Below are 139,686 nucleotides of genomic sequence, written 5' to 3'. Positions count from 1 at the left end.
TAATACAGTGTTTCTCAACACTGCTGTAATACATAAATAAATAAAGCTTTCTGCCTGCCTACATCCTCCGTTAGCCATTTTTAATTTTATTTAATTTATTCATGTATTCAATTTATATTTAATAGGGTTTTACGGGAGCACTTGCAACTTGTCCTTAAAATTCCAAATGTGTGCTCCAAAAGATTTTGAGCAACCACCTATGGATGCAGGATAATTGTTCATTGCCCTCCAACAAGCCACAATTCAGAAACCAATAAATCAATGGTAGCACAGGAATTGTGGCTTGCTATCTCAAGGAAAAAAACCCCACAATCTCAGATTGTGACCCAGTGCTAAATTATTCCCAACTGGTTTATTTCTTTTCTTCTGTAAGTATATTTGGCTTAAGAAGCCAAAATTTCTGCCTAAATACAGTGTGTGCATTCAGCCAAACACAAACTCAATAAAAATGGCAAGATCTTTAGGATGGCGTAGGGCTTAATGGCACATAATTGAACCTGTAAAGTACCATATGAAACACTTCAAGCTCAGAAGAACAGTTTTGAATAATCTTGAAAACGAAAGTGCCTCTTTCAAAAGTTTTGAGGGTATAAGAAAACTTGTGTTCTTTCAAGCTGTTCCAAGTTCTCTGACTGAACTGTTGTTAGTTCCTTGCAGTTGAAAAACAAAAATCAAGTCTAGTTGGTTCAGTAGAAGAGAGTTAAAAATATTTCAATGGGGCTGTGTATTCCAAGCTTGAAACGAAATCCATTTGCTACTGTGGCATGCCAGATATGCTTGGGTTCTTGATTGCATCCTTGACGATTAAAATTCCTGCGGAAGTCGATCTCAATCCCATCATAAGGAGAGGGAAATGGCTAACTGTGGTCAGGAGCCGCGACTGACAAATGGCCATTGTAGAGTTTACATGGGTGAAAGAGGCATCCGGTAGTGTAAACAGTGACTGTAAGAGGTATGGAACTGGGCCATATGGTCTTGGTATGCAAAGACCCAGATTCCTTGAGAAGTCTGTAATGCTGGGAAAGGTGGAAGGAAAGAGAAGAGGATAACCAGCAAGGGGGAGGGTCTCAGCTATATTGGCAATGGGGGCACCGTTGGAAGACCTGAAAGATCAGATTAGGAGACAGTTCGTCATGGAGAAAATCTAGCTGTGTGGTCGCTAGGAGTTGACCCCAACTTAATGGCACATAATTTAACCTGTAAAATCCTACTCAGCTGTATGGGGCATGGAGATTCACCCATGAGTTCCAGAGTTGAGTACCAGGTCTAAACAGCACTCTTGGCCTATAAAGGGGTTTTCCTTGCCATTGGAAAGTATCCAATATCAATTGAAATGACTACTTTTCTTTTTAATTGACCTGTGGCTTTAACCTTGGGATTCCCCAACTGGGTGGGAAGCTTCTTTTGCTTTCTAAATTCTCCCTCATCTTTGATGGCTTGCAGCCGACAGCAAGAGAGCTATTTAGGGCACATTCTAGTCAGTTAAAAACCTTTGCCCATCGAGGGCACCGCTGCCTCCTTTCATCTAGGATGGGAAGTGGGTGGAAGAGGCAAAGAAGACTTTCGACGGTTGTTGTTATCGTTATTATAACGGTTGTTAAGCGAATCACCATAGGCATTAAGTGAGCCACATGGTGTTAAGCAAAGCACATACTTCCCCATTGGTTTGGCTTGCTAGAAGCCAGCCACGAAGGTCAAAAATGGTGATCACGTGACCACGTGGCACTGCAACGGTCATAAATGTGAACCTGCTGCCAAGTGCCCAAATTATGATCACATCACCGGGGGGATACTGTGACAGTCGTAAGTGTGAGGACCAATCGCAAGTCGGTTTTTTCAGCACCGTCATAAGTCTGAACTGTTACTAAATAAATGGTTGTTAAGCAAGGACTACTTGTACTTACTATTTTCATACTATGCTGTGTCTCTGAGTATTCTGCTAGCAGCAATATAATGTGAACATTATCCTAACTAGGTTTTCGAGGGCAGCTGAGGGAAAAAATGCTGAAAGAGGAAAAAGCAGGAAGTCCAAAATCAGAAGAGGAAACAGATGGAGGAAAACTCTCCTCTGCAACTCAGCCTTGGTCTGGATCTGAGCAACAGCCAGGGCAGGCAGCCTCCCAGAAGAGCAAAGAGGAATCTTTCTGCGGGGTGGAAGAGGGCTGGGAGGCCGAGTGGCAGCCGTTCCTCCAGACGGTCCCACCCCCTCCCACCAGAGGGAAGAATCCGATGATGTCGGAGGCTTCTCCCTGGGGAAACCCCAAGGCCTTCCTGGTGTCCTTCGAGCAGGTGGCCCAAGCTTGCCGCTGGCCTAGAGAGGAATGGGCCGCCCAACTCTTCCCAGCCTTGAGCGGAGAAGCAGAAGAGGCCGTCCAAAAGCTGGAAATCCAAGAGCAGGAAAACTATGGCAAAGTGAAGGCGGCCATCTTGCGAGGGGAAGCCCTGAGAACGGAGGCGCAGCGGCAGCATTTTCGGCAGTTCTGCTGCCAGGAGGTGGGAGACCCCCGGAGACTTTACGGCCAGCTCCAGCAGCTGTGTCTCCAGTGGCTGAAGCCCGAGAGACACACCAAGGAGCAGATCCTGGAGCTGCTGGTCCTGGAGCAGTTCCTGGCCAGCCTCCCGCCTGACCTCCGGAGCTGGATCCAAGCGGGAAGGCCGGACACGTGTTCCCAGGCGGTGGCTCTGGTGGAGGACTTCTTGTCAAGCCTGCAAGAGGCCAAATCTGGATCCTGTGAGGTATGTTTGGATCCCAGAATTGACAGTACAGAATCTGGATCAGGCTTCTGCAATCACCTGCAGTCATTCGGTTGCAAATGTATTGCATTCATAATGCACAAGTAATAATTGCATTCATAATGCACAAGCCATCTTATTAAGTGAAATGCACAAAAAGTTTTTTTTTTTTTACCAGAGTTGCCTTTTCTTTTTCTTCTTTATTTTGTACACCGCCATGTTGCCTGCAAGAACTGTTTTATGGGGAGGTAAATTCACAGGGCAGCTTTTCCAGCTTTGGGAAGGTCACAATATTATATGGGAACTAGGAGAGGTTTAACATCTTACTTATTGTTATGGAGCCTGACTGATCCTGCCCAGCCCTTTGACGGATGAGGGAGTGGCTGAGATTTCTTTTTATGGCAAAATCCGTCTGAACGGATCTGTTGGTTTCCCTGTTTCAGGGACTGCTGAAGGAAGAGCCTGTGGATTTTGACCCTGCAGAGGAAGACCTCTTGGAAACAATGAAGAGAGAGAGAGTTGAAATGGAGATCAGTACATTGGGTAAGGATTCCCAGGTCAACAGGAAGTGTATGAGTGTGAGAAAAGAAATTGACTATATAATATCTTATCTACAGGATTGGAGCATAGACAGCCAAGACCTCACCAGTCAAGCCAGGAGCATGATAGATAGTTTTCTCATTTCTTTATTGGAACTCACTCTACAAAGACTCATGTTCATCTATTGTAGAGAGCATAGGAAGTGGCCTTGAAGGACAGGAGGAAGAGCTGGTACCAAGGCAATGGTCAGATAAGAGGGGCTTGAGCCCGGGCCAAGGAAGTAACGTGAGAAAACATCTCAGACAAGCCCCTCCCTAGTTCCCACGAACATAAAATGAGGGAGGGAGAAGCACATTCAGACTTGCAAGATTGATGTCCGACCTACGAGGTAGACCAGACTAATAAACCAATGCCATGTAGCTCAGGACTATTTTTATTACAACAGCAATAGTAACAGAACCGTGCAACTCTGTAGTTACCAGCCCCCAACACCAGGAGCATATAACACCAATTTTGCAGAGCCTACACCGGTTAGTCACTGAGTACTTTGGGAAGTTACTGAAAACTGCATTACAGTATTCGTACTATAGAGCATTTTCATAATTTTATTCATTTTATTCATGGCATCGTTTCACAACTGTTCGTTTCCTTCTGTTTGTCATTTCTGCTGGTATTTTACACAGAGGCTTGGTTTGCCATTGTTTTATTTCTTGCAATCTCCGAGAGTCATTGATTACGGCGGGGCATGGTTCCACTTAACAACCAAGTGTTCATCAGAGCAGGATACATTGGAAGAAAAATCCAGTCGAAAGGCAGTTAAAGGCCTTGTGAAAATAAGTAATCAAGTCATGGTTAAAAATTATTTCTCTACCTCTGCAGGTAATAGATGGGAAAGTGAGGTCAAGGTGGAGCATTCCCTGGATGAAGGTGAAGAGCCAGAGGCAACATGCAGGACAGACCCGTTGAGAAGCCATGTGAATCTGCCACTGCAGGCCCAAAGCCTGGAAGAAAAGTGCAAGATAAAAAAACAGCAGCAGCAGAAGACACCCGCGGAGAATGAGAAGGAACGTATTTTGCTTGCAAAAAGTTTTTCTGCTGCTGTTATTGGAAAGGCCACTTTATCCGGCACGGATAAAATGCCCTTGTTCTCCAAGTATGGTAGAAAATATCACTACAGAGTGGAACTTGACATGATAGATTCCACTGATGACTTTGAAGACTGCCCTAGGTCAGAGGAAGATCTCCAGTGTGCTTCCAACTTTGGTGAAAAGGAAGAAAATACTACAACTGAGAAAAAGTGTGAATTTTCTGGGAACGGAATAGGGAATCCTTTGAACAGACATCCATGTAGTCATCTAGAAGAAAAACATGATAACTCTCTTGAGTATGTGAAAACCTTTAGTAACGCAAACTCGCTAAAAATAATTCAGGCCCCTAATGCTGAAAGGAAATTGTATGAATGTTCTCAGTGTGGGAAATGCTTTGGTAAATTTAGCCAATGGAATCAGCATCAGAAAATTCATACTGGAGAAAGACCATACAAATGTTCCCAGTGTGGGAAATGTTTCAATCAGGCAGGAAATCTGAAGACCCACCAAAAAATTCATACTGGGGAGAGACCCTACAAGTGTTCCCAGTGTGGGAAATGTTTCAATCAGGCAGGAAATTTGAAGACTCACCAAAAAATTCATACTGGAGAGAGACCCTACAGATGTTCTCAGTGTGGGAAAAGCTTCACCCGGGGGATACTTTTGAAGATACATCAAAGAATCCATACTGGAGAAACACCATACAGATGTTCTGAATGTGGGAAAGGATTCAATGAGATGCGCAACTTGAAAAGGCATCAGAGAATTCATACTGGAGAGAAACCTCACAAATGTTCCCAGTGTGGGAAATGCTTCACTGAAGCAGATGTTTTGAAGATACATCAAAGAACACACACTGGAGAGCGACCATACAAATGTTTGGAGTGTGGAAAATGCTTCAATAAATCAGGAACCTTGAGGAGACATCAAAGAATTCATACCGGAGAGAGACCCTACAAATGTTCTCAGTGTGGCAAAGGTTTTAATCAAATGGGAACTTTGAAAAAACATCAGAGAATCCATCCTGGAGAGAAACACTACAAATGTTCTCAGATCCATACAGCAATTTATATTGGAGAGAAACCACACGAGTGCTCTGAATGCGGGAAATGCTTCAGACAGGCAGGACTTCTGAAGAGACATCAAAGAATTCATACTGGAGAGAGGCCATACAGATGTTCTCAGTGTGGAAAATGGTTCAATCAGTCAGGAACTTTGAAGAGACATCAGAGAATTCATACCGGGGACAAACCATTCCAGTTTCTTAGTGTTGAAAACGCTTCCGTCAGGGAAGTAACTTGAAGAGCTATCTGGGAATTCATATTTAAGGAAGAAATCACAGATATAACTAAAACCTAGTGGGAAGAATCTCCATGGTTGGGATATAGTAATTGAAAGGTACAATCCATTGAAAAGGAAGAGGGGCAGTAGAACAGGAGGAAGAGTGTTAGTGTATGATACTGTTTTTATCCATTCAATCGTGTCCGATTCTCAGAGACTGCCTGGACAAGCCCCTGCAGGTTTTTTGGCAAGGTTTTCGGAAGTGGTTTGCCATTACCTCCTTCCCAGGGCTGACAGAGAGTGACTGGCCCAAGGTCACCCAGCTGGCTTCGTGCCTTAGGCGGGACTAGAACTCTCGGTCTCCCAGTTTCTAGCCCGCTGCCTTAACCACTAGGCCAAACCGACTCAATGTATGATAGGGATTAATTAAATCAATATAAAGGTTGGTGCCTCCCATCACTCACCCAAGCCATGAGTGATGTGGATTATGCTTTCTGAAAGCAGAGAGGGATCTGGAATAAAACTCGAGTTGTAATCCCGAGTCCAATTTATTGCTTAGGAGCTTTTGAAAAGAAAACGGATTATTGCACGCTTCAAGTCCATTAAGGGATACCATACAGAATAAGGGAACTTGTTCTCTCTCATTCCAGAAGGTAAAACATGAAAGCATGGATTGAATGCTAGGAAAAAAACTTCAAATCGTTCATTAGCAATAAGAATGGTTGAGCAGTTGGACCAACTGCAGTGAGAGGATGGGCTCCCCTTCCCTAGATGTGTCCAAGCATGGGCTGGAAAGGAGCTTGTCATGGATACTTTATTTGGGATCCCTGCATGGATCCAAGTTTGGACTTGATGGTTTTAATGGCTCTTTCCAAGTCCTTGGTCTTCCTGATAAGACCAAGTGGCTGTGGGTTTGGGGCCCTCCTGCATCTAGTGGTTTGCCATCTTTAACTTTGGCTGTCAGACCTGGTGTACAATTTATGGGTCCTTCTGGACTCACAGCTCCTGCTCAAAGAGCAAGCGGCAGGTGGCTAGGAGGCCTTTGCATGAATGCATCTTGTGTGCCAGTTGCGCCCTTTCCTACATTGGGAGGCACTGCTCACAGCCAGTCATGCCTTAGTCACCTCCCGGTTGGACTGCTGCAATGCACTCTATGGGGCTGCCCTTGAAGAGCGTTCAGATGCTACAGCTGGTCCCGACTGCAGCAGCTGGGGCTGTAGTGGGGGCATCACAGTGTGCCCACGTAACACCCTGCTACGTGAATTGCCCTGCCTCCCAGTATCCTTCAAGGGGCTGGTCATCACCTTTAAAGCCCTACATGGCATGGGGCCAGGTTATTTGCAGGACTGCCTATCCCTGGTGGTGTCTGCTCTGATCTGGCAGGGTGGGCACGCTCCGAGTTCCCTTGGTTAAACAGTGCTGCCCAGTGGGGCCTCAGAAGCACGCCCTCTTTGCCATGGCACCTGCCTTATGGAACTGCCTCCCCCCAAGATACGGATGGCCCCGACCCTGTTGACCTACAGGAAAGCAGTGAAGATCTGGCCTTTCCCCCAGGCACTGGGACCAGGAAGTTGATGGTGCTGGCAAGGTGTGGTTGATTGATGGAAGCAAGTTCTATCAAAGCCTCGAAATCGTTTTAAGTGTTTGTTTTGTTTTAATCATATTGTCTTTTTCACTCTTTCATGCCACCCAGAGTCCTTTCTAAATAGACAGGTGGCTATATAAATTTGTTTAATAAATTTTTATTTTTTTAAAAAAATCTCATACTGGAGAGAGAATACATAAATATTAGTGAGGTACAGGTAGTCCTTGCTTAACGCCCATTCGTTTAGTGATGGTTCAGACTTACAACAGTGCTGGAAAAACTGACTTGCGACCAATCCTCGCACTTACAACTGTCACAGCATTCCCCGCAGTCACGTGATCACAATTTGGGCACTTAGCAACTGGTTCGCGTTTATGATTAACGCCCATGTGGTTCGCTCAATGGCCGTGGTGATTCGCTTAACGACCTCTGTAAAAGTAAAATCAGATTGGATTCACTTAACGACCGCTTCACTTAACAACTGAAATTCCGGTCCCAGTTGTGGTCATTAAGCAAAGATTACCCGTAATGACTTCAGTCACTTCTGAAAAGGTGGATTGAACTGTATGGCGGAGTGCTGATAGAAATGCTCAGTAAGTTTGGCGCAGTGGTGTAACTTTCTATCAAGGAATTCATTCTCGTACTCCCCGGCTCTTTGGCAGGTGCTTAAACCAAAAGCAGTTGTTTCCCAAGCCCAATTCTCAATATTCAACTGAGATGAACAGAATGGAGTTACAAGAATTCCAGCCATGTAGCTATTTCTGCTTTACAGTCAACATATCTCCGTAAGGGCAGAGACTTCCTGATTTGAACAGCTTTCCAATGAACTGGCAAGGAGGCAGGTCTCTTCACTGATAATGGGGAAGTTTGCGGCTGGTTATTCACAGAACAGGCTTTCGAATCGCTACTGCCTGGGATCCAGCTGCTCCATGTTCAGTGTGAGGATGGTTTAAGTGAGAAATGATTGAGAATGCGTGTGGGAAGAATACCTAAAATAGTAGAGCGGTGTTTCTCAACCTTGGCAGCTTTAAGATACGTGGACTTCAACTCCCAGAATTCCCCAGCCAGCATGGCTGGCTGGGGAATTCTGGGAGTTGAAGTCCACGTATCTTAAAGCTGCCAAAGTTGTGAGACACTGTCGTAGAGAAGCCAATTTAGAGAAATCCATTCATCCCACATAGAGAAACCAGAGCGGAGAGAGAGAGAATACCCAGAGGCTGGGAAGGTTTTCGTTAAGGAAGATGCAGAGGGCATCTTAATGAAGATCATGTAAGATGGTGTTTCTTAAACTTTTACCTCTCAGGATCCCTTCCCACTTTTAAAAATTACGGAGGACCTCAAAAGAGCTTTTGTTTCTATGGGTTATATTATCAATATTTACCATATTAAAAATTAAAATTGATGCATTCACTGCCACTACCTCTTCTCACAATTGTTTGATGAGGTTTTAATATTGTATTATTTTTCAGCATAGGCTGGCAAATAATTTTGATTTCATGGAACCCTGAGAGGGTCTTGGGGAACCCCTAGAGGTCCTCGGACCACACTTTGAGAAACACTGACATAGGATGTTGGGGGGTAGTTTCTGGTGAAACCCATAATATACAGGGAGTTTAGCAACCAGCAAATTGGCCATTAAATGAAGCAGTTGCTAAGTGAAATTGCAACTGTGCTTATGATCTATCTTCAGTTTTGCTTTGCTTTAGACCTGTGAAGGTTGTAAATACGAGGAGTGGTGGCAAGTTACTTTTTCATCACTGTTGTAACTCTGAATGGTCACTAAACAAAGCAGTCACTAAACAAGGACTACCTATAATGCTGAGGGAAAAAAATCAAAGGGGCTATGCCAGGAGCCAGCAGGTTTTCTATTATTCGGCTCAATAAAATCACATTTTGGCTTTATACTATTGGCATAAAAGGGTAAGGAATTTAAACTCACCAGCAGGTTTTCACTGCAGCCACAATACCTCATTAAAATGTTTAAAATTTTAGAGTGGTGGTGGGGTTGCAGCTAAAACCCTCTGGTGAGTTTGGGGTTTCCTTTCTATCTCATGGCTGATGGGTAAGATGAGGCCACACTGGGGAAGACAGGAAAGAGGAAAGCAAGATGGTGAAGTGGAAAAAGTAGAGATGAATGCTCCTGCACCCGTTGGCAGTGTGTCCCTGAAGGGCGGCGGTGACATTGGATGCTCCCTGGGCCCAAAAGATTGGTTCAAAACGTAAAGGTGCCTTGGAATTTAATTTGGTTCTAATAGCTACCTGGACACAACTATGCAGTGTTCTGTTCTCATAGCCAGAAGATGGATGGATGGATGATTTATTTATTCAATTTATATAGCCACCCATCTCAAACCAGTGATGCTGGGCAGCTAACAATCATAAAAAGTTAAACAGTTAAAACAGTACCCCCCCCCCAAATTAAATACAAACAGCAGCCAAGAGATATTAAAATCCATTGGTGTCAGCACAACCAGGAAACAGGGCCTTTCACGCACTCGAGGGCCCAGGCCCGGGCACAAAGCCAGGTCTTCAAGGCCTTCCAAAGAGCCAAAAGAGTCAGGGCCTTCCTAATCTCAGGAGGGAGGATGTTCCAGAGGGCAGGTGCATCTCCTGGCCCCTGCCTGCTGACATTCCTTGGCAGGACCCTTGGAGCTTGCCCATCCTGCTGGACCGCATTGGACGGATAGAGACAACTGGGAAAGGACGGTCCCTCAGCTAATCCAGTCCCAAGCCCTGGTGGTGTTACGTGTGCCAAGTAGCCAACGCTATTTGCAACCCATGCAGCTGCATCCCTACCAGCTGAAGCTTCCAAATGCTCTTCAGGGGCAGCCCCACATAAAGCACATTTCAGTAGTCCAAGATGCAAGTGACTGGCCATTGGTTGGTTGACTTCCCAGTCTAGCCTGCAGCCCAGGAATTCCTCCAGCTTCCTAGTGCAGAAAAATCGGCTGTTACCTTGTCTTACTTTGGTAAACTCCAGAATGGAAATTGGTGTTTATATGGGCTCTGAATTACCTCTAACTAAACAGAAGGGGTGGGGAGAAGCTGAGAAGTAGGAGAGGGTAAGAGAGAGAATGGCTCATTGTAGGAGTGCAGGAGCGCAACACACAGCATGGCCCAGGGTGCCACAAAGCCAGCTTTCTATTGCCCAACGACCCACGACTCCAGGCTGTCTCTTGCAGCAGAAGGCCACAGCTGGCTGATCGTGGCCGACCTCGGAAAAAGCTAAGCGGGGCGGGCCCGAGTCGGTAGCCGGTTGGGAGGCCACCAGGAAATCCATCCCAGGGCGGCGGGCCGACCCTCCCCACCCATACGCCTCCAGGAAGCCTCTCCGCCGCCCGCCCGGCCGAGACCCCTCCGGGCCCGGGGGAGGCGGCAGAGCCGCGGCCGGGCGGGAGGGGGCGCCCGCGGGCTCCCTTCCGCCGACTCCGCGGCGGAGCGTCCAGCGAAGCGGGCGGGGATTGATGGGCGCAGCTGCGGCCGCCCGTCCCGAGGGCCCGCCCGCGCCCGCACGCCCACCGGACGGCGCCGGGGAGGAGGGGAGCCGCGCGGGCCCCGCCGCTGCCGGTACGGCCGGGGCTGCGTGCGGGGGAGGCGGCGGCGGCGGCGGAGCGGGGCGGCCCCAGCCTCGCAACCCTGCGCGCGGGAGGCGGAGGCTTCCCCGGGGCTGCGGCGGAGCGTTGCACCGGGAGGCCTCCGGCTCTGGCTCCGGCTCCGGCTCCGTCCGGGGAGCCCGCGCGCCTTCCGTGGCCGGGACCGTCCCCGGAGCCGAGGAGGGACCCGGGCGGGTTGCGGTGCGTTGCGTTGCGCTGCGTTGCGTTGCGCTGCGCTGCGCGCCTCGCTCGCCTTCCCAGCGCAGCGGCGCAGGCCGGGCTCCCGGCGGGCCGGGGAAGACGCGGCTCCGGGGCGCAGCGCCGCGCGGCGGAGGAAGGGCGGCCTCCCCGCTGCTCCCTCCGTCCGTCCGTCCCTGCCTGCCGCCGCGGAGCTCCCGCCGGAGGGGAGGCGGCGAGTGGGCCGATCCCCGCCCGGAAGCTGAGCCCTTGGCGCGGCCAAGTCTTCGGGGAGAAGAGAAGGGGCCGGGCTGGCCTCGCCGCTTGCGCTTCCCCTCTGCCCCGCGCGAGGGTTTAGGAAGAGGGAGAAAATTTTTATAATTTTTCTTTGTCTGAATATGATGCACATTGGGAAAGATGTCGGTTTTAATCCCCCAAAGCAGTAAAAAAAAACCTGTTCGTCTTTGAAGTGCCCATCTGTGATATCTGCCTGTGTCTGTCTGTCTGTCTGTGGTAAAGAAGTAGTTTGTCTTTCAGCTAAATGGGAAATGTTTGAAAGAGTCTTCCCCCAAAATTAAGGTTTACTGCGAATTAAGAAAGTGAATTTTGAATTTGAATTTGAATGCCTACTGTCTTTTCAAACTGTTTGTTTGTTCTTCAGCATGTGGGATATTCTTGTACTTTATTATGCTCCAAGTGATTAATTTTGAAAATTAATTTAGCCTAGATTTCAGAGGACAGAAGATAAAGCACCAAAGGGAGAAACAGAAACACTCACCAGTGCCAAATGGTTGTGAACAACAAGCAAGGCCTAATGTAATATTCTAGATTATAATCTTTCATGCTAAAGCCAGCCCCCCCAAAGCCAAACATTATTTACAGGTAGTCCTCACTTAACAACCATTTAGCAACAGTTCGGGCTTATGACGGTGCTGGGAAAAAACCCAATTTATGACCGGTTCTCATGCTTACGACCATCGCAGTGTCCCCACAGTCACGTGATCACGATTTGGGTGCTTGGCAACTGATTTGCATTTACAACTGTCACAGCGTACCACAGTTATGTATTCGCCATTTTCGACCTTCCCAGCCAGCTTCCAGCGAGCAAAAACAATGGGGAACCATGTGATTTGCTTAATGACCATGTGGTTCACTTAACGACCACAGCACAAAAGGTCGTAAAATCCAGTTGGATTCACTTAATGAGCACTTTGCTTAACAACCACAATCCTGGTCCCAATTGTTGTTAAGTGAGGACTACCTGTAGCACCAATATCCATAACTTTGTAAGGATTGTCTAGGACTAACATTACCTTTCAGGTAGGATGAAAAATTGATACAAGAAGATAAAATAGTTCAGGCAGATTGACTTAGAATCACATCAGCTGCATCTCAGAATTACTTTCTGAAAACTACATTAGGCTTCTGCCGTGCTGTATATTCTCCCAATACTCTGCTAAGTGGGCTAATCTGAAAATGCTCTACATTTTATAGAAGGAAGGGTTAAAGGAGAAAGAACTAGCGGCACCAGAACTGGGAGAGGAACCGAAAGGAACGAGGTTGGTGCCGTTGAACCTCCGTCTATATCCAAGACACCAAGGTAAGGGAGCATCACAGAGGATCACCGGAGACTCATTCATTGGGATGGAAGAGCGCTGGGAAACGCAATGGCAGCACTTCCTCCGGACGCTGCAACCCTCCTACTCCAGAGGGGGGAGCCCAGGAAGATTGGTGAATTCTCCCTGGGAAGACCCCAAGGCCTTCCTGGCCTCCTTTGAGCAGGTGGCCACAGCCTGCCGCTGGCCCAGGGGAGAGTGGGCGGCCCGTCTCCTGCCGGCCCTGAGCGGAGAAGCTGAAGCGGCCTTTCGGAGCCTGGACACAATTCATCAAGGGGATTACAAGAACGTGAAGGCCGCCATCTTGAAAGGGGAAGCTGTGAAAATGGAGGCGCAGCGTCAACGTTTCAGGCAGTTCTGCTGCCAGGAGGTGGATGATCCTCGGAAGGTTTACAGGCAAATCCAGGAGCTTTGCCACCAGTGGCTGAAGCCGGAGAGACGCACCAAGGAGCAGATCCTGGAGCTCTTGATCTTAGAGCAGTTCCTGGCCAGCCTGCCTCCAAAGCTTCAGGGCTGGGTTCAACCAAGGAGGCCGGACACGTGTCCCCAGGCGGTGGCCCTGGTGGAGGAGTTCCTGCGGAGCCAGCAAGGGTCCGAATCAGAAGCATGTCAGGTATGGTTTGAGGATATCTATCTCTCTATCTATCTATCTATCTATCTATCTAATCTATCTAATCTATCTATCTATCTATCTGATTTTTATCACCGCCCAATTTCCCCCAAAGGAGGGGCTCTGGGCAGTTTACAGTTAAAAACAAGGTTAAAATTCAAAACAATTATAAATACAAAATACAGTAAGAATAAAAATATGATAAAATCTAGATGGCTAAAAGTTATATATATCGTCTTGAAAGCCATATAAAATAGATTAAGCAAACAAACCATAAACGATTGTTCCCTTATTTCATTTTCAGATGTCTTCCCTAGACAACCCACCACCCATTCCTCTGGTATTTGCTTTCTAGATGGTTGATCATACAGGTTTTCTTCTTTACATCCTGTCTTCTCCTCGTTGTCTTGAATGGTGACAACCTTAAATGTCTGAAGTACTTTGCAAATGGCCAGCAAATTAATCTCCATTCATGGATATTTGTTGCTTATTTGTTTAGTCGCTTCCGACTCTTCATGACTTCATGGACCAGCCCACGCCAGAACTTCCTGTCGGTCGTCAACACCCCCAGCTCCCCCAGGGACGAGTCCGTCACCTCTAGAATATCATCCATCCACCTTGCCCTTGGTCGGCCCCTCTTCCTTTTGCCTTCCACTCTCCCCAGCATCAGCATCTTCTCCAGGCTGTCCTGTCTTCTCATTATGTGGCCAAAGTATTTCAGTTTTGCCTTTAATATCATTCCCTCCAGTGAGCAGTCTGGCTTGATTTCCTGGAGGATGGACTGGTTTGATCTTCTTGCAGTCCAAGGCACTCTCAGAGTTTTCCTCCAACACCACAGTTCAAAAGCATCTACCTTCCTTCCCTCCACCTTCCTTATGGTCCAGCTCTCGCAGCCATATGTTACTACGGGGAACACCATTGCTTTAACTATGCGGGCCTTTGTTGTCAGTGTGATGTCTCTGCTCTTAACTATTTTATCGAGATTTGTCATTGCTCTTCTCCCAAGGATTTCCTGACTGCAGCCAGCATCTGCAGTAATCTTCACACCTAGAAATACAAAGTCTTTCACTGCTTCTACATTTTCTCCCTCTATTTGCCAGTTACCAGTCAAGCTGGGTGCCATAATCTTGGTTTTTTTGAGGTTTAGCTGCAAGCCAGCTTTTGCACTTTCTTCTTTCACCTTCATCATAAGGCTCCTCAGTTCCTCTTCACTTTCAGCCATCAAAGTGGTATCATCTGCATATCTGAGATTGTTAATGTTTCTTCCAGCAATTTTAACCCCAGCCTTGGATTCCTCAAACCCAGCATGTCGCATGATGTGTTCTGTGTACAAGTTGAATAGGTAGGGTGAGAGTATACAGCCCTGCCGTACTCCTTTCCCAATCTTAAACCAGTCCGTTGTTCCGTGGTCTGTTCTTACCGTTGCTACTTGGTCGTTATACAGATTCCTCAGGAGACAGACAAGATGACTTGGTATCCCCACACCGCTAAGAACTTGCCACAATTTGTTATGGTCCACACAGTCAAAGGCTTTAGAATAGTCAATAAAACAGAAATAGATGTTTTTCTGAAACTCCCTGGCTTTTTCCATTATCCATCGGATATTGGCAATTTGGTCCCTAGTTCCTCTGCCTTTTCTAAACCCAGCTTGTACATCTGGCAATTCTCGCTCCATGAATTGCTGAAGTCTACCTTGTAGGATCTTGAGCATTACCTTACTGGCATGTGAAATGAGTACCACTGTTCAATAGTTTGAACATTCTTTCGTGTTTCCCTTTTTTGGTATGGGGATATAAGTTGATTTTTTCCAATCTGATGGCCATTCTTGTGTTTTCCAAATTTGCTGGCATATAGCATGCATTACCTTGACAGCATCATCTTGCAAGATTTTGAACAGTTCAGCTGGGATGCCATCATCTCCTGCTGCCTTGTTATTAGCAATGCTTCTTAAGGCCCATTCAACCTCACTCTTCAGGATGTCTGGCTCTAGCTCACTGACCACACCGTCAAAGCTATCCCCGATATTGTTATCCTTCCTATACAGGTCTTCCGTATATTCTTGCCACCTTTTCTTGATCTCTTCTTCTTCTGTTAGGTCCCTGCCATCTTTGTTTTTGATCATACCCATCTTTGCCTGGAATTTACCTCCGATGTTTCTAATTTTCTGGAAGAGGTCTCTTGTCCTTCCTATTCTATTGTCTTCTTCCACTTCCACGCATTGCTTGTTTAAAGATAATTCCTTATCTCTTCTGGCTAACCTCTGGAATTTTGCATTTAATTGGGCATATCTCCCCCTATCACAGTTGCCTTTTGCTTTCCTTCTTTCTTGGGCTACTTCTAGTGTCTCAGCAGACAGCCATTTTGCCTTCTTGGTTTTCTCCTTCTTTGGGATTTATTTTATCGCCACCTCCTGAACAATGTTGCAAACTTCTGTCCAGAGTTCTTCCGGGACCCTATCTACTAAGTCCAGTCCCTCAAATCTATTCTTCACCTCCACTGCATATTCCTTAGGACTATTAGTGAGCTCATATCTAGCTGATCTGTGGGTCTTCCCTAATCTCTTTAGTCTGATCCTAAATTGTGCAATAAGAAGTTCGTGATCGGAACTACAGTCAGCTCCAGGTCTTGTTTTTACCGACTGTATAGATGTCCGCCACCTTTGGCTGCAAAGGATGTGGTCAATCTGATTTCGGTGTTGTCCATCTGGTGAAGTCCATGTATAAAGCCGTCTCTTAGGTTGTTGGAAGAGAGTGTTTGTTATGCAGAGTGAATTGTCTTGGCAAAATTCTATCAGCCTATGTCCTGCTTCGTTTTGTTCTCCCAGGCCATACTTACCTGTAATTCGAGGTGTCATTTGACTGCCCACCTTAGCATTCCAGTCTCCCGTGATTAAAATAACATCTCTTTTAGGCGTGTTGTCCAGTAGGTGCTGCAGATCCTCATAGAACTGCTCTACTTCAGCTTCTTCAGCATCTGTGGTTGGGGCGTATATTTGGATCACTGTGATGTTAGATGGCTTGCCCTGAATTCGAATTGAGATCATTCTATCGTTTTTTGGATTGTATCCAAGCACTGCTTTAGCCACTTTACTATTAATTATGAAGGCTACTCCATTTCTTCTGTGGTCCTCTTGTCCACAGTAGTAGATCTGGTGGTCATTTGATGTGAAGTGGCCCATTCCAGTCCATTTCAGTTCACTGACGCCCAAAATGTCTATCTTTAATCTTGACATCTCACCAATAACCACATCCAATTTGCCGTGGCTCATAGATCTTACATTCCAGGTTCCAGTGGTGTGTTGATCCTTAGTACATCGGATTCGCCGTTCACCACCAGCACCGTCGGCCGCTAGCCGTCCTTTCGGCTTTGAGCTAGCTGCGTCATCACGTCTGGGGCTAGTTGAACTCATCCTCTGTTCCTCCCCAGTAGCATTTTGACCATCTTCCGACCTGGGGGTCTCATCTTCCGATGGTATACCGACATATCTCTGGTTGTACTGATCCATTTAGTTTTCACGGCAAGAATACTGGGGTGGGTTGCCATGACCTTCCCCAGGGATCGCATTTAGTCTGACCTCTCTGTCATGACCTTCCCGTCTTGGGTGTCCCTTCACGGTTTAGCTCATGGCATCATTGAGGTGCTCAAGCTCCAGCACCACGACAAGGTAATGATCCTTTGCTGAAGATTCATGGATATACATGTCCATAAATCACCTACAAGGGAGATTTGCTCCACCTATTTTATAAAGGATATAAAATATACTGTAAATATACTAATATTTAAATAATATAATATGTAAATAAATAATATGTAAATATATAGGATATACTATAAATCTCAGTGTTTGCATAACTTAGGGTACATCTGGGTATCGCAAACATCTGCAGTTAGTCAGCTGCAACTTGATGAAAACGAATGGCACCTCTGAGTCATTTTCACTTCCTGTTGACTGCAGGACTTTTGAACAATAGGGCAAAAGTTTTTTGGAGCTGTTCTATTTACATCAGAATTTTTCAGGCCCATTATTTTCTTTCCCCGTTTTTATAATTAACATTGTGCAAAGGGATATTTTTTCTCAACTAATTTGGTACAATAAAATTATTTTAATAATACGTGGATTTATCCATGTAATTCTGTCAGCAGCAATACGGAAATGGTTTGCAGTTGTCTTTTTCTTGAATTTCTCTACTTCCTAGTTCAGCCTGCAGGGCTGGGAATTCCCTGGGGGTCTCCCATCCGTTACTAATTAGCCAGTCAGCTCTACCCCATGCAGTGTTTGATTGCATCTCCCATAAAATGCAAAGGCTCTAACCATCTGGGATAGATTAAAAAACCTGCACAGAAGGCTTAAGCCAGTTGTTTTTTTCATTCTGGGGAGAAAATTCAGAATGCACAGATGCAGCTTTTCCTGCTGTACAAACACAATGATACTAAGCATTGTGGAACCTTGAGTGCGTTATAACTTTGCATATCATTCTGTAACTTAATTGCCCTTCAGTAATCATCATAAGCTTCAGCAAAGGATCGTTACCTTGTCGTGGTGCTGGAGCTTGAGCACCTCAATGATGCCATGAGCTAAACCGTGAAGGGCCACCCAAGACGGGAAGGTCATGACAGAGAGGTCAGACCAAATGCGATCCCTGGGGAAGGTAATGGCAACCCACCCCAGTATTCTTGCCGTGAAAACTAAATGGATCAGTACAACCAGAGATATGTCGGTATACCATCGGAAGATGAGACCCCCAGGTCGGAAGATGGTCAAAATGCTACTGGGGAGGAACAGAGGATGAGCTCAACTAGCCCCAGACGTGATGACGCAGCTAGCTCAAAGCCGAAAGGACGGCTAGCGGCCGACGGTGCTGGTGGTGAACGGCGAATCCGATGTTCTAAGGATCAACACACCATTGGAACCTGGAATGTAAGATCTATGAGCCAGGGCAAATTGGATGTGGTTATTGGTGAGATGTCAAGATTAAAGATAGACATCCTGGGTGTCAGTGAACTGAAATGGACTGGAATGGGCCACTTCACATCAAATGACCACCAGATCTACTACTGTGGACAAGAGGATCACAGAAGAAATGGAGTAGCCTTCATAATTAATAGTAAAGTGGCTAAAGCAGTGCTTGGATACAACCCAAAAAACGACAGAATGATCTCAATTCGAATTCAGGGCAAGCCATCTAACATCACAGTGATCCAAATATACGCCCCAACCACAAATGCTGAAGAAGCTGAAGTAGAGCAGTTCTATGAGGATCTGCAGCACCTACTGGACAGCACGCCTAAAAGAGATGTTATTTTCATCACAGGAGACTGGAATGCTAAGGTGGGCAGTCAAATGACACCTCGAATTACAGGTAAGTATGGCCTGGGAGAACAAAATGAAGCAGGACATAGGCTGATAGAATTTTGCCAAGACAACTCACTCTGCATAACAAACACTCTCTTCCAACAACCTAAGAGACGGCTTTATACATGGACTTCACCAGATGGACAACACCGAAATCAGATTGATTACATCCTTTGCAGCCAAAGGTGGCGGACATCTGTACAGTCGGTAAAAACAAGGCCTGGAGCTGACTGTAGTTCAGATCACGAACTTCTTCTTGCACAATTTAGGATCAGACTAAAGAGATTATGGAAGACCCACAGATCAGCTAGATATGAGCTCACTAATATTCCTAACGAATATGCAGTGGAGGTGAGGAATCGATTTAAGGGACTGGACTTAGTAGATAGGGTCCCGGAAGAACTCTGGACAGAAGTTGGCAGCATTGTTCAGGAGGCGGCAACAAAATACATCCCAAAGAAAGAGAAAACCAAGAAGGCAAAATGGCTGTCTGCTGAGACACTAGAAGTAGCCCAAGAAAGAAGGAAAGCAAAAGGCAACAGTGATAGGGGGAGATATGCCCAATTAAATGCAAAATTCCAGAGATTAGCCAGAAGAGATAAGGAATTATTTTTAAACAAGCAATGCGCGGAAGTGGAAGAAGACAATAGAATAGGAAGGACAAGAGACCTCTTCCAGAAAATTAGAAACATTGGAGGTAAATTTCAGGCCAAAATGGGTATGATCAAAAACAAAGATGGCAAGGACCTAACAGAAGAAGAAGAGATCAAGAAAAGGTGGCAAGAATATACAGAAGACCTGTATAGGAAGGATAACAATATCGGGGATAGCTTTGACGGCGTGGTCAGTGAGCTAGAGCCAGACATCCTGAAGAGTGAGGTTGAATGGGCCTTAAGAAGCATTGCTAATAACAAGGCAGCAGGAGACGACGGCATCCCAGCTGAACTGTTCAAAATCTTGCAAGATGATGCTGTCAAGGTAATGCATGCTATATGCCAGCAAATTTGGAAAACACAAGAATGGCCATCAGATTGGAAAAAAGCAATTTATATCCCCATACCAAAAAAGGGAAACACTAAAGAATGTTCAAACTATCGAACAGTGGCACTCATTTCACATGCCAGTAAGGTAATGCTCAAGATCCTGCAAGGTAGACTTCAGCAATTCATGGAGCGAGAATTGCCAGATGTACAATCTGGGTTTAGAAAAGGCAGAGGAACTAGAGACCAAATTGCCAATATCCGCTGGATAATGGAAAAAGCCAGGGAGTTTCAGAAAAACATCTATTTCTGTTTTATTGACTATTCTAAAGCCTTTGACTGTGTGGACCATAACAAATTGTGGCAAGTTCTTAGCGGTATGGGGATACCAAGTCATCTTGTATGCCTCCTGAAGAATCTGTATAACGACCAAGTAGCAACAGTAAGAACAGACCACGGAACAACGGACTGGTTTAAGATTGGGAAAGGAGTACGGCAGGGCTGTATCCTCTCACCCTACCTATTCAACTTGTATGCAGAACACATCATGCGACAAGCTGGCCTTGAGGAATCCAAGGCTGGAGTTAAAATCTCTGGAAGAAACATTAACAATCTCAGATATGCAGATGATACCACTTTGATGGCTGAAAGTGAAGAGGAACTGAGGAGCCTTATGATGAAGGTGAAAGAAGAAAGTGCAAAAGCTGGCTTGCAGCTAAACCTCAAAAAAACCAAGATTATGGCAACCAGCTTGATTGATAACTGGCAAATAGAGGGAGAAAATGTAGAAGCAGTGAAAGACTTTGTATTCCTAGGTGCGAAGATTACTGCAGATGCTGACTGCAGTCAGGAAATCAGAAGACGCTTAATCCTTGGGAGAAGAGCAATGACAAATCTCGATAAAATAGTTAAGAGCAGAGACATCACACTGACAACAAAGGCCCGCATAGTTAAAGCAATGGTGTTCCCTGTAGTAACATATGGCTGTGAAAGCTGGACCATAAGGAAGGCTGAGCGAAGGAAGATAGATGCTTTTGAACTGTGGTGTTGGAGGAAAATTCTGAGAGTGCCTTGGACTGCAAGAAGATCCAACCAGTCCATCCTCCAGGAAATAAAGCCAGACTGCTCACTTGAGGGAATGATATTAAAGGCAAAACTGAAATACTTTGGCCACATAATGAGAAGACAGGACAGCCTGGAGAAGATGCTGATGCTGGGGAGAGTGGAAGGCAAAAGGAAGAGGGGCTGACCAAGGGCAAGATGGATGGATGATATTCTAGAGGTGACGGACTCGTCCCTGGGGGAGCTGGGGGTGTTGACGACCGACAGGAAGCTCTGGCGTGGGCTGGTCCATGAAGTCACGAAGAGTCGGAAGCGACTAAACGAATAAACAACAATCATCATAAGACTGAGCAGCCAGTCCCCAGGATTCCTATTTATGGCAAAATCAATCCCACTGTTCTGAGTAGGGCCCTCTTCCCTGTTTCAGGGGCCACAAAATGAAGAACTCACTGATTTTGCACGGGCAGCGAAGGAGCCCTTAGAGGCTGTGAAGAGAGAAAACGTTGAAGTGGAGATCAAAGTGCCAGGTAAGAATTCCTCTGCAGGAGTGAATGTTCTGCATTTGCATTTTGGAGTTTTTTTAGACTGGGCAGACAAAACCTACATTCAAGGTCCTTGTGCTTGATTCTGTCTTCTGGAAGAGGGAATTTTGAAAAATGCAGTTTGTTCAAGAGAATTGGACTACAAGATATGGCTTAGCCATCCTTTGATTTGGACCCCAAATTACCCAACTGTTGAATTTTCTCTTGACTAGGAGATCCTCACAATTAGCTATTTGATCAGTGCATTGCTCTGTGGACCCCTCAGCTCCTCCATACATATCTCATTTCCATCATGAAAAGGACTCAGAGTTTAACAAGGCCTTGGTAGGAATACCAGTAAAAAAACTGCCATTACTTTCCTGAGTGGGAAGAAGATACAAAGAAAACTAGATTCCAGAGGGTTGTCCGTTTTGGCCAATGGGGATTTTTAGAGAGGCATTTTCCCACTCTTGGATCGCAGGACATATCCTCAGGTCCTGCTAAGTAAATGAGAGGTCCTCTTGATTTTGCCTCCATCTCATCTACCGTCTGCTGCAAGGCTGCCTGAAGTCATCTTTTGTTGTTCTGCTGTTAAAGTGGTGTTTTCCCTCTTCTCCCAACATAAAGCTTGCCATATGAACAATCTATGATGCCTCACTGATGATGCCGGTGAGGATGAAGCCAGGGGCAGAAATGATAAAGGAGTGCCCACTCCTTGTCTGTCAGAAGGCACAGCCCTCTATGGCCATTTTGACCTGGGCTGAAAGAGAGTGCACATCTGGCTTGTGTAGAGGCATCTGCCCATGTGATTCTTAGCTGGTGCTTTGGGAAACACCTCTTATTTATTCCATGCAAAAGGTTCCACCAGCCTTGTGGAAGATCAGTAGACCCGTTTTAAGCTTATGTACAGTGGGGCATGGAATGCAGCTCAGGGAGCATACCTCTAAGCTTTTATCTTGATTGTCAGGTCCTCTTTATTCTAATTATATCTTGATGCTGGAATATTGATCTTCTGGAAGGCCAGCAATTCCCCTGTCAAATAAATGCACAGGCTGACCATTTGGTGGAGCAGAGGAAACACGAAGGATGCAGTGGGAAAGACTTCTATTGACGTGTCTCCAAACTCACTGCCACTCCAGCCTGCATCGTCCTCTGGCACTGACATGCCAGTTAAATTTTTTTTTTCTTTCACATGGGAAACCTGGTCTTCCAGAAGATCGATATTCTTGTATCCCCTGCAGAATTTTGGCTGACAAGTTGGTAAAGCTTTGGAGGAAACCCTGCTGGTATCCTATCAAGTTCTGTCCTATTCCACCCCATATCCTCCTCCACCCTACTAACCTGTCAGCTAAATTTTGATTTTATTGATAGTAGCCTAGTGACTTTTCAGAGAAAGGATAAATCTGTGTTTGCTCATGCAACAGGAAACACGAATTCTTGGTCTCGGGCAAATGCTTAGAACCCCCTGCATTTCTTCCTCCTCAATTTCAAATTGCCTCTGCAAAGATTTCTCCTCAGTCACAACATTAAAAAGGAGAGATCTTTTATGCTGCTCTGCATCAGCCACTTACACAAGAAGGCATGAACAAATTCCCCTTGTAATGTCTGCCTTCCATCCCCTGCAGGCAAGGGAACCAAATCCCCAAATCACACCAGCTCGTTGCTTCCTCTTGAAGGACCTGGAATGGTCCAAACCGGGCTGAAAGAGGTAGGTGCTGCTCTGGTGGGACAGTTTTTGTGCTAGATTTGGAGTATGGTGGTGTTTATTTCTAACTAGAATTCCACCTACTTCGTTGTTAGTTCTATTAGCTGGGAGTTTATTCGCAACTGATCCGTGGAGGCCTGGGGAAATGTCTTCTGTGGCTATAGATCCCAGGGTGATCGACAACTGGCACAGAAGTTCAAGAGCACTTGCTCACAAGAATACCTAGAAACGCAGCCAAAGGTTGTAACTTAATTTTGTGGGAAATAAATTGTGTTGTACCCTGAAATATGGGCAGAATGCTGTTGGGATGGGGGGACCCCCTTTGCCCCTTACAGTAAAGCTTGATGTGCTGTCCTAGTGAGACAGTTTGTTCTCTGCCAGATGGGAATATATAGGTGTTTATTTTTCACTAGAATTCCACCTAGTCAATTGTTACTTAGGTGAGTTAGTTAATTTACAATTAATCCCCGGAAACCAATGCATACCCTCAAATTTGGGGCTGTGAGTGCCACCAAAATAATACAGGTAGTCCTCACCAACTGCAATTAGGACTGGCAACTCCATCGCTAAGCCACACAGTCATTGTGAAATGTCATGTGACCACGCCCGACTTACGACATCCGTTCCTGTGTGGTTGTAAAGCGCGACATCACGGGACCGCGGCTTGTGATTTCGTGCCGGCTTCCCTATTGACTTTGCTTGTCGTAAGCTGGCTGGGAAGGTCACAAATGGCGATCATGTGACCCTGGGGCACTGCAGCCGTCGTAAGCGCATGCCGTTTGCCAAGCACCCAAATCACAATCACATGACCGCAGAGATGCTGTGATGGCCGCAAGTTCGAGGACCGGTCGTAAGTCTCCTTTTCCAGCACTGTTGTAACTTTGAATGGTCGCTGAACAAGCGGACGGTAAGTGAGGGCAACCTGTATTGAGATAGACGTTCTTGTTAGCCCTGTTGCAGGAAACATTGATCAGTGGAGTGAATACAATATTGTAATAGTAATGGTTCTGGTTTTGGCGGTAAGCCTGAAGGTTTACTGGGTTCTTTTGGCAGTCTGATGGGAAGGGGGTGACGTCTTCTCTTTATAGGAACTTACGGACCTCAAAGAAACAGATGTGCATTTGCAGGCAGCCAAGCAGAGACTGACCTACCCAGCCCACCAGAGCATGGCCTTTCAAGTCCTGCAGGAAGAGCATCGAAACATAGGTTGTTTGAATAAGGAGGGTACGTACCTAGTCCAGCAAGGCTGGGAAACCACAGCCCACCCATTCACTCATTTCTGTGTACGTACTGGAGATTAAAAAAATAGATACCTGATTTCTCCTGCAGTGAATTGGGGCGTTCAGTAAGGGATATCTCCTGATCGTTTGGAAGAATAGAAAGGAGTGGCTAAACCTGACCCCTTGCTGCAAATGAAGCAGGATATGCATATTTTTTCATGTGTTCTGAGTTAAACCGCTGAGCTGCTGAGCTTGCCGATCGGAAGGTCGGCGGTTCGAATCCGCATGATGGGATGAGCTCCTGTTGCTAGTCCCAGCTCCTGCCAACCTAGCAGTTCGAAAACATGCAAATGTGAGTCGATTAATAGCTACTGCTTCAGCGGGCAGGTAACGGCATTCTGTTTAGTCATGCCAGCCACATGACCACGGAGGAAGTGTCTTCGGACAAACGCCGGCTCTTCGGCTTTGAAACGGAGATGAGCACCGCCCCCTAGAGTCGGATACGACTGGGCTTAATGTCAAAGGAAACCTTTACCTTACATACATACATACATACCTATTATTAAATAGATTTTTTGCAAAATTAAAAGATAATCAGGAAAAGATATGGAAGAAAAGTAGGGAAGGAAGAAAGGTAAAGAAAAAAGTGTTGAAAACAATAGCGAAGAAAAAGGTGGGAAGATACTTAAAGAAGCGACTTCTGATCTTCTTTACAGCAGTTATAGACATACTTGATCCCATTTCCTCCCTTCAAAATTACATAACATAGTTCCCTTCTTCCCATATACAGCTCTTTTTAATTGGTAAATCCAGAAATCACCTGTTCACTTTTATCCATTCTGCGAACTGTTCTCAAAAAGTGTTTAAAAAACGTTGACCATTCCTGTTAGTAAAAAATATTTCCATTAACAAGCGCATTTATGAAATAGCGGAGAGGATGTTGGTGTTCTTGTCATCAAAAATGGCAAAACCTCTGATAAAGGGAGGCATTTGGTAGCTAGCCCTAAGAGAAAAAGAAGGACATTTCACCCAAATAAATGCATCAGAAGGAAAAGGAGGTAAGTGCACCTGTTGAAATTGGGGATTCCGGACATGGTTAAAGTGTTTTCTCTCGCTCTGCAGGTAACAATAGGGTTAAAGTGGAGAATTTTCAGGGTGGAGGAGAAGATCCAGAGAAGATATGCAGGAGAGACCCCTTGGTAAGCCCTGGTAATCTGCCATTAAAAGTTGAAATTGAGGAAGAAAGCTGTGAATCCAACAAGCAGCAATGGAAGCTGCCACTGGAGAGCGAGGATACATACAACTTGCTTGAAAAGGATCTTACTGACGCTTTTACGGAAAAGACCAACAAGGGTAAAATGTCCATGTTCTCCCAGTACGATAGAAGATACCACTGTCATGTGGAACTGAATGCAATCCCTTCTACAGAGAAATTGGAGCAGTGTCCTCAGAGGTTTGAGGACAGCTACCAGCATACTTCAAACTTGAATCAAGAGGAGAAAAACATAACTGAGAAAAGCTTTGAAATCTCTGAGAATGGAACAGGGAATAACTTGAACCATCTTGGAGAAACACGGAATAGTTCTCCTGAATATGGGAAAACCTTTACTAACACAAACTCACTAAGCAGATTTCCGGTGTGTAATCCTGAAGAGGAATGGTATGAATGTTCTCACTGTGGGAAGGGCTTCAACAAGGCAAAATATTGGAAGCAGCATCAGAAAATTCACACCGGGGAGAAACCGTACAAATGTTCTCAGTGTGGGAAATGCTTCAATCAGTCAGGAAATCTGAAGACTCACCAAAGAATTCACACTGGGGAGAGACCCTACAAATGCTCCCAGTGTGGGAAATGCTTCAGCCACACCAACTGTTTGAAGATGCATCAGAGGATTCATACTGGGGAGACATACAAATGTTCTCAGTGTGGGAAATGCTTCAGAGAGACAGGAATTCTGAAGAGGCATCAAAGAACTCATACCAGAGAGAGGCCATACAAATGTTCCCAGTGTGGAAAATGTTTCAGTCTGTCAGGAATCCTGAAGAGGCATCAAAGAACTCATACTGGAGAGAGGCCCTACAAATGTTCTCAGTGTGGGAAAGGCTTCAATCAGATGGGAACTTTGAAGAAGCACCAGCGCATTCACACGGGAGAGAAGCCTTACAAATGTTCTCACTGTCAGAAATGCTTCAATGAGAGAGGAAATTTGAAGAGACATCAGAGAATCCATGCTAGAGAGAGCCTTAATATCATACAAGAATTCATACTGGAAAGTGACCATATAAATGTTATCAAGGTGGGAAAGACTTCTACAGGGCAAGAAGTCTAAGGACACATCAACAAAATTCAGGCTTGAGGGGCACCTTAAAGACATTCTTACTAAGAAATTTCTAGGAGATGACTTGCAGTACCAGTAAAGATGTCCACTTTCACCTATAGGGAAACTTCCTAGCAGTGGGAATAAATTGTTTAAACGACTGGACCAACTATCCAGAATGGTGGTGGGCTCTTTTTCACTGATGGGTTCCAGCAGCAGCTGGCAGAATATTGGTGATGGATCATTTCAGTTTCGGTTCCTGCACAGAAGTGGGATTGGATTGATGGCTGATTTGGCTGTTTTCAGTGTTTCTGTGATCACATACAGGAGACACATTATATAAATATCCTCAGAGAAATAAAGGTTCAGTCATGCAGCCGTGCTGAAGGGACATCATCCATAGAATCTGTACAGAAAGTGAAGATTCAAATACGTGAAATCAAGTAAATTTGGCAGCATTTCTGTGCCACAAACTACAGAATGTTTCTGTAGGCACCCCTTGTCTGGGTTGGTTCTGTTTCTCCATCTTGCTCAATAAAACCAACCCTTCATTTTATATTATTTGTATAGACATTTATGAGATAGGAAATAAATAAAAACTGTCTGGATTCCCAGCATGGATTTTGTCTTTTTCGCTATAGCTGTAAAAGTGGGTCAAGCTCTCCATCATACTGCCCATCAGGACCTCCCCATTCTTTTATGTTTATATCTGTGTAAGTCAGGCAGAGAAATGGAAGTTGTGGTTCATTTTTCATTTTCTTGCAATGAATCGTTTTTACATTTTTTTTATGCTCATCCGGTGCTGATAATACTGTTCTTGGGGATTTTTGTTTTCCCGGTTTTAATCACCCTCAGTCTGGGCTATAGCAATGCGGGTAACAGTGGGTTTATAATTAACATAATGGAAGACATTAATTAAAAAGGGGGGGAAAAGCAACACTAATTTTTCCAGAAGCAGAAAAGGCCTTTGACTACTTGGCAGTGGCCATTTCTATTTATTTACTAAATTAAATAAATCCAGGAGAAGAGTTTAAAGACTGGGTTGAAAGCATATGTAAAAAGATTTCAAAATAAGTAAAGGTAACATTCTTACTATTTATCATTGCTTTAAAAGTATTGGCAGAAAAGGTTCAAGGTGACGAATATCTGCTCTCCAAATCAGTGGAAAGCAATATAAGCTGAAAGGTTAATTTATTTATTCATTTATTTATTCAAATTTTGCTACCACCCATCTCCCCCAAAAGAGGGACTCTGGGTGGTTTACAATAAAATTAATACTATAATAATAAACGATTAAAGTCCTATAAAAATAAAGCAAATTACAGATACAAAATACAGTATAAATAAATATAAAATCCAAGAGGCTATGAAAATTCTAATCTGGTGGGAGGGGCTCTAAGGCACAAGCCACCCCCACAAATGGCTACCCACCGTCCCCCCCCCAAGCGAGACGGCAGAACCGGGTCTTCAGGGCCTTCCGGAAGGTCAGGAGTGAAGGGGCCTGCCTCACCTCTGGGGGCAAGATGTTCCAGAGGGTGGGGGCCACTGCAGAGAAGGCCCGCTTCCTGGACCCCACCAAAGGAGTTAGTTTATCTAGGCCCAATCAGGGCAATCCCACAGGTGCTTTCTCTGCAGGCTTCCTTAGCAGCTCCTGACATCCCCAAGCCCCATCTGCCCTTCCTTCAGAGCAGGCCCACAACTAGGGGGTCTGTCACCCGGGGCAAACATGGATTCCGCACCCATTTTGGCGCCCCCCCGTGCTCATTTTGGCGCCTCCCCCGCATGGCACCCGGGGCACATGCCCTGCTTGCCCCCCCCCAGTTGCGGCCCTGCTTCAGAGCACCTTTTATGCTTAGCAGGCACAGAGTCTACAGGCACTCACACTCTGCTGCTGTGGCTTACTCACAAGGACAACGGTGTTTTCCCTCCCCCTCAGGCGTTAAATACCTCCTAGAGATTTCTTCCAGATAACGAAACGGCAACCTGCATCAGCATTTAACTCCAGTGTCTGCAGCCTACCATGCAAGGAGGCCAGGCTGGATGGGAGATGGGCCTTTCCTTCCATTGCACAAATACTTTTTCTGTCTCATTATTCAGCTCTACAAGTGACTCATTCCCCAAAGATTCTAGTCATAATGCAGGATCATCAATGGAGTCTGCCTCCAAATGCCTGTAATAGTTGCGTTTTCCAACTCTGATCATCTTCACTGGGCTCCTGCCCTGTTTCTAGCACATCTCCCTTTGGAAAGTCAAAAATATTTTCCCCACAAACTCAGGATAAGGTTTTTCGATTCAAACACATCTCATCCTGGCAGATTCCCCCCTTGAGTCAGTTTCAACACTGCAACTCTGAGTAAGCAGATCAGGACCCTGGTTCCAACCATGATCAAGAGGAACAGGCCAGGATTGTCCTCCTTGGTGCCTCCCAAAAGGAAGTCCACCTTTCTGTATCTCCACCTTATCAAAACATCTGGAGGAGGAAACATCATTTAGAGTGGTGAGGCTGGCTGGGGAATTCTAGGAGTTGAAGTCCACCCATCTGAAAGTGGCTAAGGTTGAGAAAGGCTGATTTAGAGGATGCAAGCCTTAGGTTTCAATATAGTCCCTAAGTGCTGCTTTCAGGGGCATTTCCCCACAGAGATGCTAACTTCTACCCAGGATGCCATTCGGACACAGGCTATCGGGTTATTTAGCCCCTGCAGAAGATCCTCTGCAATCTGAGCATCAGACCTGAAAGTCTCGATCCAGCTTTTCCAAGCCCAGGTCTTTATTGCCCAACGACCCACGACTCCAGGCTGTCTCTTGCAGCAGAAGGCCACAGCTGGCTGATCGTGGCCGACCTCGGAAAAAGCTAAGCGGGGCGGGCCCGAGTCGGTAGCCGGTTGGGAGGCCACCAGGAAATCCATCCCAGGGCGGCGGGCCGACCCCCCCCACCCATACGCCTCCAGGAAGCCTCTCCGCCGCCCGCCCGGCCGAGACCCCTCCGGGCCCGGGGGAGGCGGCAGAGCCGCGGCCGGGCGGGAGGGGGCGCCCGCGGGCTCCCTTCCGCCGACTCCGCGGCGGAGCGTCCAGCGAAGCGGGCGGGGATTGATGGGCGCAGCTGCGGCCGCCCGTCCCGGGGGGCCGCCCGCGCCCGCACGCCCACCGGACGGCGCCGGGGAGGAGGGGAGCCGCGCGGGCCCCGCCGCTGCCGGTACGGGCCGGGGCTGCGTGCGGGGGAGGCGGCGGCGGCGGAGCGGGGCGGCCCCAGCCTCGCAACCCTGCGCGCGGGAGGCGGAGGCTTCCCCGGGGCTGCGGCGGAGCGTTGCACCGGGAGGCCTCCGGCTCTGGCTCCGGCTCCGTCCGGGGAGCCCGCGCGCCCTCCGTGGCCGGGACCGTCCCCGGAGCCGAGGAGGGACCCGGGCGGGTTGCGGTGCGTTGCGTTGCGCTGCGTTGCGTTGCGCTGCGCTGCGCGCCTCGCTCGCCTTCCCAGCGCAGCGGCGCAGGCCGGGCTCCCGGCGGGCCGGGGAAGACGCGGCTCCGGGGCGCAGCGCCGCGCGGCGGAGGAAGGGCGGCCTCCCCGCTGCTCCCTCCGTCCGTCCGTGCCTGCCTGCCGCCGCGGAGCTCCCGCCGGAGGGGAGGCGGCGAGTGGGCCGATCCCCGCCCGGAAGCTGAGCCCTTGGCGCGGCCAAGTCTTCGGGGAGAAGAGAAGGGGCCGGGCTGGCCTCGCCGCTTGCGCTTCCCCTCTGTCCCGCAAGCAAGGTGCAGAGGAAGCGCGAGGGTTTAATCTCCTAATATTATTGCTGTTGTTACCTTCATCAGCGGATCTGCAGTGAATCCGTGTGATTTCACCTGTAAAAGGAAGTCCAGTTTCATTCGCAGAAGCCAGAAGGTAGTGTAGCCTTTAAAGCGCTGAATGTTTTTAAAGGCCCCCTTTGATTATTCCTCTGTATTCATTCCGCAAGTGATACTTTGTGGTCTCACTGGACAGGGTTTGTAAGCCTCTTGGTCAGCCTTTTTTCAGATAGATTGGGGAATGGCTCGAAAAGGACAGAAGACCCCAGTTTAAATTAGACAACAGGGGAAGAAGGATGGACAGCAGAGATCTGCTCTATCTCATTTTTATTAATTTCAAAGTATGATAAGACATGAAAATGCTGCATCTCCTTTCAATATTTTAGTGAGAGTGATCTGATTTGAAAATGCTCTAAACTTTAGATTTACGAAGGTCATCAGCAGAGAAAGTACCCATAGCGAACAAAAAGGCAGTTCCTGAATTAAACGAGAGACGTGGAGGAGTTGAGTTTTGCACCTCAGCATCTTCAGAGCAAGCAGGATGGGGAGCATTTGAGAGGAACAGGAGGGGCCCATTCATTGGAATGGAGGAGCGCTGGGAAACACAGTGGCAGCACTTCCTCCAGACGCTGCAACCCGTCTGCCCAGGAGAGGGAAGGCCCAAGATGGTGGACGCTTCTCCCTGGGAAGACCCCAAGGCCTTCTTGGCCTCCTTTGAGCAGGTGGCCACAGCCTGCCACTGGCCCAGAGAACAGTGGGTGGCCTGTCTTCTGCCGGCCCTGAGCGGAGAAGCGGAGGAGGCCTTTCGAAAGCTGGAAATTGGAGAACGGGATGACTACGGGAAGGTGAAGGCCGCCATCTTGAAAGGGGAAGCTGTGAAAATGGAGGCGCAGCGTCAACGTTTCAGGCAGTTCTGCTGCCAGGAGGTGGATGATCCTTGGAAGGTTTACAGGCAAATCCAGGAGCTTTGCCACCAGTGGCTGAAGCCGGAGAGATGCACCAAGGAGCAGATCCTGGAGGTCTTGATCCTGGAGCAGTTCCTGGCCAGCCTGCCTCCAAAGCTGCAAAGCTGGGTTCAACCAAGGAGGCCGGACACATGTTCCCAGGCAGTGGCCCTGGTGGAAGAGTTCCTGCGGAGCCAGCAAGGGTCCGAATCAGAAGCATGTCAGGTATGGTTTGAGGATATAAATCTCAGCTTTTCATGACGAGGATGGACTTGGGTGCTAGAAACACATACGATACTTAAAGATATTGAAGTAGTTCAGTCTGTTTTGACTTCTGGTGATTACAAGAATTTTAAACACCACTGTCAACATTTCTGAAGTTGTTCTGTTTATGTCATAATTTTCCAAGTCCTTCTTCCTTCCCCCTCATTTGAAGTCAATGGTTCCCCCTTATTTGAAGTCAGTCACTGGTATTATTTCATGTGAAGTTAAGACTCTTATGTATTCATGCTTTCTTTTTCCTGATTAATTAGGCACAATTACATCACTTTTAGTACACATGCAGATATATCCACAAGGTTTTCTTAGCAACTTGATGGAAGTGATCTGCGTGACCTTTTTTCTAGGATTTCCTGGAATCCTGTCCCAAGTACTACCTGGGCTCACCCATGTTTAACTTCAGAGCCTAAACATGGTGACTGGGTGAACACTGATTTCATTCCCATTTAACCACTAATGCTGAAACTATCTTACCCGCACAAAAAGTCTTATGCTAATATTTTTACTTTTTATTTCACGCAGAGCAATATTAATTTGGGGAGCTTAATTCTGGGGAGAAGATTCACTGGTACAGCATTTCCTGCAGGGTGAATCCAGTGACATTAACAATCTGAATAGGAACTGTGAGCAAGTTAGAATTCGGTGTAGTATTATGTAACTTGACTGCATAACCTTCAATAACCTTCATGAGACCCAGGCAACCAGCCCCCAAGATTCCTATTTATGGCAAAATCAATCCCACTGTTCTGAGTAGGGCTGTCTTTCCTGTTTCAGGGGCCACAAAATGAAGAACTCACCAATTTTGAATGTGCAGAGAAGGAGCCCTTAGAGGCTGTGAAGAGAGAAAATGTTGAGGTGGAGATCAGTATGCTGGGTTAGTACTCCTTGGAAGGCCCTTCTGCATTTATGGGATGTTTTAAACTTAAATTTCCTTTCCTTGATCAGTTGCCTGGAAGAGGGAATTTTGATAAATGCAATAGGTTATGTGGATCACCAAACCCGGAGCAGCTGAATTCTGAAGGACTGAATGTCTGCCATAAAAATCTGGCTATAAGGTAATAATAGCTTAGCAGGAGCACGATTTGGATCAGAAGCCCCTCACTTTAAGTATTTTTCTCCCGATTTGATCAGTAGTTTCTGTAAGAACCTTGCAGTAAGCCTTGACCAAGAGCAGAAGTGTCTTCGGACAAACGCCGGCTCTTCGGCTTTGAAACGGAGATGAGCACCGCCCCCTAGAGTCAGACACGGCTGGACTTCATGTCAAGGGAAACCTTAAGAGCAGAATTACTTGATCAAAGCGGACCACTATCAAACCTTTCGGGTCCATCCTATATAGGCAGGATGACCTCCTGCCCACCACGGAAAGGAGTTAGATGGGGATGGAAGAGGAAATGTAAGAAAAGGAAACCAACCAGCAATTTCTAAAGCTGGGACAAAAGTGGGTGGCAAGAGAGGCATTTCCCCACCGTTGTTAAATCTCAGAATTCCGCCTGCAAAGATTCTGCCTTGTTCACAGCCCTAAAAATGAGAGGTGTTGGATGCAGCTATGTGTCAATCACTTAATTGGGAGGGGGTAAGCACATTCTTATTGTAATGTCTCGATTCTCACCTGCAGGACATGCAATCAAATCCTCAAGGCACCCCAGCCCACTACTTCCTTCCGAAAGATTTGGGACGGTCCAAACTGCTCTGAGAGAGGTGCGTGCGTCAACCTTGCGAACCCTGTGCCAGGTTGGGGATATGTAGCATCAGCATAAAGACGTATTCTTGGCTGCCGGTCCGATTACTCCCTTTAGGTTAAACAGTATACAATCTATATTCCTTTTAGCTAAAATTCCAGCCTTTTAATTGTTAGCTTTGTTAGTTGGGAGTTGATTTCCGGTTGATCCCTGGAGACCTACTGAAATCTCTGCTTCAGATACTGAGCCCAGAACAGTAGCGTGCATTTATATGTACCCCTAGCAGAAGAATTCAAACAGCACTCACTGCCAAGAGTACACAGAATGCTACCAAAGTTTGTAACTTCACTTTGCAAGAAGCAGTTTGTGTTTTGACCTAAAATATGGGACACTTCCCCCACCGCGAGAAATATTGTGGATATAGAGCAGTGTTTCTCAACCGTGGCAACTTGAAGATGGGTGGACTTCAACTCCCAGAATTCCCCAGCCAGCAAGCTGGCTGGGGAATTCTGGGAGTTGAAGTCCACCCATCTTCAAGTTGCCACGGTTGAGAAACACTGATATAGAGGATCCGCTCCATGCTTGTTATAATAAACGTTGATCAGTAAAGGAATTATTACACTATTAGTAGTTCTGGATTTTACAGTGAGGGCAAAGGTTTTCTTTACACCTGTTTCTACTGCAGTGGAATCAGAAGGAAAGGGGGTGACTGTCTCTTACTCTTTACAGGAAGTCACAGACTGGAAGGAAAGAGATGTTTGCTTGCCGGCAGTCAAGTGGAAGCTGCTCCAGCCTGTCCCTAAAAGGATGGCGTGGGAAGTTCTCCAGTCGGAGCACAGAAGCATTGACTCTTTAAGTAAGGGGGCCTCTGCCGTTCAGCAAAACTGGCCAGGTTTAGCCTATCCATATCCTTATCTCCATTTACTTAGCTCCAAAGGACAATGAATTGGGGCATTCAGTATGGAACACACACATTTTGGATGAACAGGAAAGAGTAGATAATCAGTGTTCAAATTGTCTATTTACCTAGCTCCAAAGAGGCAAGAGACATATTGTTTTTAGTCATTTTGATTGAAAGATGAAGGAAGTACCAATAGAAGAGAATCTTCTACGCCCTTTCCTGGATCAGGAGGCCCTTCGGACAGTCACTCATGCCCTTGTTATCTCCCATATAGACTACTGCAATGCGCTCTACGTGGGGCTACCCTTGAAGAGTATCCGGAAGCTTCAGCTGGTCCAGAATGCGGCTGCACAGGTTATTTTTGGTGCCCCTAGAAGGGCGCACATAACACCTTTGCTACGCGAGCTGCATTGGATACCAGTCTGCTTCCGGGTCCAATTCAAGGTGTTGGTTATCGCCTTTAAAGCCCTATTTGGCACAGGACTGGGTTACCTGAGGGACCGCCTCTTCCCTGTATCATCAGCTCGTCCCACCCGGTCATGCAGAGAGGGCATGCTACGGACCCCGTCGATAAGAGAATTCCATCTGGCGGGGTCCAGGAGGCGGGCCTTCTCTGCAGTGGCGCCCGCCCTTTGGAACATCCTGCCCCCAGAGGTGAGGTTAGCCCCATCGCTCCTGGCCTTCCGGAGGAAGTTGAAGACCTGGCTCTGCCATCGGGCCTGGGGCAGGGAGGAGAATAGTCATACTTGGGGTTGGCTAGTGCCTTAAAGTGCCCCTCCTACACAATGACTGAATGAGACCACAGCCATCTGGATTTTATTATATTTGGTCATTGAGAAATTGTTTTAGAGGGTATTTTATTGGAATTTTATTATATATTTATTATTTTATATTGTAAACCGCCCAGAGTCTCTCCAGTCGGAGGAGATGGGCGGTGACAAATCTGATAAACAAACAAATAAATCTCTGGAGCTCAGGGTTGAACTGTGGAGTCCTTGGTGCTTTCTGAGCTCGGTGGTTTGCTTGCAACATTTCATTACCCGACTAGGTAACATTGTCAGTGTGAGTGAGTGTGGGGTTTGCTTCCTGTGTATGAAGAAAGTGTTGAGGCACATGGGAATGTAGTAGTATAAAGAGTTCTTGGTAAACAGTAAAAATCTTTTCCATTCTTACTTGAAATTAATATTTGTATTATCAAATTTATTTACAAAGTGGCTCAGAGTATATATAGAGGAGTATGGAGGTAGCCATCACAAAAACATCAACTTAGTTCAGAAACACAGGAAGGGGTGAGGAAGAAACTCAAGATTGCCCTTCTTGATGGTCTTTAGTGTAAGAAGGAAGGAAAGGGAAATGCAGCCAGGCTTTCAAGAGTCTATTATTATAGCCTAGATCAATAAAATGGGGTTCCAGTATTTCTTCTGGTCCCTTCAACTTCAAAGGGCCGACATGTTCTGTAATCTAACAATTGTGCTTCCTGATAAGGAAGGATTTTAATATGATCATTGAGACAAAAAGACCTGTTAGAGACAGCAATGCATTGCAAGGAAAAGCCATTCAAAAAGATACTAGAAACATCTTGGAAGTGAGGAATCTAGCTGTGGTTAACATTTCTTTCCCTTCCTCTGCAGAGAGCAGAATGGAAACTGAGATCAAAGTGGAGAATTCTGAGCGTAGAGGAAGTGAACCAGGGTTAACACACGGGACAGATCTACAGCTTAGCTCTGGGGATCTGCCAGTAAAAGTAGAAATGGAAGAGGAAGGCTGCAGGCCAAGAGAGCAGCTGCAGAAGGCCCCCATGGGGTGTGAGAACCAACATACTTCGCTTCAGCCGGAATTTACTGCTGCTATTACTGAAAAGGCCGCTACGTCCAAGGAGGATAAAATGCCTGTGTTCTCCCAGTATGACGGAAGATACCACTACGGAGTGGAACTGAACGCAGTATCTTCTACTGAGGGATTGGAATGGTGTCCTCAGAGGTCAGACAACAGCTACCAGCAGAGCTCAAACTTGAATCAAGAGGAGAAAAGCATCATAAGTGAGAAAAGCTTTGAAATCTCTGAGAATGGAACAGGGAATAACTTGAACCATCTTGGAGAAACACGGAATAGTTCTCCTGAATATGGGAAAACCTTTACTAACACAAACTCACTAAGCAGATTTCCGGTGTGTAATCCTGAAGAGGAATGGTATGAATGTTCTCACTGTGGGAAGGGCTTCAACAAGGCAAAATATTGGAAGCAGCATCAGAAAATTCACACCGGGGAGAAACCGTACAAATGTTCTCAGTGTGGGAAATGCTTCAATCAGTCAGGAAATCTGAAGACTCACCAAAGAATTCACACCGGGGAGAGACCCTACAAATGCTCCCAGTGTGGGAAATGCTTCAGTCACACCAACTGTTTGAAGATGCATCAGAGGATTCATACTGGGGAGACATACAAATGTTCTCAGTGTGGGAAATGCTTCAGAGAGACAGGAATTCTGAAGAGGCATCTAAGAACTCATACCGGAGAAAGACCATACACATGTTCTCAGTGTGGAAAATGTTTCAGCCTGGCAGGAATCCTGAAGAGGCATCAAAGAACTCATACTGGAGAGAGGCCCTACAAATGTTCTCAGTGTGGGAAAGGCTTCAATCGGTTGGGAACTTTGAAGAAGCACCAGCGAATTCACACGGGAGAGAAGCCTTACAAATGTTCTCACTGTCAGAAATGCTTCAATGAGAGAGGAAATTTGAAGAGACATCAGAGAATCCATGCTAGAGAGAGCCTTAATATCATACAAGAATTCATACTAGAAAGTGACCATATAAATGTTATCAAGGTGGGAAAGACTTCTACAGGGCAAGAAGTCTGAAGAAGCATAAAAAACATACTTGTGGGACGCCTTACAGATGTTCTCAGTGAGCAATGTCTAGGAGATGACTTGAAGTACCACTAAAGATCTCCACTTCCTTAAGGAAGACTTCTTGGCAATACTCCGTGGTGACTTGTTCTGTCCTGAGTACGGATGGTGAGCAGCAGGGGGCCCCTATCCAGGGGGAAAAACGCACGCGCAGTTTAGAGGCTTTGAACTTTCCTTCAAAGAAACTCAGAGCAGACCCGCCTTGAGTTTTGGGTTTATCTGTGTGGCTTTCCCACGGTCTTTCAGTTTGGCAGGTTTGATGTCCTATCTTAAAGTGAAGAACCACGCTGAGATGGTATCTTGGTCTCTACTGTTTATTGAACTACTCTAGTAGACAGAAAATCCTACCAAACTGAAAGACCATGGGAAACCCCCACAGATAAACCCAAAATTCAAGGCAGGTCTGCTCTGAGTTTCTTTGAAGGACAGTTCAAAGCCTCTAAACTGCACGTGCGTTTTTCCCTCTGGATAGGGGCCCCCTCCCACTCACCATCCATCCTCATGACATGTTCCCTTTCTTTCCAGAGTGTAAAACAGGAGAACGAACGTTAAAGGGGATAGATTCTAGTTAAATGCCAGGAAATACTTCAAACCGTTCATCAATAGTAAGAAAGCTTGAGAGGCTGGACCAGTTACACAGACTCCCTTTCACTGAATGGGTTCAAGCAGAGTCCAGAAAGACATTTCTCATGGGTGTTTTGACAGGGATTCCTGCACATAAGTGGGTTTAGATCTGATGGCTTAAAAGGCTGTTCCTGACTCTTTGTTCTGTATGAAAGTTCTCAGTGAGGTAAAGTCTTCAACCAGATAGCAATTCCGAAGAGCCATCGACAATCCATACTTAAGAGCAGTGTTCCTCATCCTTAGCAACTTGAAGATGTGTGGACTTCAACTCCCAGAATTCCCCAGCCAGCATGGCTGGCTGGGGAATTCTGGGAGTCGAAGTCCACACATCTTCAAGTTGCTAAGGATGAGGAACACTGCTTAAGAGAGATGATACAAGTGTTCTCAGCCTGGGGGAACATCCATATGGCACAAGTGCAAGATTTCAGGAAGGGAATCTGTAGTACACCATACGTTAATGAGAAGAGTTTTAAGTGGGGAAGGCTAATTAGAGAATCCCTGCAGGAACAGGGCGTTCCAAGTCCTAGGCCTTGGGAATAATTCCCTTTGGGAGGGAATTTCCAGTGAAAATCGTACTGTAATACTGAAAGAAAAACAATGAAATGTGGCAGCACAGTTGTGATAGAAGCTGTAGAGGAGTCCTCTGTTGCCACCGCTTCTCCAAACGGATAGTAAAACATTCCCCCAGCACTTGCCTCTTTCCCTATAGCCGTAAAACTGGGTCAGACATTTTATCATGCTGTCCGTCAAAACCTCTAGATCCCTCGGTACAGGAGCATATCTGTGAGAAAATGAGTGAGCTTTGCCATCTTGTGCGTCATTTCTCCTGTGTTCACACCGAATCATTTTCATGCTTACTGTCTGGTGAGAAATTCTTGTGACTTCTTGGTATTCCTTACGATTTTCTCACCTGGCTGCTCTTGAAGGCCAAAGGGAATATTAATCTAACAAATAAGTACATAAATAATTCTCATGACAGCATATCAAAGAGCCTTATCAGACATATACAAAGCTTTTGCCTCTCTTGAACCCTGGGTAGGAACTGTCACCTACACAGCCTCTAAATGACATAGAAAAATTACGGCTTTAATGTTTTTCTAGGAATTGTTGAAGTGGAGCACACAGTTCATGGAGAGACGGAGTTGGTTTAATAACTTCATCATGTTGACGGTGAATAGTTCTTTAAAATGGTCCATAAAGCTGCAGCATCCTCCAGCTGGGGACAATGATGCTTCCTTTTTATGTGCTGGTTGGTGAGCGGGCAGGTCAAAAACGGAACCACGTGATGAATTTGATTTCCGTTCTCTGGCTGAAAAAGAATTTAATTTTTCCAAGGTTGCATGGTGTACAAATGAGGCAGGATAGGATATGGGCGCACAAGCATTTCATTTGCCAAAATTTGCGCTCCCATTAGAAGATTTTCTCTTTTACATACCTAATTTAATTATCTGCCTGAAGCTTTTCAGATGAGGCTGAATGCATTCCCTGTACCAGGTGACTTTTTGGTGTCTAGAATTGTTCTCAATTAACGACTGTTGACTGAATCTGCCCTATTGAGGTATCTAATCATTCCTTGCCCTTCCTGTAGAATTTGAATCCACAAATGCCTGCATTCCAAGATAGCTCTTTTATCTCTAATGGAAGTTCTGCCTGGATTATTATAATATTTAAGCCTAATTTGCTGCAGCCTAGGACACCTTGTGCTGGCGTATGAGGCTGCTGTGTAAATGTTATTGTCCGTTTTAGGTGTTTTTGAACTCCTCAAGGTAGTTGCATCTGCTGTCCTCTTGATGAGATGGTTTTGTAAGTGTACGGGGTGGAAGTATTAAATCAAATTAGAGAATTACTATTCAGGTGAACAGATTTATTTACAAGGGAATAAATGAGTTTAACTACACTGAACTAATTCCACTTTTTATTTACCTAACGAAACCTTTAAAGGGGAGTTTCTTCATGGAAAATACAAACATTGCCTTTGTTAAATTAGTTATATTCACTCAATTTTTTTTCTTCAAGCATCAGCTATAATTTTTTTTTTAATGGCTGGGTTCTCAGAACATACTCAGCCGAGTCAGTCAAACACCCAGTGACTACGTTTGGACAGCTGATTACTTTAAATGTTGGTTAGCTTTTTTTATGTAGTCTGATTGTACGGTGAGCAAAGCAAACTGGTTATTTCTACAACCAAATGGAGCATCTGGGGTGAACTAAATTTGGGTTTATTTCTGTCCCTTTTACTGATCCCTCTGTCCATTCCAAGCATGTTCAACACAAGATCTTCTTGGCTAATTAATTGCTTTCTGCCCAAATATTTTCATGTGGGCTCCTCCATCCATCTTGTATCTAACAGACAAGTGCCTCCCTTCCTGGCCAAGTGTGTACTCAGCCCAGTATAACCATTAGAATCTTGATAACAGGGCCAAGCTTCTTTGTCATAAGGTCCTGAAAAGGACCATTTGTGTTCATGCCTTGGGGCATATTTTAATGCGATGTGATACAGCCAGGAGATCACTAGGATTAACTGGCTGCCGTAACTTTGAGGTTTCAGGTGTTTACCTCGAAATGACTGTTCTTTGGCACCACCCAGGAGACATGTGTGACTTAAGGAATGTCACGGACGCAAACAGTCATTGTCCCCCACAATTTGGCTAGAAAATCGCCCTCCACAATGTCAAAGTTCACCTTGCATTTCAGAGAAACCATCTGGATTTGATCAGCCCCGTGCGATATGGACAACATTGAACAGAATCCGCACGGGCCATGGTAGATGTGCTGACACCCTTTATAAGTGGGGCAAAATGACATCACCGAATTGCAACTGTGGGGCTGAAAAACTATCCAACATAGAGTGACAGAGAGTCAAAACAGCCTATAGCAAAGATTTTGCTGACTTCCTGACTCTGACAAATGAAGCAAAAGGTTATATTCGTAATCTAGACATATGTCTATAATTTTATACTCTATATTTTATACCTTGTATTTTATCTCCTGTGTTTTTATTCTATTGAGCTGCAAAGTGAATGTGCCATAACGATAAATAAACTATTAGAAATGGATCCAAGTGAATCTGGAGAAACTTCTGAATTGCCCAGGAGAGGGGCTCCATTTCTAATCATCTTCAGGTCATGGCCCCCCCAGCATCCCTTTGAAGGGGTGTCAGGTTGTGTGTGATAGGCAATTTCACCACTTCCTGAACATTGGTCAGAAAAGGATCCTTGCTCTGAAGGCCTCCCCCACATGGTCACGCAAAAATCGTAACACTCAGCAAAAAGAGGAATCAATACATCGTAGGGCGAGAAGGTTGACTGGGATAGTAAAACCACCAAGGGAGGCAGCTTGAAAGGTGTAAGCAGTTGATAACAGCTGGTCAGTTTTGACACACTGAATTAAACCCAGATTTTGGCAAAATCACTAAACTCACTGTTCAATGAATGTTTTCTTCTGAAGACAACATTTGCAATTCCTGTTGTTCCCAAGTTGCTGCAAAATAAAAATCTGCCACTATTCCAAGGCCTGAAGGGTGTCCTGGTGTTCATTGGTGGCACTGGCTTTAACGCTCTTTCTATTTTGTGTGAAGTTTGTTTATTTATTTATGTGAATTATCTTCTGTTATAAGCACACACAAAAGCATCTTTGGTTCCTCAAAGCCTTTCCTGATCAGTTTCTTCAGGGTAAACATCCCATTTCTAATCCTGGTGCTGAATGAATCCCACAGTCACATGATCGCCATTTGCGCCCTTCATCCCACAGTCACATGATGTCAGGAGTGAGGATGGCGAGCAGGGGGCTCCCATCCAGGCTGTAGAGCGCATGCGTAGCACTGAGGAATTAGGTGGCCATTCAAAGAGACACAGAACAGACCCACCTTGACTTTGGGGGTTTATCTGTCTGGGTTTTTCCCACGCTTCTTCAGTTTGTTAGGATTTCCTGTTATGTACAAGCAATAAAACACTAGAGACCAGTTCCAGCATCGGTTTTCAGTTCTTTTAGAAACTTTTGTTGCAACTGGGAAGGCATTGACAAAGCGTTCGGCTGGGCGGCGTCCGCCGCGGGTGGCTGCTGCGCGCACGTTTGGCTACGCGTCACAGCCTGCATACCCAATTGAGGCGCTGTCCATAGGGTGCTAACCACTTCTGGCGCTGCCCCCGAATCCTGAGGTTGCCTTGACAATGCATCAGCTAGGAAATTCTTTTTCCCCGGGATAAACTTCAAATGAAAATTGAACCGATTAAAAAATTGAGCCCAACGGACTTGTTTCGGGCTCAGTTTTCGAGGGGTGCTGAGAGCCTCCAAATTTTTATGGTCAGTCCATACCTCAAAGGGGTGATTGGCCCCTTCTAACAGATGCCGCCACGCTTCCAACGCGGCTTTTACTGCGAATGCCTCCTTTTCCCATACATGCCACCGTCGCTCAGTCTCGGAGAACTTGCGGGACAAATAGGCACATGGCTTGAGGCATCCTGTCTCGTCTTGTTGCATCAACAATGCCCCAATGGAATAATCGGAGGCATCCACCTGTACCACAAAAGGTTTGGAGGGATCAGGATGTTGCAAAATGGGCTCTTTGATGAAAGCTGCTTTCAGGCGCTCAAACGCCGTTTGACAAGCAGGCGTCCATCGCAGCAGCGCCCCTGGATTCTTTACTCTCCGAGTATCTCCCACACCTTTAGTTCGGAGCAGTTCCGTCAGTGGCAAGGCAATTTCAGCGAACCCCCTTATGAATGATCTGTAGTAGTTGCTGAACCCCAGGAAACTTTGAAGTTGCCTGCGGGTGCGGGGGCTTTCCCAATCCATGATAGCCTGCACCTTGGCAGGGTCCATTTCTATGCCTTTATCTGAGATTCTATACCCCAAATAGTCAATTTGTCTCTGGTGAAAGGCACATTTAGACAGTTTGGCATACAGTTCTGCTGACCTGAGCTTACTCAGCACCTTTTTCACCAGAGACACATGCTCTTCCATGGTTTCAGTATAAATCAATACATCATCCAAATACACCAATACCCCTTTAAACAGATGCTCATGCAGTACTTCATTGATCAGTTGCATAAATACCCCAGGGGCCCCAGCCAAACCAAAAGGTAACACCTTATACTGGAACGCTCCCAACGGGCAGTTGAAAGCAGTTTTCCACTCATCGCCCTCCTTGATTCGTACACGATAGTAGGCTTCTCTTAAATCAAGTTTGGAGAAGATCTTTCCCTTAGCCAGATGTGACAACATGTCCTTGATCAATGGCAAGGGATATTTATTGGAAATTGAGACGGCATTTAATCCGCGGAAATCGGTACAAAGTCTCAATGTCCCATCCTTTTTTGGGCGGAAGAGGACCGGCGCCCCCACTGGTGAGTTCGCTGGCTCGATGAATCCGCGCGCCAAATTTTTGTCCACAAAGTCCCGTAACAGAGTCAGTTCCTTTTGGGTCATGGAATAAATCTTTGGCTTGGGCAATTGGGTGTTAGGCACCAGTTCAATGGCACAGTCCGTCTTTCTATGGGGGGGTAGCTGGTCGGCTTCCTTTTTGCCAAACACATCCGCAAAAGTCCTGTACTCCGTCGGCAAGCCTTCCAGAGGAGGGGCCGGGACATGCGGAGTCGCAGCTGCTGCAATCCCCACCATCTCCTCTGGGGCACCCTTCCCCTCAGTCGCTTGGTAGAACCCATCCCTAAACGTGATAGTCCGGTAAACCCAGTTTATTTGGGGATTTTGCTGAACCAGCCAAGGTACCCCCAACACCACCAAAGGACCCCCTACTGGAGCCACAACAAAAGACAAGCCTTCCTGGTGGCTGCCCAGCTGCAGTGACACCCGCCCTGTGCAATGGGTGACTGGTTTGCCCCCTGCTATGGACCCATCCAGCTGTGTAAAGGCGATGGGGCGTTGTAAAGGGAAAGTGGGTAGCTCTAGAGCCGCTACCACATCAGGGTGCATTAGACACCGGGAACACCCCAAATCAATCATGGCCCATACTTCTACAGTCTTGGACTGGGAGCCCAACTGCAACTTCACCGTGAGAATGCGGTAACTGCCACTCACCGATGGAGGCTCGCGCCCTTCTTCCACCACCTGCCCTGCGGCGCCCTTTAAAGCAGGTGGCTGGCGTTTCCCGCCGGTTGCAGGATTTCGGGCTCACCCTCCTCCTCGTAGAACATCGCATCGTCTCCCACGGTTTCAGCCACCGCAGCTTTTTGCTTCCTCGGCAGGGCAGGGGACTTTGTCGGCGGCTTGCCGGGCCGTTCCTCCCCCTTTGCCTTCGGGCACACCGCCACTCGATGCCCCTCCTTACCACATCTCAGACACAGGCCTTTCGCATACCGCTTCTCTCGCTCCTCATCCCAGGGTCGTTGTCCTGTTCTCCCCCCGGTGCTCGATGGGCGGCTGGGCTTCACCTCCCGCCCCGATTTGGTGGTCTTTCGATGGGCGAAGATCTCATGGGCATGCTCAGCCCTCCCTGCCAGTTGGATCCATTCGTAAAGTGTATATGGGTCGTCCCTCCCCAAGGACCAGCGCAGCACCTCGGTATTCAGGCCATCCTTGAATAGCTCGATGATGGTGGCTTGGGACCAGTCATCCACCTTCCCAGCCAGCGCTTTAAACTCCAGTGCATAATCAGCCACGGATCTTGACCCCTGCTTAAGTTCCTTCAGAGCTCTCTTTGCCCTCTCTTTCGCCAAGGGATCCTCAAAGTGTTGTTTCAATGCCCAGAGGAACTCATCGAATTTCTCTAATTCAGGCGCTTCCGACTGGCACATCTGGACATACCAGTCTGCCGCCCTCCCCTTCAGCTTAGTGGCAATGGTGAGGATTTTTGCCTTTTCCGATTGAAAAAGCGCCCCCCATTCCACCATGTAGGCTTTAGCATTCGTCAGGAAAAATGAGAGTTTGGTTGGATCCCCATCAAACTTTACAGGGAAGTCTCTCATCCCGCCCGCCGCCGGGCTGCGCCCCGCCACCGGGGCTGCGGAGGTTGGCCCCTCCCGGGCTCGCGGCGGCGCGGGGCTCGGGGACGGCCGCGCCGGCGATGCTGCGATTTCCATCGGGACCGACGGGTCCCCCTCGCGTCTCCGCGCTGGCCGCCGTTGCTCCGGAGACCGCCCTTGGGACGAAGGGGTTGAATGCCGCTGGCTCGATCCTTCCCGGTTGTCTCTCCACGAGGTCACATCTAGGCTCAGCTGCTTCAGTATAGTTTCCAACGAGTCTATTTTTGACTCCAGTACCCGGATCCGATCCGGGGTGGGGGAGCCCTCCGTTGGTTGCACCTGCACCACGGTGGGTGATAATGGGTATCTCTGCCTCCAGGATGGGCCCCCTGCCACCGTTACATCCCCCTGGGTCTCATCCCAGGTGACCATCTCGCCCGGAGAATTTACGGTCGTCTCCGGGGCGGTTTTCAGACCCTTGGCTTCACCCTCCGACTCGGAGCTCGCCTCTTCTAGGATGGCTGACAGCTCTCCCCCCTGGGACGGCCGGTCGGGTCGCCTCACGGTCGAGTCCGGCTCTCCTTCTTCCCTCATCACGATGTCTGGTTCGGTCATCGCTGGCACTCTCCCTCACAGGGCGAGACAACTTGTCTTTTCCTGGACAGGGGCTAGCGGAGTTGGGATCTTAGATTCTCAGCTTTATGTAATGATTGCCCTAGCCCAAATACTCAGACTCACAAGAGGCTGCTGTGTAAAATCTGATTTATTAGGGAACTAAAGACAAATACAGAGAAAGCTGAGAATGAGCAAAAGCGCGCCAAATACAAACTTAAAACTCCTCCAGTGCACACGTATCCCGCCCCGTTACATCAGCCCCGCCCGGTCCAGGTGCTAGCCCACGTCAGACGTGCTAGCCTGGGAAAGGAACCTTGAACATAACAGATAATAGAAAAACATTCCAAAGCAAAGCCAAAAGATAAGCAGTACCATCCTCCCATGAGAGATGAAACACGCAACGCATTAATGACATGAGAAACGTTACGATGGCTCAAAGGCATTGAAACGGCAAGCATGACAAGTAGCCCAAGAAAGAAGGAAAGCAAAAGGCAACAGTGATAGGGGGAGATATGCCCAACTAAATGCAAAATTCCAGAGGTTAGCCAGAAGAGATAAGGAATTATTTTTAAACAAGCAATGCGCGGAAGTGGAAGAAGACAATAGAATAGGAAGGACAAGAGACCTCTTCCAGAAAATTAGAAACATCGGAGGTAAATTCCATGCAGAAATGGGTATGATCAAAAACAAAGATGGCAAGGACCTAACAGAAGAAGAAGAGATCAAGAAAAGGTGGCAAGAATATACGGAAGACCTGTATAGGAAGGATAACAATATCGGGGGTAGCTTTGACGGTGTGGTCAGTGAGCTAGAGCCAGACATCCTGAAGAGTGAGGTTGAGTGGGCCTTAAGAAGCATTGCTAATAACAAGGCAGCAGGAGACGACGGCATCCCAGCTGAACTGTTCAAGATCTTGCAAGATGATGCTGTCAAGGTAATGCATGCTATATGCCAGCAAATTTGGAAAACACAAGAATGGCCATCAGATTGGAAAAAATCAACTTATATCCCCATACCAAAAAAGGGAAACACGAAAGAAGGTTCAAACTATTGAACAGTGGCACTCATTTCACATGCCAGTAAGGCAATGCTCAAGATCCTGCAAGGTAGACTTCAGCAATTCATGGAGCGAGAATTGCCAGATGTACAAGCTGGGTTTAGAAAAGGCAGAGGAACTAGGGACCAAATTGCCAATAACTGCTGGATAATGGAAAAAGCCAGGGAGTTTCAGAAAAACATCTATGCAGATGATACCACTTTGATGGCTGAAAGCAAAGAGGAACTGAGGAGCCTTATGATGAAGGTGAAAGAAGAAAGTGCAAAAGCTGGCTTGCAGCTAAACCTCAAAAAAACCAAGATTATGGCAACCAGTTTGATTGATAACTGGCAAATAGAGGGAGAAAATGTAGAAGCAGTGAAAGACTTTGTATTTCTAGGTGTGAAGATTACTGCAGATGCTGACTGCAGTCAGGAAATCAGAAGACGCTTAATCCTTGGGAGAAGAGCAATGACCAATCTCGATAAAATAGTTAAGAGCAGAGACATCGCACTGACAACAAAGGCCCGCATAGTTAAAGCAATGGTGTTCCCCGTAGTAACATATGGCTGCGAGAGCTGGACCATAAGGAAGGTGGAGGGAAGGAAGGTAGATGCTTTGGAACTGTGGTGTTGGAGGAAAATTCTGAGAGTGCCTTGGACTGCAAGAAGATCCAACCAGTCCATCCTCCAGGAAATAAAGCCAGACTGCTCACTTGAGGGAATGATATTAAAGGCAAAACTGAAATACTTTGGCCACATAATGAGAAGACAGGACAGCCTGGAGAAGATGCTGATGCTGGGGAGAGTGGAGGGCAAAAGGAAGAGGGGCCGACCAAGGGCAAGATGGATAGTTGATATTCTAGAAGTGATGGATTCATCCCTGGGGGAGCTGGGGGTGTTGACAACCAACAGGAAGCTCTGGCGTGGGCTGGTCCATGAAGTCACGAAGAGCCGGAAGCGACTAAACGAATGAACAACAACTATTTAGATCTATATAACCCCAAAAAGGGGAACAAATAACAATAACAACAACAACAACAACAATAATAATAATACAAGTTTTGATTACTTCTGAACATTGTATACCTGGCTAACTTTCTCCTCTACTCTCCTTTGACCTTTCAGCTGGTCTTTATTGAGAATTGACCTCTGATGGATTGCTTTGCATCAGTCCTTCCATGCATAAGACAGGTCAGAAAGCCTCACTGTTTATCCCAGTATTTCTCAACCTTGGTGACTTTCTCAACCTTGGTGGCATGTCTGGCTGGGGAATTCTGGGAGTTGAAGTCCACATATCTTAAAGTCTCCAAGGTTGAGAAACACTGATTTATCCTGCCAAAGGAGAGCTGAGCTGAAGTTGTCGTAGTGTCTGTTGCCCTCCAACCCAGGTTTTAAGTATCCCCTAGAGATTTCTCCACTTCAGGATCAGCGGAAAGATCAAGATCTTGACTGCACCTTGACTCTCTTTGATAAAAGGAGGGAAAACGCTGTCCGGCTTTCAAGATTCTGTTGTTGTAGCCTAGTTCAGGGGTCCCCAAATGCTTCAGCTCACCCCTTCATGAAGTTTCAGATGGTTCATCCACCCCCAAGCATTTATTGTATGAAAATAATTTAATGAATACTACTTTAACTAGTATTAGTACGAATCCCTCTTTTGAGGGAGATGGTGCCAGAATTTGATTGATAGAGAGAGTTGTTGTTTATTCGTTTAGTCGCTTCCGGCTCTTCGTGACTTCATGGACCAGCCCACGCCAGAGCTTCCTGTCGGTCGTCAACACCCCCAGCTCCCCCAGGGACGAGTCCGTCACCTCTAGAATATCATCCATCCACCTTGCCCTTGGGTGCCCCTCTTCCTTTTGCCTTCCACTCTCCCTATAGGCATCAGCATCTTCTCCAGGCTGTCCTGTCTTCTCATTATGTGGCCAAAGTATTTCAGTTTGGCCTTTAATATCATTCCCTCAAGTGAGCAGTCTGGCTTGATTTCCTGGAGGATGGACTGGTTGGATCTTCTTGCAGTCCAAGACTGGTTGGATCTTCTGGCATAGAGAGGGAGGGAGATAGAAAAACAACAACAAGGCTGCTCTTGGTGGTGGTGACCATCCAACCTTGGCCACACGGTCTCACCTCACCTTCAGGACCAGGGACTGGCATGGAGCTCTGCAGGGATCCCAACGAATGGCTCAAGGGCAGAGGCGGCGATTGACGAAAGCAGCTGTGGCTGCTGGGCAGGTGTTTTGAGAGTAGGCAGGGCTGGCGTTGTGGACAAAGGGGCATCCAGCCTTCGCATTGCTGTTGGTGCAGGCTGCTCTCTGCTTCATGGTTGCTGCAGCTGGAGCACGGCGGCCTCTCGCCTGCAATGCTGCATGGGAAGGTGCATCTTCCAGAGCTACAGGTGTATTGCACTGGGCGTGTTGCACTACAGGCATGTCCAGGGATGGCCTGGATGGGGCGCAATGAGCTCCCGCCCAACCCAAGCAAGACTGAGTGGCTTTGGGTGTTTGGACCTCCCAGTACCAAGGTTTTTGCATCTTTGGTCCTGGATGGGGTGGCGCTGCCCCAGATGGACCCGCTGCGCAATATAGGGGTCCTCCTGGACTCAGGCTCCTGCTGGAAGAGCAGGTGGCAGCCGTGGCTAAGAGGGCCTTTGCACACCTTCGGGTTGTGCACCAGTTGCACCCATTCCTGGACTGGGAGGCATTACAAATTGTCACTCATGCCCTCACGACCTCCCATTTGGACTACTGCAACATGCTCTACATGGGGCTGCCCTTGAAGAGTGTTCGGAAGCTTCAGCTGGTGCAGATGGTTGTAAATAGCGTCGGCCACTTGGCACACGTAACACCACCAGGGCTTGGGACTGGGTTATCTTGAGGGACTGTCCTTTCCCAGTTGTCTCTACCTGTCCAATCCGGTCTGGCAGGATGAGCACGCTCCAGGTCCCATCAGCCAAGGAGTGTCGGCTGGTGGGGACCAGGAGAGATGCCTTTTCTGCTGTAGCGCCTGCCCTCTGGAACATCCTCCCTCCTGAGATTAGGAAGGCCCTGACCCTTTTGGCTTTTTGGAAAGCCTTGAAGACCTGGCTTTGTGCCCAGGCCTGGGGCCCCGAGTGTGTGAAGGGCCCTGTTTCATGATTGTGCTGACACCAATGGCTTTTAAGATCTCTCAGCTGTATTTATGTTTACAGTATATTAAATGTTTTGGTATTGTTTTTATCGTTTTACTGTTTTTATTATTGTTAGCCACCCAGAGTCACTGGCTTGAGATGGGCGGCTATATAAATTGAATAAATAAATAAATAATCATAGTAATAAATAATAATGATGATAATAGATGTGATATTGGAATTCAGGAGCATAACTATGTTTCAGATTTAAAATGAAGGGCGTTTTGATGCACAAAAGCGGTAAAACGTTTTTTGTTTTTCAAGTGCTGAATGGTTTATAATTTCAATTTTATTTATGGCCAAAAGGCCACCTAACAAGTTACAAATATAATCGAAACTTGACATTTATCTAATGTTTTACAAATAAAATATTTAATAAATATTACATAATAGACTGAAAACCCCAATTGATTGATTTGTTACTAAAAGCCATGTTTTTATAGCCATAGTTAAAAATCTGGCTGCTGCCACTGTAATCTTAGGGTTTTCATCTGCAAGTAAAAATTTTACATGCTCAGAAGTATCATATTTTATTGTATTGTGCATTTCATAAGAGTCTTTGGCAGGAACTGTTTATAAGCCTCCCCATTCTTATAAAAAAGCAGGTTCTAATATAATCTTGTCGCGTAACATTTTCTTTTTTTTCCTCCAGAATCACTAGGGCAGGACTGGGTAGGGTTGGAAATGGGTAGAAAAGGAGAAGAGAGATTTTTCTTTAGAACTGAGACCTCTGGAGGGCTCAGAAAGCCATTCTGTTGAGCGGCTGAGAGATCTGGCTGCAGATCATCTTCGCTCTCCATTATTAAGTGTCTCTTTGAGACTTATCTGCTGCAGGGAAGGGGGGGCAGGTGGTACATATACAGGTAGTCCTTGCTTAGTGACCACAATTGGGACCGGAATTTTGGTTGCTAAGCAAAGCGGCCATTAAGCAAATCCAACCCAATTTTTTTGCATCATTGTTAAGTGAATCACTGAGCATTAAGCGAATCATGTGGTTTCCCCATTTGCTTGCCAGAAGCCAGCTGGGAGGGTCAAAAATGGTGATCATGTGACTGCAGGGACACTGCAATGGTCCTAAGTGTGAGGATCGGTTCTAAGTCAGTTTTTCCAGCACTGTTGTAAGTCTGAACCATCAGTAAATGAATGGTTGTTAAGCAAGGACTACCTGTAAAGATTTTTAACGTGAAGCCTCCAGCCTCCCTCACAAGGAGGCGAAGATGAATGCAAGGGCACCTCTCCTTCCCTGGCACAATCTTTTTCGGTTTCTTGCAGCATTGAACCCTATATAGCACCAACCCTAATTAAGCTCTTTGATTGTTAAATGCTCTCCACGTCTTACTTTCTCCTGGTTGTCCATAAGGATTTTTTTCATAGCCGGAGACAAATGCAGCAGAGCAGGGAAAGACATTGGCACATCGGGCGTTGGCCGCGAATACATCGCTCTGTTTTGGGGTTCGCCCCCGTCCGGGGAAGCCATCCGCGTCCGCGCCCTTTAGCCGATCCCCTGCGCTCAAAGCCGACTCGGACGGCGCCGCACAGGATGGCGCAATCGCCCCAAAGCGTCTAGGGAGGACGCGAAGCCGTTCAGACCGGCGCTTCCCCCCTTTTGGTTTGGGGGGGCTGGAAGGCGGAGTCCGGGAGGGGGCGCCCGCGGGCCCTCTTCCGCCGGTCCAGCGGCGGAGCAGCGCCCAGACGAGGGCGGCCGAGGACGGGGGGAGCAAGCGCGGCCGCCTGGAGCGGGTCCCGGGGACGTCGAGGGCCCGCACGCCCGTCCGCCGGCCGACGGAAGCGGCAGGAAGACGGCCGGCCTCCTCGTCGCTTGTGGTAGGGGCGCCTCCCACCTGCGCCGTTGCTGCGGCTGGAGCAGGGCCGCCTCCGTCCTGCGATGGGACGGCGGAGGCTTCCTCCAGAGCTGCGGGCGCCCGGTTGCACAGGGAGGCCTCCCCCTCCGGCCCGGGGAGCCCGCGCGCCCCTCTCCGGCCCCGGCCCCGTTTGCTCGCCTCCCCTCCCCTCCCCCGGAGCGGAGCGGGCCCGGGCTCTGTGCATCGCGTTGCGTTTGCAGCGCAGCGGGCAGCCCGGGGCTGCCGGCGGGGCGCGGAAAGCGGGGCTCCGGGGCGTGCGGGGGGACGGGGCGACTTCCCTCCTCCGTTCTGGCCCTCCGGGGTGGGCCGTCGCTAAGGGGCTGCCGCTGAGCTGCTGCCGGAGAAGGGAGCAGCCAGCGGGGTGATCGCCGCCTGGAAGCAAAGCCCTCCGCCTGCTTGGCTCTTCGGGGAGAGGCGAGCGAGGCTGGCCCGGCCCTGCTGCGGCGCCCTTCCCAGCGTGGGGCGTGAAAGGGAAGAGGTTGCGCATCAGCCGCGCCAGTGGGGACCTCAGCTGTTCCGCTCGTGGAGTGGCGCGGTGATAACCCGTAAAAGAGGTGAAAGAAGTCTTGGATGGGAGTAAAATCCCCTTTTTTCGGATGGGAAAAGCCAGGGAGCCTTGAGGGGGCGGGGCCGCTGCAGCCCTTCCTCTGGAGGGGCAATTAGTTTTATGGGATTTAATTTGGACCCCCCCTTTTACCTAGTTCCTTACTACAGTTTCGTTTTAGCTTTTGATTCTTTATTTCGGTGTTTTAATCCCAAATTACGGGTTTGGGGAATTGGATGGTGCTCCCGGTCAGTAGATTGGTGTGACCTGTGAGCCCTTTAGATTTAGATTAATTTGAATGTATTAGCTGCCCAACTCCAGTGGGCTCTGGGTGGCTACAAAACAAGGGAAAACGTAAAAACAGCTAAAGCCATTAAATCAAACAGACAGCCCGGACTAAAGTAATCTAACAGACAGCAAAATCTACAAAACAAAACAGGGGCCATTAAGCAAATAATAAAGTCAACCCCAGGCCTGGGACCAAAGCCAGCTTTTTTAAAAAAAAAATTTTAAAAATTAAGAATATTATTCAGTTTCAACATATATAGTTACAATACAGTATATAAGAAATATAGAAAAGCAAGGAAAGATAGCCAGAAACAAAGAAGAGACTATAAAAGTGAAGAAACTAAAGATGGTTTCTGATTTCTCTCATGCAGGTATAAATTACAGGTAAGAGATTACAAAGCGAGCTTTTCAAAGGTTTCTGGAACCCCAGGAGAGAGAGGGCCGTCCATATCTCTGGGGAGATGCTGTTCCAGAGAATGAATAAAATCCAGAGGTGAATAAAACAGGTAAACAGAAGCCAGAAAAATCACTTCTGATTGAATGTGTATCTTACAGAGTTTTCTGTTAGAGTCCCCTTTCTCCCCCAAGAATAATTTAGATGATCTCAGTGGATATTCCATGCACAGCCAATGTACATGTGGGATGTTAGCTTTTGGGTGAAGTCTGCTTTGATACTTTTCGTCAAGGAGAAACCAAAGAGTGGTTTTCCTTTGAGGTGGAAAGAGCCCTTGGTATAGCAAATAGGACCTGCTTTTTAAAAAATCCTTTTTCCTAAGGTCAGTGGGGTCTCTTTAACATGTTGCATCATGTTAAAATGTCGTGACCAAAGTGATCTGCTTTGAATATGCTTTGCCTCTAGATTTCAGAGAGCAGACGGGAGATAGCAATGGAGAAAAAAGTCTTAAATCCAGAGCTGGAAGAAGGACCAGAAGGAGCTGGAAAACTCCCCTGTGCGATCCAGCCTCAGTATCTGCCTGAGCAAGCAGGATGGGGAGCATTTGAGAGGAACGGGAGGGGCCCATTCATTGGAATGGAGGAGCGCTGGGAAACGCAGTGGCAGCACTTCCTCCAGACACTGCAACCCATCCACCCAGGAGAGGGGAAGCCCAAGATGGCGGAGGCTTCTCCCTGGGAAGACCCCAAGGCCTTCCTGGCCTCCTTTGAGCAGGTGGCCACAGCCTGCCGCTGGCCCAGAGAACAGTGGGTGGCCTGTCTCCTGCCGGCCCTGAGCGGAGAAGCAGAGGAGGCCTTTCGAAAGCTGGAAATCGGAGAACGGGATGACTACGGGAAGGTGAAGGCCGCCATCTTGCGAGGGGAAGCTGTGAAAATGGAGGCGCAGCATCAACGCTTCAGGCAGTTCTGCTGCCAGGAGGTGGGAGACCCACAGAGGGTTCAAAGCCAACTCCAGGAGCTTTGCCGCCAATGGCTGAAGCCACAGAGACGCTCCAAGGAGCAGATCCTGGAGCTCTTGATCCTGGAGCAGTTCCTGGCCAGCCTGCCTCCAAAGCTGCGGAGCTGGGTTCAAGTTAGAGGACCTGAGACATGCTCCCAGGCGGTGGCCCTGGTGGAGGACTTCCTGAGGAGCCAGCAAGAGGCCAAATCAGGGTCATATCAGGTATGTTTAGCAATATAAATCCCAGAGTCTATAGAAGGTGGTTTTGGGTGCTGGGAACCTCTTCTGTTTATTGATTTGATTCAATTGGATTTGATTCGATACCCATCCCACCTAAGTGACTCTGGATGGCTCACAATAATTGAGGAACAGCAACCAAATAAAAACAAGTTAAAAGAAATACGTAAATGTACAGGTAGCCCTCGCTCAATGACCACAATTGGGACTGGAATTTAGGTTACTAAGCGATGCGGCTATTAAGGGAATCCAGACCCAATTTTACGACAATTTTTGCAGCAGCCATTAAGTGAATCACATGGTCATTAAGTGAACCATGTGATCGTTAAGCGATTCATGCAGCTCCCTATTGATTTTGTTTATCAGAAGCCAGCTGGGAAGGTTGAAAATGGCAGTCATGTGACCACGGGACGCTGCAACCATTTTAAATGTGCAGTGGTTGCCAAGTGTCAGAATCTTGATCACATGACCGCGGGAACGCTGTGACGGTCGTAAGTGTGAGGAACGGCCATAAGTCATTTTTTTCAGTGCCGTTGTAACTCCGGATGGTTGCTAAACGAATGGTCGTTAAGTGAGGACTACCTGTATAAAAAACATCAATAAAACCACATCAAAACAAATAACTATAATCAGCATTAAAATCCATCATAACTTCACATTCAACACAGCTGTTGTAGCAGCTCTCCACTGCAACCAGACCCCCAGGTGTGATGGCCAAGCCAAGTCTTGAGGCCCTTCCTAAAGGCCAGGAGGGTTGGGGCCAATGTAAGGTCTGGGGGAATGATGTTCCAGTGGGTGAACACCATGTCAGAAATGGCTCTCTTCCTGGATCCCACCAGTTCACACTCTTTTTTTGATGGGACCCGTAACATGCCCCTCCTGCCAGACTTAATGGGATGGGTAGATGTCACGGGGAGAGGTGGCCCTTCAGATAACTCAGCTGAAAATCAATTAAAGTTCTTGAGTTGATGTTGGCTCTGGTAACTCTGGACACATCAACCAACAAGCTTAGCAACAGAGCAAGTGTGATTTGCCAATGCCTTTGTGGGACTTTTTTGTTCCTCCTTCACAGTCTAACCTATAACCCTGGGATATTTAATCACTTCCCAGTCCTCCAGGTTCAATCTCTGTAGGATGTCCAGACAAGGCCAGTCGGCGCTGCTACCTACCGAATGGCTGGGAGTAGATTGCATTTCTAAGGAGAACACCAGAGGTTAAAACCATCTGGACCAACTTAAATGACCTTTGTCAAATCCTGTAATTCAGGTTTATCTGGAGATAGTCACCTCTGCAGCTTTCCTTGCCATGAGAATAGAGCAGTGGCTCTTAAACGGAGGTACTTTGTGCGCTGGGCTAGTCACTCTCTCAGCCCAGCCCACCTCACAGGGTTGTTGTGGTGGGGAAAATAGGCGGCAGGAGGCCTTCAGCAATCCACATGGGGATGAGGGACTGCCTGAGAGGGGTTTTTTGCGGCGGGGGGGGGCAAAGCAGTCCCATCATTGTGAGAAGGAGTGTGTTACTCTTTCAGGGCCCAATGAATGAAGACCATGTCGATTTCTTATATTCAGAGAAAGAGACCTTGGAGGCTGTGAAGAGGGAAAACGTTGAAGTGGATATCAGCATGCTGGGTAAGAACGCCCTGGGAGGAGAAAATGCAGGGCTCCTGCCTTACATATGGCGTGCTGGGGCTGGCGAGTCAAAAACTAAGGCTGAGTTTTGTTCTCCTGATTGGTTTTCCTGATCGGTTTTCTGGACGATTTTTAATGTATTTCTATTCTAGATCATTGTGAGATTTAAAAAAAGCAAAAACAGGCAGTGACAATACAGTAAAAATCCTGGGCTCCCTGCAGTTGTGTGTGGCCTGTGCTGGACCTCCCCAGCCCTCCCCCGCCCTCCCCACCCCCCGTGGCACCCCCGCACTCCTTACCTGGGACTCCTGTTGCTTCCCGCTTAAAGACCCATGTGTCTTGGAGTTATGACGCAACCGGGACTGCCAGGATCGTCACTAAGCGATGCAGTCAAATGACATTGTGCTTTACAACCACAATGCTTAGCAATGGCAATCCTAGTCCCAATTGCTGTTGTAACCTGAGGACTATTACCTCTAATAAACCTAATAATAATGTTAGCCAATCCCCAGGCTCCACAGAGCCAGAGTTCTCCCTCAGGTATCAAATTCCATAGTTTTGCAACTGTATTTTAAAACTATATTTTCCCCCAAGGCTGCATTAAATCCGATATCCCTCTTTTTAAAACATTATTTGAGAGTTCAGTAGATAGGGAACATGATTAAGCGCTTTTAATATTTCTTGCAACTTGGGCTCATTGATTTTTCAAGATTAGATACTGCGGTTCCTTTTCCCACAAATCGTATTTTACCAGTATTAAGCTTCTTCATATTTTTTTAGTTTTGCATAGGATTAGATGGTTGGTTGCTTCATATGCAGCGTCTCTTAAACATCCACACTCCAGTTTTCTGGAAGAAGGAGTTTTGGTAAATGCAGTTCAGCTATTTACAATACAGTTGGATCATAACCATTTTTGCACGACCTCCTCCTGACTTGCATAATGTTCTATGTAAGATTATGGCAATAAAGTTGGCGAGAGCGAAGATGCTCTATCACAGCAGACCTCACGGCTTCTCCATAAATTCACGGGACTTCCATATTCACATTCCTGGATGTGAATAAGCAGAAAACGGGGGGGGAAAAACCCTTTATGGTGGATAGGATCTAAAGCAATTTTTCCCACCCTTGACAGCTGTCAGATATGTGGACCTCCAACTCTCAGTATTTTCATGAACGGTTGGGCAGACAGGGGAATTCTGGGATTTGAAGTCTGGAAGGCATACTGTAAGGATTGCCTACCCTAATGGACTCAGACTCACAAGCAGGAACTTAATGATATCTGATTTATTAAAAGAATAGTATGCAAATACAGAGAAAGCTGAGAATGAGTAAAAGCGCGCCAAATACAAACTAAAAACCCTCAGCTCAAACGTAATCCCTCCCCTCGCCCGGCCGTTGCAAACTCCCCCCCCCCAGGTGCTGGTACCCGTTTCTGCTGATGTCCTGGGAAAGGAACCTTGAACACACGAGATAACCCAAACACATTCCAATCCAGCTGCTAACACATAACAATCCCACGAGATGGAATCCTCCTCCCCTCCCAGACGAAACACACATCAGCCAAATGACATGCGAAACGTTACGATGCAGCGGAAACATCGGAACGGTGAACATGACACATACATCTGGAAGTTGTCTGGTTTAGAAACCTTGATCTAAAAGAAATTAGGTACCAGAAAATGTAAAAATTGTGACAATGGTTTTTCAAGACCGGGGTTTTCCCACCGCTATAGAAATTCTTCTGCAAAGATTCTGCCTTGTTCACAGCTCTAAAAATGAGAGGTCTTGGATGCAGCTATGTGTCAATCACTTAATTGGGAGGGGGTAAGCACATTCTTATTGTAATGTCTCGATTCTCACCTGCAGGACATGCAATCAAATCCTCAAGGCACCCCAGCCCACTACTTCCTTCCGAAAGATTTGGGACGGTCCAAACTGCTCTGAGAGAGGTGCGTGTGTCAACCTTGCGAACCCTGTGCCAGGTTGGGGATATGTAGCATCAGCATAAAGACGTATTCTTGGCTGCCCGTCCTCCTGGTCCGTTTAGATCAGTGTTTTTCAAACTTGGCAACTTTAAGATGTGTGGACCTCAACTCCCAGAATTCCCCATCCAGCATCCTGGGAATTCTGGGGATTGAAATCCATACATCTTAAAGTTGCCAAGTTTGAAAAACACTCCTTTAGACTAATCAGTAATTGATTTGTTTTATTTTTAACTAGAATTCCAGCTTTTTACTTGGTAGTGTTGATAGGCAGGGAGAGATATACAGGTAGTCCTCGACTTACGACTACAGTTGGGACCAGAACTTCCACTGCTAAGTGATGTGGTCATTAAGTGAGTCACACCCGATTTTATAACCTTTTTTGCTGCAGTCGTTAAGTGAATCACACCATTGTTAAGCGAATATGGCTTCCCCCATTGACTTTGCTTGTCGGAAGCCCCCGGGAGGGTTGCAAATCACGTGACCCCGGGATGCTGCAACCATTGTAAATACATGCTGGTTGCCAAGCATCCGAATTTTGATCACATGACCGCGGGGACACTGACAGTCAAAAGTGCGAGGACCGGTCACAAGTCACTTTTTCCAGCACTGTTATAACTTCAAACAGTTGTAAGTCGAGGACTACCTGTACTTTCAGACTTGCAAGGTTAATGTCAGCCTTGTGAGGTAGTCCAGACAAGAAGCACACCCAGAAGTACTAGCTCTAACTTAACTGTAAGGTTCCATTAATAGAATCTTGCAAGTCTGAGAGTATGTCTCTCCCCACTCACCTTCACAGCCCAAGGAACTAGGGAGGGTCCCTTCTGAGACGTTGGCCATCCCCCCATTCCTGCTGCCTCTTATCTGACTGTTGCATAGTCTGCAGCTCTTCCTCCTGTCCCTCGGGGTCATTCCCACAGACCATTGCAGATTCAAAGAGTGTCTGTTGCCAGAATGCATAGAACTGCAGCCAACTTAACTTTGCAGGAATCAACTTGGGTTGTGCTCTAGAATATGGGACAGGGTCCACTCCCCACTGTAATGGGTCAGAGGATCCCCGTTGCAATAAACCTTGGTCAGTGGGCTGATTTTTGTAATATTAATTGTTCCAGGTTTTGTGGTGAGTGTGAAGCTTTACCTTAATCCTGTTTTACTGCAGCAGCAGAATCTCTGATGGGTAGGCAGTGGTGCCTCTTATTCTTTATAGGAATTCACGGATCTCAAGGAAACGGATGTGAGTTTGCAGGCAGCCAAGTGGAAGCTGACACAGCCCACTCAGCAGACTGTCACCTGGCACGTCCTGCAGGAAGAACGTGAAAACGGTGGTGGTTTAGGTAAGGAGGAAAATGCACTAGTTCAGCTAACCCAGCAAAGGATCCAGTTTTCCTTTGGGAGGCGAATAGGAAGTTGGCCAAGAGGCCATTCAAAGTTCCATAAACTTACCTCAAAAAAAAGAAGCCTGGAGTCGATAGGTCCTGGTGCATTCCTAGTAATTTTGAAGGAAAGTGCTAGGAAGACCTTTGGAAGACTAACCATGCCAAGCTTTCTCACAAGGTATTTTTAAATAGTTCCGATCCTTGTTAGCAATTAATAAGGCTATTACGAAATAAATCTGCAGTGTGGCTGATGGTATGATTGGTGTTCTACAGCTTGACACTGCCTATCTCTGGGTGGAAGCAGGAGCCTGCTGCGATCCTATAGGAGACAGAACGGCGATGCTGTATAGTGAGGGAAAATCCAGATTACACAAGTTTGTGAAAAGGGTTTATCTTGTTCTCAGAAAACCATCCTGAAATTTTCTAATCCTTCTTAGCAAGTAATGTTTTTATTAGGTGGTGTATCTACAACAGTGTTTCCAACCTTGGCAGCTTGAAGACGTGTGGACTTCAACTCCCAGAATTCCCCAGCCAGCCTTGCTGGCTGGGGAATTCTGGGAGTTGGAGTCCACACGTCTTCAAGCTGCCAAAGTTGAGAAACACCGATCTACAAGGTGGCCAAGTGTATGTTGGGAATTCTGTGATGTAAAAATCAACATTTCTGGTGAAGGAGAACTTAATACGATCATTGAGACAACCAGACATGTGGCTTTAAAAGAGACAGCAATGCATTGCAAGGAAAAGCCATTCAGAAGGAGATTAGAAACTTCTTGGAAGTGAGGCATCTGGCGGTGGTGAACATTTCTTTCCCTTCCTCTGCAGAGAGCAGAATGGAAACTGAGATCAAAGTGGAGAATTCTGAGCGTAGAGGAAGTGAACCAGGGTTAACACACGGGACAGATCTACAGCTTAGCTCCGGGGATCTGCCAGTAAAAGTAGAAATGGAAGAGGAAGGCTGCAGGCCAAGAGAGCAGCTGCAGAAGGCCCCCATGGGGTGTGAGAACCAACATACTTCGCTTCAGCCGGAATTTACTGCTGCTATTACTGAAAAGGCCGCTATGTCCAAGGAGGATAAAATGCCTGCGTTCTCCCAGTATGACGGAAGATACCACTACGGAGTGGAACTGAACGCAGTATCTTCTACTGAGGGATTGGAACGGTGTCCTCAGAGGTCAGACAACAGCTATCAGCAGAGCTCAAACTTGAATCAAGAGGAGAAAAGCATCATAACTGAGAAAAGCTTTGAAATCTCTGGGAATGGAATCGGTGATAACTTGAATACATATCCAAGTAACCATCTTGGAGAAACACATAGCTCTTCTGGATATGCAAAAACTTACAGCAATATGAACTCACTCAGCAAATCTCCGGCTTGTAAAACCGAAGAGGGATGGTATGAATGTTCTCAGTGTGGGAAGGGCTTCAACAAGGCAAAATACTGGAAGCAGCATCAGAAAATTCACACCGGGGAGAAACCGTACAAATGTTCTCAGTGTGGAAAGTGTTTCAATCAGTCAGGAAATCTGAAGACTCACCAAAGAATTCACACCGGGGAGAGACCCTACAAATGCTCCCAGTGTGGGAAATGCTTCAGTCACACCAACTGTTTGAAGATACATGAGAGAATTCATACTGGGGAGACATACAAATGTTCTCAGTGTGGGAAATGCTTCAGAGAGACAGGAATTCTGAAGAGGCATCTAAGGATTCATACTGGGGAGACACCGTACAAATGTTCTCAGTGTGGGAAAGGCTTCAATCTGATGGGAACTTTGAGGAAACATCAACGAATTCATACTGGAGAGAAACCTTACAAATGTTCTCATTGTGACAAATGCTTCAGGGAAACAGGAATTCTGAAGAGACATCAAAGAACTCATACCGGAGAGAGACCATACAAATGTTCTCAGTGTGGGAAATGCTTTACTCATACTAATGTTTTGAAGATCCATCAGAGGATTCATACTGGGGAGACACCATATAAATGTACTCAGTGTGGGAAAAGCTTCAGTCAGATGGGAAATTTGAAAACACACCAGAGAATTCATGCTAGAGAGAACCTTAATACAGTACAAGAATTCATGTTGGCGAAGGACCATACAAATGTTCTCAACGTGGGGAACTTGCCTGGGAAGCAAGAATTCTGAGGAGCCATCAACTTGAGGGATACTTATTTCATTAATCCAACAAGCAGCTGACTTCAGGAACAACTGGTGAACTCATAATCAGAGAAGCACTACAGAGTTGTTTTCAGGTTGGGAAATAGTTCAGGGAAAGGAAGCTTTAAGTGGCTATCATAGATACAAGTGAAACCTTCTAGGATGCTTCCCCAAGATTGGAATATAGTAATACAAGGAACAGGAGTATCATAAGGAAAGAGAGTTGTATGGTATTACTCCAAGTGGAAGCTTGAATAAATTTGGTAGAAGGGTTATTGCCTACTGTCAGTCACCCAAGCTGTGAGGTAGTAGATTTTGTTTTCTGATGGCAAGACGTAGATCTTAAGTAGAAGTATGGTGTTGGAAGTGGCCGTCCAGGTCATCCAACATCCTGCTTAGGACCTTCTGAAAACAAGCCTGAAGAGAGAGATGATTGCACTCTTCAAGAAATGTCTGAGAGAGGCTCTTCTTTAAGAGTGTCAAACAGAATAGGTTTGCGGCATGTTCTCTGTAATTCCAAAGTGTAGAATGTTGTAAAGGAGCTTGGAGATGACTTTGGAGAAAATATGAAATAACTGTTAAGGAGGGACTTGCAAAAAAGGATGGCACGATCCAGAGATTTAAACGAGTGTGAGAAAGAAACTCAACCCCACCTTGTTGTTTAATATAGGACGTTGTTTAAGATGTTGTATAATATAAGATGGGACAGAGAGAAACTTGGACAGACTGTAATTACAATGATAAAATAGCATTTCTGGAATTCCTGTGGTTTCTTTCTGTTAACCTGGCCCACCTTGAAGGGCTGACCTCAGTCTTGAAAGGTGCTCCAAGTTTTTAACAAAATAAAGGCAGGTTTTATTTTGAGCTTCTTTCTTGTGCTTGCTTCAGCTTCTGGACTGGCTAATCTTTTTCTGCAAATTCTTCCTTAGTGGTTCTTTCAGGTTTTCCTCTCTCAATTCTTTACAAACATGGAGTAAATTATTTGTTACAGGAAGGGGGATTCCACTTGAATGTATGGAAAATCTACTAGCAATAGGAAAGATTGAGCACTTGGACCAATCATCCAGTGAGGTGGTGGGCTTCTCTTCACCACATGTGTTCAGGCAGAGGCTGGAAGGACTCTTGTTATGGATGTTTTAACTGAGATTCCTGTACAGAATTGACTTTGGACTTGGTAACCTCCATGGCCCTTTCTGGCTATGAGTCCAAGAGAGAATTATAGTGGGAAGAGACCATACAGATGTCTGTAATGTGGCAAAGGGTTCAGTTAAACAGCAGCTCTGGAAAGACATCCAGCAGTCCATCTTGGAGAGAGAAGATAGAAGTTCTCGCTGTGAGAAGTCCTTCAGTTCAACAAAGCTTCCAAAATACGAATAAGGGAATTCAGAGTGATCCATATCCTATCCACCCTCAGTATAAGAATCATTCCAGTGGAGAACAGAGATAAGGGGATCCATGCAGGAAAGGAACATTCCAATGGCAAAAGAGTAGGAGAAACTGGTCAGAGAAGTTCATCCATCGTTGGAGACGTTATGATCATCCAGAACATTGTGTGGGTTTCATCCAGAAAGAGGCATTGATCAGGCATGGAAGTACGTGCCGGTGAAGATGTGAAAGGATGTTTTCTTTGAAAATCACCCTTCGCACTGACAGGACAAAAGAGGGGATTGCTGTGCCAGGAGCTGTACAGAAGTCCTCTATGGGCAATCTGTTCCCAAGTGAGGCCTCTGTCTCTGCCATCCTACTTAATAAAATCACTCCTTTCTCCCCCCTTTATGCTGTTTGTACAGTATACGGCATTATGAGACACAAAACCAACGGAAGAGAATCAAACCGTCTGGATCCCCTGCCTGGATTTTGTCTTTTTCACTGGAACCAGAATAATCAAACTGTGTGTCCAAACTTTTAGACCCTTTTGTGTTTCAGTGAAAGTTGATGTGGCCCATCCAGGGCAATTTTTTTATTGGCTTGCTTTCAGCCATTTTTACCATTACATCTTTGCTCTCTGAAGATAACCCTGTAAGGGAATTCTGTTTTTCCTTTTTGTTTTATCTCACTCCGTGTCTGGTAAGCAATGTGGTGTGGCATGTGCAGAGATCTGGTGGGACAACTGCGAGGCTGTTACCTCCCTTGGGCCTTGTCTAAAAACCCCAACATGGAGGGTCTCTGAATAGCCTCCTGGTTGGCTGGCCAACATACAACATAAGGAGCCCCTGTAGCCCAGCCCCAAACCCACTGGTCTACGGTATAGTCCTGCCACACCTGTTGCTTTTTGGTGTTTTGGAATGGAGAAATGGAATCCACAGGCAGATGTCAGTCCTGCAAAGTAGAGTCAGAGAATGACTGGAACTTGACTTGATTGATCTAGGCTAGAACAGTATTTTTCAATCTTTTTTTGCCTGTGTCCCATTACTGGATACAGACATGGGACAGTAACTATAGGTAGTCCTTGCTTAATGACCACAATTGGGATTGGAATTTTGGTTGCTAAGCAAAGTTGTAATTAAGCGAATCCAACCCGATTTTACAACCTTTTTTGTGGGGGTCGCTAAGCGAATCACCACAGGTGTTAAGCGAACCACATGGTCATTAAGTGAATCACGCAGTTCTCCATTGATCTTGCTTGCCAGAAGCCGGCCGGGAAGGTGAAACATGGCAATCACGTGACCACGGGATGCTGTGATGGTCATAAATGCGAACCGGTTGCCAAGTGCTCGAATTGTGATCATGTGGCTGTGGGGACACTGCGACAGTTGTAAGTATGAGGACTAGTCATAAGTCAATTTCTTCCAGCATAAGTCCAAACTGTCACTAAACGAATGGTTGTTAAGCGAGGACTACCTGTATAATTCCCTGGATCCTTCTCAGATGACAAATGGGCAACCAATAATCCCCAAATGATACCTTTACAAAGTTTAAACCCTCAAAAACAATTTTGACACATTTCCTAAAACCCACATGAAGTGGGGCATACACTTAATGCACAGAAGAGGCAGAATGTTGATCACGCGGTAATGGCCTCCCTTTTGGCTTGACGCTGGTTGTCTTCCTCATCTTTCTCAACATTAGGGACTTCTCAAGAGAACTGGGTTTTCACATAACATGTTCAAAATATAATTTGAGTCTGGTTAGGGTGCTGAAAAATCAAAGTGAAAGTGCAGAAGGGTGTAGCAAAATGCATTCATTTTTGCTCGTATGCAGTTAAGAATTTTTGCATTGTTAGTACATCTAAATATGTAGTTTCTGAATTTGAGCATATGTCAAGAGAAAATTTAAATGAATGGGGGGAGTGTTGCTGTCTAGTTCAGATCTGGATTTCATACACAAGATGTGTGGCTAAATTAGAGAGTAGGGTTTTTTTCTGTAATAAATTTATGTTTAATAACATATTGTGTTGCTCTTTATTCTGGATTCGCTAGAGACATATTTGTGTCATAACAATATATGAAAAGGCTTCTGTGTAGTGGCCCCCAGGCTAATGAACTAGTCCTCGTGACACTCAAGGCTGTTTACCACCCTGGCTTTGATGCTAGAGGAGGCCCAAAGTCTTACAGTAGTTTAAATTAAGCATCCTTGGCATTTGCTTGGAGGATCACCTGCTCCATGGGATCTGTGTTACGAAAGAGTCATGTTACAATTTCAAGAAATTTTATCCTTTTCATTAAAGAAATAAACCCCTCTTATCCCATTGGGGCATTCAGAAAGTCACCCATCATTAAAACAATTGCATGATGCATTTAATCCTCCATTTCAATGTTTCCCTGGATCTTTTCAGACAGGGATGAAACCTCCCTCCCTCCTTCCTTCCTTCCTTCCTTCCTTCCTTCCTTCCTTCCTTCCTTCCTTCCTTCCTTCCTTCCTTCCTTCCTTCCTTCCTTCCTTCCTTCCTTCCTTCCTTCCTTCCTTCCTTCCTTCCTTCCTTCCTTCCTTCCTTCCTTCCTTCCTTCCTTCCTTTTTATGCCTGGAATTGTTCCAAGAGCCAGTTTGGCGTAGTGGTGAAGGCACCAGGCTAGAAACTGGGAGACGGTGAGTTCTAGTCCCGCCTGAGGCACGAAGCCAGCTGGGTAACCTTGGGCCAGCCCCTGTCTCTCAGCCCTAGGAAGGAGGCAATGGCAAACCACTCTATGAAAAACCTTGCCAAGAAAACTGCAGGGACTTCTCCAGGCAGTTGTCAGGAGTCAACACTGACTTGAAGGGAAGAAGAGGAGGAGGAGGAGGTGAGGGAGACTACATGGAGACTGTAACTGGGAGTAGAAGTATTGGGAAATCTTCACAAAGATCACTCAGGCATTGCTAAATGCAGAGACTGCAAAAAGATCAGCTGGCTGTCTCTATTTTCTTTCGATCTTTCAGTTGGTCTTCATTCAGAATTGGTCCCTGATAAGGTGGTCTTGGCATCGGTCCTGCCATACATAAAACAGGTCAGAAAGCCTCACTGCTTAGCCTGCCAAAGGAGAGCTGAGCTGAAGTTGGCTAGTTCTCTCCCCCCCACCTTCCCATCCCAGGTGTTAAATACTCCTTGGGATTTCTCCAGGATAGAAGAAACGGCAACCTATGTCAGTGTTTAGATCCAATGACCACAGGCCTACCTTGCAAGGGGGCCGGGATGGATGGAAGACGGACCTTCCCTTCCATTGCACAAATATTTTTTTTTCTGTTTCATGGATCACCCAGTTCTACAAATTACTCACTGCCCAAAGATTCTCATCTTATTGCAGGATCGTTGACGGAGTCTCCCACCACACGCCTGTAATAGTTGTGTTTCCCGTTCTCTGGTCATCTTCGCTGTGCTCCTGCCCTGTTTCTAGCACATCTCCATTTGGGAAATCAAAAAATATTTTCCCTACAGACTTAGGATCATCCTTTTCAATTCAGACACAGCCTTGCCAAGATTTTGTAAATCCTTGAACCCCTGGATGTTCCCCCAGGCACGAAGGCTGCCGATTGGCTGAGCCGGTCATTGTGTTTTTTCTGACATGGCTTGACTTACGTGGCTTCAGTTTGATCATCCTCAGGTGCCTTTGTGTTACTTTTGTGTTACCGTTCTTTGTATTATTTATTCTTGTTCTGTTGGTTTTTAAGTCTTGTATTCGCTGCCCAGAGTCACAATTGTGAAATGAGTGGCTGTATACATCGATACAAGAAATCAACCACTGAACAAATTCATTTAATTACTTATTTTTCGTATTTCTTTACCGCCCATCTCCTGACGACGACTCTGGGTGGTTTACAACAATTAAAAATAAAGGATTGGCATATTATTAGAATAAAACAATATAAATATATCAATACATATAAATATATAAGTACAAAAATATAAGATTAAAATTCAAGATATAAAATCAAAGATGGCGAGTAAGAATGATGTTGTTATATGCAACAACTGGGGTCATTTTCAATATTCCCCTGCTTTTTTCTTTCTTTAAGGGTAAACAAATCAGGACTCTGGTAACAACTGAGCTGAAGGGAACAATTCCACGCTGGCTGGTGAATTCTGGGACTTGAAGCCCACACATCTTAAAGTCGCCAAGGTTGAGGAACACTGATTTAGAGAAAGTTAGAAATCTTAGCAGCTCATGTTCCTTTTTCTGCCTGCCAAAAAGCTTTTTCCACCAGTGGGTTTCCTGCACGTTTGCTTATTTGGGCCATCTCACACTTTCCCCCTCCCCCCAAATAGGCTTGGGCTATCAATCAATGGTTGACAGTTATCTGTGCAAATTTATCTCCCCACACCGTAATCACAACAAGAAAATTGTGCCAGTGGATTATGCCCAGAGAGGCAAAGACTTTTCAGACATGAGATCCTAACCCTAGTGGCGGGCAAACAAAGAACAACTTGCACCTTAAGCTTTACACTTAGCACTTGTTCAGGGACATTTCCCCACATGGATGCCAGTTTCTACCCAGAGATGCCATCCTGGCACTGCCTACCAGGCTGTCTAGCCCCTGCAGGAGAGTGTCTGCAATTTGAGCATCAGACCTGCGAGCCTCTATGTCAGTGTTTCTCAACCCTGGCCACTTTAAGATGGGTGGACTTCAACTCCCAGAATTCCCCAGGCAGCATGCCAAGGTTGAGAAACGCTGCTCTAGGTGGTCCATTCAGCCTTCCCAAACCCAGGTCCCTATTATGCAGTGATCCTATTGCCCGCTGTCACATGCCGTATGTGACAGCAGAGGGTCGCCCTGGCCGGCCTTGGCTCTCTGCCAAAATCCAGACCCCCGCCACTGAGCCCATCCAGCGCACCAAAAGAGTGCTCGCGGGCGATGCGCAGCAGCCCCCTCCCCGACGTCCACGAGGGGGCGCTCCTGAGAGCTCTTCCGCCGATGCAGCCACAGAGCGTAAAGGGGAATTGCGGCCCGCCGCTGCCCGGCGGAGGGAGCGGTGAGGGCGCCCCGGGCTCGCGCTCCACCGGACGGAGCCGTGGGGAGAGGGAGACAGCCAGCCTCCTCGCCGCTGCCGGTACGGTACGGGGCTCCTTCGCGGCTGCTCCGGTGGGAGCAGGGTGGCCTCCAGGCTGCAATCCTGCGCGGGGAAGGCGGAGGTTTCCTCTAGAGCTGTGTTGCAGCGGGAGGCCTCCGCCTCTGTCCCGGGGAGCCCCCTCGAACTCTCTCGGACCTCGTTCCGGGTTCCCCCGGAGCGAAGAGGGGTTGTTTGCACTGCACTGCACTTCATTACACTGCCTTGCACGGCACTGAGTTGCCATGCATTGCCTTGCCTGGCATGGCATGGCATGGCATGGCGTTGCATTGCCATGTACTGCACGTCTTGCTCGCCTTCGCGGCGCGGCGATGCAAGCGGGCCTCTCGAGGGCCCGGAGAGAAGCTGGGGTCCGGGCCGCGCAGGAGGGAGGGGCGACCTCCCCCGGCCTCCGTCCGTCTTTCCCGCGGGTGGGCGCCGCTGCGGGTCTGCCGCAGAGTTGTTACTCGTCTGGTTGCGCAGCCCTTCGCTTGCTTAATTCTCCGCGCTCCCCTCACGCGGCTCCCCTCCCTGAGTGGGTCCTGCATAAAATAATAACCATCAGAATAGTTCTCGTTAGTGGGCATGGCCCAGCTGAATCAGATCCACTTTTAAAATGAAGTTCCTTGTGCAGTTTGTAAATAGGTCTTTAAACTCCCAAATTATAATAAGTGCAGAAAAAAAAGTTTCCACTGGAAACTCTTGTCCTGATCATTTCCTTTTAAAATTCATCCAGATGGTATTTTAGGATATGAACAAACACAAGTGGATCTGTGTGTGTGCACATAAGCACACAGATAAAGGTTGCACTTCCATCAGTTACGAATTACATTTTGCTTGTGTATTACTGTTGGTGAAACTAATTTGGTTTTATAGTTTTTGTTTTTAGATTTTTTATTGCACTTTTATTATTTTTATAAATAACTCAAGGCGGCGAACATACCTAATGCTCTTTCCTCCTCCTGTTTTCCCCACAACAACAACCCTGTGAGGTGGGCTGGGCTGAGAGAGGGACTGGCCCAGAGTCACCCAGCAAGCTTTTGTCTTGTTTTACTTGGTTAATATTTGGTATGTCAGTATATCAGTTTGAGGATTATGCTCACTGTCCTGGTTGGGCTCTGACGGTTTTCACCAACTTCAGTGTATTAACATCTGGGCCCTTTGAGCTGCGATGAGAAACTGGAAGTGGCGTGTTCAGTCAGTCGCTTTAGCATTCGAAAGAAAACTACTGCCTTTCATAATTGTTTCTTTCAGACTTTGCTAAGTCTCTGATTGGCTGGATAGTCTTAATATTTTCTGCTAAAACTTGTCAATACCTTTGATTGCAGAGGACAATCAGGAGAGAAAGCAGAAAAGGGCTGTGGGTCCAGAATTAGATGAGAGAGAAGAAGGCTGTGCGATCCAGCCTCAGTATATGTCTGCGCCACAAGGATGGGGAGCATCCAGAACAAGAAAAAGGGATCCGTTCATTAGGATGGAGGAGCGCTGGGAAGCCCAGTGGCAGGAGTTCCTGAGGACGCTCCACCCAGGAGGAGGAAACCCCGTGAGGATGGCAGAGGCCTCTCCCTGGGAAGACCCCAAGGCCTTCCTGGCCTCCTTTGAGCAGGTGGCCACAGCCTGCCGCTGGCCCAGGGGAGAGTGGGCGGCCCGCCTCCTGCCGGCCCTGAGCGGAGGAGTGGAAGAGGCCTTCCGAGCCCTGGAAGCCGGAGACCAAGAGGACTATGGGAAGGTCAAGGCGGCCATCTTGCGAGGGGAAGCCCTGAGAACGGAGGCGCAGCGGCAGCATTTTCGGCAGTTCTGTTGCCAGGAGGTGGGGGATCCCCGGAGGATCCACAGCCAACTGCAGGAGCTCTGCCGCCAGTGGCTGAGGCCGGAGAGGCGCACCAAGGAGCAGATCCTGGAGCTGCTGATCCTGGAGCAGTTCCTGGCCAGCCTCCCACCAGAGCTGCGCAGCTGGATCCAAGCCCGAAGGCCGGACACGTGTTCCCAGGTGGTGGCCCTGGTGGAGGATTTTCTGCAGAGCCAGCAAAAGGTATGCTTGTAAATATAAATCTGGAGCTACCTTACCTGGCTTTGTGCGCTGGTCTCCACCGCACCTCTTTTTGGTGATGTTCAGAAGGTCTTCCTGCTGTCCTCAAAAGGATGAAAGCAGCATTGCAACATTGTGCTGTGAGCTCTGCCTGGTTGGGGTATAGATGTGATATTGTGTGACACATGTAGAAAAGTGGTGGGCTTGTGTCAGAACTGATCTTGCACACCCTCAGAAGGATCTGGGAGCTGCTGAGATTTTCTATACAGGTAGTCCTTGCTTAATGATCTCAATTGGGACTGGAATTTTGGTCACTAAGCAATGTGGTTGTTAAGCGAGGCATCACCTGACCAGATTTTACAACCATTTTACTGCGATCGTTAAGCGAATCATGTGGTTGTTAAATGAATCACACTGGTCGTTAAAACAAATCGGTGGTTTCCGTATTGATTTGGCTTGTCAGAAGACGGCTGGGAAGGTTGCAAATTGTGATCGCGTGACTGCGCAACACTGCAATTGGTCATAAATGCGAGGTGGTTCCCAAGTGCCCAGATCGCAATCGTGTGACTGTGGGGGTGATGTGATGGTTGTAACTTCAAGGACAAGTTGTAAGTAACTATTTTTTACCCCATCGTATCTCCAAACTGTCATTAAACGAGTGGTCGTTAAGCGAGGACTACCTGTAGTGTCAGAACCTGTTTCTTTTCTCTGAATGGGTTTTTCCTCACTGTTTCAGGGGCCACCAAAGAAGTACGGTGACATTTCGCCTGTGGATGAAGGATTGTTGGAGGCTGTGAAGAGAGAAGATGTTGAAATGGAGATCAGCGTGCCAGGTAAGAATTCTCTGGCTGTTCTGGCATTTCTGGAGTGTTTGGGCCAAGTAGCTAAAAGCTAGTGCCAAGGCTGCTCTCCTTTAATCCTTCCCATGTGTGGGGCAAAAGATATCCCCCCACACACACTTGTGAGCTGCATTCACTACCAAACCTATGAGATGCCACCACAATACATGTGAGCTACTTAAAGTGCCCTTGTAAGAAAATATTCACAGCAAGCTGAATTCGCCCTGAGTGGCCACAGGGGGAAGAATCAGATAGAGACCAGTGGCCCAGTAAACCATGCTTTATATTCACTGACCATATCTCAGAGATGGTATTGCTAGTATGCTGGCTTAGTAGGAAGGGATAAATAATAATAAGGTCACCCAGATGGGTTGACTACCACACCTATGAGATGCCCCCCTCATACATGTGAACATTCCAACACCATTTTGTAATTTCCACGGTGTCCACCTCTTTCTTTATCTTTGTAATGAAGTGGGCCAACGGTCTATAAGCTGTGGCTCTGCTTTTGTTCAGGGCTGCTCAGCAAGCTGCCAGTGCTTTGCTGGGAGCCCCGTGTGCACCATCACCATTTGCATGCGTAATAAATTTAGGTTGCACCTTCAAAAGTTTTTTGGGGGGGGGTGTATGGCATAGCAGTTTGGTGTTCATGCTGCTTTTTCTTGCTGGGAAATCCTTGTGAGGTCCAGCAGCCAGATGTGTAGACTATTTAGCCATGACAAGTCACGTTGCACCATGAGGAGGCTAGTCTGCATTGCACTGAGTTGGGCTGAGAGAAAGTGACTGGCCCAAGGTCACCCAGCCAGCTTTCACGCCCAAGGCGGGACTAGAACTCTCATACCATGCCTGATTGGCTCTTGGGCTGAGAGGGAGGGACTGGCCCAAGGTCCCCCAGCCAGCTTTCACGCCCAAGGCGGGACTAGAACTCTCATACCATGCCTGATTGGCTCTTGGGCTGAGAGGGAGGGACTGGCCCAAGGTCACCCAGCCAGCTTTCACGCCCAAGGCGGGACTAGAACTCTCATACCATGCCTGATTGGCTCTTGGGCTGAGAGAGAGGGACTGGCCCAAGGTCACCCAGCCAACTTTCATGCCTAAGGTGGGACTAGAACTCACAGCCTCCTGGTTTCCAGCCCAGAACCTTAACCACTAATCCAAACTGGCTCTCATCTTCAAAGTGATTTGGCTGCTTTAAGTGAGCCAGGTTTCACACATGGAAGATAGAATTTTGGGGGGAAAATACAACTTGTTATGCAGGAGATAAAAGCTGAATATTTGGAGCACGTATAAGGCCTCTGATTACCCACACAGCAGTAGTATGATTTTGATTAAACCTTTCTACATTTTCTTCTCACTTGAATAGCATTTTCTGAGATCACTGGAATGAGCTTGGCAAGAGCTGAGGTGAGCAGGGGTCAGCCAATGAAACTGTTTCACCTTACACAGAATTAACCTGTGGAATTCCCCACCACTAGATATGGTAGAATTTAAAATTACTTCCTCTGATAAAAGATGGGTTGACCTGTTCAAATAAAGAGGGAAGTTGTACAGAGAAGGAAAATGAAGCAGATGAAAGTTATAGGACCTTCTAAGAAATGTCGTTCTCAGAAAACATCCAATCCTTATTAGCAATTCATATTTTTATTAGGTAATACAATATATCTACAAACCGACTGTTAGTATGCCCTTTTAAAACTGCCAATCTCTAATAAAGACAGCCAGTTTGGGATAGTGGTGAAGGCCCCAAGCTGTGAGATGGTGAGTTCTAGTCCTGCCTTAGGCACAAAGCCAGCTGGGTGACCGTGGGCCAGTCCCTCTCACTCAGCCCTAGGAAAGAGGCAATGGCAAACCACTTCCAAAAATGTTTCCAAGAAGACTTCAAGGACTTGTTCAGGCAATCAAGATTGAATGGAGGGAGAAATGTGTGAGAAACAAAAGGCTGCTGAAAGGATATTAGGATCATGGCGAACATAAGGAAGTAGCCCAAAGTTAAAATGTCCTTCTCTGTCTCTGCAGATAACAGAAGGGAAAATCCGGTCAAGGTGGAGAGTTTTCAGGTTGGAGAAGAAGAGCCAGAGGAGACAGGCAGGACAGACCCCTTGAGGAGCCCCATGAATCTGCCACTAAAATCTGAACTAGCAGAAGACAGTTGTCAGCTGAAATGGAAGCCACCACGGGGGAATGAGAATACAGCCAACTTGCTTGAAGAGGTTCTTAGTGCAGGTGTTATGGAAAAGACCACTGTGTCCAACCAGGATGAAACCCCCTTGTTCTCCAAATACGGTAGAAGGTACCGTTATAGAGTAGAGGTTGATAAGATACGTTCCCCTGAGGATTATGAAGAATGTCCTCAAAGGACGGAGGGAAGTGGCCAGTCTCCTTTCGCTCTTAATAAGCAGGAAAAAACAGTAACTGAGAAAAAGGAGGAACTACCTGAAAGTAAAATGGGGGATAATACGAACAGAGATCAGAGCAGTCATCCGGAAGAAAAAAATGCTAATTCTCCTGAGCCTGTGAAAACCTTTAGTAATGCAAACTCTCTAAAGAGATTTCAGATAGGTAAAACTGAAGAGAGATGGCATGAATGTTCTCAGTGTGGGAAGGGCTTCAACAAGGCAAAATACTGGAAGCAGCATCAGAAAATTCACACCGGGGAGAAACCATACAAATGTTCTCAGTGTGGAAAGTGTTTCAATCAGTCAGGAAATCTGAAGACTCACCAAAGAATTCACACCGGGGAGAGACCCTACAAATGCTCCCAGTGTGGGAAATGCTTCCGGGAGACAGGAATTCTCAAGAGACACGAAAGAACTCATACTGGGGAGAAACCGTATGAATGTGCTCTCTGTGGGAAGTGCTTCAGTCACACAAATGTTTTGAAGATCCATCAGAGAATTCATACTGGGGAGACACCCTACAAATGCTCTCAGTGTGGAAAAGGTTTCAGTCAGATGGGAAATCTGAAGAAGCATCACAGAATTCATACTGGAGAGAAAATGTATAAATGTTCTCAGTGTGGGAAATGCTTCAGTCTGGCAGGAATTCTGAAGCGGCATCAGAGAATTCATACTGGAGAAAGGCCCTATACATGTTCCCAGTGTGGGAAAGGATTTAACAGGACAGGGACTTTGAAGAAACATCAGCGACTTCACACTGGAGAGAAACCTTACAAATGTTCTCATTGTGAGAAAGACTTCAACCAGATGGGAAATTTGAAGACACACCAGAGAAGTCATACTGGAGAGAGAACCCACCAACGTTCTTAACGTGGACTTCAATTTGACAGGAATTCGGAGACATCAAGGCATTCGTGTTTTGGGGAGACCTTACAGAATTTTTTCATACAGGAAATACGGGGTCATTGTGATGGTTTGAGGAATGATCAGTCAACTCGCAAACACTGTGACGTCCTACAAATGTTTTCACTGTAGGAAATACTGTAGGGAGAAGGTAGGTTTTGTGTGTTACCACAGATATAACTGAATCCTGGTGGGATGAGTCCTCATAATCAAAGGCTACATTTTGTTGAAAAGGAACAGAAGCAAAGATAAGGGAGAAGGGATTGTTCTGTGTTGGAAGTAATTGAAGGAATGAATAAAAACTTTACGAGGTTTGGTACCTGCCATCACCTCCCCAACTAAGAACGGAATTATATATTCCCTGGAAAAGCAGAACGTAGCTGTTTTCATAGAGACCTGAAATAGGATCAAAGTTGGAAAAGGATATATGGTTCTATTTATTTATCTTGATAAATAATATTTAGGCCCCCACCATTAAAAAAAACATGTTCTGTTAAGGGCACCATACTCTCAATAAGGGCTGCAATGATTGGTTGTTACTCGTTTTTTATTTATAATGAATGTAGAGTCCATGCAGGAGGAGGAAGAAGCCAGGAACTCTGAAAGATAATACACACTTAGGGCTAAAGTAATATTTTATCTTTATCATTTCTCTGACTTGTCATATACCCAGTTATTGTACATTACTAGTCAGATATCTAAACCTGAAGGGAAGTGACTAGTAACTGTCTGTTGAATGATCTTGGTTTTATAGATAAATTTTATTGTTACTGTCAAAAGAGCAGCATCTTTATTCCTGAAAACCCACAGGGTTTAGCTGAGCAAAAGGCAGGGAGGGAAATACAGATGTAGATGGTTGATACAGTATAGGTAACCCCAGTAAAACCTGAGGCCTAACTACCTTGAAATTAAAAACTTCCTTGATCATCCCTCAACTCTTGCTGACTTCACAGATGCACCCATGTCATTTTTGTGGCAACAAAGCAAAAGTAAATCAACACTGCCTTCTTCTGGGATGGCTTTTGACTCCCAGTCTTGCCTACAGCTTTGAGATCTCCTGGTGGTGTCCTATCCATGTCCTAACCAGGCCTGATCAACTTTATCACTCAGCTCAAGCAAAGTTGGCCAGATGCTGACACCTGGTGAAAGTACAAGGCATAAAATGGCCAAGACGTCTTCTAGCCCTACCTTGGCTAACCCAATAATCGATTGACATGGGCAGAGTGATCAGAGGAGATAACTAAACAATTCTAGGTCCTTCTGTAACGAAAAGAAGGGTTGCAGTTCTTAAATATTCTCCTATTGCCAAGCATCCCACCAGCCAGAGATGATCTCTGTCCCTCGAAATCTGGGACAGAGGTCTTCTCTAAACATTTGGAAATGGGGGTGAGGTCTAAACAAACCATCCTAGCCTCAAGCAGGTACTCCAAAAATGATCTGCCTTGAATGTTCTCTAGATGATCAAGAAGAAGGGGAGGCCACATACATCAACCTCCACTGAACTGGGCTGTGAGAATGACCTTGGGAGACAGGAGGAAGAGCTGCAGCTTGGACAATAATGGTCTGATAAGAGAGATCTCAGCCCACAGTGGGATATTCATCTATAAGTAACATTTGCATACAATCTGTATCTTTCCATCTAGGGCATTTACTAATCAAAGGTAATATTAGTTTACTCCTGAGCTCTTTATAAAAAGGACAACGGAGAAGCACGTGGTCTGTAGTTTCTATCTCTCCATTGTTACAAGGGCACCGCCTTGCAGCTATTGGGATTTTTTTGTATCTGCCTTCCAAGACTGCAGAAGGGAGTGCATGGCTTCGAGCTAGGGAGAAAGCTTTCCGCTGGCTAGGAATTTCAAGTTGAGAAAGGTAGTATTGACAATATATTTATTATGCTCTGAAGATAGGAAATGAGGGGCCTTCTGTAAGTCCGTTTGTCTCTCTATATCCTTTATCCTTTGCTTCAGGGTCAATTTTGCCTGTTCGTAATCCATCCTAAGAATTGAATCTGTAGAAAATCCTAGCTTTGTGAGGCTAAATTCAATGTCCTCTAACCAAGAGGATTGGAAGTAATCTTGAAAAATGAGTGGTGCTAAACCTTGGGGATAATGCTTGAGTTTTAGCCAAAGGCTCAGGGAGGCTAGACGCACTCTTGCCTCGACTTTTATCATGCCAACTTCCAATAGAAGTTGAGCGTTTGTCACACATTTGGGCATTTGGAGTACTGCTCTAATAAATCTGGACTGCACTCTTTCCAGAGGTGTAATGCTTGAAGTCGGAGCACCAATGCAGGACCCGTAAAGGAGCCGGGCTAATGACTTCGCCTGGAAGAGCTTAAGAGCTGCTGGAATATAGTGCCTGCCTTTGCTTCGGAAAAACTTTAGAACGGCATTGGCTGATTTTTGTCCAGAATCAGCTGCGTGTGTGCGTGCGTGTGTGTGTGTAAAAAAACAAAAAAAAATGGAGAAAAGGCCCATACAAACCTGTCAATTACTGATACAGATTGATTCTACAGCAAATCATAAAGCAACCATCATGGAGGCATTTTGAAAACTGATTACCAGAAGGTGACTTTATACAAAGACATGTGTTGGATCCCAGAAATGACCATTCCACAAAGGCATTATTCACACTGATTCTCTCTGGGATGAATGATCTGCTTGGCCCTATACGTATATGTGTGTGAATATGTATGTATATGTATTAATGCTTTAATGTTTAAATAGTTTAAACCAGTGTTTCTCAACCTTGGCCACTTTAAGATCTGTGGACTTCAACTCCCAGAATTCCCCAGCCAGCACAGGTTTAAACTATTGAAGATAACAAAAAAAAAGAAATCCTATCAATGTTAATTATGATTTAAAATGTCACTGTTCATAAGCGTAAGATTATTTGGCTTTTTCATCCAGAATTAAATATAGCAAAGAACCCCTGCAGGTTTTCTCAACATATTTGTTATATAATAAAGATTTTGGTCTTAGTATTAAGACCTCCACTTAATGTTGTTTGGGCATATTGAAAAGAAAACGAAAAGATAAATTTGACAACGATCAAAATACCAATAGAAAAAGAAAAGAAAAATAAAGAAAAAAGAAAATATTTGGTTTCTGACTATTCGGGAGCTATCTTTGACCGTTGAAATATGCTGCGCTCAGAGGGTTGGACTAGATGACCTCGAAATTCCCTTCCAGCTCTGTGATTGTTGAATTATTATTGACTTGCAGATAAAACTGTCCAAGGAGGAGTTGTGCTCTATGTAAAGTCGGAGCTTGGCAACCCAGTTGGGGGCATCTCAAATCTTGTAAGATTCTGACACTCATCCAAGAGCACCAGATTCTCACGAACAGCTGAACTGCGGTATTTCACCCTACTGCCATCCTTGCCTTCATATGCATCCTCCTCCCATCCCCAAATCTCCACCGCCAATTCTTACTCCAGTTTTAAGACGGGATGTGTAGCATTGAACGGGCAGCCGTTCTCCTGCCTTTTGGTTCGTTTAGGTTTTTAACTAGGTTTTCCTAGCTGGGTTTTATGGTTGCAGGCTGTGATTGTTAGTTGTCTTTTAATTGCGTACGCCGCCCAGACTCGCGTGCAAGTGAGATGGGCGGCCACATGAATTCAATCAATCAGTTAAAAAAAAAAATGGAAAGCGGGCAGGAATTAGTTCTTCATGACGGCCCACAGCCAGACACGTAACCGGACGCCGAAAGGGCATCGATCTCCCGCTGCTCCTCTGCATCTTCGGGGATCCACCCCGCCTTTTACTCGGCGCCGCGGCGGAGGCGCAATTGGCGCGCCGCCCGGGAGGGGGCGATGTGGCGACCGGCCTCCGCTGCGGCTGCGGGCCGGAGGGGGTGCGAGGCGGCGATCGGTGGGAGCTGCTGCAGCCGCCGGGAGGGAGTCCCGTGGGAATCCGGGCCCGCCGCCGCCCCTACCGGGCCGAGGTAAGGGGAGACGGGCGACCACCTGGGCGCTTGCAGTGCGACCTGATCCGGGGCTGGTGCGGCTGGAGCAGGGCGGCCTCCGGCTTGCAATCCTGGGCAGGGAAGGCGCAGAGCCTCATTGCATCTCCGGCCTCCGTCCCGGATCGCCCGCGCGCCCTTCCTCCGGCCCGGTTCCACCCCTAGGCTCATGCACGGCATTGCACGGCGCACTTTGCCCGCGCTTCCCGCCAGCGGTGCGGGCCAGATTCTCGGTGGCTCCTGGACGCGGAGCAGGAAGGGGAAACCTCCATCCTCCTCCTTCGAGGTCCCGTCACTTCCCGGGGGTGGGGGTCCTCGCTGTCCGACCCGCCGCTGAATTCTCGCCAGAGAGTCCTGAATGGAAGCTCGGCAAGGCCAGCCTCATCAGCCCCAGAAGATTCCGTTAGCCATGAAAACAGTTATTCTTCATGGACCTCCTGTGCGTGAATGTTGCGCCGCGTCGAAGCGAGCAGCAGAATGAATGGAGGAGTGTCTGATTTAAGGGCGTTGTATCCTTAAAGTGTGGAGTGCGCGGTGCTCTCTCAGCTGGGTGGTTTGCTTGCAGACGTTTCATTACCCAACTAGGCAACATCATCAGTGCCAGCGAGTGTGGGGTTTCCTGCCTATATACAGTAGCTTGCCCTGCCAGTGTTGGCAGGGTGTCGTTTTCTCCTTGGTAGTGCCTTGACCTCCACAGTTCAACCCTGAGCTGCATATATTCTCTTCTGTTGGTGTCTCTAAAGTGTGAGACACTCTCACCATCATAATAAACCTATGTGAACAAGGAGAGTAAGGCTGGGTTGGTTAGTACTTGGATGAGAGATCTCCGGGGCAGATTTGGAGGTTAGAAAACATCCAAAAACATCAAGAAAAGATTGGACAGCCATTTGTCTGGCACGGTCTGAGGATTCCTGCCCTGGCAGGGGGTTGGACTAGATGACCTCAGAGTTCCTTTCCAGCCCTATGATTATTCAATTATTATTGACTTGCAGATAAAATTGTCCAAGAAGGAGTTCTTGTAAAGCTCCTTGTAAAGGAGTTCTTGTACAAGCTCCTTGTAAAGCTGGAGCTTGGCAACCCCAGCTGGGGGCACCTCAAATCTTACAACTTTTTGGCTCTTGTCATCCAAGCGTGCCAGAGTCTCATGAAATCTCATGCAAGAACTCTGAATTCTCGTGAGTTTGGGGAAACTCGTGAACCCTAAACTGTGCTGTTTATTTAAGCCTGATCTTGTGACTGGATACCATTTGGGATGCCAAGGGTATGCTGGCACCTATTATCTTTCCTCTTTTTGAAAGAAGTATCTTGTTATCTAAGAAATGTTTGTTGCTCAGTGACTTTAATAAAAATGATATTTCTTACCTAAAAAGTTCCTGCAATCAGGAGATGAATCTGGGGGTGGGAAGGACTGTTTTTTTAAGAGTCTACCCATTTTTTTCAGAATGTAGAAAAAAGATTGTGGGGCAGCCAAGGTCTTCTTTCCAACTGTGTGCAATCTCTTCAATGCTAGAGGTTTGTAAGCTATTCTGCTGAAACTGATCTAACCCTGGGAATGCCCTCTCGGCAGAATTCCAGAGCAAAGAATCTGGAGAAACAGCGATGAAAGAGCAACATTTTGCAGGACTGGAAACAGAAGAAGGGTCGGAAGGAGCGGGAAAACCAACCAGCCTGGTTCAGCCTCTGCATATGACGGAGCTGCCAGCATGGGGGGCATCACAAAAAATCAAAGTGGAGCCTTTGGTTGGGACGGAAGAGCACTGGGAAGCCCAGTGGCAGGAGTTTCTGAAAACCATGCAGTCCACTCACAATGGCCGAGGACAAGCACTGATGGTGGAGGCCTCTCCCTGGGAAGACCCCAAGGCCTTCCTGGCCTCCTTTGAGCAGGTGGCCACAGCCTGCCGCTGGCCCAGGGGAGAGTGGGCGGCCCGCCTCCTGCCGGCCCTGAGCGGAGGAGTGGAAGAGGCCTTCCGAGCCCTGGAAGCCGGAGACCAAGAGGACTATGGGAAGGTCAAGGCGGCCATCTTGCGAGGGGAAGCCCTGAGAACGGAGGCGCAGCGGCAGCATTTTCGGCAGTTCTGCTGCCAGGAGGTGGGGGATCCCTGGAGGATCCACAGCCAACTGCAGGAACTTTGTCTCCAGTGGCTGAGGCCGGAGAGGCGCACCAAGGAGCAGATCCTGGAGCTGCTGATCCTGGAGCAGTTCCTGGCCAGCCTCCCACCGGAGCTCCAGAGCTGGATCCGGGCAGGAGGGCCGGACACATGTTCCCAGGCGGTGGCCCTGGTGGAGGAGTTCCTGAGGAGCCATCAAGACCTCAAGCCAGGCAGGTGGCAGGTGATGTGTTCCAGTTATTAATCTATATAAATATTTGTTCCTATTGCCTGAAGATAAGATAGCCCTTAACTTTGCTAACGGCCCATAAACTACAGCTTAAAGCTGTTCTGTTAAAAATATGTGTGTGTGTGTGTGTGTGTCTGTGTGTGTGTATTTGGGCAAAACAATTGTGAACATAAGGCTTTCAATGGGAAGGGAATTCGCAGGGGCGGTGGAATATAGCGGTGGTGAAAATACTGCACCTTTTGAAGCTTCCAGCAGCTACACTTGGTTGAGAATGAAGCACCAACTATGTGCTTTTTTCTAGTTGTGTAGCCTAATGTGGACTAGAACAGCCTTGTCATGTGGCTACTGAGATCTTTCATTCTGTGGCAAAATCAATTCAGGTGAAGAGGACAGGTTGAAGAGGTCCAGAGATGTCTCTTTCCACAGGAGTTACTTTCGCTGTCCGGTCCTCGTGTTCTGAACTGGATCGTTCTCACTCTTTCAGACGCCGTTAAAGGAGGAGCACGTGGATTTCTTGGAGCCAGGCGAAGAGGCTGAGGGAGGGAGCTGTAAAGAGAGCCAACCAAAAGGTGATGTGGAGTTCAAAGCGGCTGGCTTAGAAGTCACTGAGGGTTGAATAAGTTTGTCATTTCTGGCTGACATCTTGAAAAATGGTCAGCTTCCTAAACCTGCATCTGTTTTTGCAGAGGTGGAAATTTTGATTGCTCGCTCCACCAGTTGCATTCCAAAAGAAAAGAGCGTTTGGCCTCTCTGCGTGTCCTGACAGATGCAGACTGTTTTTTGCAAGTTCTAGCATTCTACATCCCACTTGGATCAGAATCTGGTCAGGTTTTCTGTCTTTATTTTCCCTTGACCTATTTCTCCTTGGATAAAGCTTGTGAGATGTGAGCTGGTAGACCAGAGCAGAACTTCATCAAAACAACTGCTAATTATGTGTGGATAGAGGGCTGCCTCATGTCCATCACAAGAAAGGATCAAATTAAATAGTAAGAGAGAATTACTAGTTATGTTCCCTTATGGTGGGGAAGAGGACAAGGCCACAGAGAATTTTTTTTTAATCCATTCAGTTGTGTCCGATTCTCAGAGACTGCCTGAACGAGTCCCTGCAGTTTTCTTGGCAAGGTTTTTCAGAAGTGGTTTGCCCTTGCCTTCTTCCTGGGGCTGAGAGCAAGTGACTGGCCCAAGGTCACCCAGCTGGCTTTGTGCCCAAGGCAGGACAAGAACTCATGGTCTCCTGGTTTCTAGCCTGATGCCTTAACCACTACACCAAACTGGCTCTCTTACAGAGAATTTAAGTTACAAGAAACTGAAGTTTCAGAAGAGGTACATTTTTCCCATTTAATCACTGGTCTCCTTTAGAAAAATTCCCATTTTTCCCAGCTGTGTATGAGAGGTATTTGTCCTCTTTTGCGTCTGTTCACTCTGGACTAAAAGAAAGGGCCAGCAATCCTTCTAAAATCTGTTTTCTATCACTTGCAGGCATTGGGATCCAATCTCCAAAGGAAGCTAATTCATCTCTTTCTTCAGAAGAACAGGGGATGGTCCTAAATAATGAGAGGAAGGTAATTGGCATCCTAGGGAATCCATTTGTATCGTTCCAGCGTGGGAGTATAGGAAATGGCTATGAAATATCTACCTATGGCTCATTCAAGCAGCTGCGTCTTTCTGCTGTATCAGCCTAGAAAAGGATGTGACTGCTGTCATGAGTCACAGATAGGGGCTGTGTTTGCACTCCTATTTCCAAAGCTTTGCCCAGCTGTACAGATAGTCCTCGCTTAACAACCAGTTGTTTGGTGACAGTTTGGACTTACAACTGTGTTGAAAAAAATGATATATGACCAGTCCTCACACTTAAGACTGTCGCAGCGTCCCTGCAGTCACATGATCACAATTTGGGTGCTTGTCAACCGGTTCACATTTATGACCGTCGCAGTGTCCCATGGTCACATGATCACAATTTTCAACTTTCTCGGCCAGCTTCTGGCAAGCAAAATCAATGGGGAACTGCATTATTTGCTTAATGACCATGTGGTTCACTGAATGACCACCCCAAAAGGTCATAAAATTGGGTCAGATTCACTGAATGACTGCTTTGCTTAGCAACTGAAATTCTGGTCTCAATTGTGGTTGTTAAGCGAAGACTATCTGTACTATATAGAAGTATCCAGGAAACATACATTTCTTTATATCAAATATCTCTATCTCACCTTTCAGGATTTCAGTTCTCACAAATCTCAGATAAGGAGTGTAAACTGCAGTAAATAAAAGTATAATAAATAGATAAAAACCAGCAGAGAGAGGAGGTATTTAGGTTTTTAAATGCTTCAAGACTAAGGCATCTTTTAAAAAATATATATATTTTTCATTACATACACAACAAAACAATCTTTAAACTTAAAAAAAACTTTAAAAAATTAGAAAAGAGTCAACCTTAAATAAACTAAAAATACAAACAAGAATAAGGGCGGGAAATCTACCTTCTATTTTATACTTATCGCAGTCACTGGTTTAGTAATAAAAATACTACTGTAATAAGCAATACAAAATATTATTGTAAGCTGTCAGAAAATCTCTGCCTTAGTAACACACATTATTTTATCTTTTGATTAGTAGAAAATCTTGCCTTTTTCAAAACAAAGGGATCACACATTTCCGATAACCATTCCTTGACATCTGGAATAATATCACTTTTCCAATTTCTCATTGTGATTCTTTTAGCCATCCCCCATGATCAGTACAGCCATATTTCCTGATACACCACGTTCTTCGTGGCAGAGGGCAATCTCCAGAGCAGATGAGTCCCCCCTGCTTCTAGTGTGGAGGGAGCCTGGTTAATAAAGGGAAAAATTGAAACAGCCAGAACCTGCAGACAGTGTTAGGAACTAGTTAGAAAAGGCTAGTTGGGCTACATGTATAAAAGCTAGAAAATTTGGGATTCAAATGCATACACTGATTCAGAGGATTTTAAAGATTAATATACAATTGAGACCAGAAGTTTTTCTTTTGAGATTGATGGACAAATAGTTGGGAAAAAGTCACGGAACTTTATTTTTACACATGATAACTGCAGTGAGGTTATTGTATGCACAAAGATGGAAAGATTCGGCACTAGCCACAACGGAGGGATGGTTGGTGAAGATGATGGAACTTGCTGAGATGGCCAAAGTGACTTCTCTGATCAGAGAAAAGACAATATCTGCGTTTATTGCTGACTGGAAACCCCTTATGGACTTTTTGTGTGGAACAGAAAAAAATGAACTTATGATTTATGGCTTTGATGATTAGACAGAATAGATTATAGAAAGAAGAGAGGTATTTTATAACCATAGAGCAAGAAGTAAATTTATTATTGTACTGCTGTAAAGACGATTGGAAGCTACTTTTTTGTATTTTTTCTTTCTTTTCTATTTTTCTTTCCTTTTCCCCCCTTTCTTGTACTTTTAGCTTTCTTTTTGTCTTCTTTCTTCTTTTCTTTTTCTCACTTTATATTGGTTTGTATTAGTTTTTAATCGTCTTTTTTTTTAAAAAGTCTTTAATACAATTATATTAAAAAAGTGAATAGATGAAAGGAACTCTACTTGGGCTAACGAGTTGGGACAATCACCTTTGTCTCTAACTGGTGAAAACTGGTCCTTATCCGCCGATCAAAGAGGAATGTCTGTACAACCTGCAGGTGTAAGGAACCTTCTCAACTCAAATGCCAGATCCCCCCGATCAAAGGTTTCACAGAAACCCTTATCGGAGCATCTCCCATCATTTCCTTCTCTAAGGAATGGACTCCGTGTCGCCAGATGGGAGGGGGTGTGAAGTTGGAGTGTAGAGTGGTTTATTATGGCTATGGAGGACATCAAGGACACGGGGTTGAGATATGCCAGGAATACCAACTGGATGGGATGAGGGGTGACATGGTTTCATGGGAAAGGGGACTAACTAAGAGAATGTAGTTTTTAAGTTAGGTTTGAGCGGGAAATCTTTATTCGCAGCTTGCCTTCTGTACCGTTCATTACACTTCATTAAAACAGTTAAAGGACTCCCAGCCTCCTGACTGTGATTGTGTGAATGCTCGAATGATCAGGTGCTGACATCAAATGGACATGTTTGCAACATAACCTTGCTTAGTAGTTTTTTAATTAGCCACATGTGAATTAAGAGCAGATTAATGTTTCAGTCTTCTGTGATGAAAGAGGTGAAGCAATCTGGGAGAAAGAAGTTCAGACATTCAGAGAGACTCACGAAGTCACTCATCAATGAGGGCTTGAAGGATTTCAATGAGGGTTTCCAAGATTCTGTATCCCGACTCCCCTTTTTCCTCCTGGCATTAGACCCAATTAATAAAACTCCATGTGAATCTTGCTTCCTTGGTTGTGCATTGCAGATAAAGGGCTATCTTTTTCTATTGCAGAGTTGCACAGAACACCCCAAAATGGTTGCGACTTTGCAAATTGTCAAGCGGCACTTCGCCCAGCCGAGCCAAGAGACCTTCGCCTGGCAAGTCCTCCAGGAGGGTGGTGGGAATGCAGATGGTTTGGGTAAGTTTCCTTCCCAGTGCCAGAAAATCTGCTAAGCTTCAGCCGGTCTGATTGGCCGCCTGTAAAGAAAAGAAGAAGTATGGCTACAGATTAGAACTTAGAACCCATCCAGAAGTCCTTCGGGCCTTTCTATTTCCCTAAACATGAGAGTTGGGAGGTTAGTCAATCCTGTGAGGTGTTATTGGTTGAAGGATTATGGATGGGTTTTTTTTCTTGGTTGCCATTCCTTTCTGCTTCCCTGTTTATGTTATGTTTATATTTTTTGTCCTTAACGCTGATTTTTTAAAATGTATTTCCCACCCAGGTTTGCCTTGGTGAGATGGGCAGCCTTATAAATTGAATAAAAGAATCAATAAGGCCCCTTTTTCAAAAGATTGTTCTCCAAAGAAACAAGGCCACTGTTTCACAGAAATGCTGAGGCTAAAAAGCAGTAATGGGATGGTGAAGCAGGGAGGGGTGTGTGTCCCCAAAAGCAAATATGATCTTTTGAACCCACAGTACTCTGCCTTATTCAGATGCACCCGCTGAAGATTCACTTTTTCTTTCTTGCACAATCGCAAGATCTATCTATTTATTTATCAGTTTTGTAGGCCAAAGACTCTGGATGGCTCACAACAACTGAAACCGAGAAAAACAATTAATGACAAGTAAAACAAAAATAAGCACACCTACAATTCCTCCTCTCTACTTCAGGATCGCCCTCCCAGCACACCTTCACACACCTGTACTCCCAGCCTTTCTCAACCTTTTGACCCTGGAGGAACCCTTGAAATATTTTTCAGGCCTCGGAGAACCCCTGCACATTCAGGCTCAAATATAGGCCAGAAGTTACAAAATTATTATATTTGTTTCATGGGTAGGCCTGTATAGATGCATTCACAGTGTCCTTAAACTGAAAATAAAGAATGAAACTTACCTCTTTAATGTGAAGTTGCCTGAATTTGAAATAACTTTTTAAATAAATTGTGACCTCCCATGGAACTCGAGGGTGCCACGGAACCCTGTTTGAGAAACCCTTTGTGCATCCATTCCTTTCCCTTGCTTCCCTCCCAACCTTTTTTGAGCCTGACCAGTTTTCCTCTGAAGTTCTGCTTTGCCTCCTGGTCCATCTCTCCCCACAGCCTTCCCCAGGCCCCCTCATTTCCAAAACAGGGGTGGTACTGTCTCTTCGTTGGCTATTTTTTCCTTTCAGTATAAAGAGGCAGTGACGCCAATCTTCTTTCTCCTTTGCATCTTTGGAGTGTTTCTGGCTTCACTTGAGACTTGGTGGGGCTTGGTTGGGGGGAAAGATGGAAACAGCACTGCACTGTCAGGCCCCAAACCCCATCCCTTTTGTGGTGCCTTGTGAGTTTGCACTCATGTTTGAAAAAGGCAGGGCTGGTGGTACGCTCCTGTTGTCATTTTGGTGAATGCCCGGGATCCTGGAGATACCTTTGCTTTGAAGCACTCCTGGGTGTCCCCTCTTCCAAAATTAAGTAGAGAAATCAGAGGTATCAGGAAGGTCGTTCTGGGACGCAGAGGTAAATGTGTACTTGAAGAGCATATATCCTTTGTGCTGGTCTGACTCAGTGCTGTGGTGTTTCTTTGGGATTCTGAATTATGCAAGAGGAATCCCTGTGTCAGCCCTTCCAGGTAGACCAGACCGGAAACACAACTAGAGGAACTGATTCTACTTTATTGTAAGGCTACATTAGCAGAATCTTGCAAGTCTGAAAGTACAAATCTCCCACCCTCCCTATTTATTTATTTATTTTATTTTATTTTCTATCCCGCCTTTATTATTTTTATAAATAACTGAAGGGGGCCAACATAGCTCACACTCCTTCCTCCTCCTGTTTTCCCCACAACAACAACCCTGTGAGGTGAGGTGGGCTGAGAGAGAGAGAGACTGGCCCAAGGTCGCCCAGCTGGCTTTCATGCCTAAGGCGGGACTAGAACTCTCATACCATGCCTGATTGGCTCTTGGGTGAGAGAGAGACTGGCCCAAAGTCGCCCAGCTGGCTTTCATGCCTAAGGCGGGACTAGAACTCCCATACCACGCCTGATTGGCTCTTGGGCTGAGAAAGAGGGACTGGCCCAAGGTTGCCCAGCTGGCTTTCATGCCTAAGGCGGGACTAGAACTCTCCTACCACACCCGATTGGCTCTTAGGCTGAGAAAGAGGGACTGGCCTAAGGTCACCCAGCCGGCTTTCATGCCTAAGGTGGGACTAGAACTCACAGCCTCCTGGTTTTTAGCCCAGCACCTTGACCACTAGACCGAACTGGCCCTTTATCACTTGAGTGGTCAGGGCGGGTCTTTCCTGAGTTTCTTCCTTAGACCGTCACCCTCTCTCGGACTCCCTTTCCTTTCATCTGATCGTTCCCTAGGCAGCATCTCGTCCCTCTGTCCTTCAAGGTCACCCTCGCACCCTTCAACTTCTAGCAGCTCTTAATTGCTCAGAGGAGTTTTAATTTGCAAAAGGCAGCCCTGAATTCTCTCATTTAAAAAGAGAATCTTTCTAGCCTTTATCGGTCATTAAAATGTGTATTTATTAATTCATACAATGCATGCTAGATGCTATGATTAATGGTATGTAATGAAGAACGTGTAGCCTCTGAACGAAGGGTGGATTGACTGGACCGTGCGAAAAAGCAGACTACAGGTAGTCCTCATTTAGCAACTGCCTCATTTAGTGACCATTCACAGTTATGACAGTGATGAAAAAGTAACTTTACCACCAGTCCTCCCATTTACGACCTTCGCAGGTGTGTAAAGCAAAGGAAAGCTGAAGTCAGATCATACACACAGTTGGAGTTCCACTTAGCAACTTCTTCGCTGAGTTGCCATTCCCAGTTGTGGTCACTAAATGACGACTGCCTGAAATGTATTTGTTTACTCATTTAATTTGGTTTATATGCTACTCCACTGCCTCAAATACTCTTCCAAAGTGCTATGCATTTATGGTTGTTTGGAAGCTTGATGTGGAGGGGTTGGTGCAGATATCCTAGGGTAGGCTGGATTTAATGAACTAATTCACGAGATCAAGTCTGTGAGTGGGCAGCCATAGGAATCTTGAAAAGTGTCAGCAGATCAGGAGGAAAATTATTTTCTTTGTCACTGTAGGTGATGGAAAGAGAAGCCTGGTGAAGGTGGAGGGTATTCAGGATGGAGGAAAGAGATCAGAAGAGACACACGGGGCAGTTCCGCTGTTGAGTTTGGGGAATATGGCACCAGCCGTGGAAATGCCAGTGGGAAGAAGCGAATCCCAAATCCAGCAGGCAGCAGAGAGAGAGAACAGGTGCGCTCGGCATGCTGGGAATTGTATGTCTACCATCATCCAAAGTGCTACAAAGCCCACTTGGGATAAAATGCCGTTGTTCTCCTGTTACGGTAGAAAGTATTGCTACAGATTAGAACTTGGAATGGAGCATTCCGGCGAGGAATACAAAATATGCCCTGTATCAGAGGAAAACCTGCCCTATAATTCATGTTTTAGTAAACCAGAAAAAATCATAACTGCAAACCGAAGCTGTGAATTCTCCGAACGTGGCAAAGGCGGCAGTTTGAGCATATTTCCGGCTAACTGTGCAGAATGGAGGCCTAATGGCGGTCCTGAAAGTGGGAAGAATGTTAGTTACATGCAGCCACTAAAAAGAACTCAAGACCTTAGAACCGAAGAGAGAATCAATAAATGTTCTCAGTGTGGGAAATGCTTTACTCAGAAGGGAGATTTGAAGAATCATCAGCGAATTCATACCGGCGAACAACCGTATGAATGCTCTTACTGCGGGAAATGCTTCAATCAGAAGGGAAATTTAAAGACGCACCAGAGGATTCATACTGGAGAGAAACCCTACAAATGTTTGCAGTGTGGGAAGTGCTTCATCCAGGCGGTCCTTTTGAAGAACCATCAAAGGACTCACACTGGAGAGAGACCATACAAATGTTCTCAGTGTGGGAAAGGTTTCAACCTGGGAGGAGACTTAAAAAAGCATCAGAGAATTCATACGGGAGAGAGACCGTACAAATGTTCCCTGTGTGGGAAAGACTTCAGTCAGATGGGAAATTTGAAGAAGCACCAGACCATTCATGCAGGGGAGAGATGATAAAAATGTTCATAAAATGCATGAATGGGGTAAAGAATACGAGAATAATTTTTAGGCAAAGCATCTGTGCAGCCAGAGAAGTTTAAAAATTTATAAATAATACCAAGAACTTAAAGACTAAATCATTTAAACACTCAAATCATTTAAACACTCATTTAAACACTTCTTTAAATACTCAAAAATGACTCAAATCCAAGCTTCACTTAGATGCTCTTAACCCTAAAGCAGTGTTTGTCAATCTCAACAACTTTAAGATGTCTGAACTTCAACTCCCAGAACTCCCCAGCCAGCAGGCATGTGCATGCTGGCTGGGGAATTCTGGGAGCTGAAGTCCACAAGCCTTCAAGCCACCAAGGTTGAGAAACACTACCCTAAAGTTTGGCAAAAGCTGTAGGTAACCGAGAGTGTCATACTTCCTTTATCTTGACATATCAAAAGAAATACCTTGTTTCGAAAAAGCCCTCAAGATATTCTTGTTTATTTGTCAACCCAGATGGTATACTTGGTTATGAAATGTCCACATTGCTTGTGTCAATTTTAATCCCAGGTTTTCTTGTTTTGTGGGTTTTCATTTCAAGATGGTTAAGTACTTTTTGTATCCCAGGATTAGATCCCAGCATCAATGCATCCTCAGAACCCTCTCTCTTTTCCATGTTATTCACCAAATATAAATTATTAGGGCTGTGTGTCACTTTAGATTCAATTCCCCAAAAAAGGTCTTCAGAAATAATTTGGAAAAGATATTTCAGAGCATGAGGAAGGGCAAACATAATCCCTGTCTGCAGCTTTTTAAAGCGGCTGCAGCTTTTCCCTGGCACAGTGTTCTGCAGCTGCCGCAAGATCCCACAAGAAGACACAGCTGCTTTAAAGAGCTGTAGTCTGAGGCTGAATTTGAACTGCACTTTTCAAAGCCTGTTTTGAAATTCAAAGCATTAGACAGCTCTAATGTTTAAGATAGTTTAAGAAAAAGCTTTATGCTATAAAGCATAGCAGCTTCTACTGTTTCCATTTTTTCAAGAACGACTCTCGGCCTGTCTGCCTCCATTATGATGGATAGAAGTTTGGCAGTATTCTCACATGCCCATTAAAAAGGGGAACACACAGAAGTCATCCTAGGGTATAAAACTGACAATAGCTTCTGTAGAGCCAACTGCTAGATGAAATCACAGAGGCAGGGTGACAAAATTCCTTACAAATGGGACCTTAATTAGAAAAAGAGTATAAAGTAAAGATTTCTTTGCAACAAAACAAGAGTGTTTTTCTTATTTCTGGAAACTTTACTACTCTAATTCTTATTACTATTTTCTGTACTCTGTATCTATCAACCGTACTATGTTCTTCAGTTAAATTCTTGTATCTTTTTCCTACTGCTTTAACTTTTCTTTAATATAAGCTTGTTTGGGGGGTTTCTTAATTAATGGAAGCCCTCCTCAACGCACAGTGCCCCACAAAGACTTGTGTGGCCTCTGGTCAACTGAGTGGAGGGTGGTCGTCATAGAATCCCAGGGTTGGAAAAAGTCTTGAAAGCTTTCTAGTCTACCCCCCACCTCCACCCTCAGGGCAGGAATCCTTGGCTCTCCCACGTTTTCTTGGAAACCTCCAGTGATGGAGGAGGTCCTTGAAGCAGATCTCCTCTGAAAAGCTCTGACAGGTGTCGTAGACCTTCCCTTGGATGGTGAGTACCACCCTGCTTCACCTCCCACCAGGTCCTTCAGCATCCAGGCCTTCAAGGCACCAGCTCCTTGATACAGGCCTTCTACACCTCAGCCAGTCACAATGGACTGCTGAAGGTTGCACAGTTTTGTCTGTACCTGGGCTTTTGTCAAAGTTGCCCATACCTGGACTCTCCAGGGGCTCAGCTGGTGTCTGGGTCTTTGCTGCAGCTGGCATTCCTTAGTGCACTGGGCCCCGTTCCACTACTGCAGATCCATAGCTGCATCAGAAATATGCTCTGCCATTGCCAGGTCCTTCAACTGATGTCTAGCCTTTCTCCTCATCCTCTTTTCCATAGCCACAATTTTCTCTGTGGTCAGGTTGTTTTTGAAGGGCCACTTATCTGAAAGGGGCAAGGGTGGGGCCCTCAAAGGGAACGGGAAGGAGGAGCAAAGATCTTTACATCTGACCTTCCACAGTAGTAAGTGGGTGTTTGGTGACACTCCCATATTGTCAAAAGAAGTAGGTGAGACCAGGACAAATCAAATGAAAGCTATTTCACTTTTGGTTTTAATTTAATTAAAATATCATTAATCAAATAAAGTTAATAGCGATTACTTCTCTTCAATGAGTTGTGGAAACCATTCCCGCAGTCTCTGGTGGCACATCCCTTTGCTTTGATTCTTGATTTACAAAGAAATTCTAACTAAAGTTAGAACTTCTAATTTCTAACTGATAGGATTATCAGATAATTTGGTAGATTTATATCTGATTAAGTGTATGCCTTGTAATTGATAAGAATTGAAGTTCTACTCACAGCATCCCAATACCTGAACGTGGATTTTCTAGTTTATGTAGGGATTTGTTACATATTGATCAAAAAGAATGGTATTTGTTAAATGCCATGATGGAATAAAGTTTTAACTGTTTTGAAAATTAAAAATCACCTTTTGAAAATCAGTTTATAGAACCTGAAAAAGCAATGTGAAATGCACATTTTATAACACTCAAGCTTTATATGAATATGTGAAATGAAATCAGACTTTTCCCCTGGGATCTTACATCTGCCAGTGTCTATAACATTATGTTATATTTTGGGTTTTAAATATAATTCTGTTATTTATACAACATACTCTCATTACATCTGTTGAATTCCATATTGGATTTCTAGAACTGTTCAATATTAAAAACTTCAATACTGCACTTTTACAGTACTGAATTTCGCATTTACAATGCTAAATTTAGAACTGTTAATACTTCAGAATTATAAGAAAGTTAGCCAGATAGTTTTCTGTGATGACAGTTACAAAAGTCTCCAGCATCCCATTCATAAACCCAAAAGCACCAGAAATGATTGAGCTGTCAGATTCAAATCATCCATTTCAGCATATGCAATGTTCACTGGATTTTGAGTTTTGGAGTGCTTTTACTGTATGTACAGGAATTGCCAGGGAAAATACTCTCATTCAAAAAAGAATTCCTAAAATCTAAAAGTGGTCTGAACCTTTTCAGATCTGCCCCTCTGGATGATGTCACTGTATCATTGGAAGGCCTTCTGTTGAGCACCACAAGCCCTGTTTTAAAAATTATGTTGGCTGCATAAATAGAATCATCTGTAGATCTGTAAAATCATCAGATCTCCCTAATAAATAATTTCTGACATATTGTGTCTAAGTTAAATAATGAAAACAGTTTCTTCTGCAGGGTTAAAAGTCCTCTGGGAATCCATTAATCCATTGTCCATAAAGAACCTGATTTACATGTTTTCTATTCTCTGGTCCTTTTTTCCCTAACATTAAAAAAAAACAACCTTTGCCTGTTATGAGGTCCAAGTCTCTTCCGCTTACCATTTTCCCTCCCATAAACGGAACTATTTGTTCATTCAGAAAGCGGCTCTATATCCAAGCAGTGGGAAGAAAACTAAATAAAACTGATAAAATTTGAAAAATAAATAAATAAATAAAAATTAACTATTGCAGACGTGTGGCACAGCCAAACCCCCCTTCATAAAAATACACTTTCCTCTGGAAATCTTTAAACTTCAAAATCGAGGTGTCTTGGAAGCGCTGCTAAATAGCTTTCACTGGGTATTTCCAGAGCTGATTTTTTTGGGGGGGCGGGATCCTCACCCAACCCTAGTACAATATATAGCAGGGTTTCTCAACCTTGGCAACTTTAAGATGTGTGGACTTCAACTCCCAGAAGTGAGTCCAGCATCTAAAAAGTTGCCAAGTTTGAAAAAAACACTGAGGTAGACGTTTTGGGCGGGGGGCGGGGAATCCTTTGCAAAGTTAAAGCACCAAAATACAGTTTAGGCCCGCGCAACAGCCTTATTTGAAATAATCATTCCCCTCTCCCCTTCAGTTTGAAGGGGCAGCATTCCAGATAGGAAAAAAAGGGGAAATAAGGGAAATTTAAAAAAAAAAGGTTGTTTCTGCCCGGTTTCGAACCGGGGACCTTTCGCGTGTGAGGCGAACGTGATAACCACTACACTACAGAAACGCCGGTGTGATTGGTAAGCCCCTTCCGGCCTTCCCATACCTGCGTCTGTACGCTTGCGCAGCCGCAGCTGCGACGGAGATCGGCCTGGGAAATAAATGGCCGGAGCCTCTCCGAGCCTGGTTGCTCTTTTGAAGCGGGCAATCTCTGGCTGTCTTGGGAAGACGCCTCCGGGGAAGGGGTGCTGGGCTGCCATGTGCTGGGGACCCGCTGTGCCCCTCTGCTCCAGCAAAGCGTTGCAAGATGCCAAGGGTGCTGGTTTGCAAGGGTGCGAGAAGGGGGGGGGCGGCCCCTGGATCTGGGGAGACCACCTGGGGTCCATCCAAGAAGAGGGTGCCCATGAAAGGCGGGTTCCCCACGGGGCCACCTTTTGTGTCCTAAGTAAAGCATTCTGCACTGATCTCTCTCTCTCTTTCCTTTTTATAAGAACTTTATTCAACTTCAAGATATATAGTTGAAATGCAATATAAGAAATATAGAGAAACAAGAATGGCAACCTCTTTTAGGCTACTTGCGGGTGATGGGAAAAAAATGAAGCTTTAACGATGGGGTTTAGTGACTGAATGGTCTGCTTTGAAAGAAACAGTATTAATATGGTTTCATTACGGGTAAGCGATTGTATCTCAAATTGTATTTATATCTGAATTGGAGAAACCGGAAGTCATCTTTCGCTTCTTTGCTTTTGTAGTCTCTTCTTTGTTCGTTAGCTATCTTTTCTTGTTTCTGCACTGGTCTCTTGAGTTTAACTCTGTCCCTAGAGAAGGCTAAAGGGAGGCAGAATGGTCCTTGGAAGGCCTGTCCCAAGGAAGAGGGGTGGGTTAATTTTTTGGAGAGACCCAGAGGAGGACAAGAACCAACAGGTGGAAGCTTTGCCGAGGGAGATCCAAGCTCAAAATAAGGAGTGATTTCCTGACTCTGAATGCTGAGAAACGCTGCTCTAGATCAACTTTCCTCAACCAGCTTGCCAAAGGATATGCTGGCTGGGAATACAGGTTTCCCAGTCCTAAAAATCTGGAGGTCACCAGGTTAAGTTTAGGATTGTCCTGCTTCCAGGAAGCAGATTATGGTGATTACATAGCAAACAGTTCATTTTTTAAAACTACTTTACCCTGTAGGGTCTCCCAACTATTACACTGTGTGCACAATTATTAGGCAAGTGAGTATTTTGACCGTATCATCATTTTTATGCATATTTTCCACCTCCAAGGTGTATAAACCTGAATGCTTATTGGATATAAGCATATCAGGTGATGTGTATTTGTGTAATGAGGGAGGGTGTGGCCTAAGGAGATCAACACCCTATATCAAGGTGTGCATAATTATGAGGCGGCAGCTTTTCCTCTGGCAAAATGGACCAAAAAGAGATTTAACTGACTCTGAAAAGTCAAATATTGTAAAAAGTCTTTCAGAGGGAGGCAGCACTCTTGAAATTGCTAAGATACTGGGGTGTAACCACAGAACCATCACCTGACCTAAACCCTATTGAGAACTTGTGGGCCCTTCTCAAATGGGAGATGTACGGTGAAGGAAAACAGTACACCTCTCTGAACGGTGTCTGGGAGGTTGTGGTTGCTGCTGCACAGAAAGCTGATCATCAACAGATCAAGAAACCGACAGACTGCATGAATGGAAGGCTTATGACTGTTATTGCAAAGAAGGGTGGCTATATTGGTCACTGATTTTTTGTTTGAAATGTCAGAAATGTTTATTTGTAAATTTTGAGTTATTATTCTCACTTTAACAGATGAAAATAAACGAGTGAGATGGGGGAATTTTCGTTTTCCGTTTAGTTGCGTAATGATTCTGCACACTAATAGTTGCCCAATAATTGGGCACACATAGATATGCTCCTAAGAAAGCCAAAACCTCACTTTTACTTTCTTAAATATTCAGGTTTGAGGTTTATTAACATTTTGGATTGACTGAGAGCACTGTAGTTGTTCAATAATGAAATTCATCCTCAAAAATACAACTTGCCTAATAATTGTGCACGCAGCGTACTTAAAATTCTCTGGCATTTCACTCAGGAACATTTGCCTTAGTTAAGTGGGGTGGGGGTGACAGCCAGGAGTCATGAAAAGAAAAGACTAGAGAACGGCCAGGAATCATCCACAATCCAGAACGGGACGGCAAGAGGTCCAGCTGAGCTTCCAGGCTGTGGCTGAGAATGGGAAAGACCTCAGAGGTCAAATCCTAAGGCAGTTTTGGATTGAGACAAGCCCCTGCTACGGGGCGTGAAATGGTAAACAGAGGAGGAGATGCCTGATCACTAGGAAATTCAGCGATTGGTAAAGGTACAAATGACCTCAAGAGGAGCTTGACTCCTGGGGACGATGGACACAACTGTGCAGAGTTCTTGGCAATAGGATGGGAGAGATTTACTATTACCTTCTGGAATACATTTAAAAAATTTTTTTGCTCCCTTGTGGTCTCCCATTCTGATCTGTTTAGCTCCCAAATCTAGCGACAATTGGCCAGGTACTGTAGAGTCGAGTCTGTAGAGTCACTTGTTGAGATGGGAGGCTATAGAAATCAAACAAATCTCGTTGAGACACCGCCACAATTCCCCGGGGCGCTGTCAGTGTTGATGGAGTCCTGTTATGTAACACGACCCAAAATTCTTCTGGACTCCCATCAAATAAGCTGCATCAAAATGCTGGTGGCTTCATAACAAGGAGACAGCTGTTTTCCTGGTGGGCTTCATTCAAGAGGCTAAGCAGTGAAGGGTCATCGGTGCCCAGACGCCGATGATAAGATGGTGAAGGAAACCTTTTGCCAGGAAGCACTGCTGGCACAGAGGGCATAAAGCAGATGTTTTGAGGGGGGTTGGAATTCAGCCTAGACCCTTTGCCATCACTGGCTGGCTGGCGTGGTGGTGGTATTGCAGAATGTCAATGTTTTTAGTTTTTCTCTGTATCTTCGCATTTTTGTTTTGTATTGGATTTCTGCTGCATTTGTAAGCTGCTGAGAATCTGCTAGATTGCAATGGAGTAAAGATCTAATGAATAAATAAACTCACCCAAGAAACACCAACAGCTGGAGAGGATCCAATGGTGGTTTTATTTTCCAAAGCTAGGAGGTTACAGTGAGTCACTGGTTTCTTGCACTCAGGAAAGCCAAAAGCAAGACCCTCCAAGGCAGTGTTCCTCAGCCTTGGCCACTATAAGATGTGTGGACTTCAGCTCCCAGAAACCTGTTTTCTGGGATTCCTGGGAGTTGAAGTCCACACATCTTTAAGTGGCCAAGGTTGAGAAACACTGGTTTAAGGTCTTATACCGAATGTGGATCAAAGACAGTTTAAGAATGCGTCTGCATTAAAAGAAGACCTCAACAGGGGAAAAATTGCTTTACAATAAGGGATAGTAAAGGTAAAGGTTTCCCTTGACGTAAAGTCCAGTCGAATCCGACTCTAGGGCGCAGTGCTCATCTCTGTTTCTAAGCCTTGGAGCCGGCGTTGTCATAGACACTTCCGGGTCATGTGGCCAGCATGACGACTCGGAACGCCGTTACCTTCCCCCCGAAGCGGTACCTATTGATCTACTCACATTTGCATGTTTTCGAACTGCTAGGTGAGCAGGAGCTGGGACGAGCAACGGGAGCTCACCCCGGCGCGCGGTTTCGAACCGCCGACCTTCCGATCGGCAGCTCAGCGGTTTAACCCGCAGCGCCACCAATAAGGGATACTCAGGTATTATTTGTGGTGTGAAGACACTACATATGCATTCCTTGAAGCACAACAGAGTAGCTTTGATATGCAGGAGGCGTCAAGGGCTCTGACTGTTACTCTAATGCAGTGCTTCCCAAACCTGGGTAAATTACCCAAAATTGGGTAAAAGCGGTTTTTCTTTGGGTAGTGACACAGAAAGCCATTCCCCAATCACAACAGGGACATTTAAATGGACTTAAGGTGTTTTACCTACGCTGGGTAAAAAGGAAGCAGTTTTGGGTAAGGAGGGAAAAAGTTTGGGAAGCACTTTTCTGATGAGATGATCCCGTACTCTTTTCTCAGCTGAGAAAAGAGGTAGGGAACAAGGAAACAGCAGTGCGCATCCTTAAGTCTACTGCCTCTGATCAAGGCATAAATTCATTAATTACCAACAGGCGACAAATTGGCATCTTAACAAGAGTCTCCCACTACTAGAGGAACACTGTACAACTGAAAACATACATAATGCTATATCTATATATAAAGAAATGACTATAAGATAGTATAATTAATTCAAGCTACATTCTTATTCCGATTCTCCACAGGGGACAGCCACAGCCAAGAGCAGATGTCTAACTGAAAGCTAGATGAAAAATGGCATTTTAATAAATCTCCAACCCTGAGTAATAAATCCACTTGCTTCGCTTCACGCTGGCCATCTTCAGATCTACCAGGCCAGCTCCTCTTGAATTTTAAAGAGGGCAGAAAATGTTTAGACGTGGTTTGTGTTTATTCTAAATTTGGATACCTTGCTTTCTAAGCCAGAAACATCTAGGTTGGCTATTGCAAATAGTGGTATTTGGATACTGAAATAGAATAAGAATAAAAAATAGCCTAAATAATTGGACTCATTTTGTGCATATTCTACGTTTGCTAGGGTGCTACATTCAAACATTAGTGTGACTTTAATCAAGCAGAAACGTGGCCCAGGGAAAAGTCTTTTTACAGAAGCACTGGAGCTGACTGAGTATCATTTTAAAAAATTGGAGGGCATCAGTTTGAGAAAGACCGTGAATTCAAGCAAGTGTCTAATCTGGATGTCATACAGAATTAGCTACCTAATTTCAGTGTTTCTAGTGTCTTTTCCATTATAATTAATACATAAAAGGCCCCTAGAATAAAGTTATTGCAATTTCTAAAGGTCTAAACATTCGTTCTTCTATAAAAACTGGTCGACTTGAAAAATCTAGCCACAGAATAGATGTATGATATTCTTTTCAGAAATGATACAGCTATAAAGCTGTAAAGCTTTTCATTCTCCCCAAAAGCTTGGCAGAAGACAGATTTCTATCCACTCAGCCCCAAACCAGAGTGCTGCTTTCTACCGCAATATATTACATTAGGATGAGATGATCAGATATGATACATTCACACACCGTGCTAATACATGGCTGAACCATGGTTTATTAAATAAGCCACAATTCATGGCTTATTCACCGAACACAACCTAAACTAGGTCAAAGTGGCTGGATTCCCACATCACCCCAAGCCAAACTGAAAGAAATGATTTCAAAGCCAAATCAACCCCCCTTATGGTTTAGTGTAGGGGTGACCAAGGGCCACAATCACAGGAGACTCAGGAGGTCCATGCAGGGCCATCTGTTGGATCATCAAACCATTGATAGCAGCACTGCACTAGTGGAACAGAAGCCCTGCCCCTTTCATACGTGTGCCCCATCTCACAACGTATATACAAAAGGGGTACAGCTTGCATTGTGTCAGTGTGATACTGTTTTCATTGTCTGCCCCCTCCCAACCCTCCTACAGATACATCTGGTCCCACGTACCCCTAAAATTGCAGATTGCCCAATCCTGATTTAGCCTGATGTACAGTATGAAATTGACAGTGGTCTGCACTGCAGGAAGGCGGTTTCCTATACTGATTTTCCTCTGTGTTTACACGCAACAGTTGTCATTCTGAGAACCCTGCAAGGAATTCATTACTTCCTCTAGCTGTAATTTCAGGTGGTGAGAACAAAATTTGCACACTGAGAAAGAGGAAGAATCCACCAGCATATTCAGCGGAAAAGTGTTAACAAAATTAACCATGGAGACAACGCCATGTTCCTCTGGGATCTGAGCACCCTCAGTAGCCAGTGCTGCAGGTAATCTGGAGATGTGCTTGGGGCAGATGTGGATTCAGCACATCTGCCTGATGCCTCCCAGATGTTTGGGACTCCCACCTGCTATTGCCTCGAATGATCATTGGCCAGTGGAAAAGAACTGTGGGAGATGAAGTCAGAAACATCAGAGGTTCTTGGTCGCTTACCTATGGATCTGAAACATCACAGACCTCTTTTGTTCCTAGTAGGAAGCCAATCATCTGATTTCCCAGTGTTTTAATTTATGTGTAAAATCAACCTGAGAACCTCCAAAACAGATTGGAGCAGAGACAACTAATCCATTCTCCACAAAGTAATTTCTCTGATTTAAATCCTATAAAGCTGGTATGAGATTTGCAATGAAAAACAGCAGGCATGGGGGATACACGTTCCTGGACTTTTTCCAGTGAGCATCTCTTAGCAGTTTGGGGAGGGGCAGGGTGAGAAAAACTCCATTTTAATCCAGGAAATGACACAGGAGAGAAGGGTTAACCCCCTCCCCCTTCCGCTACCATGGCTTTTCCAGACATAACTGAAGCATCCCACCATTCCTCTCGTTTCCCACAATAAACTGGGAAATCCAGTCCAAGATATTCCAGGGTCACATCTGCCGTACTTCTGGTTTTGCTAATAGGTGGTTAAGCAGCAGCTTTGCCAACTCTTTGAACATTTCTGCAGCTGGACCTCCATGGCGGTCCTTCCCGTCCACACAGCGGGGAAGGGCTGAGGGAGAGGCTCCCCATCAGCGAAGCCTTTGGACCTTTCTCATGGCTCTTCTCGTGTTTCACACGGGTGGCGTTGCGCTTAAAGCTCCTGCCACAGCTGCAGCAGCGAAAGGGTTTTTCTCCCGTGTGGGTCCGCTGGTGTGAGACGAGGTGTGCCTTCTGGATGAAGCCAGTGCCGCAGAGCATGCACTTGAAGGGCCTGTCCTTCGTGTGGATCCTCTTGTGCACAATGAGGTGAGACCTCTGAGAGAAACTTTTTTTGCAGCTGGAGCATTTATACGGCTTCTCTCCGGTGTGGATCCTCTCGTGTTTGATAAGGGTCGAGTGCAAGCCAAAACTTTTCCCGCAGTCCAAACACTTGTGCAATTTTTCTCCCGTGTGGGATTTCTGGTGCCTCCGAAGGTCAGGCCCCCGGGAGAAACGCTTCCCACAACCTGGACAGGTGTAGGGCTTGATCCCGGTGTGGATCCGTCGATGCGAAGAGAGGTGGGAGCTCCGATGGAAAGTTTTCCCACAGTCGGAGCACCTGAACCGCTTCTCTTTCGTGTGCGAATTCTTGTGTTTGCTAAGGTGGGAGCGCTGGCTGAAGATCTTCCCGCAGTCTGAACACTGATAGGGAGTGGTCCTTTGGTGCATCCGCTTATGTTTCAGAAGGAGGATTCTCTGATTAAATACTTTGCCACATTTGGGACATACCTTCTGTTTCCCTCCTTTGCTGATTCCCGGTTGGAGAAGGACTTTGCCAATATTTTGACGGTCGGCCGGAGAAAGACTTGATTTCCCTTCTTTGGTCTTTTCCCCAGCTTTCCTCTGCCTTTCAGATCTGCGCTGATGATAAGTTGCGTACTTCTCAAGACGATACCCTTCCTCTTTTCTCAAGGTGTCTTGAGAGACTGTTTCCTCAAAATTTGCTGGCTGGAGATCTTTCTCCTTCTCCTGGTTCTTCTCTGGCCCACCCATTGCTAGCATAAACAATGGAAAGACAACTCTGTGAATAAGTCGGGTGATGTGCCAGCTCGCCCATTCCTGGACTGAGAAGCCCTCTGAACAGTCACTCATGCCCTGGTCATGTCCCATATAGACTACTGCAATGCGCACTACATGGGGCTACCCTTGAAGAGTATTCGGAAGCTTCAGCTGGGCCAGAATGCGGCCGCATGGGCAGTTATTGGTGCTGTAAAATCAGCCCATGTGACACCGCTGTTACGTGAGCTGCATTGGGTGCCAGTCTGCTTCCGGGTCCAATTCAAGGTGTTGGTTATCACCTTTAAAGCCCTACATGGCATGGGACCAGGTTACCCGAGGGACTGTCTCATTCCCATAACATTGACCCGCCCCACCTGGTCAAGCAGGGAGGGCATGTTATGGACCCCATCAGCAAATGAATTTCATCTAGCGGGGTCCAGGAAGTGAGCCTTCTCTGCAGTGGCCCCCGCCCTTTGGAATATCTTGCCCCTAGCATTGAAACGGGTCTCCTCATTCCTGGAAGAAATTGAAGACCTGGTCCGCTGCCTCGCTTGGGATGGGGAGGGTGACAGCTCCACCTGGAGGCGGCTGGCGCCATAGCACCCCGTATTGATTGTGGTTCCATCTCCGCTTGGATTTTGTATTTATTACTTCCTTTATATTTTTAGACCGTAACTCAGGTTGATATGTTTTTATCATTATTTTATTGTAAACCGCCCAGAGTCCCCCGTCGGGGGAGATGGGCGGTGATATAAATTTAAATAATAAGTAAATAAACAAAAATAAATAAGTTCACCCCATTGGTCCACAATTACCTACAGTGGAAGAATGGATTATTAAATTAATGGACTTGGCTCAAATGGCGAAGTTAACAGCTTTAATAAGAGATAATACCGTTTCTAGATTTGTCTCTTTATGGCAACCTCTTTTAGATTACTTACTTGTGCTGGAAAAAAATGAAGTTTTGATTGTGGGTTTTGATGATTAGATGGTTTGTTTTGATAGAAATAATGTTAATATGGATTAATTAATGGTAAGAGATTATCTTTTTTAATTGTACTTATATATGTATTGGAAGTAGTCGGAAGCCACCTTCTGTTTCTATTTTCTATTTTCACTTTTATAATTTTTGTTCCTTTTCTTTTAGTTCTATTTTCTATCTTCACTGTACTCTCTGTTTTTGTATTTTTAACTATAAGGTAAAGGTAAGGGTTTCCCTTGACATTAAGTCCAGTCGTGTCCGTGGCGCTGCGGGTTAAACCGCTGAGCTGTCGATCGGAAGGTCGGCGGTTCGAAACCGCGCGGCGGGGTGAGCTCCCGTTGCTCGTCCCAGCTCCTGCACACCAAGCAGTTCGAAAACATGCAAATGTGAGTAGATTAATTGGTACCGCTTCGGGGGGAAGGTAACGGCGTTCCGTGAGTCATGCTGGCCACATGACCCGGAAGTGTCCCTAGGGACAACGCCGGCTCTAAGGCTTAGAAACGGAGATGAGCACCGCCCCCTAGAGTCGGACACGACTGGACTTTACGTCAAGGGAAACCTTTACCTTTACCTTTTAAAGGTAAGGGTTTCCCTTGACATTAAGTCCAGTCGTGTCCGACTCTAGGGGGCGGTGCTCATGTCCGTTTCAAAGCCGAAGAGTCGGCGTTTGTCCGTAGACACTTCCTCCATGGTCATGTGGCCGGCATGACTAAACGGAACGCTGTTACCTGCCCGCCGAAGCGGTACCTATTAATCTACTCACATTTGCATGTTTTCGAACTGCTAGGTTGGCAGGAGATTTTTAACTATACTTGGAGATATAATATCATAACATTCTTATTAAAAAAAAAGTCCATTGGTTGCCTCAGGATTCGGCTGACATCCAACTCCCTTGTACTAGCTGAAAGCGATTAGCTCATTCACACAAGGCCATTTCACAGCTTATCCTTTCCAGCTATTTTTTTAAGGTTGTGCAAAATGTGTTAAATTCAAACCACTTTGAATCGGAAATATAAGATTTAGAGTTTGAAACACCCTGCTTCCGGTGCAAAATTATCTCATTTTGGAAATATTTTGAGCTTGAAATGCTCCCCAAAATGATTAATCCATAAAAATTCAGACAGTTTTTGACACAGCACTGAAAGCCATATTCTCCCTGTTTTTTACATTATTTCATTCATTTATTTGACTAGTACCGTGCCTTTCTGCTCTCCTGGCCTCTCTAGGCAGCTTAATTTGCATTCTGATAAATGTCTAGCAAGGGTTTGCGTCAAATTCAATCTTGACAACTGTTAGGAAAGTAACAGGAGAAACCTTTTAGGGACCCCAACAATATTTCATTTATTTTTATTTAATATTTATTCGCCACTTCCCATATCATGGAGAAAATCTATCTATGTGGTTGCTAAGAGTTGACAGTGACCTGATGGCATGTAATCAATCAAACGATCAATCAGTTCCAATAATGACAAAGCTCAGAGCAGTTTCTAGAAAAAATATGACATGGTTTCATTTGGAATAATGCGTAGACTTCTGACTGTTCCTTCTCAGAAAGGAAATAGAAAACTGGAAAAAACATTGTGGTCTTTAATGTGGCAGAGGGTTTATAATGCCATTTTTTTGGTTGATTCAGATTCAAAAGCTCACTGACAAGGGATAGTTTGTGCTTGCTGGGGCAATGGACATTGTAGTCCAAAAGAGAGCCAGTTTGGTATAGTGGTAAAGGCACCAGGCTAGAAACCAGGAGTCTGTGAGTTCTAGTTCCCCCATAGGTATGAAAGCCGGCTGGGTGACCTTGGGCCAGTCACTCCTTCTCAGCTCAACCCACCTCACAGGGCTGTTGTGGGGAAAATAGGAGCAGGAAGGAGTATTAGGTATGTTCCCTGCCTTGAGTTACTTATAAAAATAATAAAGGTAGGATAAAAAAATCTATCATCCATCCATCCATCCATCCATCCATCCATCCATCCATCCATCCATCCATCCATCCATCTTTGCTGACCACAAAGTTATCTTTCCCTTGATTGAGATAAAACCCTTTATTACAGTGTTTCTCAACCTTGGGAACTTTAAGATGTGTGGTCTTCAACTCCCAGAATTCCCCAGCCAGCCATGCTGGCTGGGGAATTCTGGGAGTTGAAGACCACACATCTTAAAGTTCCCAAGGTTGAGAAAAACTGCTTTATCATATTACCCCATCTCTTTAAAGAGCGCAAACCAGCATTTGGACCAATCTCTGTCTTCTCATGGACGGACTACCTTAAGCCGGTACTAACATGACTCACGATTCATTTTTCCCACCTGTCACAGTGACATCGTGATTGTCCCCTTTCTCAGAACTTTGAGAGCGAAGACTGAAAACAGCCTCGTCTTCTTCTTCCACCCAAGAGTTTGGACCCAAACTGGTGAGGGAAAGAACTAGTAGAAAAGTAAAATCCAAGAAAATAAAATCAATGTGGTCCTATTTAACCATAAAAACAACAATGTAACAGCAACATTAGCGTAAAATGAAAATAGTAACAAATGTCTTAATTGAGGATACTGTTCACTTTGATTAGCTTTCTAACAGGATACAGTTTGTACAAAAGGGTAGAAGAAATGGGATTCAGAATGTCGCTTCTTTACTATATTTTTCAGCAGTAAAATGTCTCATGGACATGGACTTTTCTTACAATAGGTCTTGCTATCAAGACCTGTAGTTATCTTTGAGACTTAGCTCTGTCTGGAAGGTGGGAACAATCTAAGTCAATTAAAAAATTCTGGGCAGAAACAGGGATTGTGTTTCATGAAAAAAGAAAAAGAAAAAACTTCACTGCCCCAAACTCCTACATTTTAATAGAATGTTTAGGGAGTTGGCTTGCCAAACAGGACAATACCTAGCTCATTGAGAAAGATGTCACAAAGCACAGCTCTTACTCCAGTTTGGCTTTATGACATCACAAAGGCAACTTTGAATTAACAGATTCCCTGACAAAGCTCTACGGCCAGATTTATCTTTGTGATGGTAGGAAGGCAAAAATATTTTTCTTGCAGCAGAACAGTTGTTCTTGTGCTGTCTACTTGATCTGATTGGCTGGAATGTCTCAAGATGAAGATAGGGTTTTTAATTAAAAAATAAAATGCCACCAAGTTGCAGATCGGTGGAAGAAACAGCTGTGCAATGGGGGGAGTGAACGGCACTTAAACACAGGGAGCACAGTCTGATGTGATAAAGCAGCACTGCTGAAGCTGAGCAGGCTGGAAAGTAATTCCTGGGAGAACACTGGATGAATCTATGATGGATGAACGATAGGATACAAATCACTAAAAGAAGAGCTTTCACCCCTCAAATCAACAAGGACTTACAAACTAAACAATCCTAATTTTCTTGAAGTCTGCAATCCAGTATTTTTCAGGGACAAAAATGGTGAGGGGCCTGGAGGATAAATCCTATGAAGAATGGCTGAAAAAATTGGGTATGTTTAACCTAAAGAAGAAAAAGCTAAGCAGAGACATGATAGCAGTCCTCCAATACTTGAAGGGCCGCCACAGGGAAGAAGGTGTGGGTGTATTCTCTGTAGTGCCCAAGGACAGGACAAGAACCAATTCGATCTAGCAGGCTGGGTATGTTACGGGTCCCATCAGCCAGGGAGTGTCGGTTGGCGGGAACTAGAAAGCTTGCTTTCTGTTCCGTAGCACCTGCCCTCTGGAACATTCTCCCTCCAGAAATTAGGATGTCCCCAACCCTGTTGGCCTTCAGCAAAGGATCATTACCTTGTTGTGGTGCTGGAGCTTGAGCACCTCAGTGGTGCCATAAGCTAACCGTGAAGGGCCATCCAAGACGGGAAGGTCATGACAGAGAGGTCAGACTAAATGCGATCCCTGGGCAAGGTAATGGCAACCCACCCCAGTGTTCTTGCCATAGAAACTAAATGGATCAGTACAAGCAGAGATATGTCGGTATACCATCGGAAGATGAGACCCCCAGGTCGGAAGATGGTCAAAATGCTACTGGGGAGGAACAGAGGATGAGTTCAACTAGCCCCAGACGTGATGATGCAGCTAGCTCAAAGCCGAAAGGACGGCTAGCGGCCGACGGTGCTGGTGGTGAACAGCGAATCCGATGTTCTAAGGATCAACACACCACTGGAACCTGGAATGTAAGATCTATGAGCCAGGGCAAATTGGATGTGGTTACTGGTGAGATGTCAAGATTAAAGATAGACATTTTGGGCGTCAGTGAACTGAAATGGACTGGAATGGGCCACTTCACATCAAATGACCACCAGATCTACTACTGTGGACAAGAGGACCACAGAAGAAATGGAGTAGCCTTCATAATTAATAGTAAAGTGGCTAAAGCAGTGCTCGGATACAATCCAAAAAACGATAGAATGATCTCAATTCGAATTCAGGGCAAGCCATCTAACATCACAGTGATCCAAATATACGCCCCAACCACAGATGCTGAAGAAGCTGAAGTAGAGCAGTTCTATGAGGATCTGCAGCACCTACTGGACAACACGCCTAAAAGAGACGTTATTTTCATCACAGGAGACTGGAATGCTAAGGTGGGCAGTCAGATGACACCTGGAATTACAGGTAAGCATGGCCTGGGAGAACAAAATGAAGCAGGAAATAGGCTGATAGAATTTTGCCAAGACAACTCACTCTGCATAACAAACACTCTCTTCCAACAACCTAAGAGATGGCTTTATACATGGACTTCACCAGATGGACAACACCGAAATCAGATTGACCACATCCTTTGCAGCGAAAGGTGGTGGACATCTATACAGTTGGTAAAAACAAGACCCGGAGCTGACTGTAGTTCCGATCACGAACTTCTTATTGCACAATTTAGGATCAGACTAAAGAGATTAAGGAAGACCCACAGATCAGCTAGATATGAGCTCACTAATATTCCTAAGGAATATGCAGTGGAGGTGAAGAATCGATTTAAGGGACTGGACTTAGTAGATAGGGTCCCGGAAGAACTATGGACAGAAGTTCGCAGCATTGATCAGGAGGCGGCAACAAAATACATCCCAAAGAAAGAGAAAACCAAGAAGGCAAAATGGCTGTCTGCTGAGACACTAGAAGTAGCCCAAGAAAGAAGGAAAGCAAAAGGCAACAGTGATAGGGGGAGATATGCCCAATTAAATGCAAAATTCCAGAGGTTAGCCAGAAGAGGTAAGGAATTATTTTTAAACAAGCAATGTGTGGAAGTGGAAGAAGACAATAGAATAGGAAGGACAAGAGACCTCTTCCAGAAAATTAGAAACATTGGAGGTAAATTCCAGGCAAAAATGGGTATGATCAAAAACAAAGATTGCAAGGTGTCATGCGCTGCCTGCCTCTGAATAAGGCTCAGACACTGGTTCGATGGATCAGGCTCTGATTTATTCACAGCGCAGTTACAGCGTCGGAAGAAAAAGCTGAGAGTGACAGGAGCGCGCCGGTGCGGGGTTTAAATACCCCGCGCCGGTCAGCGCCCCCTCACTCGCGGTCACGTCACCCCCCTTTGTCCAATACGTTGCCCTGCCGGTGGGTGAGGGGTTGTGAGGCCCCGCTGGCGTTCCGGGATCGCCCATCATCGGGTTTTCTATTCATCCGGTGATTGCTGTCAGCTGGGCGATCTCTGTTGTATTGGCGCTGATGGCTTGGGTGTGCTCCGTGATCCGTTTAGTTATTGTCTGTTGGCCGTTAGTCGTTGTGAGTTGATGGCTACTTATCTTGAGCCCCTTCTCCTGTTTCCTTGCTATTGTCATGTGTGCCATTGCGCTGATGACTTCAGCTCAACGGCACTCATGACATACTGCCCCCTGTCTGAATAGTGCTCCCCCCCGGTTTTCTGGTTTTTTTTTTTTTTTGGTGGAGCTGTCAAACGGCACTTTTTTTTTTTTTTTTTTTTTCCCGAAATTCCCGCCGGAGTAGTTGTCGCCCCTCCCTTTGCTCCTCCCTCTACCACGTGCCTTCCCAGGGTGTGTCCATAGTGCACATGCCCGGGTCACGTCCTGGCATGCGCATGCTCCAGCCACACCCTGTTTGTTTGGCTCAGTTCGGCGAGGAGAGAGGCATGGCTGGTCGGGTGCTTATCAGCTCCAGGTAGGGCCCTTCTTTTTTTTATTTAAAGTGCGTCGCCTTTGTTATAGCTCCTGGGCGTTGCCCCCAGGTTGCCCTGTTGACTTGCTTGCCACTCCCCCGCGGCCGGGGGGCGGGGGGAGGGTGCTGGCGAATGCTTGTCACCGCCTCGTGGGCCCGGGGCGGGGGGAGTGAGTCCCGGGGGGGGGGAGGTCCACCCAAGTCGCGGGCTTGGGGGGGCCCTTTCCCTTGGGGCACGGGAGGCGGGGGGGGCTGCGGGGGGGGGTTTGCAGGGGACGGCTTGCTGACCTTGGTTGTGGCTTGTCGGGGTATGCCCGGTGAAATGCTCTGGTCAGGTCAGGCACGTTAACGTTGTGCGCCGCCACCCATTCCGGGTGGGGGAAGTGTTTCCACCTGACCAGATAGTGTAGAGTTCCTCGTTGCTTGCGGGAGTCGAGTATGTCCCTTATCTCGAAGTGGTGTTGCCCGTCGATCATCACCGGTGAGGGCTGTGGCGTGCTTGGGTGCCATCGAGAGGTGGTTGCCGGTTTCAGGAGGCTGGTGTGGAACACCGGGTGGAGTCTCCGTAGGTTGTGTGGCAGGTCCAAGCGTATTGCTACCGGGTTCACTATTTGGGTGACTCGGAACGGCCCGATGTACTTAGGCCCCAGTTTTTTCGAGGGTTGGGGTGACTTTAGGAACTTGGTGGATAGGTAGGCCATATCCCCCGCTTGGAACGTCGGTTGTTGGCGCCGGTGCTTGTCGGCCTGCTCTTTGTAGGCTGCCTGTGCATCCTTCAGCGCCGCCGTGATTATTGGCCATGATTCCGCGATCTTCCGTCCCCAGTCGCTAGCGTCCATCTGGGGTTCCGGGGGTTGAGGTAGCTCCGGTATGGGGACGAAGTCGCGCCCCGAGACTACTTCGAACGGAGTTTTCCCCATGCTCGTGTGGACGGCGTTGTTGTATGCGACTTCGGCGAACGGGAGCAGTTCAGCCCAGTCATCTTGGTGATAGTTAGTATATGAGCGTATGAATTGCTCTAAGGTGGCATTAAGAACCTCTGTGGCTCCGTCCGTCTGGGGGTGCCAGGCCGTAGATAGGGCCTGTTGGGTCCCCGTCAGCTTTAGGAAGGCCCGCCAGAATTTGGAGGTGAACTGTGTGCCCGTTGGTCACCACACATGCGGGACATCCGTGTAGCCTGTACACGTGGATGAGGAAGAGTTTGGCTAGCTGTTGTGCGGATGGGACCGACGTGCAGGGGATGAAGTGGGCCTGCTTTGAGAAGTAGTCCTTCACCACCCAAATGGCCGTTTTCTTCTGGCTGGGTGGGAGGTCCACTATAAAATCCATAGAGATTTCCTCCCATGGGCGGGAGGGTTCTGCCACCCGTTGTAATAGCCCCGCGGGTTTGCCTGGTGCCCGTTTGGCCCTAGCGCATGTTGGGCAGGACGCTACGTATGCTTTTACGTCTCGCCTGAGCGCGGGCCACCAGAATTGACGCCGTGTTAGGTGGAGGGTCTTGAGGAACCCAAAGTGTCCCGCTTGTTTGGCGTCGTGTGACCTATGCAAGATCGCCTGGCGTTGCGAGTCCGGGACATAGATTCTGCCTTCCCCCCATGCGAGGTCTTGTGCCATCGTTACCTTGTCGGGGTTTGCCAGGAACCAGGGGTCAGTTTTGAGGGCGGCGGCGAGGTCCGTGCGCATTCCCCCTGGTAGTTGCGGTTGGCTTCTTCCGGTCGCAGGTTGTCCCGCCGTCGGCTGCGCCGTAGAGTCGAGCTGCCTCCGAGCGCCGCTTCGGGTGGTCACGGCCATCTCCAGTTGCGAGGCGGATAGGACCGTCCCAATGGTGTCTGGGGCGGGCTCTTCGTCTTGGGGCAGTCGGGAGAGGGCGTCAGCCAGGAAGTTCTTTTTGCCCGGCATGAACTTCAGCTGGAAATTAAAGCGGCTGAAGAATTGGGCCCATCGGACCTGTTTTGGGCTAAGGCGTCTGGGCGTTCGGAGGGCCTCGAGGTTCCGGTGGTCGGTCCAGACCTCGAATGGTTGGGTGGCTCCCTCGAGTAGGTGTCGCCATGTCTCTAGCGCCGATTTTACCGCGAAGGCTTCTTTCTCCCAGACGTGCCATCGCCTTTCTGTCTCGGAGAACTTCCTTGACAGGTAGGCGCATGGTTTCAGGAGTCCCGTGGGGTCCTTTTGGAGCAGGATGGCCCCCAGGGAGAAGTCTGAGGCGTCGGCTTGGACCACGAACGGCCGTTCTGGGTCTGGGTGCGCGAGGATTGGCTCCGTGGTGAACAGCGCTTTCAGCTTGTTGAATGCGGTCTGGCACGCGGGAGTCCAATTCAACACTGTGCCCGGGTTCTTGGCGCGTCGGGTGTCCCCCACCCCTTTGGTTTTGAGGAGGTCCGTTAGGGGGAGGGCTATCTCTGCGAACCCCCGGGCGAATGACCTGTAAAAATTCGCGAATCCGAGGAAGCTCTGGAGTTGGCGTCTGTTGCGGGGGCGCTCCCAGTTTAGCACCGCCTCGACTTTTGCGGGGTCCATTTCTATGCCGTCCCCGGAGATTCGGTACCCCAGGTAGTCTAGGCGCGCTTTGTGAAACTCACACTTTGTAGGCTTGGCATAGAGCTGCACCCTTCTGAGCTTGTCGAGGACTTGCCTGACTAGGGTCACATGTTCCTCGTGCGTTTTTGTGTAAATAAGGACGTCGTCGATGTAGACCAGGACCCCTTTGAACAGATGTTCATGCAGTACCTCATTGATGAGCTGCATGAACACCCCAGGGGCCCCCGCGAGTCCGAAGGGCAGCACTTTGTACTGGAAGGCGCCTAGGGGGCAGTTGAACGCCGTCTTCCATTCGTCCCCCTCCCTGATTCGGATGCGATAGTACGCCTCGCGAAGGTCCAGTTTGGAAAAGACTTTGCCCGTGGACAGGTGGGCGAGCATGTCCTTCACCAGGGGTAAGGGGTATTTGTTGGACAAGGAAGCCGCGTTTAGGCCCCGGTAGTCGGTGCAGAGCCGTAGGGTGCCGTCTTTCTTCTCCCGGAATAAGACGGGGGCTCCGACCAGTGAGCATGCTGGCTCTATGAATCCCCTGTCTAGGTTTTTATCGATGAACTCCCGGAGGGTTGCCATCTCCTTCGGGGTCATCGAGTAGATCTTTGGTCTAGGTAAGGGGACGTCGGGCAGTAGGTCGATCCGGCAATCCGTCTTGCGGTGGGGGGGTAGTTGGTCAGCTTCTGCCTCTCCGAAGACCTCGGAGAAGTCGGCGTATTGTTCCGGTAGGTCTGCTGTGGTAGCGGCGTTGTCCTGTGTAGTCGCCTCCGCTCGTCCTACCGTGGGGTTGGTTCTGCCCGCTGGAACTGGTGCCCGATACTCGCCGTCGCCGAATGTGAAGGTGCGGGTCTCCCAGTTGATGCGCGGGTTGTTTGTCACGAGCCATGGCATCCCCAGGACTGCAATGGGCCGTCCGATGTGAGTGACGACGAACGATGTGCGTTCGGTGTGAGTGCCCATTTGCAGGGTGACCGGCTCGGTTTGCAGCGTGGCTGGTTTCCCTCCCGCTGTAGAGCCGTCCAGCTGGTGGAATGCCAACGGCGTGGGGAGGGGGAAGCAGCGGAGGTCGAGTTTGGCGACTAGGTCGGGGTGGATGAGGTTTTTTGAGCACCCCGAGTCCACTAGTGCCGCGGCCGTGGTGGCTCCGTTGCCACCAGAGAGTTTGATTGCCGCCATTATTACGGGGCTTTCGCCGTTCCGTCGAGGTGGTCCGCGCTGCTGTCCCACCGCCTGCCTCGCAACGCGTTTCAGGGCAGGCGGGGAGCTTTTCCCGCCGGCTGGTCGGGGTCTACGTTATCCTCTTCCCCCCAGTAGGCGTCCCAGCCTTCCTCTGGTGTCGCTGTGGCCACAGTCATTCGGCGGTGAGGGGGCGGCCCCAGGTTGGGTGGTTTGGGGCTAATTTTCAGGGTGGGTTTAGGCGCACTGGTCGGCGGTCGGTTGGCGAAGCAATCCACCGTCTTGTGCCCTAGTTTGCCACACTTCCCGCAGGGCTCCCGATTGAATTTCTTTTTTGGGTATATGGGGCCGGCCATCCCCACGTGTGGTGCGGGTACCTTTTTGCCGGCATAGTTTGTGTCTTCCGTGGTTGTCATGAGGAAGGTGCGGTGCGCGTGTTCGGCTTTCCCCGCGAGGTGGATCCACCCGTGTAGCGTTTCTGGGTCGTCGCGGTAGAGGGCCCATTGGAGAACGTCGCGATTGAGCCCCCTTTTGAACATTTCCAGCAGGGTGGTCTCGGACCAGTCGCTGACCTTCCCCGCGAGGGCTTTGAACTCCAGGGCGTAGTCTGGGACCGTGCGTGTGCCCTGTTTAAGTCTTTGGAGTGCGCTTTTCGCCCTTACTTTGGCTAGGGGGTCTTCGAAGTAGTTTTTCATCTCGTTGATGAAGGCAGGGAAGGTGGCGAGGGCGGGAGAGCTGGACTCGTACAGTTGGACGTACCAGTCCGCCGCCCTGTCTTGTAGTTTGATCGCCACGGCGGCGATCTTGTCGGCTTCGGAGTCGTAGGAGTGTCCGTGCCTCCCCATGAACTCCCTGGCGTTCGTTACGAAGAACGAGAGTTTCGTGGGGTTCCCATCGAAGAAGATGGGGAAGTCCTTTGGGGCCCGGGCGTTTTGCGCGGCCCTGCCTCTCGCTTCCCGGCCTGTGGTGTCGTCCGCCTGGGCCATCTGCTGACTCTCCGCTGGCCCGTGGGGGTTCGGTGCTTCGCTCGGGGTGTGGGCCTGTGCGGGGACGTCGTTGGGTGGCGCGGGGGGCATAAGCGACTGGAGCATGGTCCGGAGTTCCGTCAGTTGGGCCCGCATGGCCGCGAGTTCAGCTCGTGCCTCCTCGTCCACGGCCCGCACCGCCGCTGGGGCCGGTTCCGTCGGTGCGTGTGGGTTGCCGGCGGGGTTCATCCTCCCTCTGCCGCTGGTCCGCTTCCTCCGTCGTCTGCTGGGTGTCTCCATCGTCCTCCTCCGTGTTGACCGCCGTTGGGCTGTCGCTCCACGCCCGTTGCTGGGGTGCGATGTGGGGCGTGGGGTCCTCCGCTGGTTTCGGAAGGCATGTTGCTCCCTCCCGCGGTCGGGTTGCCTCCGTCGCCATCTCCCCTTGGGGTTGGAGCTGAGGCTCGGGTCGGGTGGGGTGGGCGTCCATGGCTCCGGGAGTCCGCGGTGCCTCTGGCCTTGGTCGGTCCTCCTCTGTCTCTTGCCGTGCGGCTCGCCCTCCTTGCCCGCGTTGCTCCGGCTTCATCTTCCTGGTCTTCTCGCCGTCTATTCCTCCCGCGGCTCGTTGTCGTCCGGTGGGGCTCGGCGAGGCTGAGTTTATGACTCTCAGCTTTATGTCATGCGCTGCCTGCCTCTGAATAAGGCTCAGACACTGGTTCGATGGATCAGGCTCTGATTTATTCACAGCGCAGTTACAGCGTCGGAAGAAAAAGCTGAGAGTGACAGGAGCGCGCCGGTGCGGGGTTTAAATACCCCGCGCCGGTCAGCGCCCCCTCACTCGCGGTCATGTCACCCCCCTTTGTCCAATACGTTGCCCTGCCGGTGGGTGAGGGGTTGTGAGGCCCCGCTGGCGTTCCGGGATCGCCCATCATCGGGTTTTCTATTCATCCGGTGATTGCTGTCAGCTGGGCGATCTCCGTTGTATTGGCGCTGATGGCTTGGGTGTGCTCCGTGATCCGTTTAGTTATTGTCTGTTGGCCGTTAGTCGTTGTGAGTTGATGGCTACTTATCTTGAGCCCCTTCTCCTGTTTCCTTGCTATTGTCATGTGTGCCATTGCGCTGATGACTTCAGCTCAACGGCACTCATGACACAAGGACCTAACAGAAGAAGAAGAGATCAAGAAAAGGTGGCAAGAATATACGGAAGACCTGTATAGGAAGGATAACAATATCGGGGATAGCTTTGACGGTGTGGTCAGTGAGCTAGAGCCAGACATCCTGAAGAGTGAGGTTGAGTGGGCCTTAAGAAGCATTGCTAATAACAAGGCAGCAGGAGATGATGGTATCCCAGCTGAACTGTTCAAAATCTTGCGAGATGATGCGGTCAAGGTAATGCATGCTATATGCCAGCAAATTTGGAAAACACAAGAATGGCCATCAGATTGGAAAAAATCAACTGATATCCCCATACCAAAAAAGGGAAACACTCAAGAATGTTCAAACTATCGAACAGTGGCACTCATTTCACATTCCAGTAAGGTAATGCTCAAGATCCTGCAAGGTAGACTTCAGCAATTCATGGAGCGAGAACTGCCAGATGTACAAGCTGGGTTTAGAAAAGGCAGAGGAACTAGGGACCAAATTGCCAATATCCGCTGGATAATGGAAAAAGCCAGGGAGTTTCAGAAAAACATCTATTTCTGTTTTATTGACTATTCTAAAGCCTTTGACTGTGTGGACCCTAACAAATTGTGGCAAGTTCTTAGCAATATGGGGATACCAAGTCATCTTGTCTGCCTCCTGAGGAATCTGTATAACGACCAAGTAGCAACAGTAAGAACAGACCACGGAACGGACTGGTTTAAGATTGGGAAAGGAGTATGGCAGGGCTGTATACTCTCACCCTACCTATTCAACTTGTATGCAGAACACATCATGCGACATGCTGGGCTTGAGGAATCCAAGGGTGGAGTTAAAATCACTGGAAGAAACATTAACAATCTCAGATATGCAGATGATACCACTTTGATGGCTGAAAGTGAAGAGGAACTGAGGAGCCTTATGATGAAGGTGAAAGAAGAAAGTGCAAAAGCTGGCTTGCGGCTAAACCTCAAAAAAACCAAGATTATGGCACCCAGCCTGATTGATACCTGGCTAATAGAGGGAGAAAATGTAGAAGCAGTGAAAGACTTTGTATTTCTAGGTGCGAAGATTACTGCAGATGCTGACTGCAGTCAGGAAATCAGAAGACGCTTAATCCTTGGGAGAAGAGCAATGACAAATCTCGATAAAATAGTTAAGAGCAGAGACATCACACTGACAACAAAGGTCTGCATAGTTAAAGCAATGGTGTTCCCCGTAGTAACATATGGCTGCGAGAGCTGGACCATAAGGAAGGCTGAGAGAAGGAAGATCGATGCTTTGGAACTGTGGTGTTGGAGGAAAATCCTGAGTGCCTTGGACTGCCAGAAGATCAAACCAGTCCATCCTCCAGGAAATAAAGCCAGACTGCTCACTGGAGGGAATGATATTAAAGGCAAACCTGAAATACTTTGGCCACACAATGAGAAGACAGGACACCCTGGAGAAGATGCTGATGCTAGGGAGAGCGGAGGGCAAAAGGAAGAGGGGCCGACCAAGGACAAGATGGATGGATGATATTCTAGAGGTGACGGACTCGTCCCTGGGGGAGCTGGGGGTGTTGACCGACAGGAAGCTCTGGCATGGGCTGATCCATGAAGTCACAAAGAGTCGGAAGCGGCTTAACGAATCAAGAACAACAAACCCTGTTGGCCTTTCATAAGGCCGTGAAGACCCGGCTTTGTGCCCGGGCCTGGGGCCTCGAGCGTGTGGATGGTCCCGCCTCTTGGCTGTATTAACATCCAAACGTTGCTTACTTGGCAGCCATGTATATTTATTTTGTATTTATTTTATATTTTATATTTTAATTGTTTTAATTGTAATTGTTTTAACTGTTTTATAGTTTTATTGTTGTAAGCCGCCCATAGTCACTTGCGGAGATGGGTGGCTATAGAAATCAAACAAACAAACAAACAAACAAACAAACAAACCAATGGATGGAAACTTTAGAGGGAGAGATCCAAACTTAAAAGGAAGAGGAATCTCCTGCCCTTAACAGAGGAACACCTGCCTCTTGGAATCATGGAGGCTCCATCATTGGAGGTTTTCAGGCAAAACCTTTGTCTGGGATGCTCTGAGGATTCCTGCCTTGGTCAAAGGGTTGGACTCAAAGACCCCCAAAGGTCCCTTCCAACCCTAGGATTCTGTGATTCAGCTGAGCACCTTCCAGATGTGTTAAACTATAGTCCATCGTCCCCAGCCAGCGATTAGATGGCTGTGAAGGAGTTGTAACCCAACACGTCTGGAAGGTGCCAGTAGAACAAAATCAAGAGATGCTCACCGAGAGAGGTCACGGTTTCGTAATTCTGCTGCATCACTTCCCTGTGCAAGACTCTCTGGCTGGGGTCCAAGAGAGACCATTCCCCCTCGGAGAAGCGGACAGCGACCTCCTCGAAGGAAACAGGATTCTGAAACAACCAGAAGCTTATTCAGTAGGGAAGAAATCAGGCAAAAAGAAGTCATTCAACAAAAACAGCATCCGTTCTATGCAGGGGATTGAGAGGGGTGGCCAACCAGGGACAAGCACTCGCTCCATTCCCAGGTTCGCTGATAGGTCTGCCTGGGAAATCAACTAAAAAGCTCCAAGTTCGGGGGGGCGGGGCTCTAGGGCTTCCTGGAAATAGGAAAGGGCCCATCCCCAAACCCTCTGCAGCTCCAGCCACCCCACCTTTTGCCATTTGAGTTGCCCGGCAGCTGAACTGGAAAAAAGTCAACTTGGAGGGCAAGGGGTGGAGCAAATATCTTAGAACCACACAAAAGCCCACGTGGAAGCATGTTGAGACTCCTCAGAGCAACACAGCATGGGGTGGCCCCAGCGATCTTGTGGCTCCGATGATGCTCTCCAAGTGATATTTCATGATGCAGCTGGAGAGCGGGGAAGCGAAGAGGAGGTTCTCCTCTTCTTTGGGCTCCCAATCTTCTTGGGCCATCTTCTTGGGCCATCTTCTGGCCTTTCTTTGGGTCAGGTGTTCTTTGTCCCCAACCTGATACTTGGCTCAGTCTTCAAGTTTGAGAGATCTTGACAGAACGAGTGACGCAGAGTGTTCTTGGTTTACCGCTCAGGGGCTTCACTGTAGGCATCACTTGTGCAAGCTCAGATAAGCCTTTTTTAAGGTGAAAAACAATTGCAGGGAGAATCTGACCCCAGGAGACAGGAGAGGCGTTCATTTTGGGCTTCACGATTCCCATCACAGATAACAGTGAGAAGAACGCAATTATTAAGGGCAATTATTAAGGGTCTCATTGGCTCAATCATTGGCTCCTCCCATTTGCCACCTGGAACATCCCTCACCTGAGCCAGCTGGGACAAGGCCAGCCCCCCTCCAGTCCTTCTGCAGGAACAGAGAAAGCGAGAACACCATGCTGACTTTTCTGGGCCTCCTGAGGAAAAAAGAGAAAACGTTCTTCAGAAATTCATTCCATTCATCTGTTTGTTCACTCTGCGCTCATCCACACAGGAGCATTTCATTAGAATACAGAAGTAGAAGAGACAAAATTAAAGAACCTCCCAGTTTCAGGTACTTCATAATGGGGGGTAGGGGTGGGGGCTATTAACAAGATGGGGAAAAAAATAAAAAAGAAACAGCCCTGGCAAAAAGGAATGATATAACAGGAAAAGAAAGTTAATGCAACCACCATCCTCAACATTCCACCTAAACAAAGGACAGTGATTTTTCGGGGGTGGGTGGGTTGGATGATGATACCGATGAGCTGCCCATCTCTGCCTTAAATGCTTAGCAACCTCTGGCACTTCCTGGAAAAAGCATCAAGGAGGAAGCCCACGGAGGATGACCAGCCCGGTATGATTCACCCTGTATTCATGGCTAGCATGCAAAACCCAACATTCTGGGAAAAGTCAGGGGTTCTTAGATTTCAGGGGATCTGTGAATTTGGATGGGAAAAAAAATCACAACTTTATTTTTTACTAACCTCTGGCTGAAATTTAGCTTTTCACTAGACAACCCGTGACCCATTGGGTCACCATTTCAGAGATATTTCCTTACCAGATTCCTCAATGCCTTCAACAATGGCAGAGCTTCTAATGGACTGGAAAAGTTCTTGAAAATTCAGGGAGACATTCAGAGATGGCTCTGCCTTGAAAGGAGCCCATGTTGAACTGTATAGCATGGTCAAACATCAGGAGTTGACCGCAGGAAATGGTTTATGACATTTTGAATTATGTCATAAAATGTTTTATGATAATGCCTGGGGGCTGTAGGGGTCTGGATGGTGAACAACAGGTTTCAGCTGAACCCTGGTAAGACAGAGTGGCTGTGGGTTGGGGGCTCCTCTGTATCTGGGAAATTGTCATCTTTAGTTCTGGATGGGGCTGCACTGCCCCAGACAGACCTGGTGCAGAACTTGGTCCTCCTACTGGACTCATGACTCCTGCTCAAAGAGCAGGTGGCAGTTGTGGCCAGGAGGGCATTTGCTCAACTTCATGTTATGCGCCAGTTACGCCCCTTCCTGGATTGGGAGGCCCTCCAGTCAGTCACTCGTGGTCATCTTCCAGATAGACTACTGCAACATGCTCTACATGGGGCTACCCTTGAAGAGCATATGGATGCTACAACTGGTTCAAAATGAGGCCGTGCGAGCAATTTTGGGTGCCTTAAGGGTGGCACATGTAACATCTTTGCTGCGGGAACCGTATTGGGTCCCAGTCTGCTTCCAGGTCCAATTCAAGGTGTTGGTTATCACCTTTAAAGCCCTGCATGGCATGGGTCCAAGTTACCTGAGGGACCGTCTCATCCCCATTACATTGACCTGTCCCACCCGATCTCGCAGAGAGGGAATGTTGTGGGTCCCGTCTCCAAAAGAATATCATCTGGCGGGTCTAGGAAGACAGCCTTCCCTGCTGTTGCCCCCACCCTACGGAATACTCTTCCACCAGAGGTGAGGCAGGCCCCCACTCTCCCGGCCTTCCAGAAAGGAGTAAAGACCTGGCGCTGCCATCCTGCCTGGGGCATGAGGAGGGGTAACCAACCCTGGGGTGGTTAGCCTCCTGAAGATGCTCCCTAGAAATTAAATTAAGAACTTTTTACCAGCCACCTCTTGGAATATATTATTTATTTGAAAGAATTGTTGTTATTGTATTGTTTTATTGTATTTTAACTAATATTTTATTCCTATTTTATTGTAAACCACCCTGAGTCGCTCTGTGAGTGAGATGGGTGGTGACTAAATTTGATAAATAAATACATAAATAAATAATTTTAATGTCATGAAATGTTTTCTTAAAATTGCCAAATTTCTATTCCACAGGAGTCACGGGTCCCAGATTTTGGATGCATTCTCTAAGTTAGCCTATTTGAGGTACCTTAGTTCAAAAACTGTTAGCCTATGACACACCGTTTCACCCAGTTAAGGGTTACAAGTATCAAACAGACATTAGTTTTAGTACTATATTTCATTTGATAATGTATGTAGGCAACGAAGTGATTAATGGTTTCTAGTCTCTAAAAATGTTTGTGAACTTCAATAAATCTCACTACTGAAAATTATTACACTCTGTAAAAAGGGTATTGTTTTGTTATTGAATTAATGCATTGATAAAACACATATAATACTTACATACATTTTTTAATATTTTGATAACTGCATTTGAGCCTATTAGGTCTCCTTTGTAACACAATCTATATCTGTGCATTTTATTTTATGCATTGAAATACATTTTTCTGAGAAGGGGTCCCAAATTTCACCAGATTCTCAAGGAGGTCCATGGCACAAAAAGGTTTATGAAACCTTGATCTAAGCTAAGCCATATCTGGAATAGCACAAATTACTTCAAGTTCTAGAAAATTTTGATTTACACCAAAACAAGGACCTGGCTCTGGAATGTCCAGCCTGGCACATTTGGAGATTTCCTGGAACTCTGAACCCTGTGCTTTTCACCTTCTGACCTTATACAGCAGCAAGAATTTTTTTTTTAAAGTAGGTTCATATGTTTTTACCAGGTAAGAAATATGCATCTGCTTCGACTTCCATTTCCAGCTTCAGCATTTCTGAAAGGGGAGAAAGATAAGAATCACAGTCCCTCATATGGACCCCACAAGTGATGACTGCAGACACCCAGCACTGGTTTTTAAAGGGGAAATACTACATAGATCTGCAATGAAATCTCATGGTGCTGAGCAGGAGCGAGCAATTTCTAAAGGATCAAGAGTCATCTAGCACAGTACAGCAATGCCAAAATGTTGCTGGAGGAGGCACTTTTTTAGCCCTTTTACCTGGGTGTGTGTGTGTGTGTGTGTCACTTATTGATTACTTATCAGCTGCCTGGTCAGCCCCACTATGTAAACCAAACCAAGAAATCAATTCCGCACAAAGGCTAAAACTATATTTATTAATATTGGCTGTGTAACAGAATTTTGCAAGTCTGACTGTGCTTTACTCCCCACCCCCACCCCCATTATGCTCATATGAATTAGGGAGGTATCTACCTGAGTCTTTTGCCCATGCCTTCTTCTTGTTTTGGATTTAAACCGTGTTTTCCTCCTTGTTGCTTTGATAATGGATCTGGCCTAGCTGTCAACATCATCTTCCTTACTCTAAATAGCAGTGTTTCTCAGCCTTGGGAACTTTAAGATGTGTGGACTTCAAGGCTGGCTGGGGAATTCTGGGAGTTGAAGTCCACACATCTTAAAGTTCCCAAGGCTGAGAAACACTGCTCTATAGCCTCAGTCAAATCTACTCTTTGGGATGGGAATGGAAGCAGGAGGCCTCTGAGAAACAGAACTGCTCATTCCTAATGACATTCCTGGCCCTCAATGGCACTATTCCAGAGGCCTGAGGCCTGCAAATGGGGTTGACAGACTGGGGGCTGCACAGAGTTCTCCATCAAACCCATTTGCAAATTTCCACTCAGGTCCCACTAATCAGTCCTGCCTTTGGCCAATACATGGCTTTGCATTCCCCTCTCCCTGTAGACAGGAAGCCGGCTCAGTTCCATAGGTGGTCTTTTAATCTCAGTCTCTTGTGAGTTTTAGACAAAGCTGCAGTAAAATCTAGCACACCAGGGGCAGTGGGGTTGGGGAGCAAAAGGTTTTCCAGGGAGCTTCCATGGGTCGGGGAGGATGAGAACCTGGGTCCCCCACTCCCAGTCCAGCACCTTCCCCACTAACTCTTGGGCTGAGATGCGGGGACTGGCCCTAATCCCCCCGTGGAGCTGCTATGGCTGAGGGGGAACCAGAGCCTGGGTCTCCCCACTCCTAGACCGACATCTCCATCACTGGTCCGAACTCACCTTTAAACATACATAGCACTTCTTTCAGTTCAATCCGCTGTCTAGAAAAACGGCTGAGCCTGCGTTCCAGCTCTGAGAAATCTCCCTTACACTTAGAAAATGCCCCATTCTTCCTGATGATGAAAGACAAAAGGAATTAATTAAAAGTAGGTGCCTTTTAGGGGGTGAGACAACAGTCCGTGTCTGATTTCCATCTAGTATGTAGTACTGATTTCTTGGTTTAACGTTTGACGTTTGGATTCCATTTCTTGTCTATTTTGATCCTCTTTCTATACGTATGTTTTTATAAGCCCAACTATCAGCCCTCCTATACTGGATGCAATCAGACAGAAACACTCCATAAGCAAGCCTGAAGCTTTTTGCCAACAGAATATAAGGCTTATTATGCTATTTAATGCTTCTTAGAATGATCAAAATCAATACTTCAAATACTGATTGCAGGAATTACTCTTAACAATCATGTGCTGTTTCCTCCCTCAGGCTATACCAGTTTGCTTGTTTATATGATTAACAAGAGAGCCAGTTTGGTGTAGTGGTTAAGGCTGCAGGTTAGAAACCAGGAGACTGAGTTCTAGTCCCGCCTTAGGCATGAAGCCAGCTGGTTGATCTTGGGCCAGTCACTTTCTCTCAGCCCTAGAAAGGAGGCAATGGCAAACCACTTCTAAAATCTTGCCAAAAAAACTTCAGGGATTGTCCGGGCAGTCTCTGAGAATATCAGAGAAAAGAGATTAATATTCCTGCCCATCTCATAGCAAAGATTCTGGATAGCATTTGATCCTGAATAGCTTTTCTGCAAGGCTAACTCCCTTCTTGCCCCCCCAGTATTTATATTACTGATTTATGAAATTTACACAGTTGCCCATCCAAGCAAACCTTTCCTGGCAGCTAAGCAAGGAAAACAAGAAAAATACAATGAAAAGCAGACGTTATCAATGCAAAATACACAACACAAAAGCCAAGGGACTTTTCCAGTCCAGGGCTGTTCTGAGGCCAACCCAGTGAATGCAATACATTGATAGTTATGCAAACTTACCCCTTGGCTGCTCTTCTGAGGTTCTGCAGCAAAAGAAGAAAACAGAAGAAAAATCTATCAGGCATGGAAGTCTTCAGGGAATCATTCAGATTCCCCATTTCTGTAACCATTTCCCCGTAAAGAATAAATCTTAAATAAACGTTTTCCCCATAAATACCAAGTGAATGCTTGGTACAAAGCACAGAACTAGTTTTAATTATAGTAACAACAGAGTGACACAATCCATTAATCCAATAATTAATCAATTATTCAATTAATTAATTGGATTAGTTAATCCAATACTTAATCGATTATTCCAATGATTCTCAAAACATTTTCCTGAGACAATGCTCCACTGAACTCACTTGATTAGTAGACATAAAAAGGATTACAGGTAGTCCTCACTTACTGATCACAATTGGGACTGGCAAGTCTTTTGCTAACCGACACGGTTGTTCAGCGCAACATCATGCAACTGTGACTTGGGACTTCCTGCCAGCTCCCCTGTTGACTTAGCCTGTTGGAAGCTGGCTGTGAAGGTCGCAAATGGTGATTGTGTGACTGCGGGACACTGTGACCGTCGTAAATGCGTGCTGGTTGCGGAGCACCTGAATCGCAACCATGTGACCATGGGGATGCTGCAACAGGCACAAGTTTGAGGACTGGTCGTAAACTTACTTCTTCAGTGCCGTCATAACTTTGAACGGTTGCTGAATGAGGCAGTCGGTAAATGAGGACCACCTGTATGTGATACGCTACCTTACATACAATCATAGGCCTTGAAATGATTTTAGAACTCACCTAGTCCAACCACTGCTCAGTGAAAGAACCCAGTACAGATGAGCATCCAGTATCTGCTGGACACGCCCAGCAAAGGAAGACTCACCATTTCACGTGGCAGCCTGTTCTGCTGGATGGCAGGGTCAGGAAATTTCTCCTGATGTCCAGCCTGAACCTTCTTCCTTGCCATTTTAACCCACTGGCTCTGATCCTATGCTCTGGCACACTAGAAAAGCTGGCTGGGGAATTCTGGGAGTTGAAATCCACACAGCTTAGAGTTGCCAAGGTTGAGGAACCCTGCACTAGAGAACGCTCTACTCCTTACTCAGGGTGACAAGCCTTCAGACCTTTGTCAAAGGGCTGCCCAAGTAGCTTACAAAAGACATGGGACGGTCAAGCTTTAGAACAGCCTCAGATGCCAATATGCCTCCCTTAACATTGCTTTATTAACTTGCAGCCTTTGGACTAAGATCAAGTGTTGGGGGGGGGCAAACCAGCAAAAAAACAAGGAGGCACTTCCCCATTAAAAGCATGCTAAGACTTTATTAGCTTCCATGCAGCTATTTCACTTTAAAAACCAATCAATATTCCCGAAACTGCTGCTTGATTTAATGCAAGTCCCCTCTTTATTTCAGCCAAAGATGAGGCTGAAAACATACACAGGCCTTTTATTATCATCATTGTACTACCGTATCTGTATTTTTATTTCTTTAAGATAAGCAATGCCCTCTAATTTCTTGCTTGTCTCCCATCCAAAAACTAACCCTGCCTGATCCTACTTAGCTCTTTAAAACCAGTCATAGTTGGTTGAATGCTGCCTCTTAGGAATTCTTTTAAAATGGCATTATAACTAGCCCAGCAGTATAAATTGAGAAGGCAACAGATGAATTTTTTCAAATACAGGCAGTCCTCAGTTAACAACCATTTGTTTAGTGACAGTTCAGACTTACAATGGTGTTGGAAAAAAAAACTACTTACAACTGGTTCTCACATTTATGACCATCGCAGCATCCCCACGGTCACGTGATCACAATTTGGACGCTTGGCAACAGGTTCGCATTTATGACTGTCGCAGCATCCTGTGGTCATGTGATCGCCATTTTCTACCTTCTTGCCTGGCTTCAGGCAAGCAAAATCAACGGGGAACCGTGTGATTCATTTAACGACCATGTGGTTCACTTAATGACCATGGTGATTTGCTTAACAACTATTGCAGAAAAGATTGTAAAATCAGGCCAGATTCATTTAATGGCCAATTCGCTTAGCAACTGAAATGCCAGTCTCAATTGTGGTTGTTAAGCAAGGACTACCTCTAAATAATAATAAAGAATGCCAAAAACCACACCCCATTTTTGGAAGTAAGTTTCAATTTCTCACCTTTGACAGAGGTCGCTGTCTGCCTTTCCCCTTGCCGGATCTGCCCTGGCCTTGTCCTGAAAGGTGTTCATCCCTCCTCGCGATGACGTCCTTCTCCAGCTCTTCCAAGCGCCGTAACAAAAGCTCTTCTTGATTTCTGAGAAACCTTTGCAGTTCTTTCCACTCCCAGACTATTTTCTCTCTCTCTGCTTCTGTTTCGCTCTGCAAGATCACAATGGCAGAACTCTGCATTACTCTATTCTCTTTTTTCTAAAAAAATAACTTTATTAAGGTTTTAGAAAAGAAAGATAAAAATGAACAAAAACTAATTATTTAGAATAATGAACAGAAAGAAGTAGAGAGAGAAAAGATAAGGCCAAAAATGCAAGAAAGAAAGAAAGAAAGAAAGAAAGAAAGAAAGAAAGAAAGAAAGAAAGAAAGAAAGAAAGAAAGAAAGAAAGAAAGAAAGAAAGAAAGAAAGAAAGAAAGAAAGAAAGAAAGAAAGAAAGAAAATATAAAGAAGTAACTTCTGATTTTCTTTTACAGCACTTGTAAGTGTAAATTAACCTCTTATTCTATGGTTACAGCTTGACTTCCATTTTTTCTATAATGTATTTTTTTTTCCTAATCACCACAACCATATATCATAAGGTCATTATTTTTTTATGTTTCACGCAAAAAATCTGTAAGGGGTTTCCGGTCCGCATTAAACTTAGTTAAGGCCTAAGACATGTTACAGGGCAGTCCAGGGGTAAACGCCTGAAAAGCTGGAGTCATGTTGTGAATCCAAGATGGCGGCCGCTGCGAGAAAGAGGCTGACCCCTGGTTTTCTAGTCTCCACAAGCCTCTGCAAGTCCTGCCTCTGGCTTGGCTCTCAGGTCAGCTGAGGTGGCTGTGGGGTGGACTGGTTGGTCCCCCAGCTAAATCAGGGTGGACCTGGAGACAATTGGATTCCTCCCCCCGAATGAAGCGGCGAACGGCAGGCAGCAGAGGATTTTGGCGGCGGTGGCGGCGGCATACCTGGGAGGATGCGAACAGCCCTCCCGTGGACCCTGGAGGACCCCGGCAGAATCACGGTAGCCCCCCATGCTCCCTCGGTGGCCCCTGGACACATCTCAATGGGCCAGACGGCACCCCACAACGGCAGCTTTGCAACAGACTGAACCTGTTGGGGCGACAGACTTGGGAGGGAAATGGGAAGGATTGGGGGGTGAAGTGGCTTTGGGAGAAATCCATGGCTTTTAAAAGGGGGAGGGGAAGGGAGACTGGCCATTCCCATTATATTAGGCGGCAGAGGGCTGGGGTCCCTTGGTGTGAGTGTGAGTGTGCCACTCCTCCCGTGGGTGAGGGGCTCGGGAGGAGGTTAGGATTGGTTTGGTGTGGAAATCTACCCGCCCTTGAGTGAGAGTCAGGGGTGGTTAGGAGTGGCTGGTGGGTCCCACCTCTTCTAGTGAGAGAGGTTGAGGTGGGGCACTGTAAGGGTGTGGATGGCAGCGGTGACCCACCAGCGCCGAGAGCAGAAGCTGTGCGCTGGGGGGGGGGGGATTGCCACTGCCTAAGGTGGATGGTGTGGGAGAAGATGGATGTGTGGGAAGAGGGACCCCTGGTTAAGCCCAGGAGTTCTGGAGGTCCGGGAGTGGAGGCTACCAGATCAGGAAACTCTGGGGGCTGTGGGGCGGGCTATTCCATCGAGGTGGTGACGGGCCGGGGACGTTACGACGGGACCCGGAGGGCAGGCCATCTTCGGGGAAGACGCCCCCGGTGTTTATTACCGGTGGTGTGTTCCGGCCCTCCAGGGTCATACCCAGGCCCTGGACGACAGACCCTCGCGGGCCCTGGTCTCTGGCTGCTGCTCCTTAACGCCAGGTCAGTGAACAACAAGGCCCCCCTCATATGTGATTTAATCACAGAGGAGGGGGCAGACCTGGCGTGTATCACCGAGACCTGGCTGGGCTCGGAAGGGGATGTAGCCCTCTCCGAGATGTGCCCGGCTGGGTTTCAAGTGTGGCACCAGCCGAGACACCAGGGCAGGGGAGGCGGGGTGGCAGTTGTCATCAGAGAATCTCTAGTGGCCTTCAGGGGCCCTGCCCTGCAAGTGGCCGATTGTGAGACCCTGTTTTTCAAGCTGGGATCCCGAGAACAGTTGGGGGTGTTGCTGCTGTACCAGCCTCCCTGCTGCATAGCAACCTCCCCAGAGGGAGCTCGGGGTTGGCAGTGGAGTTCCCCAGGCTTATGGTTCTGGGGGACTTCAATCTGCCATCCCTGGGACGTGCCTCGGAGACGGCCCGGGAGTTCATGGCTACCATGGCAGCCAGGGGCCTGTCCCAAATTATCCGGGACCCGACTTGAGACAGTGGTCACACCCTGGACTTAGTTTTCCTGTCGGAGCAGTGGCAATGTGATCTGAGGGGAGAGTTAGATCTGTCCCCATTGTCATGGTCAGACCACACCCTGGTGACCCTGAGATTTTATTGTGCCACCCCGCTCCGCAGGGAGGCTGGACCCATTTGATTGGTCCGCCCCTGGTGACTGATGGACCCGGTAGGGTTTCAGAGGGAGCTGGGGGTTATTCCTGAGGGCCTGCTGCACGGTCCAGGGGAGGTCCTGGCCACGGCCTGGAATAGGGCTGCGGCTGGGGCCTTGGACAGGATCGCGCCTGTGCGTCCTCTCTTGCCTTGCTCGACCCATCACTCCCCGTGGTTTACCAAGGAGTTGAGGGTTTTGAAGAGGGTTAAGAGACGTCTGGAGCGTCGCTGGAGGAAGACGAAGACTGAATCTGACTGAACACAAGCTAGAGCTGCTATTAAGGCCTACCTTGTGGCGGTAAGAGCGGTGAAACGTGAATATTTCTCCGCTCTTATTGCATCCGCAGAATGCCGTCCGACGGCCTTGTTTAAGATCACTCGATCTCTTCTGGGTCAGGTAGATCCAGGGACCCACCTACAAGGCCGTTCGGAAGAGTTTTCACAGCATCTGCAGGATAAAATCACTCAGATTCATTCTAAGTTGGACTCTAAGTGTGAAGCGGAGTCTGGGGAGATGCCAGGGGAATGTACTTACTCTGTTATCTGGGAACAGTTTGATACTGTTGGGCCTGAGGAAGTGGACAGGATTCTCCGGACTATGAATGCAACCACATGTCAGCTTGACCCATGCCCTTCCTGGCTGATAAAATCAGCCCAGGAAATGACTTGTGGTTGGGTCCAGGCAATGGTTAATGCATCCTTGAGGGAGGGGGTGTTTCCGGCTGCCTTTAAGGAGGCACTGGTATACCCCCTCCTCAAGAAGCCATCCTTGGACCCTACTATACTGGGAAATTTTTGCCCTGTCTCCCACCTTCCCTTTTTGGGAAAGGTGGTTGAGAAAGTGGTTGCGTTGCAGCTCCAGAGAATTTTGGAGGAAACGGATTATCTGGACCCCTTTCAGTCAGGTTTCAGGCCAGGATATGGGACGGAGACTGCATTGGTCGCACTTATGGATGGATGGAGGGAGTGCATCCATCCTGGCTCTCTTGGACCTCTCAGCGGCTTTCGATACTGTCGACCATGGTATCCTTCTGGGGCGGCTCAGGGGGCTGGGGGTGGGCAGGGTAGTTTTGCGCTGGTTCACCTCCTTCCTCCAGGACCGTTCCCAATCAGTGGTGATAGGAGTAGAGAGATCCGGCCCTCGACCCCTCTTTTGTGGGGTGCCGCAGGGTTCAGTACTCTCTCCTCTCCTATTTAACATCTACATGAAACGGCTGGGTGAGATCATCCGTCACCATGGGATGAGGTATCATCAATATGCTGATGATACCCAGTTATATATTTCCATCCCGGGTGAAGTAAGTGATGCTGTGACCACCCTCTCTGAGTGTCTGGGGGCTGTGGGGGCCTGGATGGGGAACAACAGGCTTCAACTGAACCCTGGTAAGACAGAGTGGCTGGATTGATGGCTCCTCGGGTTCCAGGAAGTTGTCATCTTTGGTTCTGGATGGGGTGGCACTGCCCCATTCAGAACCAGTGTGGAACCTGGGGGTCCTTCTGGACTCGCGACTCCTGCTCGAAGAGCAGGTGGCAGTCGCGGCCAGGAGGGCCTTTACACATCTTTGGGTGGTGTGCCAGCTACGCCCATTCCTGGACCGAGATGCCCTCCGAACAGTCACTCATGCCCTTGTCATCTCCCATATAGACTACTGCAATGCGCTCTACATGGGGCTACCCTTGAAAAGTATTCGGAAGCTTCAGCTGGTCCAGAATGCGGCTGCGCAGACAGTTATTGGGGCTGTAAAATCAGCCCATGTGACACCACTGTTACGCGAGCTGCACTGGGTACCAGTTTGCTTCTGGGTCCAATTCAAGGTGTTGGTTATCACCTTTAAAGCCCTACATGTCATGGGACCAGGGTACCTGAGGGACCGTCTTGTCCCCATAACATCGACCCGTCCCACCTGGTCAGGCAGGGAGGGCATGCTACAGATCCCATCAGCAAAGGAATTTCATCTAGCGGGGTCCAGGAGGCGAGCCTTCTCTGCAGTGGTGCCCGCCCTTTGGGACATCTTGCCCCCAGAGTTGAGACGGGTTTCCTCGCTCTTGGACTTCCGGAAGAAGCTGAAGACCTGGTTCTGCCGCCTTGCTTGGGAGGGGGAGAGAGATAACTCCACCTGGGGATGGCTGGCGCCATAGTACCCCTTAGTGATCCATCTCCACTTGGATTTCATGTTTGCTTTTATGTATATTTTAATGTAATTTTTATCTGGCTATGTTTTGATGCTATTTATTGTAAACCGCCCAGAGTCCCCCATTGGGGGAGATGGGTGGTGATATAAATTTAATTAATAATTAATAAATAAATAAATGGCTGTCTTGCTTAGCAACCGAAATTCTAGTTCCAATTGTGGTTGTTAAGCGAGGACTAACTGTATGCTATTCAAATGTTCAAATCAGTGTTTCTCAACCTCAGCAACTTTAAGATGTGTGGACTTCAACTCCCAGAATTCCCCAGCCAGCATGCACTGGCTGGGGAATTCTGGGAGTTGAAGTCCACACATCTTAAAGTTGCTGAGGTTGAGAGACACTGGTTCAAAAGGTTGGTCCAGATTCAGTGTCTTAGCTGGGCAGGAAGGCTGATAACAGAGGCTTAGGGTCTTAGCAGAACCTTACTAAGGTGGGCCTTAGTTCAAACGAAATGATAGCAAGATAAATGGCGTTCCATATTCAAAACAGGGCAAGAGAAGATCCTCTTTTCCTGTGTGATGAAACCCCTCTGCAGATCAAACATCTACAGGCCTACCTCGGAGAGATTGTGGGTCTGGTTCCAGACCACCACAATAAAGCGAAATCGCAATAAAGCGAGTCAGACAAATTTTTTGGTTTCCCAGCACACACACAAGTTACGTTTACGCTATACTGTACTCTTTTAAGTGTGCAATAGCATTGTGTCTAAAAAAAACGGTATATACCTTAATTAAAACATACTCTATTGCTAAAAAATGCCAATCACCATCTTATTAATAATCATGAAAACGTTTGGAATATTACGAGAATTACCAAAATGTGACACGGAGACACGAAGAGAGCACGTGCTGTTGGGAAATTGGGGCCGACAGACTTGCTCGACACAGGGTCGCCACAGACTTTCAATTTGGGGAAAAACGCAGTACCTGCGAAGCGCAAAGTGCAATAAAACGAGGTATGCCTGGATAGAGCTATGCAAGCAAATGGTTGCGCAACACATTGAATCCAATTCTCCAAAAGGTGGCACAACGCAAGTAGGATTGTCCCTGCCTTAAAGGGTTGCGGTCAGATTTGTGCCTTTATAGGTTCCAAATCTTACAGGCTTCTGGATTTGATTCTGAAATGCTGAATCATCCTACCGCACAGGCCTCCCCTTCGTATCTCAGAAGAAGGGCCAATGGACACGGGATGGAGCATTTCTTTAGACCAGGGTTTCTCAACCAGGGTTCTGTGGCACCCTGGGGTTCCCTGGGAGGTCACTAGGGGTTCCCTGGGAGGTCACGATTTATTTTAAAAATTATGTCAAATTCAGGCAACTTCACATTAAAGAGGTAAATTTCATTCTTTATTTTTAGTTTAAGAACGCTGTTAATGCATCTATAGAGGCCTACCTGTGAAACAAATATAATAATTTTATAACTTCTGACCTGTATTTGAGCCTGAATGTGCAGGGGTTCCCTGAGGCCTGAGAAATATTTTAAGGGTTCCTCCAGGGCCAAAAGATTGAGAAAGGCTGGTTTAGATACTCGCATCTCAAACCCTTTTGTCCGAGTGATACAGTTCAATACCGACAGCGCCTTCCCCCTTCTTTTGAATGCGGCTCTTTTAGGATGGCTGTTATATGGCCCCCAAAGCGGTTTTTATCCCCCTCGTAGCAAATTTTGGACCAACGGGCATTTCTAAGGGCAGCCTCGCAATAAAGAGGAGGTTGCAACAATTCAAAGGAGAGATGATCAAAACTCACGACACTACAAGTCTTACCAGCAAATCCTCACTTTTCCTCAGACATATGAGTTTCATTTCTTCACTCCTCTTTTTCACATTATCTTGCAGCACCTGAAGATCTAGGATGCAGTGTCCAGAGAAGATTACGGTTCTTTTACACGCTCCAGTTGAATTCTACCCTTAAAACACCTAGTTTGAAAGGAAACACTGAATCTTAGCTTCTGAAGAATTAATATCAACCCAGGGAATCTCCTTCAGGGTCTTGGATCCATATATTTATATAATGTAGAAGATATTAAAACATCTGGGTTTTGCTCGTTTGTGTGGATAAGGCCTGCAACTCAACAAGCCATCCTGAGCTTGAAAATTGTTCTTCACTTGCAGTTAACACGCCATGTGCTCCAGCAACCTATTTTTTTTTCTGCCATGTCCCTATGATGTCTAGTCTCCAGCCTGTCTCAGAGGCAGCCTTAAGTTGTCTTTCACTGTTGCAGTGTTAAAATAAAGTTCTCCCCTTCCTCTGGGCATTTCTTTTGCTGTGAATACAATCTGGCATGACACTGACCAATCAGTGTGGTGATGGAGTGGTCAGGTGATTCCCTGGGGGGTGGGATGGGATCAACTGGGTACCTATTGGTCAATTTAAGTAGGGGCAGCTCATTCCCTCTGCTCTGGTGCCTTGGATAATGCCCTCCCTGGTTATTTTGCTTGAGCAACTGAGGACACCAGAAGGGAGAGCGGCAATCTGGCCTCCCTTAGAACATGGGTTTAGCGCTCTACTTTTGGAAGTTCCCCAGGGAGTCTCCAGATGCTACTCCACCCCAGACCCCATTTTTTTTTCCTCTGCTGGGTCTCTTTTTCCCAGAGGCAGAGTCCTGTGAAATACCTATGGCTGAGATGAAGTTGTGGAGATCAAGAGTTGTGGAGTTTAAGAGATGAAGTTGTGGAGATCAAGAGAAGTTAGCTGACCACTGTTAGAAGAAAAAAAAGCTGGACTAGTTAGGCTTTTAGCCAGATCTAGCAGAAGTTCTTCCGATGTTATTATAGCACCAAAAGTACAACAGCCTGACTTTCTCTTTTAAACACAGAAAATATTTAGCAACCAACATCGCAAATCTTCCTGTTCCTGTGAATGAGGCCCCTGCTGCTCCCACGATATTCCCTCGGTTGCTCCTTTGACCAGATGCCACAAGATCAGTCTTATAAAGCTTGATGCAAGAATTGCATCAGCAGCTGGAGCAGCTGGCAAAGTTTTTCTTCTCCTGGGCTGCTGTTTTATAAATAAGTGGTACCAACAACTCACACTACAATTATCAGTTCAGTTGGTTGGTTCCTTCTTTTTCCTTTGATTTTACGGTGTCAACACATTTTGATGAGGGTTAGATGAATGTTATGAAAAGAGTGAAAAGTCAGATGATTTCTATAAAGGAGTCTAAAAATGTTATTATAGCATAGAAACTGTTAGTACTTCACAACAGTTTCGGTGCTATAATAAAATCATTAGACTCCTTTATAGAAATCATCTGACTTTTCACTCTTTTCATAACATTTGTAAATTATATCAGATGCATGGAATATTTGCCTGAGAGACAACTATTACATTTTCACCTGTTGTTTGTGGAAAAAGGAAAAGTGGGTAGTAGTAAAAAAAGGTATCAGAGGAGAGAGAAATTTATCAGTTATAGAAAGAATGAAAGTTATGCGTAGCTGTAGCCATTTGTAAAGCATTGGTTGAGTATAATAAAGATATTCTTGCACTACTAATCTGATTAATACACATAGGCTACACCATGCATTATCATGGCTTATTGAATAAACCACAATCAACTACAATTGCACAATTCACTAAGCTTGAGCTAAAAATGATGCATTAGTACAATATGTGAACTCACTTGTAATATAAGAAGTCTTGGTCTATGCTTCATTTAACAGAAATAGTATTAAATCTCCTATCTTTTGTTGTTCTTGTTTGTTTGGAAAGACCCATTTTGCCACAAAATATTTATGTGAAATACAAAGAAGAGCCTTTTCCTTGGCGAGCAATCAACTCTCAAGCTGCAGTGGGAGGAGACGGATATCCATTACCAGGAGCCGGCCACGTACATCAGAGCAAGAGCAATCTTAAGGACTAGAAACTTAAGAGACCCTTCTAAGCGTCATTTAGAGACAGTCTTACCCAAACCGCATCACCTTCCATTTTGGTGAGGAATTCTTGGGCAATGCTGCACGCTGTCTGGAGGAAGCCAGCACGTGAAAAGAAGAAAGAGGCAATGTTTTGAAAAGCAAAGCAAAGAAAATGCCTTTCCTGGCTCTCTGCACTCCCTGATGGGACGCGGCAGCTGCTTCGCCCACTTTCACAATGGGAACAGGGAGCTGGCCAGCAAACGCCGGATGCAGCTTGCAAAGTTCTGGCGAAACTCACATTCATCTCAGCAGAGGCACCATAGAGGAGTGGGAGGCAGAGGGGCCAAACAAAGTCACGGCTGATGGGATTTTTATTCCGCCCTCTGGTGGCCGGAGGGAAAGCTCAGCCAATGTTTTCTCTGGCTGATTTCCCAAAGTTTATGATGATCCTGCTGGATCGGAGCCCTGGCCCAGTCTGGTCTCCCAGTGGCCCACCAACTCCCCACTAGTCTCCCAGCAGACGGCCTTCAGAGGCAGCCACCCTGCCATCAAGGCTAATAGCCATTCATTCGATGATTCAACTCCATTTCTCATGGACGCTCTGTAGCGGAGCATCCTGAGTGGGAGCACTCTACCATGCTGCCACATGGCATCTAGCAACCTTCTGAAAGAGTTTGAAATGTTGTCATAAGGACCTAAGCAGTGCCTTGCTGGACCAGCCCCCCTGACCTATCTTGTGCCTTGAGTGAGAACTCTGGATTGGTTTGTTCTGTGATCCATCAATTTGTTTTCTTGGCTGTCAACAGTATTCTCAGAAGTCTTTTCCAAGTTCAAAAACGTCAATACTCTTCCTACCCTGCTTCTTCGAAGTCCAACTTTTGCTTCCATGGAGTGCCACAGGGAAGACCAGGGCTTGCATGATTCTGATTTTCATAGATATAGGACAGACCAACCCCAAATTGTGTTGCTACCAAGAAAACAACTTGGACTTATTCTTAAGGGTATTGGGAGTTGGGCTGGACTTGAGGGAGACTTTCACTGCTTTGGGACCATGGTTGTTGTTTATTTGTTTAGTCGCTTCCGACTCTTCATGACTTCATGGACCAGCCCATGCCAGAGCTTCCTGTCGGTCGTCAACACCCCCAGCTCCCCCAGGGATGAGTCCCTCACCTCTAGAATATCATCCATCCACCTTGCCCTTGGTCGGCCCCTCCTCCTTTTGCCCTCCACTCTCCCCAGCATCAGCATCTTCTCCAGGGTGTCCTGTCTTCTCATTATGTGGCCAAAGTATTTCAGGTTTGCCTTTAATATCGTTCCCTCAAGTGAACAGTCTGGCTTTATTTCCTGGAGGATGGACTGGTTTGATCTTCTTGCAGTCCAAGGCACTCTCAGCATTATCCTCCAACATCACAGTTCAAAAGCATCGATCTTCCTTCTCTCAGCCTTCCTTATGGTCCAGCTCTCATAGCCATATGTTACTACTGGGAACACCGTTGCTTTAACAATGCAGACCTTTGTTGTCAAATGTGATGTCTCTGCTCTTAACTATTTTATCGAGATTTGTCATTGCTCTTCTCCCAAGGATTAAGCGTCTTCTGATTTCCTGACTGCAGTCAGCATCTGCAGTAATCTTCGCGCCTAGAAATACAAAGTCTTTCACTGCTTCTACATTTTCTCCCTCTATTTGCCAGTTATCGATCAAGCTGGTTGCCATAATCTTGGTTTTTTTGAGGTTTAGCTGCAAGCCAGCTTTTGCACTTTCTTCTTTCACCTTCATCATAAGGCTCCTCAGTTCCTCTTTGCTTTCAGCCATCATTGGGACCATGGAGGGGGGGCCTTTTCAGGAGACACAGATACTTGTGCATCTCTGCTCTCTGCAGATGGACAGGAATGTTGGTGTTCCTCTAAGGCTCATCCTCGTCTCCATCTGTGAGACCGAGGGTGATGAAATGTGAAAACAGCCTTTGACTGCTCCCTATAGCAACTGTCCATACATACATAGATATACAGTATATGCCACAACTGGGGCTGGCAACTCAAGCTTCTTCCTTTATTTTGGTGACTGCAACATGTGCCTTCATGTATATTATTACTCTTTATTATTGTTGTTGTTTTTGTTGTTTTTTAATTCTTGTTCACCACCCAGAGTCGCAAATAATTAGGAAAGGAAAGGAAAGAAAAAAAGGAAAGAAAAGGAAAGGAAAGGAGAAAGAGAAAAGGAAAGAGGAAAGAGGAAAGAAAAGGAAAAAGGAGAGAAAAATAGATAGGAAAAAGGAAAAGGAAAGGAGAAAGGAGAAAGGAGAAAGGAGAGGAGAGGGGAAAAAGGAAAGGGAAAAAAGGAAAGAAAAGGAGAAAGAAAAGGAAGGGAAAGGAGAAAGGAAAGGAAAGGAAAAAGGAAGGAAAAAGGAAGGAAAGGAAAGGAGAAAGGAAAGGAAAAGAAAGGAAAAAGGAGAAAGGAAAGGAAAGGAGAAAGGAGAAAGGAAAAAGGAAAAAGGAAAGGAAAGGAAAAGGAAAGGAAAAAAGAAAGGAAAGGAAAGGAAAGGAAAGGAAAGAGGAAGGAAAAAGGAAGGAAAGGAGAAAGGGAAAGAAAGGAAAGGAGAAAGGAGAAAGGAGAGAGGAAAGGAAAAAGGAAAAAGGAAAGGAGAAAGAAAAGGAAAAAGGAAAGGAAAAAAAGAAAGGAAAGGAAAGGAGAAAGGAAAGGAAGGGAAAGGAGAAAGGAGAGGAAAAAGGAAAGGAAAAAAGAAAGAAAAGGAAAGGAAAAAGGAAAGGAAAAAAGAAAGGAAAGGAAAGGAGAAAGGAAAGGAAAGGAGAAAGAAAAGGAAAGGAGAAAGGAAAGGAGAAAGGAAAGGAAAGGAAAAAGAAAGGAAAAAAGAAAGGAAAGGAAAGGAGAAAGGAAAGGAGAAAGGAAAGGAAAAAAGAAAGAAAAGGAAAGGAGAAAGGAAAGGAGAAAGGAAAGGAAAGGAAAAAGAAAGGAAAAAAGAAAGGAAAGGAAAGGAGAAAGGAAAGGAAAAAGGAAAGGAAAGGAAAAAGAAAGGAAAAAAGAAAGGAAAGGAAAGGAGAAAGGAAAGGAGAAAGGAAAGGAAAGGAAAAAGAAAGGAAAGGAGAAAGGAAAGGAAAGGAAAAAGGAAAGGAAAGGAAAAAGAAAGGAAAAAAGAAAGGAAAGGAAAGGAGAAAGGAAAGGAGAAAGGAAAGGAAAAAAGAAAGAAAAGGAAAGGAGAAAGGAAAGGAAAGGAAAAAGAAAGGAAAAAAGAAAGGAAAGGAAAGGAGAAAGGAGAGGAGAAAGGAAAGGAAAAAAGAAAGAAAAGGAAAGGAGAAAGGAAAGGAGAAAGGAAAGGAAAGGAAAAAGAAAGGAAAAAAGAAAGGAAAGGAAAGGAGAAAGGAAAGGAAAAAGGAAAGGAAAGGAAAAAGAAAGGAAAAAAGAAAGGAAAGGAAAGGAGAAAGGAAAGGAGAAAGGAAAGGAAAGGAAAAAGAAAGGAAAGGAGAAAGGAAAGGAAAGGAAAAAGGAAAGGAAAGGAAAAAGAAAGGAAAAAAGAAAGGAAAGGAAAGGAGAAAGGAAAGGAGAAAGGAAAGGAAAAAAGAAAGAAAAGGAAAGGAGAAAGGAAAGGAAGGGAAAGGAGAAAGGAGAGGAGAAAGGAAAGGAAAAAAGAAAGAAAAGGAAAGGAGAAAGGAAAGGAAGGGAAAGGAGAAAGGAGAGGAGAAAGGAAAGGAAAAAAGAAAGAAAAGGAAAGGAGAAAGGAAAGGAGAAAGGAAAGGAAAGGAAAAAGCAAGGAAAAAAGAAAGGAAAGGAAAGGAGAAAGGAAAGGAAAGGAAAAAGAAAGGAAAAAAGAAAGGAAAGGAAAGGAGAAAGGAAAGGAGAAAGGAAAGGAAAAGAAAGGAAAAAAGAAAGGAAAGGAAAGGAGAAAGGAAAGGAGAAAGGAAAGGAAAGGAAAAAGAAAGGAAAAAAGAAAGGAAAGGAAAGGAGAAAGGAAAGGAAAAAGGAAAGGAAAGGAAAAAGAAAGGAAAGGAGAAAGGAAAGGAAAGGAGAAAGGAAAGGAAAGGAAAAAGAAAGGAAAAAAGAAAGGAAAGGAAAGGAGAAAGGAAAGGAAAAAGGAAAGGAAAAAAGAAAGAAAAGGAAAGGAGAAAGGAAAGGAGAAAGGAAAGGAAAGGAAAAAGAAAGGAAAAAAGAAAGGAAAGGAAAGGAGAAAGGAAAGGAAAAAGGAAAGGAGAAAGGAAAGGAAAAAGGAAAGGAAAAAAAGAAAGGAAAGGAAAGGAGAAAGGAAAGGAAGGGAAGGAGAAAGGAGAGGAGAAAGGAAAGGAAAAAAGAAAGGAAAGGAAAGGAGAAAGGAAAGGAGAAAGGAAAGGAAAAAAGAAAGAAAAGGAAAGGAGAAAGGAAAGGAAGGGAAAGGAGAAAGGAGAGGAGAAAGGAAAGGAAAAAAGAAAGAAAAGGAAAGGAGAAAGGAAAGGAGAAAGGAAAGGAAAGGAAAAAGCAAGAAAAAAGAAAGGAAAGGAAAGGAGAAAGGAAAGGAAAGGAAAAAGAAAGGAAAAAAGAAAGGAAAGGAAAGGAGAAAGGAAAGGAGAAAGGAAAGGAAAAAGAAAGGAAAAAAGAAAGGAAAGGAAAGGAGAAAGGAAAGGAGAAAGGAAAGGAAAAAGAAAGGAAAAAAGAAAGGAAAGGAAAGGAGAAAGGAAAGGAAAAAGGAAAGGAAAAAAGAAAGAAAAGGAAAGGAGAAAGGAAAGGAGAAAGGAAAGGAAAGGAAAAAGAAAGGAAAAAAGAAAGGAAAGGAAAGGAGAAAGGAAAGGAAAAAGGAAAGGAGAAAGGAAAGGAAAAAGGAAAGGAAAAAAGAAAGGAAAGGAAAGGAAAGGAGAAAGGAAAGGAAGGGAAAGGAGAAAGGAGAGGAGAAAGGAAAGGAAAAAGGAAAGGAAAAAGGAAAGGAAAAAAGAAAGAAAAGGAAAGGAGAAAGGAAAGGAGAAAGGAAAGGAAAGGAAAAAGGAAAGGAAAAAAAGAAAGGAAAGGAAAGGAAAGGAGAAAGGAAAGGAAGGGAAAGGAGAAAGGAGAGGAGAAAGGAAAGGAGAAAGGAAAGGAAAGGAAAAAGAAAGGAAAAAAGAAAGGAAAGGAAAGGAGAAAGGAAAGGAAAAAGGAAAGGAAAAAGAAAGAAAAGGAAAGGAGAAAGGAAAGGAGAAAGGAAAGGAAAGGAAAAAGGAAAAAAGAAAGGAAAGGAAAGGAGAAAGGAAAGGAGAAAGGAAAGGAAAGGAAAAAGAAAGGAAAAAAGAAAGGAAAGGAAAGGAAAAAGGAAAGGAAAAAGGAAAAAGGAAAGGAGAAAGAAAAGGAAAAAGGAAAGGAAAAAAGAAAGGAAAGGAAAGGAGAAAGGAAAGGAAAAAGGAAAGGAAAGGAAAAAGGAAAGGAAAAAAGAAAGGAAAGGAAAGGAGAAAGGAAAGGAAAAAGGAAAGGAAAAAAGAAAGGAAAGGAAAGGAAAAAGGAAAGGAAAAAGGAAAAAGGAAAGGAGAAAGAAAAGGAAAAAGGAAAGGAAAAAAGAAAGGAAAGGAAAGGAAAAAGGAAAGGAAAAAGGAAAGGAAAGGAAAAAGGAAAGGAAAAAAGAAAGGAAAGGAAAGGAGAAAGGAAAGGAAAAAGGAAAGGAAAAAAGAAAGGAAAGGAAAGGAAAAAGGAAAGGAAAAAGGAAAAAGGAAAGGAGAAAGAAAAGGAAAAAGGAAAGGAAAAAAGAAAGGAAAGGAAAGGAGAAAGGAAAGGAAAAAGGAAAGGAAAAAAGAAAGGAAAGGAAAGGAAAAAGGAAAGGAAAAAGGAAAAAGGAAAGGAGAAAGAAAAGGAAAAAGGAAAGGAAAAAAGAAAGGAAAGGAAAGGAGAAAGGAAAGGAAAAAGGAAAGGAAAGGAAAAAGGAAAGGAAAAAAGAAAGGAAAGGAAAGGAGAAAGGAAAGGAAAAAGGAAAGGAAAAAAGAAAGGAAAGGAAAGGAAAAAGGAAAAAGGAAAGGAGAAAGGAAAGGAAAAAGGAAAGGAAAAAAGAAAGGAAAGGAAAGGAAAAAGGAAAGGAAAAAGGAAAAAGGAAAGGAGAAAGAAAAGGAAAAAGGAAAGGAAAAAAGAAAGGAAAGGAAAGGAGAAAGGAAAGGAAAAAGGAAAGGAAAAAAGAAAGAAAAGGAAAGGAAAAAGGAAAGGAAAAAAGAAAGGAAAGGAAAGGAGAAAGGAGAGGAAAGAAGAGATGTGAGATCGATGGCCTTAAGACAGCCTTGCATATGACCAAAGGTAGACATTTAAAACGGATTGTTCTATATGTTTATTTTGACTCTGTTCTTTCCTTTTATTTCTGTTTTATTTGTGGCTAAAGGGCGTAAGAAAAAAAACTGAATGTAATTTCTTACTGCTTTTCTGCACTTTGGATAATGTCCCTAACCTCGAAAGGGAACAATATGATTGGTAGCTATGTATGTATTAAAAGACAAGACAAGACAAGACAACAGGGTAATCACAAAATTATCTGATTTTTATAATATAATAAAAAATGTAATTCCTTAGAGAGGGACATGCATAAATCTAGATAAATGATCAGAAATAGATATGACTCTTATTTTGAAACCAACGTACTAGGAAAACAATGTTTCAACCAAAGGGGTCACCACCCAACCTGGAGGAGAATCTTACCTAGGTTTTTATCTCTAAGTGGGCTGATACTAAGGCCCACATTTGCACAACTGAGTTTTCTCACTTCGAAATATCATCATCATCATCATCCAGTTATTTAAAAATAAAGACTTCCTCAAGTCAATCTTGACTCCTGGTAACTTCAAGGACCTATCAAAGTTAATTTTTGTGGCAATATAGAAGTGTTTCTTTATACTGATATAAATATATTTTATTTATTTGTTTGTTTGTTTGTTTGTTTATTATTTGTTTATTTATTTATTTATTTATTTGACAAATGTATAAGGCCTCCCAACTCACACACGGTGACTCTGGGTGTCTTACAGAATTTTCATTTTTATACACACACACACAGACACAATTTAAAATATATAAAATATATATAAAATATATTTATATGTTTTACACCCTGGGAAATAGTCTCTAGCTAATACCCAGATCTCCCATTCAAATATAAACCAGGTCTGACCCTGCTTAGCTTTTTCAGGAACAATCAGGATCAGCTAGCTGTTATCCCCAGCAGTGAGAGGTGGCTTGTGGTCTACACAGTAGGACACACATTTCCAAAAGTAGAAAAATCAAGGTCAGCCATCAAAGAAACAGATGATCGACAGCATTTTCCACTGTTGTCAAAGGTAACCCTTCCTGATGGGCTGCTTGGGGAATTCTAAGGGTTTAGTCCTGGGGAACACAGGTCTAAAGTTTTAAATCAGGTTGATAGATACCTGCTGCTCCTCACCTGAAGCTGAGGAGGGGCTGAAGCCACAAATCTCTTTCAGATCTGTTTCCTAATAGGGCTATGCAAATCCTTTGAAAACACCCAGGTTGGGGCACTGGTTGAAGGCATCAGACTAGAAATGGGGGGATTGTGAGTTCTAGTCCCACCTTGGGCATGAAGCCAGCTGGGTGACCTTGGGCCAGTCCCTCTTTCTCAGCCCAACAGCCAATCAGGCATGGTATGAGAGTTCTAGTCCCGCCTTGGGCATGAAGCCAGCTGGGTGACCTTGGGCCAGTCCCTCTCTCTCAGCCCCAGAAAGGAGGAGGCACCAGCAAACCTCTTCTGAGATATGTTACCAGGAGTCAAGGCTGACTTGAAGGCACCAAAAAAAAACAACAACAACCACCTTAGAAAGAGATGCTTCAGAATGCACAAACCACCTCTTTTTAAATTGCTAAAGCAGCTGCAAACTTTTCCTAGCCTTGCCCAGCTGCTTTGGAAGCTGTTCCCAGCTGTCTCTGAATCCGTGCGCAGGTGGTGCAATTTCCATTCATGGAGGAAAAGGGTGTCTGCGCAGTTCTAGCTTCTAAGGCAGCATTTCTGAACCTGAGCAACTTTAAGATGTGT

At 46.2% G+C, this 139,686-nt stretch overlaps 9 protein-coding genes and 1 non-coding gene across 10 annotated transcripts in view; 8 read left to right on the top strand and 2 right to left on the bottom strand.

Moving 5' to 3' along the window:
- LOC134489841 (zinc finger and SCAN domain-containing protein 12-like) overlaps positions 1–6,479 on the top strand; it is a gene marked incomplete at its 5' end in the record, with an annotated part of 7,394 nt that extends 915 nt beyond the window's left edge. Inside the window, 3 exons of the mRNA XM_063292706.1 lie at positions 1,976–2,736; positions 3,177–3,276; positions 4,153–6,479. Coding sequence (XP_063148776.1) covers positions 1,976–2,736; positions 3,177–3,276; positions 4,153–5,663 — 2,372 coding nt within the window. The remainder of the gene's footprint in view (positions 1–1,975; positions 2,737–3,176; positions 3,277–4,152) is intronic.
- Positions 6,480–12,338: 5,859 nt separating this feature from the next.
- LOC134492075 (zinc finger protein 397-like) lies at positions 12,339–26,996 on the top strand. The gene is made up of 5 exons (XM_063296204.1): positions 12,339–13,226; positions 21,046–21,145; positions 22,765–22,847; positions 23,933–24,068; positions 25,187–26,996. The coding sequence occupies exons 1-5, from the start codon at positions 12,642–12,644 to the stop codon at positions 26,392–26,394; spliced, it is 2,112 nt and encodes a 703-aa protein (XP_063152274.1). The 5' UTR covers positions 12,339–12,641; the 3' UTR covers positions 26,395–26,996.
- Positions 26,997–29,467: 2,471 nt separating this feature from the next.
- LOC134492066 (zinc finger protein 397-like) lies at positions 29,468–36,938 on the top strand. The gene is made up of 6 exons (XM_063296187.1): positions 29,468–29,575; positions 30,580–31,325; positions 32,154–32,253; positions 32,995–33,077; positions 33,788–33,914; positions 35,591–36,938. The coding sequence occupies exons 1-6, from the start codon at positions 29,473–29,475 to the stop codon at positions 36,817–36,819; spliced, it is 2,388 nt and encodes a 795-aa protein (XP_063152257.1). The 5' UTR covers positions 29,468–29,472; the 3' UTR covers positions 36,820–36,938.
- Positions 36,939–52,613: 15,675 nt separating this feature from the next.
- LOC134489840 (zinc finger protein with KRAB and SCAN domains 7-like) lies at positions 52,614–58,815 on the top strand. The gene is made up of 5 exons (XM_063292705.1): positions 52,614–53,536; positions 55,080–55,179; positions 57,046–57,128; positions 58,369–58,567; positions 58,811–58,815. Exons 1-5 carry the CDS (start codon positions 52,808–52,810, stop codon positions 58,813–58,815), a joined length of 1,116 nt encoding a protein of 371 aa, XP_063148775.1. The 5' UTR covers positions 52,614–52,807.
- A 300-nt stretch (positions 58,816–59,115) lies between these two features.
- Positions 59,116–61,262, top strand: LOC134492128 (zinc finger protein 501-like). The gene has a single exon (XM_063296296.1). It carries the CDS (start codon positions 59,368–59,370, stop codon positions 60,682–60,684), a length of 1,317 nt encoding a protein of 438 aa, XP_063152366.1. The 5' UTR covers positions 59,116–59,367; the 3' UTR covers positions 60,685–61,262.
- Positions 61,263–68,509: 7,247 nt separating this feature from the next.
- LOC134492088 (zinc finger protein 397-like) lies at positions 68,510–73,650 on the top strand. The gene is made up of 3 exons (XM_063296228.1): positions 68,510–69,185; positions 69,919–70,015; positions 72,038–73,650. Exons 1-3 carry the CDS (start codon positions 68,568–68,570, stop codon positions 73,285–73,287), a joined length of 1,965 nt encoding a protein of 654 aa, XP_063152298.1. The 5' UTR covers positions 68,510–68,567; the 3' UTR covers positions 73,288–73,650.
- Positions 73,651–78,681: 5,031 nt separating this feature from the next.
- On the top strand, positions 78,682–81,301 carry LOC134489838 (zinc finger and SCAN domain-containing protein 32-like). The gene is made up of 3 exons (XM_063292704.1): positions 78,682–79,613; positions 80,104–80,188; positions 81,099–81,301. The coding sequence occupies exons 1-3, from the start codon at positions 78,882–78,884 to the stop codon at positions 81,299–81,301; spliced, it is 1,020 nt and encodes a 339-aa protein (XP_063148774.1). The 5' UTR covers positions 78,682–78,881.
- A 2,659-nt stretch (positions 81,302–83,960) lies between these two features.
- Positions 83,961–89,762, top strand: LOC134492135 (zinc finger protein 501-like). Its single transcript, XM_063296305.1, has 2 exons — positions 83,961–84,148; positions 87,252–89,762. The coding sequence occupies exons 1-2, from the start codon at positions 84,043–84,045 to the stop codon at positions 88,232–88,234; spliced, it is 1,089 nt and encodes a 362-aa protein (XP_063152375.1). The 5' UTR covers positions 83,961–84,042; the 3' UTR covers positions 88,235–89,762.
- Positions 89,763–92,316: 2,554 nt separating this feature from the next.
- Positions 92,317–92,389, bottom strand: TRNAV-CAC (transfer RNA valine (anticodon CAC)). Its single transcript has one exon. It is a non-coding gene; the product is annotated as a tRNA-Val (tRNA).
- A 3,952-nt stretch (positions 92,390–96,341) lies between these two features.
- Positions 96,342–121,986, bottom strand: LOC134489837 (zinc finger protein 154-like). The gene is made up of 8 exons (XM_063292703.1): positions 121,903–121,986; positions 121,038–121,060; positions 120,005–120,117; positions 118,713–118,763; positions 116,051–116,139; positions 115,040–115,166; positions 103,169–103,285; positions 96,342–99,881 (listed from the first exon to the last, which is right to left on the bottom strand). Exons 1-8 carry the CDS (start codon positions 121,984–121,986, stop codon positions 98,833–98,835), a joined length of 1,653 nt encoding a protein of 550 aa, XP_063148773.1. The 3' UTR covers positions 96,342–98,832.
- Between the last annotated feature and the right edge of the window lie 17,700 nt (positions 121,987–139,686).

This window comes from Candoia aspera, chromosome 2 (assembly GCF_035149785.1).
Source record: "Candoia aspera isolate rCanAsp1 chromosome 2, rCanAsp1.hap2, whole genome shotgun sequence".
In the NCBI taxonomy this organism is placed as follows: domain Eukaryota; kingdom Metazoa; phylum Chordata; class Lepidosauria; order Squamata; family Boidae; genus Candoia; species Candoia aspera.
The sequence above is the reverse complement of the archived record's forward strand: the minus strand, read 5'-3'. Positions and strand labels throughout refer to the sequence as shown.

What these genes read in the sequence shown, in the direction of transcription:
- LOC134489838 (XM_063292704.1), top strand. Translation starts at nt 78,882, where the DNA reads ATGAAAGAGCAACATTTTGCAGGACTGGAAACAGAAGAAGGGTCGGAA. An exon ending in TCAAGCCAGGCAGGTGGCAG is followed by an intron (nt 79,614 to 80,103) that starts GTGATGTGTTCC and finishes TCACTCTTTCAG; the next exon opens with ACGCCGTTAAAGGAGGAGCA. An exon ending in TAAAGAGAGCCAACCAAAAG is followed by an intron (nt 80,189 to 81,098) that starts GTGATGTGGAGT and finishes TATCACTTGCAG; the next exon opens with GCATTGGGATCCAATCTCCA.
- LOC134489837 (XM_063292703.1), bottom strand. Translation starts at nt 121,986, where the DNA reads ATGGCAAGGAAGAAGGTTCAGGCTGGACATCAGGAGAAATTTCCTGAC. An exon ending in CCTTGTCCCAGCTGGCTCAG is followed by an intron (nt 115,167 to 116,050) that starts GTGAGGGATGTT and finishes TGGTTGTTTCAG; the next exon opens with AATCCTGTTTCCTTCGAGGA. An exon ending in CGAAACCGTGACCTCTCTCG is followed by an intron (nt 103,286 to 115,039) that starts GTGAGCATCTCT and finishes CTTTTCTACTAG; the next exon opens with TTCTTTCCCTCACCAGTTTG.
- LOC134492135 (XM_063296305.1), top strand. Translation starts at nt 84,043, where the DNA reads ATGGTTGCGACTTTGCAAATTGTCAAGCGGCACTTCGCCCAGCCGAGC. An exon ending in TGGGAATGCAGATGGTTTGG is followed by an intron (nt 84,149 to 87,251) that starts GTAAGTTTCCTT and finishes TTGTCACTGTAG; the next exon opens with GTGATGGAAAGAGAAGCCTG.
- LOC134489840 (XM_063292705.1), top strand. Translation starts at nt 52,808, where the DNA reads ATGGAGAAAAAAGTCTTAAATCCAGAGCTGGAAGAAGGACCAGAAGGA. An exon ending in CCAAATCAGGGTCATATCAG is followed by an intron (nt 53,537 to 55,079) that starts GTATGTTTAGCA and finishes TTACTCTTTCAG; the next exon opens with GGCCCAATGAATGAAGACCA. An exon ending in TCCAAACTGCTCTGAGAGAG is followed by an intron (nt 57,129 to 58,368) that starts GTGCGTGTGTCA and finishes TATTCTTTATAG; the next exon opens with GAATTCACGGATCTCAAGGA.
- LOC134492066 (XM_063296187.1), top strand. Translation starts at nt 29,473, where the DNA reads ATGGGCGCAGCTGCGGCCGCCCGTCCCGGGGGGCCGCCCGCGCCCGCA. An exon ending in CCGAATCAGAAGCATGTCAG is followed by an intron (nt 31,326 to 32,153) that starts GTATGGTTTGAG and finishes TTCCTGTTTCAG; the next exon opens with GGGCCACAAAATGAAGAACT. An exon ending in TCCAAACTGCTCTGAGAGAG is followed by an intron (nt 33,078 to 33,787) that starts GTGCGTGCGTCA and finishes TACTCTTTACAG; the next exon opens with GAAGTCACAGACTGGAAGGA.
- LOC134492128 (XM_063296296.1), top strand. Translation starts at nt 59,368, where the DNA reads ATGGAAACTGAGATCAAAGTGGAGAATTCTGAGCGTAGAGGAAGTGAA.
- LOC134492075 (XM_063296204.1), top strand. Translation starts at nt 12,642, where the DNA reads ATGGAAGAGCGCTGGGAAACGCAATGGCAGCACTTCCTCCGGACGCTG. An exon ending in TCCAAACCGGGCTGAAAGAG is followed by an intron (nt 22,848 to 23,932) that starts GTAGGTGCTGCT and finishes TTCTCTTTATAG; the next exon opens with GAACTTACGGACCTCAAAGA. An exon ending in AGGTTGTTTGAATAAGGAGG is followed by an intron (nt 24,069 to 25,186) that starts GTACGTACCTAG and finishes CTCGCTCTGCAG; the next exon opens with GTAACAATAGGGTTAAAGTG.
- LOC134492088 (XM_063296228.1), top strand. Translation starts at nt 68,568, where the DNA reads ATGTCTGCGCCACAAGGATGGGGAGCATCCAGAACAAGAAAAAGGGAT. An exon ending in TTCTGCAGAGCCAGCAAAAG is followed by an intron (nt 69,186 to 69,918) that starts GTATGCTTGTAA and finishes TCACTGTTTCAG; the next exon opens with GGGCCACCAAAGAAGTACGG. An exon ending in AATGGAGATCAGCGTGCCAG is followed by an intron (nt 70,016 to 72,037) that starts GTAAGAATTCTC and finishes CTGTCTCTGCAG; the next exon opens with ATAACAGAAGGGAAAATCCG.